Genomic DNA, 129,797 nt, shown 5'->3' on the forward strand with positions numbered 1-129,797 from the left:
TAAAGGAAAGGAAAGGAAAGGAAAGGAAAGAAAAGGAAAGGAAAGGAAAGGAAAGGAAAGGAAAGGAAAGGAAAGGAAAGGAAAGGAAAGGAAAGGAAAGGAAAGGAAAGGAAAGGAAAGGAAAGGAAAGGAAAGGAAAGGAAAGGAAAGGAAAGGAAAGGAAAGGAAAGGAAAGGAAAGGAAAGGAAAGGAAAGGAAAGGAAAGGAAAGGAAAGGAAAGGAAAGGAAAGGAAACAAAAAAGGCACTTTTTACTTCACTGTGAGCTTTAGAACCATTTCTTATTCATTCAGGTAATAGAGTAATTAATATCTGATGGTATGTATCTATGTGAAACTAACAGTTAAGTACTTACACACCTAGATGTTCACTTTACTAGGAGCACTCAAAGGTCCGAGTCAGATTTGGAGCAGCTCTGCAGTGGGAGCCTCACAAACAGATAAGAAGGCTAAGCTACCCCAAAGAGTTTACATACAGCTTAGGACATGATGCAGTCATTAAGTTTGACAAAGAAAAATAGCTGAAAAGGAAGTGACTAAGCAGATGAAGGTAAGAGTAATATTTTTTTTTTTTCATGAGTTAACTTAAAATTAAATTCAACTGTTATTAAAGTGAGTACACAAGGCATCCTTCTGCAGTCACCGAAACAGTTTCTAAATTAATACTTAAATGCTGGATTATGATCTCTGGATCTGTAGTTTGTAGTGATACAGAGAATAGGGTAGAAGCTAAACTACAAGTAAGGTGCACAGTTAGCGAGGAGGAAAGGGAAAGAGCAGGATTTCAGGAGAGGATTGAAGGTTGAGCAAAAGACAAAGAAGAATTCAGGGACATGATTTCATTAAGTTCAGATACTGACAAGAAAAATGTGACATATTTGTCTTTTTTCAGTTAAAGATGATGAACTACTGAGATAAACTATCTCCTAGTTCAAACACTCTGGAATATAAAAGTACAAAAGGGTTTTTACCAACATAATTTAATTTGGCTTAAGGGCACCTTCTAATAAAGAAACAAGCTAAAGGTGGGATTCAAAGAGTTAATGCGTGCCTTTTAGAAAACATTAGAGTCATGTCAGACATATCATATAATCTTTAAAATTAAATCTATCCAGCCTGGGCTTGCTCAGGTAAAGGTCTAAGTAACTTCTTTATGTATAACCAGGGATTTTTTTCTAATGGTATTATGAAAAATTGTAGCATGGAAGTGAGTATGGGAAGTATAAGGCAGTGAGGTAAACTCATACATTAAGTAGACAAATATAATTTTAGCTTCTGACACAAATTCTGCTGTGAACTGTAAAGTGAAACAGCAGAAAAAGAGCAAGTACTAGAGTACTGGGTCTTCTCTCAGCTGTTTGTCAAAACAGGAATGAAATGCTGGATTATCCCTAGTGGGAATGACTTGGAGAAGACTGCAGATAAAGAAACCACTATCTAGATGGCAGGGGGTGGGGAGAAGTAATTTTGAATTGTCAGGGTTTCTTCATCAAAATGCAGTCAAAAAGAAACTTCCGTTGTTGATTAAATCATACACATTGCATACAAAAGAAGGGGAAAAAAAAGAGACCTACATGAAATTATGTAAACAAGACACTGAGCCCTGAGAGCTGTTCCCATGTGTAAAAGAAGGAGGGCGACTGATGTCAGAAAAAGACTGCCTGGTAGGGCTGCTCTTTCAACAACCTTGGCTAAACACAGGGCACTTCCTCTCCTGCCTCAGCCACAGCATGACCACCCCAGCATAGTGCCACTAGTGTAAAATGCGTAGCCTGGGATTGCCAGCCTCATGTTTCACAGAAAGCAAGTGGATATGTAGCATGAACAGAGCAGAAACATGAATGGCCTTCCCTGTCCCATGTATGGGGCTGAGTTGTGGCATAAAGGAGTAGCAGCTTCAGGGCTGGGAAAGGGTGGGAAGCCTCTAGCCATGCTGCAAGTAGACAGTGTGGCAGCCTCAAAAAAAAAAAACAGATCCTGCCTCTGCTTGGTTGGGGTGGTCCCACAGTGCATGGCTGGACCACCTTGTCACTAGGGTGGTGGAACTACAGCTGAGCTGTCGCTAGAGCTGCACCACCACAACGCTGCACAGAGAAGGGAAAGCAAGTTACTTCCCTGTTCTTGTTAGTATCTGTCTGCTCTTCGTTGTGCCTGTTGCATCCTTCCACTAAATTATCATTAAAAGCCTGGTGCAAAGCCAAACCAAACCGGAAACCGAGCAAAGGTTACAGGCAGTTCTGTACTGCCAGTGATGTGTTTGAATTTTCACTGAATAAATCTGTCAAGAGACAATGCAGCAATAAGAGAAAGAATGTTCCTTGTGGCTTCCTTGTGGCTTAGGTTCTTTTAATTTAACTCATCATCCTTCCACAGATCAGTAAACAAAGCAGGAGAGAGAGATTTCCTATTTTGATGCTCAGTTTGATGAATCAGATTAGGCTCTCTCTCTCATTTAAGGTGATATTTAGAAGATGGGGGCCTGCAAGCTGATGACCAGGATTTCCAGTGCCATCAGCACCCTGATGTGGAGGGGATGGCTGGGGTAGAGGACAGCTGCCTTTACAACCTGCCTTGATCACAGGTGATTTGGAAAACCGCTGGGAGATGATACTGATGCAGGAGAGGAGATCAGATGTTAACACTTGAAGTGTTTTGTGTTATTATAGCTGATGTCCCATTTTCTAAGCTGCCACAGAGCCTAGGTCACAGACTCTTTATAGGTAGGTAGATAGATAAATAGATAGTTAGACAGATTTATTCCTAGACTTGCCTGGTGATGAAAGTAACCTCATATTATACAGGCAGATGGTGGGCACTCAGTTTCTCTGAAAACTGCTATTTATAGTAATTCCTCACCATGCCCCAGAGTACCTCACTTCCAATGCGTGTTACGCCACTTTCCTCTGTGTGTGTAAATGATGGACTATTTGCTTTCCACTGTGTAGTGAAGTTCATTTGGGGAGAGGAAATGCCAAGTGACGAGGAGCTTATCTTAGCAGACAAAATTAGTGAGACCACAGTTTACGATCTGAGAGTACCCATCTGCATGATGCTAATCACAGACTCACAGAACCACAGAATCACTAAGGTTGGAAAAGACCAGTAAGATCATCAAGTCCAACCATCAACCAAAGAAAAAGCACCACCATGCCCATTAAACCATGTCCCACAATGCCACATCCACATGTTCCTTGAACACCTCCAGGGAGGGTGACACCACCATTTCCCTGGGCAGTTTATTCCAGTGTGTCACCACTCTCTCAGTAAAGAAATTTTTTTCTAATATCCAGCCTGAACCTCCCCTGGTGCAACTTGAGGCTATTTCCTCTTGTCCTGTCACTCATCACTTGGGAGAAGAGGCCAGCACCCACCTCTCTGCAACCACCTTTCAGGTAATTGTAGAAAGCGATGAGGTCTCCCCTCAGACTCCTCTTCTCCACACTGAACAACCCCAGCTCCCTCCCAGCACATGAGAGCAGCAGTGACACAGACAGAGCTGTCAGTCTGCTTCTGCATGCTAGGTAGGACTGAGGCTAATCTTGACAAAAAGAAACTGCTCATTACAAAAAAATACACTTCCATATTTTTAATCTAGTTGCTGCTGGAAGATAAGTTGATTTATGGTCTACCAGCATCATTGCTATGTGCGGTCATCAGAGATACTTGAAGGTGACAGGCTGATGCTATATACTGACAACATCCTTTATGCAGGTATCTGGAGCTGTGGCTCTGTCTGCAGAGCAGTCATTGAGTCATTTAAGAAGAAAAAAACAGAAGAAAAAAAAAGAAGGGAATACTCTTGACAAAAAATAGTACAAACACTGAGAATACATTTGGTTCCTCCTTCTAGAAAAAAGGAAGAGAGAAAGAAAGGTAAAGGTTTTGAAATATCACATTTACCTTCAGCTAGCGAGAAATTAATCCCATGTTGATTACAATGAAATTGTGTTTCATACTGTCACACTATAAGGATTGAATTGTTACTCTATATAAGATATGTATTAGATTGATATCGCCTTACTGGTGGATATTGGTGTTTTGCTGAGGATTTGGCCTTCATACTTTGAGAACATCTGAATGTATTCTAGAAGATTTTTTTTCCCTACAGTTATTACATAACACTTTTTCTCAATCTTCTATTCATTTTTCCAGGTCTTGAAAAAGGTTTTATCTAGTGGAAAAACCAAGACTCATCCTTTATCAGAGATGTAAACTAATGGCTTTAATGGTCTGTTAGCCATTTGACTCTCTTTTGGTTAGCTCAATGCATAAAAGTAGCTTTTAGTTTGTGGAGTCAATCACTTGCAATAAGCACAGGTACGGTTTTGTAGTCAGAAAGTGCAAAATTCTAAATTACTAGTTTTCATGAGTAGAATTTATATTGCTTGAAAACTATTTGCTCTAAGAATTATGCAATTTAAATATCTCCAATATAATTGTTTTGTGTCCTGCTCCAGTCTTTTGAGATAATGGGTTATAACTATTATTGACTACAGATTACATATTGGAATTTTTTTCTGATCTAATTCCAAGACAGAGAGGGAAAAAATGTTTTGGTTCTATTTTTAGAAAGTTCTTCAGAATGGATTTAAATCTCCCCACAGCCATGGAGAGCTGGCAAGGACAGAGACAAAAGAGTCAAATGGTAAGTGATAAACACAATTTGCTGCAAACCTCGTTAGTTATTGTATGATAGCAATGTGCACATTACAAGAATGGATTTAAGCAGAAAATCAGCCACAAGTTTTCAAAATTCTCCTTTCTTGTGCAATTCCAAAATTAAATAACCAATATTTCTCAAAATGTCTGTAACTGTGATGTTAACTGCATGGAGTAGTATGTACAAATACGCAAAACATCTTCCAACAAAAAGTCAAGGCCAAAAAAAACCCTCAGATAAAGTGTGCAATATTCTTTTATTTAATTATTTAGCTAACACTTCAGCAGATGTGATTCACAGCTTTCTATCACTATACATTGCAACTGAGATGTTATGTCTCAAAGGAAAGAAAAAAATTCTGATGTGGTGTATAAGCTCCTTTCTTTAGACCTTCATGCTAAGTAGGATAAAAGAATCAGACCCCTGAAGTGTACATCAGTATATTCAGGTGTTCTCCAGACAGATAGGGAGCCGGTATTTATTTCTGCCTTGAGTTATTATTAATGCCAAACATCTTTCAGCCCTTTACGCTACCCTAAAATCTTCTAATAGCATAAATACAAGCAAATACTCCACTGAGAATGTTTATACCCAACTATGATGCTGGTAGTACATTTGGATCCTAACCTTAGCAACATTTCTATTTGCAAGCTGTCAATAGGATCCGTAATTTATGACACAGTCTCTTCCCACAGCGTTTAGACAGTAAGACAAAAACTGTGATAAACCTATCTTGGTTCTGTGGCTTTTGTTAACACAGACACATGTGAATTCCATGGATAACCTTGCTATTTAGTGAAATGGCCACCTGTCATGCACAGTATGTATGTAGGAGCTGTACCTAGGACTAGGTGGTTGCATGTGGTGGAGTATGGCCACAGAGAGACAGCTTCTTGCTTGTGGTACTGACTGAAAGAAGCTAAACTAAAAGGGATAGAAAAGAGAGGGACAAGACTGTGACTTGTTTCATTTGCTGAGACCAAGGGAGAACAGCAGGCTGGGACTAAGATGTGGCAACCCTCATCCAGAGCCCCTGCTCCCCTCCAAAGCAGTTACTGCAGCAGCCAAAGCCCTGCAGTTTCACAGTCCAGTTTCACCCAGGGAAATATTTCAGTCAGTATCTGACAAGCAACCATGCTGAATCTCACAAACCATTACCATGGCATCCTCGTGACTCTGACCTGCTCTCCTTTCCCTTGTGCACAGCCTTAACATCACTGCATGAATCAGCTGTGTGAGACAGAGCTCATCTGCACACAGCTGTGGCCCAAGGACCTGAATCTCCCACCCCAGCACTGCAGGGAAGCATCACTCAGCTGCCAGAGGAAGCTGAGTCTCCTGCTGTGGCTTGCAAAGCCCTCTGCACTATGGCCCTCTGGAAGAAGCCTGCTGCTGAAATCACCCCCATGTTCTTTTGAGCCAGCAGGCTGAGCCACAGCTGGGCTACCAGCGAGTCGCACCCTTCTGCCTCACTGTTTCCCCTGACACAAGGCCCTGGAAACACCTTTATTTCCCCCCACCAGGCAGAGCAATAAAAAGTGAAAAAGTTTCTCTCAGTGGTAGCTAATGCACCAAAGGGGTGTAGCAGTGTCTCTCCCTGGACTACCACAGCCTCCCTGTGCCAGGGGAATAAGAACTGCATCCTTTCCCTCACACTTACAAGATAGGCAGTGGGTGCTTATGTGTTTTGTCTCTCCAAACTATGCTATTGTTAGGTCCCACATCCATAATGTAACCATAGCCCTCAATACTGAATGCTGCTTCTCAATTACCAAGTCATAACTAGGCTCATGAATGCATTAGAGACACTAGCTGATCTGAAATAGATGAAGAAAACAGAGAACTCACAGAAAATTATACGTTCCATTATTAACCTGACTTTAATAACTTGAAGCGCAGCTACAACTGAGCGTGCTTATAACCTGGTAGGTAGCATCAGTAATACAGAGCAATCACACACAGACATTTTTATAGTCCAATCTTTATAGACTGTAAATATCAGGTAAAGCAGAGTTTGCCACATCCATGCAGAACTTTCCATCACAACCCCTAGGTCATTCTTTAGTTTAGGGAAATACTGTTTTTCATAGCTTTTTTTACAACCACTGGGCATGGGTGCTTGTCAGATTATGACGACCTTTTCTACAGGAGGTAGGGGAATATTGTTTGTGTCACCATACTGTGGTTTTCTTTTTTTTGTCCATTCAGTGATTTCAAGGAATTAGTATAGATTGATTATGTGGCATGGACAGCATAAAGCTCATAGTGAACTCATACAGCCTAATTTTTCAACAAAGGAAAAACAGAGCAGGTGTTACCTGCTTTTGAAGTTAAGCTCTAGCCATAATGAGTTTAACAGCCTGTTTTTTCACAGAGGACCAGAAAGTGAAGCAAGGATTCAGCACAGACAAAAACTGCACCTAATTTTCCAGTGAGCATTTTGTAGAGAGTAAAGTAGAGTAGAGTAACACAATGATTCCTTGGATTTAAACAGCTCTAAATTTCCACAGATCTCCATGGATGTTATTATTACATGTATTATACTTGTTATTTTCAGGTCCCGGCTATCATGAATCTAGTGTTGAGAAGGTTATCTTATAAAAAGTCCTGTCTCTCACTTGCTGTGAATTCAGTCAAGTCTGAACTTTATTTTCGTCCTTTTGCTTCCTGTTCATCTGAAAGCATTGCACAGTCCCAGAGTAGGACTTTGTCATTGAGTAAAAATATTTAATTCAACAGCAGAAAAAAGATGAATAGAATGGAGATGCATTCAATAACCATAATTTTACAGTAATTATAATTTTCACAGATCAGTAAGAAATTAAATCTTTGGCAGGGACTTCAAAATATTTTGAAGGTCCCTCTGTACCAGTACACTAATATACTGAAGTGCACTTTTATTACGCAGAAAATTATATGAAATGCTCAGCCGAATGTTATGAAAATGGTGTGTAAATTGTGCAGAGGAAGATGTGGGACGGACATGGTAAGATGCACTGAGCCCTGATTTCACGGAAAGTAATTGGACAGTAGAGCTCTCAGCTATCCCTAGCACAATTTGCAGGTCTAACAAAACAGAAGAAAGAAAATAGTATACGTGTCACCAATGCACACAAAATATATTCTGTTTCTATAAGCAAGATCATTTGCCATGATTTGAATCACAGTAAGTATTAGTCCTGCTGTCAAGAGTATTTGTCACCTCTTCAGCACAGTACAAGACTCAAACAGAGGAGCAGCTGTGTGGGTAAGTGGATGAAGTTTGCTTCAGGTGCTTTTTCAAAAAAAGCAGAGATAAAGAACTGGAACTGAAAGACTCAAAATATAGGAGGGATAGAGAAAGGTTCTACAGAAAGGAAATGTGACTTGAAATCAGATCATGCAAAATTATTGTAACAATCTCAAAATTACTTTTACCAAGTAAGCAGCATGTTTTCTTAAAGGTGGACTTAGTATAGAACATTGAAATGGATAAGATCACATCTTGTCTGCTAAGTCGATGTTATGTTACCGGTAAGATGGCAGGCAATTGAAAAGAACTAAGCTAGGAAGCATTGAAAGCACACCTTCATGGAACACGGTGAAGAAAGACCTTTACTTAGAAGCAACAAAGAATAAGAATAAATATTTCATTTTCAGTCACAGCAGTCTGATGCTGATCACAGGGCATGAGCAACATCTACTCTTGTTATTGTTATTCATGTTGGCTATTACATGTTCATCACTGCATATACAGGTGCATTCTGAGAACACCTTTATTGTTGAAAATCAATATAGCACACAGATCTAACAGAAGGCTCCTCAGAGTAATTTCAGCTGGTGGATTCCTTGTTGTGTCTCTCTCCCAATCATGATGTAAAGCAATCCCACAGAATGAAATACTAAGCCTGCTAATAGTGAGAAAACCTTTAACACCCACAGAAAATTTTCACTCCTAACAGAATAAGGAATCCTTATTAAGGACTGTGTTCATAATGTAAACCTCCCTCTACATTTCAGGGAACCAGACTGCATCAAAAACAGTTTACAACTCTAATTTATTCCAACACCCTTTGAAAAACTCAGATGGATCACCGAGCCCTAAAGCATCTTTAAAATCAGTTTCTTCACTTGCTTTATAAACAATTTTCCTTTTATTAAGGAATATCTAGTGTTTTCTTATTATGAAATGTTAACAAACACTGAGCTAAAACCTCTATGCAAATCAGTGCCTCATGACAGATCAATCCCAGCTTGTAGGAAAAAGTTGGTCTTAAAATCATTGAAACACTAGAGCACTGGGGCCCATGCTTCACTTCAGTAAGACTGCTGACAAACTTAGAAGTTTCTGAGCTAAAAACATATGCGGTTTAAAAATTAATCATGTTAGAAGAAGATTTCAAATTAATAGTTTGAATTACTGTACTTTTTCCTCATATCTGAAGTCCATAGGTTAGAAATTTTACCCGAGAAAGATGAAAAAACTTACACTGTGCTTAGCTGTACTTTCTCTAATTTAAAATATAAGACTCGCTGCACCCCACATGCAGGCATGACTTGGGATCCAGTCTTAACTCATTTGTCCTCTCCCTTAGTAACAACACATTACCAGTCTGTTTGGTAGAAAAGACCCTCCATTGTAGTTACTGCAATACACTTTTCTCTCTATTTGGTTATCAGTGCTTAATGTTTACATGCATATCAGCCATGCTGGTGCTCACTAAAGGTCTAATTGATCTAATACCTTATCTCCAGCTGATAGCAGATGCTTATGGAAGCAGTACAAGAGTCAAGTCAAGTATAAAGTGAACTTTCCCTTGGTTTATCCTCCCAGGTTCTGGCAATTGGCTTAAAGACTGCTTGAGCTGGAAACTGCATCTGGATCATTGTGTTTTATGGGGATTCATAGTCTATACTGGGGGGGTTTTAAAGTCTTTTTCAGTAAGTTCCACAATTTAATTACATGGAAGTTGTTTTGTGATGTCACAGCTTTTTTTATACTGAGATGTGGTTGAAGTTTTTCTACGGTACAAAATGGACCTCTGTTATACAGAAGGCCTCCAATGGAATAACATTTATTTTTAGAAAACAGTCAGTTGAATAATTTTGTTGTTATTAATCTTGTGAGTCTTAAAACAATTATCAAGGCACAAATTCTGGACAAGGAAATAAAATCAGAACATAGAAATAAAGCTGTCTCATTAGGATAAGCAAGAGCAGCTCGCACATGTGCTTACGTCTATCCTGTGTTTCCACAAGACCTATCAGACTGAGGACCTGTTCTACCCTGGACTCTATAGAGGTTAATACAAGTACACAATTATAAATCCACAGAGCAGATTACACAGCACATATTCTTATGCAATAATAAGTGTATCTGTGCCATAACACAATCTTGGTGAGTATTTGGGGGAAATTATTGCATAACTGTCTTACCCTTATTCTTCAAATAGTTTTTTCTGCACAGGAGATAGTTCTTCACCACTTTTATTTTTTTAATTTATTTTTAGTCTTTCAGAATGTGATAAAACTATTATTAGCTAAAAGTGGTACTGTAATAGGAGTTAAATTTTCTTCATAGCAACAGGCAGAATATTGCTTTTCTTTTACCTTTTTAATACTTTCCCAAAGGCTTTAGAGGTAATCATTCAGCTTTTGAAAAGATCCTGGTTTTCCTGCATACAATCTGAAATCTGACCTGCAGAAAACAAGCTATATGCAGTGCTTAAATATAACTGACTTTCACACATTTTGTACAAAGCTATGTTTTCAGTGAACCATGCTTCTGAGAAAAAGGAAAAGATGTTAGGGACACACTTTCAGGCTTTTAAGAAAATAATCAACTGAATACAAAATGTTTTTCATTCTTCTAATAAAAATCTTCCAATAAATACCCTTAAGTTTAGTAACGTATTGACACAGATAACGCATTTTTGCAATGCATATGCAAGAAGACATATGCAATGTTTTCTTCCGAAGCCTCCCATTCTGCAAAAACTGAAGCACATGGGTAACTTCTATGCACATCAAGATTTACAACAAAGACAGCGGGATTCTGCACTTGCAGGAGTGTGTCTGGGTTTAGGACCACTCCTGTCCCTCAACGTCCTTTATCAGATCACAATGTGCTTGAGGCTCCTTATCTGTAGTTGGGAGGGCCCCTGGGCATTCCTGGCTGCGCCCCTGGGAAGCGTGGGTTTCCAGGTGGATAGCCTGGCACTCCAAACAACCTGGGCCCCGGTGGCCTTGTCACAGCTATGGATGGGGGAGGAAGGTCTCCTTCTCTGCTCTGTGGGGGATAGTGGCTGTTCGGGGCAGGGCCTGGATGCTGGAGTGCCTGAGAGGAGCTGGCTTCTTGTGGCTGGCCTGTCTTCTTTGCTTCATTGCCCCCCTGTCCTTTCTTGTTGTCTGAAATGTGTTTGGAGAACAGAATTAAAAAATGAACATGCAAACCAGAAATACCCTGAGAGGGAAATCCTGCAGCCGCCTGTGCACTCCAGAGTGTGGTAAAAAGTCTGGGGCTCCCCTGCCAACAGCCTGAAAACTGGGGTAATGCACCTTCACGATCTTTGCACCGTATTTTCCCTCCAGTCTTTCTGCGAGACCCCATATGAGGAAAGTGGAGGCTTTTCCCAAGTAGCCAGATGCATTTAGATATCGTTTATAAATGACGATGAAGGTAGCAATTTCAAAGTTAAGCGGGCAGGTTTTGAGGCTGCAGACACACCTTGCACATGGTTCTTCCAAAGATAGTCATTTCTAATCTGGGTTTCTCTGCTAGGCTTGAGCCTATACGAGGTGTTTGGCATGCATGCATGATGGGGAAAGTCTAGCAGTGTCCACAGGAAAGGAAACAGCCTGTGAAATCCTTCAGAACAGACTGAAACTTGCCTGACCAAGCTAGGCTTTCTGATAACAATTGCTACTGTACTGTGTTCTCACTATACCTTCTCCTGGTGAATCTGGCACAGATGGCAAAAGTTGTCCTGAGCAGTCCTGGATCAACGAAATAGGATATGAGGGTGCAAGATTTGGACCTGACTGGTTTGTGACAGGTCAGAGGGATCACTAACATTCAGACTAGGCTTTAAGTGGGTTTTTTGCAGGGCTGGGATCTTGCGATTCATTATAGCTCTATTACAGCTTTTTTTACTTCATTGTTGCCTGGTGTGGAATAACATTACAGTATTTATTAAACAAACCAAAGAAAGAAAAATGGACTGGAGATTAGGCTAATACTCATGATTCAGTATTGTGAATATCTTTCAGGTGATTATGGCAAAAGAAGCAGTCAAGGCAGTGAGGAAGACTATGGTCTGGCATAAATGAATTCCTCATCCTGAGGACTTCAAAACAGTCCTTACCTTGGTTTGGAGTGGATTCGTCTTGCTTGCCTCCTTTTTCCTTTGGCTGTGGTGGTTCTGTCTCAAATGGATTTTCCTCTTGTTCGTTTGATTTTTGTGCCTTTTGTTTATTTCTTCTTTTATTTTCTTCTGCTTGCTAATGATGGGGAAAGAGAGAGGGCATCTTTAAGAGACCTGAATGGCTTCTCTAATATGTAGTAAAACCAAAAATCAATAATTCTCTATTCCTTACACTTTGTAGCTTCTTTTTAAGTTCCAAGTTAGCTTCCTTGTAGGATTTAGATGTAGCATTGAGGTAATAAATACTCAGGCTAAATTTAAAGAAACATAATTCCTTGTTAGGTAGTGATTTCAATATAAAGATTCTTACAACATTCTTATAGCAACAACTACAGCTGTGCTAATGTAAAGCCTGGATCTTTTCTTCATTTATCATTCCTAATCAGCAGTAGTATTTTGGCAACAAGCTATATGCTTCTTTACCGTATAAAGAAGACACTTATTTCACAGGAAAAAAATACTGAAAGAAATTATTCTGTCTATTACTACTCTACATTCAATCTTCTAGTAGTTAAGGAAGATGATCCATAAAGCTATGCCTCAGTATGAAGTGTATTCTACAGAATAACGTATAAAAGTTAATTAACTTGTATGACATACCTTAAAAATGAGTAAATCATATTTATAAAAGCTTTTGAACTAATACAATAGGCAAATTCAAGTACTGCCGAGAAAACAGCCAAAAGCATATGCTTTCATTTTTTGTTTTAAATTAGACCTCCTTCTTCTACTAAACAAAAACATAACTGCATAACGCAGTTTTCATTTTTCAGTGTATTGTATTACTTTTGTGATAACGCTATGAAAATAGTATTTTTTACCATCTTGATTTAATTAGAGAAATTCTGATATGAAGTCTTTTATTGATGTAAACAGTAAATAATTAATCTGCATATGCTGTTTTCTCTGCTTTGCCTGATTTTGCCTTGTATTTTCCTTCTTTTTTTTTCTTTTTTTTTTTTTTTTGTTTGTTTATTTTTAGTGTCTTTGCCTTGGACCATTCCAAGAAAGGAATAGCGCTCAGAAAAAGTCAGTAGGAGTTGACCAGGCATTTCAGAGGACAGTCTGGATTCTTTGTTTATCTAGTCAAGGGATAAAATAGAATATGATGTTAAGTGAACCTTGGCAAAATTTCATCTCAGAATTTAATTTTGCTCGTGTAAAATACTGCAATTTCTGTTATATTCTGTAATCTTCTCTACGTATATTGGCAGTTCTATAATGCAGGGTTAAATCCCAGCTCATCTCCACGTAGAATTAACTTTTAGTTCAGCAGTGTGCTAAATAATCCGATATATGTATACAGCAGTTTAAAATGCCTTTATAAAGCAGGACTCAACACTGTCTCTGAGAAAGACTGTTCTGGGGTCATCATTCTTTACCGGGTACTGACTTAAGAAAAATCTCTACTAGCCCTGTTTCATAAGGTCTCCAACACCCTGTCTCACACTCCTGTCCCAACAGCATAGAGTACATTGTTTATCAAGGAAAGTCCAAGGCACTGAAGGTCGGACTCATTGAAAGTTACTGAGGAAAAAACTCTGCTTCACGGTGGTCATGTTTCTATTGAACTTGCTAAGGATTTATGATGTGCTGTTCCACCTACTGTATAAGCTGATCAAAGTCACAGCACTTCAGATCCCCTATAGCCTTTTGCATTTTAATAGCTTTGCCATTATTGTGGCAACAACATTTTTGAAAAGCAATAACAAAAACAAAAAGAAAGCCATTGAACAAAAAAGAGATATTACCTTTTGTGCAAAGGCACTTTAATTATGATCAAATAAAAAGCTCATGAATTCTTCAAGTCCCTTACCACAGGGCAATCAGCATTGTATTTAATTAGATATTCAGTCAATGAAGATTCAGAGTGAAAGAAATCTAACAGACCTTAGATTAAGCAAGCTTTGAGTTAATATTCTCTACGTACACCATCAGCAATATAAAAGGTAGGATGAGTCCAGGGTTAGAAGCATAACCAAATACCTTCCCGAACCAGGAAGGGAAGTCGTGTTCCAAAGTTTCTGATATGACTTCAAACATTCTAGTCTTCCCACTATCAGACAGAAAAGTTGACAGTATATCACATACAAATATTATGGCAATGTCAATGCAGTAGTATGTAGGTTAATCACATCACATCAAACCTGGGAAAAGGTTAACTATACGTTAACATTATTTAAAACTTCACACTCTGAAAGGAATATTATTTAAATTAGTATTTATATATTTTAAGGGGGAAAATAGACACCAATATTTTTATTGTATGTTAATAGATTTTTCCTGCAGTTACCATCAAGATTACTCCTCAAAGAATCAGTGTACCGAGTTGTCAACTCCATACCACCAACTAAAGACTGAGGTGCAATTTGTGCTCTATGAGGTCCTGGTGAAAAATTCAAATCCCATCTTTGTATGGTTGATAACAAAAAAAATGGTCTGCTTGCAACTGGTTTCTGTTCAGCAATGTTCAGTCCAATTCTCCTCTCTCTTTGCTGTGTACCAATGCTATAGAAGTCAGTGGCTGTGTTATAGGAAGTTTTTGTTATTGTTACAGTAATCTAATCACCTTAATGCATAATTGTTTCATGGCCAGCTTATCTAGAAACAATTTTCTTCCTACACCATTAACATTAAGCTTTTCTTGCAGAAGAATTTTAATAGCTGTTCCAAAAGTCCCTTCCTGTTTATTTTGCTTTTGGCTCTGCCTTACAATATAGAGTTGAACGTTTTTTACCTGAACAAGACCAGCAAAATGAGTCTTTATGTGTATTAAGACACATCGGCAGTTTTAGTTGGTTAAAGGAATTGTCACCAAATTGCCACCCAATATACCAGTCATTGAGGTCTCCTGTCACCTCTTTTCAGTTCTTGTAAAGCATTTCTGACAACTAGGTCTTTTTCTTAACTCATTGTTCTCAACATTCACCCTCTTCCCCGTAATGTAAAAGGTTGCAGGTAGAATTCTTCAGACCAGTCCTTTCTCTCCACTTCCCACACCCACCCATGGTAGGTGAGAAATTCCACTCTGTGCTCTCCTTATCTTTTCCCCAGCATGCACAAAGCATTTTCTGTTGCAACTTTGCTGATTCTGTCCTGGCTTCCCTACTCCTGGCAGGTCTTCGTTGAGTTGCATATGTTGACTTTAATGATGGATTAACAAAACAAAACAAAACAAAACAAAACAAAACAAAACACAAAAAAACCCCAAAGAATTAGAAGTTTCATAATAGATAAGACATTGAGTTACCAACAGAATGAAAAAAAAGAAATATTTTCTTTTTTGAATGTAGAGCCATGCGCTACCAGTATTTACCCACTGGCTGCTCAACAGTAGCATTACCTATACCCAGATTGAATGAACCCTCATTAGTTTCAAGTCTTCCCCCATTAAAAGTTACATTGAAGAGTTCACATTTTTTTATGAAGAACAAAGTATCTCTGCATTTGACAGAGAAAAAGTTGCAGGCACTATTATCTTACTCATTTTGAACAGTAACCTTACCATTTCAGTAATATCCAATTCAGTAACTGCAGCTACTCAGATCTGACTCCACATGTCTCCCTCTGTACTTTCTTTGCTATGACTGAAATAAAAAATCTTTCTTTGCATTACTTGCTTTGTTATCATCTTTTCTGTAAATTCAAGCAATTTTCTGTCTCATCAGAATTTTTGGCATGTCATGCAATTCTCCCTCTTAGGTGACTCTGACTGTTGCAGGTGCCTAGGAACAATCTCCCAGATATTTTGCCTTTGGCCAAACTTAATGTGGCAAGACTTCCGCTGCTGCCCTGGGGATTATGCAGATATCATTTTACTCAGAACAGTAATGTATTATTCAAACATTTCATTGGAATCAGGATGTCTTTTTTACTATTCTCCTACTCTTGCTTTGCTAATACTTTGTTCAAAACCAAAGGCTAAATTCTTTTAAAAATTTTAATTTCATATATTGACTGTTGTTGTGTACTCATTATAGTTGTATGTCATGCTACCTGGCAAGTAAAGATGATGAAAATGGTCCTGGATTTTCCAGGTAGCATGCACAGAAGGAGAAAATGTGTCAACATCTAAGCTGGCTTGAATGCAACGCACATGTTTGCATAGGCAAGGCAGGGCTGTATTTTTAGAAAGGACTAATGAACCTGGAGGTCTTGAAGACTTCAGAAACAGAATCAGCTTCAGAGTGGTGATACAGATACAGGAAATACTGTGTCAGTTGGAGAGAGTCACAGCAGTCAAAGACTGACTGCACCACCATTCGTTTAGCAAACCACCATACGTTCTGATGTGTTCCTCCTACAGAGCATATGCAGACATTTCTTGAGAAAGCCATCACCCTCAAGCCAGCAGACCAGAGATGCATAACAGGTAACTGCTCTACTACTTAAGAATAATTTCTGGCTTAATTACAGCAGTAATGACAATTTTTTACATTACAACTAACTAAAAGAATGTATTTTCTGTTCTACACTTCAGATAAAATTTTCTAAATAATTACTCAGTTTTCTAGGATTCCAGCTCCTGGAATTATCTAGGATTCCAGCTCCAGGAATTATCCACAATGAGAAATGAGACACAATTAAACACTCAGCCTACCAGGTGCTAACAATGATTATAGAAACTCTTTTTCATTACTGTATCATTCACTGTGATGTGATGTGATGTGATGAGGCGGTTCATTACATCAATAACAAAAGATGGATGTAAAATGCAAAAAACCTGAAAGGACCACAATCAAAAGATGGTGGGATGGAGACAATGGTGTACACAGCAGGCAGTGTGGAGAGAAAGAGGATGAAAAGCAACATGGCCATGTAGAAGTTATTGGATCTAGAAGCCTTGAAGACCCTCTCTTGTGGGACGTTGCAGCACATCACTGCCCAGCACTGCAGGTACATCGAAGTGTGGAGGCGCAACACATTGATCGCTGGGAGACATGGAGCATAGAAAGATCCCATCCTGGAAAAGAAGCAAAGAAAAAAAATAACCACTTTTTTGTAGAACTTCTGTCTTCCTAGATAGGCCACCAATTCCCTATGTCAATGTGCCTTGCAGCCATACACACTGTGCACTCAGAAATCAAGTTCATAAAACCATCTTTATATTTTTTTTCCTCATCTTGTCTCTTCAGTCTTGTTTTAAGAAGAACTGGAGGTATATGGAGAGAATTCTCCATATGAACTTTTTATTTCAAAGTTACAAAACCCTCTTTCTCTGCAAATTAAAGGACCTCATGAAATGTTATCCACTTTTACTTTGTCCCTTTAGTTCAGGTCACATCTCACTTGTGTTGTATAAAAAAAGATAGCCCTAAAGCTAGGTATTACCAAAATAATCTAGTTTATTCTTTATTATTTTTCTTAATATACTAGCACCATTTTAGGAAGGATATTTTTGCTTAGTTGACATATATTTTACTTCTATTACCACGGTTATTTAGTGCTTCATTCCAACAAACTTTTCATTGATTCTGCTAAATATTGTTTTTTCCTTATTATGTGTGGTTGCATGGTTATGACACTGAAACAGTTGGGACCATTTTATTTTTATCACATCTTGTTTCTTGTACCATGCTGACTAGAGAGCAATTACTTTCATTTGCCTGGCCAAATGATACAGAACATAGGAGATCAGGAATCTACTTCTTCCTTAATTATTGTCCAGGTGACAGGGGTTAAGCTGCTTTGCCTCTGAGTACCTCAGTTTTTCTATTTAAAAAATAAGAAATAGATCTACGTGGTTGGAAAGACCTTCCAAGTACAGAAATATTATGTCAGACTCTATTATATTAATATCTTTCCTTCCTCTTTTCATATATCTTCAATGAAAAGATAAAGGGTTTGCTAATCTATGGTTGAAGGGAGAAGGCATCTCATGGCCCTGGTCCTTACTCTCATGGAAATCAGTTGCAAAATATCCTCAATTTCAAAAAGTTCAGAATCTGGGTAACTTATGGCCATTATCATAATATTTCAGTACAACATTTATCATACGGTAGACAAATTCTTGCCAAAGCTTATTCGTACGGAGAAGACTTGAAAATTATTTGCATCCCACTAGCTTCGTGAAAACACAGAAAAAGAGAAAAGAGTTTTCCTAACAGCATGGTCTCTCGTACACAAAAATAAATGCACACATACAAGCCTCTTGTATCCTTTCTAGCCTGTGATAGTGGCAGCTCACCAGCTGCAGCTGAAACTCTTTTTTTATTCTGTTTCAGATGAGGACAAGCATGTGCAATAGAATTTGTAAAGCTCAGATAAAACAGAAATCAATTTATCCTATGTATGTGTTAATGACAAACATGGTTTTGGCAGTGTATGTGTATTATAATTCAGTCAACCTTTTTTTATTCATCTGATGTATTTAGTTCCGTTTAAATCATCAGACATTATTTTGAAAAAGACTACAGCTCTAGTGCCTTACTTGGCCCTGCAAATATCAATTAGGATGTAAAAGTGGTCCCAACCCTGCAATAAGCTGTAAGCCAAAGGATGCTCTATCTAAATAGCATCACAAAAGCACAAGTCACAGTTTCTGTGCCAGAATATGTATATTGGGGCATGGCAGCTTAGAAGTTCAGAGTCTGTACATGCAATGAAGGATAAAAATTATAGGTATGTATAGAAGTTTCATTAGACAATAGTAAGGAATCGACTCCCTCACCCAGTCCTCAATGTCTCTCAGGTAGAGAATGATTTCCAACCTGTCTTCCAAAGTGTTAATTACAGCAGTAGAAAGTATTAGTGACATCAATTGTGTATAAAATTGCAAACAGAGTTTATGCTGCAGCCTCATCATTTTGATGAAAAACAGCCTGAGAAATGTTTCCCACCAGAAATTAGAATGCCAGTCCTAAGGCAGATAACAAGATGCCAGTTGCAAAGCTAAGCTGCTTTTCTAAGGTGCAGCACACAATATAGGTGCCTGACATGCCAGTGGCAGGGCTGGACTCCTTCCAGCCACACTTAGGTCATGCTATCACTATGAGGCCATAGGTGGTGCCATGCTCATCCCCACCAATATACCGTCCTTATAAGCAAGCCCACATTGCTGCTGTTGGGGCCCTCAGTGTATCCCCCCAACAGGGTTTAGTTGCAGAGGCTGCAAAATATTTGCAACCTCTTTCTTTGCCATATTTCTGAGGCATTTCTTTGACATGTACACAACACACCACCTTTGGGCTTTACAGAAGTAAGGGCTCTCACCAAGCAAAAACTCTGATTAGCAAAGTCGTATTAAAGGTGAATAATTAGGCCTTAGAAAGAATTAACTTTGAGAAGACAGTAGCGCTTGAGGAGGACAGTTTCTGAGGGAGACAGAGCATCTTGCATGAGGACCCTACATGCTGGTATTCTTTACCACTCATGTAAAGTCCAAAAATGAGATGAAACATAGACCTCTTCTCCTCTATAGCTAAGGACTAATAATGCAGCAGTAGCATTTTATGCACATTCACGTGCCTGCACAGATAAGTGTACATGTATTTGTTTTAAGGCCTTTTTTCACAGGACACATGGGAAAAGAGTGGTAAGGTATTTTGAAAGGCTGAAATTCAAAGCAAAACAGTACAGGCCAGGTGCTTGTTCTAGCAAGCAGTCATTCAAACATAAGATAAGATTTATTTATGCAGTTTTTTACTGGTTGGTCTTACCAGCTCATTGCAAAATCCTGATGCATCCAGTCCCATAATCTTAGCCTAGAACTAGTTTTGAAGTGGTCCCACTGGCTGCAGTGTACCAGAGTTTGATATATATTGCATTACACTTCCATCAAACTAAAGCAATGGGACAGGATCAGCATTTCAGAAGAATCTTTCACAGATACAGCTAAATCCTGCCATCCTGCAGATGCAACATGCTTTGCCACACCTACCAGATCATGCCTTGGTTAAAGATCAGTCCCAGCACATTTCCACTTATATCGAACTCAGAATATGATGGCTGAAAGAAATAATACAGATGCTTTCATTAGGTTTGCACAAATGGTTTTAAGATGACTTACAGTAGATTAAAACTGTAACTTTCAACAGCAGCAGCATACTGGCATTGTGTTGTAAGGCCTCTTGTTCCATCTTATCAGTGGATCATGAAACAAATTAATATGACTCAAAGCCAACAGGCAGACTTTAATACAGCTTGTGGTATTTTACTGAAAATCTTTTTGATATTTGTTCCGAGGAAGGTGCTAATGGAGAATTAAAAATTGTTCTGGGTATTGGGTAAATTTTAAAACAACAGTTCATGAATTTTCCATTGGAGTGGCTAGTGGTGGTGACCTACAGTACCAGCCATAAGGCTGCTGTGATTTAATTCCTGTTTGAACTATAATACTATCTTTCATATTTTAACAGTTACACAGTTGAAGAATTCTTTTTAAGCATTGATAGATGTTGCCAATCATTGTCTTACCCACTTAATAGGAATATTTTATTTCTAATTTGAGTGTGTTTGTTCTAATTTTTACTTCAAGATTTAGCCATGGGGTCTCATTATCACTTTGTCTGCTGAAGAAAGCACTATATCATGAATTTTTGTTTCCAGTATAGACACATAAATGCCATAAACAAATAATTTTTTAGTCTTACATTTCTGAACTATTCATCTGACCCTTTCATTCTCTTTTTCCAAATCTTTAATCATTTTCACATCTCTTCTTTTACCCTATTTATTAGTCTCTAATTCATGAACACTTCCATCTGCAAACATTGAATACACTGCATTTGAGTGACGATTGAAATATACACATACATATTAATTTGTGTGCATATGCAGCAGAACAAAACTTTCTGGTAAGAAATTGTGGCTGTAAAGTGTTGGTTTACACCTAAATGTCTGATTCAAGCATATTGTTCATATGGGTTTGCATAATCACAAGATTTTGTTTAATCAGCTTTCTCATAAAAGTGAATTTTGTTACACCATAGCTGGTGGCTTGCATGATTCATCACAGTGGGTGGACAGAAAAATAATGAATAACGTGTATCTTCCAGGTATTAATTACATGACTGACTGATAGGGAGAGGAAGGGGCATGAGATACAAAAATAACTATTCTCTTATGACTGAACCAAGACGAAGTTATTCTATGAAAATCACCAATTAAAGGCACAATTTTTAATTGTATTGTGTCATATTGCTGAAATATTTGGAGCCCCTACACTCTTTCTGTGTATTTTTGTGTATATGTACAGCTATATACATATATGTTTACAGCAAACTACTATAGTTATGTTGCATGTAATTATGAATCTGCTTCCATACAAGGAAAGATTAAATAGATTAGTAGCATTCAACTTGGAAAGCACTTGACTAAGGAGAGCTGTACAGAGGGATAGAATAAGTGACATGGAGAGATGAATAGGATCGTACAGAATCAAACAATGTGTGACTGTTCTTCATAACGTAGGGGCTGGCATTAACAGATAAAATAATTTGAAATTTAATTTTTAAACAAACAAAAGGAAGTGGTTTTCCACACAACATGCAAGTTAATTTCTGGAATTCTTTGCTGAAGGACATTTTGGCTGTCAAAAATATTTAGGATATAAAAAAGTCTAAAAATTAATGGATTATAGGTACATCACAGCCACTAACCAAAAAGACACAGGTATAGTTACTTCCTAGTGAAGATTTTAAGCTAGATATTTCCAGAAATTCAATGATTTCCAGTTTGCATTTCCACTTCTGGCTGTTATTTCAGACAGCTTGCTGGACCTGAGAACCATAATGGACCAGACCGTTATAGCCATTCTTATAAACTGCCAAATAAAAATGTCAATAATAAATAGGTTTCAGCCTCCCCTACCAGCAGATTGTTGTTGACACTTTGAGAATAATAATATATCATGGAAATAAATGTCCCCTCATTGCTGGATAAACATGTCATAGCTTCCATTAACAGTGTTGAAACCTTTGTGTGTGGGCTGTGATGTTTACTCTCACTGCTTATCACCTCTGTCTATGATGTTCTTTACTTTGTATATGGATGAATAACTAGAAAGAAGGATGGTATCTGTGCAGCTCTTTAGTCCAAAACCTTAATTAAAGCTCTTTCCTTTATAGGCTCTGTTCTACTGATTGAGTTACTGTATTATATTCCATTAACATCCCTAATGATAATAAAAAACAAAGAGCAAAAATTATGTCTGAAGTGTTAATGGATGAGTCTTCACTTGGCAGCTGGCACTCCCAGTTCAAGCCAAGCTGTCCTACAGTTCACTGTGTGGCTTCCAATGCCGGGACACTGCAGGCACCTCACAAAAAAAATACATCTAGTAGCCCCATCCACATGTTCTGGATACCCAGGGTCATCTCAGTTAGCACTAGGCACCTGTGGTTGGGCAGGTTATGCAACAAAAAGTCCCTGCATAAAAGGCAGCCGATTAAGAATAAATAGTAAGACAGAAGAGACTTCATGAAGCCCAAATGGAAGCCAAATCATCCTAGGTAAAGACCCTGTCCTACAGTATTCAGAACGGCTTTCAGGCTTACATTCATTCAGGCTCTTTCATTGATGGTGGGTATCTTGAGAGGGAAAAGATCCAGGCTATCACTTCAACATCTTTGCAAAATATGATGTCTGAGCTATTTCCTGTCAGATGTAGCACTGGCTACAATGATTCATGTGTTCCCCACATCCAGCCTTAGCTATTGTGATGGCTGTGGAACATCTGAAAATGTGAGGAAGCTCCAGATGCAATTTAAGTATATGAAAATACATGGTTCCACAAGCAGTGCTGGCTCTCTGCCCATGCTGTATTCAAATTCCTGCATTTGATTTTGATGTTGCAAGAGTTATAACTTGTTTGTCCACAACATGGCTGCCTGGTTGTCTTTGTCTCCAGCCCTCCACCAGTCCTGTTTGAGACACACCATAGAATTAACAGGGAGAAACCTGAACCTTACTATAAAGGCCGAAATTTCACAGGACCCAGCAAATAGCAATGAGATTGTTCTACCAGAAAACCGTTTTTTCTATAGAAAACACCAAAACTTTCTCTTCCTCTGGAAAACTATCAGCTCTCAAGAGGCTGCTTTTACTAAAACAAGAAATTTGTACACATATGAAGGTAAAATTTTGAGGGAAGGAGGACAAAAAGATGCCAGGACAGCTATGATGGCTGCTCATGCAGATGTACCCAAGACAGCTTGAAATGACTTAGCTCTTTTCCATACCTCTCAGTAAGTACAAAAGAGGCTTCAGGAGCTTCACAAGCTTTGCCAGTACCCTGACTACTACTTCAAAGGTGAAAACGCAGCATCAGACCTTACACTGTAGGTATCTTAGCTGGCTAAGTTAACCTAGCTCAGCTCTGTGTAAAAGTCTCAACTCCCAAGTGAAAAGCTCTACACCTGCTTATGTTATGGCACTTACTAACTTTATTTCAGCTAAGCTAATTCTGGCAAAAAATGTATATAATAAGATTTCTAAAACAAGTTCATTCATTTTTTTCTTCACAAACACTGTGTACTAGAAGACCCTATCCACAATCCTGTAGAAATCAATGAGACTGCATTCTGTGGAACAGGGAACGAGTCTTCAAATTGGAAATGTGTGAAAAATGTGTACCCAGTTTTCTTACACAATTAAATAAAAAAAAAAATCTGAAAACATTTCCTGAAGTTACCAAAGTCTAAATAATAAGACAAACATTAAGGCATAAGCAAATTATGAGAAAAACTAACACAATATTGTTCAGGGACTTTGAAGCTGATATGTCTAGCCAACTGTTAACTCTGTAGGATTGAAAGGAAAATGTAATTTACTGCAAAACTGTGAAGTGATACTCTGACAAAGACATTTAAAATAGCAAATCAGATACTTACAAATCCATACTCCAAGTCCCAGCACCAGCAGTAGTTGAAAAACCTAACGAAGACAGCTCTTAAGAAGTCACCAATTAGAATTGTGATGTATGTTGTCATCGTGTCAGAGACTGTCAACCTCACAAATTCCTGTTAAAGCAATATTTTCTTTTAAGAATGTATTTAAGGAATTAATAATTACAATAATAATGAAAAACTGCACTAGATTCCTAACCTTGCTTACCCTGCTCCAACATGGAAAAGACGCTATTCCTCCTCTACATTCACTGATTCTGAAAAATGCCAGGAGAAAAACTGCCCCGTGTTTGCTAGAGGTATCCTTTGCTCTAATTTGTGCTCATATTATCAGATGAGACTTCCAGGGTATGATTAGACTAGGAAACGCTTCCAGCCAAGATTGCTGCTATAACAGAGATCTGAGCTGATATTTTAAACTGCTTTTGATCCCTTTGACTTTGGGCAGATTAAAAAAAAAAAGTTAATGGTTTTCATTCTCAAGGAGCACCAACTCCCAGTGAGTATGGAGAGGAAAGAAAATCCTAATGGAAATCCTCATTCCTCTACTTTTATTTTAGTAAGTCCCACTAAACCCAACTGTAGCAGGCCTTACCCCAATAGCCCAAAAGGCTATTACTCTCCCTGATCTGAAATTAAGGAGAAAATTGGTGCAGTGATGAGCTCTTGGTATTCTTAGCTTATTATTCAGCATCACTGAAAAGAATAGAGGGGCTGTTTTTCCTGCCTGTCTGCTCCCTGCTGGTGATTTATTCAGTCAGGAGTTGAAGTTGTCAGAATGATGGAGCAACAGCAAAATTTTGGTTCAGTGGTGAATTCTTTCTCATGCACAAAACAACAGCAACGGGCTATGATCAAGTAGAGGAAAGGGGATGTTAGAAAATTCTTTGGAAATGAAATTTTATATTAATAGGTCAATAAGAATAAATGTTCAACTGAATCAAATAAAACAACTGAGCAGATTTACCATTAAACCACTATTGTTCTTTTGCATTATGTTACTTGCCTAAAGATAGACATGCCTTCTCAAAAGCACACTGCTGTAAGAGTGATCTTACACGTATTTCCTTGTTGAGCTACTCCTTTTTTTATTTCTTCTATAGGTTTGTTGTAGTCAGAAACTGATATTGCCTGATCAAAATTCTAATCAGAATTACCACATTTATTAGGGGCTGTGATGAATCCAACTTTTCAAAATTGCTAAATAGCCTTCGCAAGACAAAGATGGGATAAGGAAAAGAAAGGTAAATGAAGAGAATAGTGAAAAGTAGGGGAAAAAATGAAATGCTTTCAATGCTGTCAGCTACCAGGAGAAAGAATTGCTTACTAGACAGGGACCTAAGAACCTCAAATAATTTTTTCTCGACTTTTTAGCTCACAAAAAAGTCCCACATCTGCTTTTCCTCACATTTTCCCATCTTAATGCCACTTATTAGCAGAAATAAGGAGGGTTTAGATATCCTATCTTGTAACAGACTATGATCTATTTTTAAATATGACCACAAAGCAGCTACATTACCTGTCCTACCATTGTTTCCCAGCATGGCCCTCTGGGGACATCTGCAGGGTCCACCTGTATTGGAGGAGCAGTCGAATTTTCTGCAATAGTACCATTGTACAGACTGGCTTCCCATATTGACATGTTATATTTGACTATCTTTTCTTCTTCCAACTAAGAAATAAATTGGAAAAAAAAAACAAACAACATGAGCTTGTTACCAACTCTCAATCTTTTCTACTCCAAGACTCCCATTACCAGCTCAGGCATGGACATGATTTACAGTACAGAAAGAAAAGAATGTCTTTTGCTGACATGTCTGTGACTGTCTGGAAATCCTCATCCTTGCCCAGCTACATGTTAAAAACAGTGAAGGGAAGTAATATCTTGCCTTGAGATTGATTTCATCCATTAGGGCAATAATGAAAGTGTAGAGATTGCCAAGAAAAAGAGCAAAGATTCGTCCCAGCTGCCATCTTAGAGCTATTCGAGGGTGGTAGTTTTCCAGAGAACTGATTACATCAAATAAAGTTGGGCAGAACATTCCTAAAAGTGACATAACCATGTTCACCTGAGAGGAGGGAAAAGAAAAAAAAAAAAATTTACAGTGAAATGTTAGAGGCAAGTTCTTTTATTATTATTGATTTGGGAGAAGGTTGTATTTCCATTACTACTTATTATTTGGTTTTTGATTTAATAAAAACCAAAATCCACTCTGGGAGTCACAAGATGTTTTCACAAAGGAAGAAAGGGATGAAAAGTCAGTCATAATCTGCAGAATTATACTGCAGGTAGATATATGAGGTTTTTTTCATTTTACATTTCACTTAAACCTCTGAAACAATCAAATGTTAATTACTCTGACTAGAACCTACACTTTAACCAGAATTCTTCTATCAGAGAACATAGCAAAACCTATTTTCAGTACTGTTTTATCCTACATCTCTACGACATCTTCCCAATAGACACATTTAAAAAGCATTCCTACGAAAATGCTTCACTAAAATAAATTTATCTGAGATCTCACCTGAAGTTAACTTTAGATGTCACAGAATCATAGAATCATAGAATCATAGAATATCTCAGGTTGGAAGGGGCCCATAAGGCTCATCGAGTCCAACTCCCTGCTCCTCGCTAAACCTCCCTGCTCCTAATACTAAACCATATGACAACAGCATTGTCCAGACACTCCTTGAACTCTGAGGGGCTTGGTGCCGTGACCACTTCCCTGGGGAGCCTGTTCCAGTGACCAACCACCCTCTCAGTGAAGAACCTTTTCCTAATGTCCAGTTCGAACTTCCCCTGATGCAGCTTCATTCCATTTCCTCGTGTCCTATCTCTGGTCACCAGCGAGAGGAGATCAGCACCTCCCCGTCCCCACCCCCCTTGAAGAAGTGTACACTGCCATAAAGTCACCCCTCAGCCTCCTCTTCTCCAAGCTGAACAAACCAAGTGACCTCAGCTGCTCCTCTAAGTCTTGTCCTTGAGGCCTTTCACCATCTTGATCCCCCTCCTCTGGACACGGTTTAATAGTCTGATGTCCTTCTTATGTTGAAGCACCCAAAACTGCACACAGTACTCGAGGTGGAGCCACACCAATGCAGTGTAGAGTGGGACAATCCTCTCCCTTGACCGGCTAGCTATGCTGTGCTTGATGCACCCCAGGACATGGTTGGCCCTTTTGGCTGCCAGGGCACACTGTTGACTCATATTCAACTTGCCATCAACCCAGACCCCCAGATCTCTTTCTGTGGGACTGCTCTCCAGCCTCTTGTCCCCCAGTTTGTACATATAACCAGGATTACCCCATCCCAGATGGAGAATCCAGCACATGCTCTTCTTAAATTTCATACAGCTGGTGATTGTCCAGTTCTCTAGTCTCTCTCAGATCTCATGTCCTCACTGCATAAGCAAATTCAAATCAACTCTGCTTCTTTCTGCCTGATTTTCTTAGAAACCTCTAATAAGATTAACTCATCATCTTAGCAGTATGGAAATGGAACAAATTTACTGAAAGCAAACAGAGAAAGACAGATAACTAGCTTTTACAGAAAGTTTGAAATACAACATAGCTTATAAATTCTACAGATGAGTGAGACATTCTAGTAATGTAACATTCCTAAGTGATTGCTGAAAATAATTTCAAGTCTACTTAAACCTTTTGGTTCTAATTCATTGTGTCAGCCAAAAATGAAAATAACTGAAAAAGTTTAAGAGCTCAGTTATTCAAATTCTATTCAAATTAAATTGCATTACAATACTGTGTCTTTAACGGACTAAAAACAACAAACAGAAAACATTGTCACAATCTAAGTCACAAAGGTTGTTGGAAATCACAAAGATGTTTATTGGAGATTAATCATATTAAAACAATTAAGTAAAAAAATAATGTATTTAGTCAAAAACCATAATTGTTCACTCAGAACTCTAATCTTCCAATTGCTCTGAAACCAGCATTTCTCAGCCATGCTGGAATCCATTTTGCTAGAACTATTACAAATTTTAGTAAATTTCTAACTTCCTGCTACCAAGCGTGTTAGGACTGCTCTTGCTTCTCAGAAATAATATGGCAGTAGAAAGGCACTATGCCAAAAAATAAATTCACTCACTTACCAATATGTACATTCCCACTTGTAAAAAGTTTCATCCATGAGACTGGTGCTCTTAATGAAAAGAAATAAATGGCTTTCTTTTTGTTTTTTATCTATTATTGGTTTTTAATGAGTTCTAGAACTAATTACTGGATTTTTGCATTTGTAGGCAAAGCTGCAGGAGTCAACTACAGCCAACTTGACAAATCACAAATTCTTAAAATTCAAACTTACTGTAACAGGCTGTACATCCTATTTATCAATAGAAATCCATAGAATCACAGAATCACAGAATCACTAAGGTTGGAAAAGATCTGTAAGATCATCAAGTCCAACCATCAACCAAAAAAACCGCCACCATGCCCATTAAACCATGTCCCACAATGCCACGTCCACACATTCCTTGAACACCTCCAGGGAGGGTGACTCTACCACTTCCCTGGTGTGGAATAATTGCTGGAGGTAATTTAAGAGTTAAATTTATATTAAAGGTACAGCATTGAAGAAATCTTCAGGATGGAGTGTGGCAAATATGCAAGGAATCCAACCCACAGAAGTTCCCCGGGCAAGCTTAGATGTTGGCAGCACCAGGGGAGCTTGGTGCGCTGACTCTAAGAGAAACTACACGGAGGGTGGAGCGGAGTGCAGACACTGCGGCCAGGCTCTGTGATAAGACAGGAACTGGAAGGTACTATGGAACTGACAAGCTGCATATTTACTACCCTGAGCTGCATATTTACCACCCTGAGCCAACAGTCTGTCATTTTTTGACAAAATACTATCCTTTGGGTGAACTTTGCTCATTATAATCTCATTATAATACCAGAAAACACACCTCCATCCCAAAGCTACCCACCTCCAAGGTGTGACCACCCCTCACTGAGCTTGCGCTCTGGATTTTTCTTAGTCTATACCTTTAAAAGTAAACGAGAAACTTTTACACCAATTACAATAGAGGTATGTATGACTAGAGTCACTCAAGCTCCACCTGTAAGGACAAATAATATAAAAATGGCTTAAGAGAGGAAGAATGCCAGGGAAGATACCATCGCAGATCACCTCCGACACCTGGGATCAGTCGACGGGCTGAGCCTGTCTTCCCCCCCCCACAGGGACACCTTTGGGTAAGATTCGAACACTTGGTTATACCGAGTGCTTCCCCAGGAAACTTAGATATCTCTATAGAGTTGCTTTATAGCTTAACGCATTGGTAGCCAGGCTATATTACTCATATTCTTGGTATTTGTACATGCTTTGCAAGCAGTAATTTTATCACCGGCAATCCAAAAGAACTTGTGTATCTGTTGCTTCAATAAACTACACTATTCACTAATCTAGCCGTGAGAGTTCTCATTGAATGCCACCAAATCCCTTAAGTGTGGCTGTGCTAGTACGTGGAAGGCGACTAGACTGAAAGTGTATGGTGTTACGAGTGTATCCGTAATCGTAAGAGTTCAATACATTGAATGCGACCGGACTTGTAACACAGAAAAATTGGGCATCACTCAGAATCTAAGCCTAGCCGCCCCCAGCCCCTCTGATATCTGAGGACAAGCTGGAACACAAGGGGGTTTATTTTCCGCCAAATTGCCTTGCCCTTTAATGCAACACCTGGGCAGTTTATTCCAGTGTGTCACCACACTCTCAGTAAAGAAGTCTTTCCTAATATCCAGTCTGAACCTCCGCTGGCACAACTTGAGGCCATTTCCTCTTCTCCTGTCACTCATCACTTGGGAGAAGAGACCAACACCCACCTCTCTGCAACCCCCTTTCAGGTAACTGTAGAGAGCAATAAGGTCTCCCCTCACACTCCTCTTCTCCAGACTGAACAACCCCAGTTCCCTCAGCCACTCCTCATAAGACTTGTGTTCCAGACCCCTCACCAGCTTTGTTGCCCTTCTCTGGACACACTCCAGCACCTCAATGTCTTTCTTGTAGTGAGGGGCCCAAAACTGAACACAGAATTCGAGGTGCGGCCTCACCAGCGCCGAGTACAGGGGCACAATCCCTTCCCTACTCCTGTTGGCCACACTATTTCTGATACAGGCCAGGATGCCGTTGGCCTTCTTGGCCACCTGGGCACACTGCTGGCTCATATTCAGCCGGCTGTCAATCAACACCCCCAGGTCCTTTTCTGCGGGGGACCTTTCCAGCCACTCTTCCCCCAGCCTGTAGCGTTGCATGGGGTTGTTGTGACCCAAGTGCAGGACCCGGCACTTGGCCTTGTTGAACTTCATACAGTTGGCCTCAGCCCATCGATCCAGCCTGTCCAGATCCCTCTGCAGGGCCTTCCTACCCTCAAGCAGATCAACACTCCCACCCAACTTGGTGTCGTCTGCAAACTTGCTGAGGGAGCACTCAATCCCCTCATCCAGATCATCGATAAAGATATTAAACAACACCAGTCGCAAAACTGAGCCCTGGGGGACTCCGCTTGTGACCGGCTGCCAACTGGATTTCACTCCATTCATCACGACTCTCTGGGCTCGGCCGTCCAGCCAGTTTTTTACCCAGCAAAGAGTGCATCTGTCTAAGCCGTTCAGTCCTGTTGTGATACTGCTGAATCTCAAATCGGAATCCTCAGTGACTCTGCCATCTCATATCCTTCTGCAGCAACAAGTTCCAGGGGCAAACGTGTATATAAGAGGAGATGTCCTGGGTCACACCAAAAGCTGGCCTAGCCCAACAGATGCCCAGGGATAAGCAAGAACAGAGCAAACATGTATGAATAGTAAGTCCTAGACTCCAACTATATTCAGTTTGGGCACTTGTTCAGTCAGGTGTGTTTTTTATGTATTTAGTAACCCCCAGCGGCTTTCTCTTTCATGCCTTACATCAGTCTTCCTTCAGACACATGTAAATTTTGGCATTCATAGAGTTGGCACCCACCGTCTACCATTCCTTCCCTTTTGCTTTTTCTGAACCTGGCTTCCACTCAATTCATTTGATGTCTCTTCATTCTCATACTGGAAGACATAATGAATACATGTTCTGGAAGAAAATCTATGTCCTTTGGACAGTTTTAAATATGGTACCTGCTAACTTTATTGAAAGTTTCCTTGTTGCTGCATGGGATAGGGAGGACAGAAGTCACTGGTTTTCTTTCTCTTGAACATTCAATATTTTCTATATTTTTATTATGCTCTGCCTTTTTTACCACTTATCTGAAGCAAGCAAATTCTTTCTCATTTGCCTTCTATCTGCATTTTTCCATGCCTTGACTATTCATGCTGCCCATCTCAAGAACATTTCTAATTCTGCAGAAAAGACATTATTAAGATAAGAGGCGAAATGAGGCACAGAAACTTGCAAAGCTGAAAAGTGAGAAATTATTACAACCAGAAAGCCAATGCTATACTGAGACAGAATGTAGCACATTCAGTTTTCAAAATCCAAAAACTGATGGGTTCTATATTTCAAAGCATAAACATTGCTCATACAGTTTCATAGATATATTATCATTGTATTTTTTATTTTCTTGTGAAGGATTTTGCTGAACAAAGAAATCATCCATTGAATCAATCATTCATTGAATTTTAGCCACTTTAATCTAGTTTGATTTCAGAAAGAAGCTGATTTATATTCTGGATGTCTGTCAACTTGAAGCTCAGGTGCTGGAGCAGATTTTCTTTCCCTGTTTTTGTCAGTGACAGTTTCACTGCTCTGTGTGACTTAAAAATTGTGCAATGATATGCCAGAAGAGGGGCAGCATGACAGCATGCGTACATGGTAGAGTTAAGGTTGATAGCCAATGTGGTCTTATATTCATTATCTCAAAAGCCTTCTCTGCCTTACTGAGAAAGAATTTTCCCTAAGAAAGGAACAGCAACCAAGAGGCACCCACTAATTATTAAAACTCTGGTTCAAGACACAGTTTTTTATCTCTCTCTGACATTGACTACTCCAGATACCAAGTCCCCGTGTTACACTCTGAAAGCTAGAAAATTACTACTTACACAAGTTTTTCCAGCTGCTATGAATCTGGTAAGAAATCCTGTGGCTGCAATCACTTCTAAACACCAGCCCCCAGGCATATTAAACTGTGCCAGCACAACATTAAATATTGAACACTGACTGGCTGTTGCTTTAAATTATAAGTTCATTAAGAGTAAGTAGTCTAGCTAAAATAAATCATATCTTCCACTAACAATGATTGCTGTAGTCGTAGATTTGTCTAACATCTGCTGCAGAAAGCACTAATAAAGACCTATTTTTTTAGTAAATACAGTTTCATTTTTTAAGAAGAAATTAGAATTAGAAATTATATTTCACACTAATAAAAGCTGCCTGATGATTTCTAGAATTAAACAGAGCATTGACAACATGGCTTAGAAACTTCAATATAAATGTACTCCATATCCACTACTAGGAACATTAAAGTAACTGGCAGGATATTTTTGGCAAAAGATGTATGGGGTTGTTTCAGCTTGCAAGACCTGAAATGTTAAAGCTATACTTTTTTGTTGCTGGAAAAAAATAATGTGTAAAACTTATCTCCTCTTTGCCCAAATGTTGTCAATGATTCTGATTCAGAGAAATCAGTCTGTCTCCTCATAAGTTTTCTCTCCTTTTAAGTAGCTTTGTTTTTAAACAGTACAGGAATATATCTAGAAAAAAGGGTACCTCAGGCCCAGAGAGATGCTCATACTACCTTCTAGCTTTGCAAACTATCTTCTATCAAATGAGAAAAGTCAATTTTGTTCAGCAGTTTTCATCCAATTTCCGAAGACTTTACCAAGGGAATCAGTGGCATTATTCTCCATTTTACCAAAATATGTTATGTTCAAGATATGTTCATTACCCATTAATAGGAAAAATTCTTTAGCCAAATAATGGCAATGTTGCCTTATCCGCTCTCCTTCAGAGACACACCTACTTCAGATCTTAGTTTTAGGATACTGAGTCTTCTTAGCAGCATTTTTTTGTACAGCAAACAAAAGTAAAACAATGAATGTAAAGATGCATATGTTTAACTACTTTTCAGATTGCAGCATAAGCTAATATAACAGCTTTCGGTAGCACAGTTCTTGTTAGTACAACTCTGTTACCACACCTTTCAACTGAGAGAAAGCTGAATTCCTCCTGAACTGTCTTCATCTGCTAGTCTGTTGTCACACTTAGAGCTCACGTTGCTTTAAGCCAAGCAGTTTTGTACATGACCTTTCTTTCCCATCAGATCAAAGTGTAATAATTTTTATGAAGTAACTTATCCCAATTCCAACAGCCCCATTCGTCTAAATTCCAGAGGTGGATTGCTGGAGTTTTTTATGTCACTTTCTCAGGCAGGTTTTTGTGTTGAAAATTTAGGATTGACTTTCCGCATTCCATCGACACCCATCCCAGCAGCTTTGTGAGGCTAGCATCTTTTTGCTTTACCTTAAATCAGGTATCTACTTTACACTCCAGCTCAGAAGATGAGCTTTAAGTAACAAACAGCTAGTTTTACAACATACGCAGCAGTGTCTTGGCTAAGAAAGTAAAACCTGCCCAGGTCTTCATATAGCAACACTGACTTCAGGTGCATACTGCACACTGTTATAGCAAACACAATCACTATCACTATACACCTCTACCAGGCAGGGCTGCATTTGCTCTAGCAGAAAGCAGATTAAGTATAAAAAATTGTATTGAACTCTTGGACTGGGCAGCTGGAACTGGAAGGCATGAGTTTCATCCTGTTGCTACACTGCAGAATTGTGTCCCTGAGGCCACAAATAACTTTGGATATGCCCACACACCGGTCACTTTGCTTGGGCCAGTCTCAGGAGGAAAGCAACAGGAGAGCCGGCTCCTTGAAGAGACCTTGTGAGTCCATAGAGTGGCTGGAAAACAATTTTAAGAGCACAGAGGAGGAAAGGTAAAGGTATCAAACGAAAACTAAATACAAAGGGACATTTGAAAGAACCAACCAAGAAATAATCATTTTAATGAAGCAGGAAGCAGACAATCAAGAACCATCCTTTTGCTAGACATTTACCACCCACACTCAGTGTATTTAAATTCTCAGGGAAAAAAGGCAACATGCAGAGTAGAGAAACAAACTTTCAAACCACATCTATTTTAGAAATGTGCTAGCACGAACTTCATTTCTTTCCCACCACCCGTAGTTTTCCAGACCTTCCAGGGCAAATTTCTGGGATCTTCTGACAACAAAAAAGATGAGGTAGCCACTCCCAGCAAGTGTACATAGGGCTAAGAAGTTAGCAAGAACCCTCAGGAATCGAGTCAAGTGAATATTTTCCTCTTTTCGGCTCTCCTGCTCCTCCACGATAGCTTCCTGCACTTGTTAGAAAGAAAAGATATTATGAGTACTTTAATGGTGAAGAACCCCCATTGCTTCCCTAGTTGTTACAAGTCAGTTATATAAATTACAAAGATGCAAATGCACACCTGGGCATCATGTTTTGAGATGATCTTATATTATCTCATAAAATCTGTTTTGGACCCTGGCGGACCCTGGTGTTTTGGCTCCCCAGAGTTCACTTTGCTTGAGTGTGTCCCCACTGAGTCTCATTACACCTGCACTCGTGTGCCAAAAAGAAACGAGCATGTTCTGTCAGCTTGCGACATGCTATGAAGCTGAGTGACCCAACAGGATAAATGTGTGATTAGCTGCCAGAAAAAGAACTGTCACTCTTTAAAAATGTGCATTTGTGAGAAAAGAGCAAAGAGTTTTATTCTGAAAGTCAGCAATTCAGAAGGAATGAAAAGACAGTTGAGATGTAGGAATCCCAAAAAAGGCAAACAGTGTATACAGGTTCAGACTGCAGAATAAAACATTTGCCCCACATTTACCCTTGGGCTGGACTGATAAATATTAAGACTCTGGTGTAACTATAATCTCCAGCTCCTACTTTTGCCAGCAGAAAAAGCTTTTGCTCTGAAGTGTCCTTGTGAAAAGGGAGTTTGGTTACAGCTTTTGACTTTGGTGTAGAGATCAGTTGCCCAGAGGGCAAGATGAACTCCTGCATTGTAGTAATTACTCTCCATGGCTCTGCTTTTCCTACGACTTGTGTTTGTTACGTAAATGAAAAGAGATTGCAGCAGCTCTTGAGCAAAACTCCCATGACCTCACTCAAGCCAAGACTTCGCCCTTTCTCTCTGAGGTTCCTTGCTCATTTGTAAAGATCCCAGTAAAGCTTCACGAGTTTATTTCTCAAAATTAAGTCTCTGTCTCAACTGATTTGTATTCTTCTCCAAACAGCTTTCAGCAACTGACCTTAGTAAGCAGGCAGGGAAAGTTCACACAGCTTCAGTGCTTTCAGTCAGTATTTCTTCAATATTTGTTTTCTTGGGACTTTCTCTTCCTACTGACTTTGAGTACAATTATCTTTTATGCCTGCAGTTGGGAGGGTGGGCAGGGTGAGGTGGTATATTGGCTATATCACCACTGCAGAAAGGGAGGGTGTTGTGTGTGATTGGATAGTGCAGCTAGTGCTTGGTCCTCCAGCTCCCACGCTATAAGTTGCCCATGTGACTGCAAGTCTAGCACCTTGTTCATTACCTGGCAATACCTTGCCAGTGTGTTCCCTGTACATTATTACATTGAAAATTGAGTTTTCCTTTACGTGTTGCACTGGTGTGTCCCAGTAACCCCAGTGTAGAGACACTTTCTTTAGCACTCCATAGACAGAATACATCCCCTTCGCTGTTTTCACAGCAGCGCATCTCGCATCCTGCCCCAGATTCCTCACACAATGAGTCTTAAAAGCAACATACCCTATAAATCGAAAAGAGGCCTAAGAACACCTTGCATTGCCTTGCAAACTGGGCTATAATTCATAATTAATTTGAAAATAAAAATCTTAGATTATGCAAGGAAAGTAACCTTTTTTTCTTACTGAAAAACAAGTATATAGTTAAAATTCTGAGGCCAATTCTTCTGACATGATGAATAGCCCTTTATAGACAATCCTATTGCTTTATCTTATGGCATGTCTTCAGCGTAGCAAGAGAAGATGATAATGTGAGGTTGGCAAAATGTCACCAGCATTTAAAAAAAAACGTTTTTCAGACAAGCACCATACAAGACATCAGAGATGAGAAAAAGGGAAACATTATTTTCACAGGAGAATAATTTTTCTAAAACTCATACTGCAGTCACAGAGGACACAAAAGATGCCAGTAATGCTTTTTCTTCCACAATCCAAAGAAAAAAATTAAGATGGCAAGGCACAAAGACCCAGACTCAGAAGGGTATAGAGCTGCCAATTCTAGTTTAAGCTTCTAGGCCCCAGGCACAGCTAATACTTGACCTTAGTTCCATCTGATTCACCCCAGCGTGAAAGACAAATCAGATTACCTTTCCTTAGTGAGCTCTATTTTACCTTAAAGCTTGTTGTGATGGAGGCAAACTTATTATCTGCTGTCTCAGGATTGCCAATCAGGTAGTCCCAGCTTGTGAACATTTTCCAGCTGAAATTAAAACTAGTATCATCCCCACCACCTTCTTCATTTGCATTCCTTGCCATTCTACAAAAGCCAGAAAGACACACAAAGATCTTCTTAGAACTAGTTCTGCTATGTGAGCATGATTTTTAAATTGTTCCTAAATTCTAACACTGTTCTGAAAAAAACTATATCGTTATTGCAGTCAGTCATGTTATACTAAGTCTGGAAAGTTCAGTCTGAAACAAGACAGAAGGATGGAGATTTTCATATTTAGACAATTTATGAGCTCACAACCCATATTTTGATGAGAAACAATGAATTTATTTCATTTACACCTCAGAGAAACTCTACTGGATAAGAAACTCAATAGGAAACAATATCAAGATCTCTCAAATAGAAACCTGAACTGCAATCCTATTGCATCCGGAACTGCAATAGATTTTATTAGAGACTTCACAAAGAGAAAAAAAGAATTCTAAAATAACAAGCCAGAACAAAACCTTGTTATACCATACAAAACTATCACTAATACAGCTCCCTATCTTCTCTTTCATCTCCCATGCACTTATAAACAAGATTTATAACAGTATCCAGAAACATCAAATTATCTCTTCAGTGACCTGGCTTAATCTTAACTACTAACTTCTCTGTTTCAAAGTGTTGTCATTCATGTTATAACAGTGGTCTTGCTTCTGCATACTTTATCATTTAATTCAAACCATTAAGCACAAGGATGAAGTATATTGGTAGGGTACAAACCATTTAGCCTTCAGTATTGTATTGATTTCTTGGTCAGGAAAAGGCCATGCCTATTTTAAAGCTCACTATTACAGCAGAGTTGTGTTATTAATATCAAAACTTTCTACATAACAGATTTTTAACAGTCCAGTAAAATACATACTCTCAAATCTCAAATGAATAGTAAGTAAATAATACTGAAAATGCTTCTGAGCTGTCCTAAACAAATACCAGGGTTAGGTTTTTTTTTTTACTGCTCATATACAGAAGGGACAGAGATCATGGAAGGTTCTTGGTAGGATCTGCCCTGCTGCTGGTTTCTAGAGGAAGGTAATTCCTTCTCAAGAGCTCCTAATGAAATAGTGAAGAGTCTTGTGGTTGGGATATCATTCCCTTGAGACCAGAAATGTTTCCATTTTGTTATGCACTGGAAGAGCTGAGGAGAGAAGCCCTAAATCTAAATATTTTCCTTAAATAGAATAATAGTGCTTATAATCCTCACTACCTCTTTCACGTAGACATTCCCTTTTCCACATCTCAGTCAACAGCAGAAAAATGGTAGCACCTCCTGTTAGACTGCTTTTAGTTTCTGTGCCCACTGTGTTGCTTTCCAAAGAAACAGCAAAGAACAGAAGACTGCAGGAACTGCTCGTAGGATTACCCAATTATTGATCAGCATTAGTGTCACGTGGCCAGATGGAAGTTAGCACATACAACGTATTTTTTCCTCAAGGATATTGTTTTGTTTGGGCCACAGGGATTTTCTGCTAGAAGGGATTTTTTTTTTTGATCTGGGTGACAGTCATTGAAAAACAATTGTCTGAGACTAAGTCTTTTCTAATCTTCACAGCTACGTTACCAAAAAATATTTTAAAATAAATTTTTGAACTAAACCAATTACTTTTTTAATGTAGTAGTTTGTTCCTCCTCCAAAAATACATATATGTAACTGAAGGCACTTTTTTTTCTTCTGAAATGCTTCTTGCCCTACGTAGGAAACCATGTAATATTTGAAAAACAGAACATGAATTAATCTAGTGCTCATGCAGGTGAAAAATACTGACTTCAGCACAAAATGGTGGAAATATAGATTAACTGCAGTTTTCTCTATATTCAAAAGTGTCTTTGAATCTTGACCTGCAATGCTCTGGTTTTTTTCATGTAGGCATCTTTTAAAGCCACCATTATAGCTAACTGTATTATTGTGTTAGATGGTCACCTTGCTTGAATCAAGAGTATTAAAGATTATATACATTGGTGGCCCATCTCGTTTGAAACTAGCAGAATTATCACAGTTTATTCCGATAGCGAATTTGGCTATAAATTAATAATTTTATTTCATTTAAATCCTGATCTTAAGACAAAATTCAAGTCCAGAATTTGAGATCCAAAAGGCTAATATATTACAAGTTGTACTGCCTAGGCCCTGTTTCACTTACCCCTATGCTTCCTACTGTTTCAACATTACGTTCTTAACATCATATTAAGAAGCATAGTATTCACAATTCTGGACATTATTTTGTGTTCCATAGAACATTAAATCCTTACCATGGCTAGTAGCATTAACTCTTCTACACCACTGTGCAAATATGACCTAACCATATAGTCTTGCTGGGACTCATTTACTGCTGCCTGTGAGTTACACACAGAATCATTTGCCTTATGTTTCTTTCTTTCTTGTCTTCTTCCTTCATAAAAGAATTTAATTCACATAAGGTATCATTACAGGTAGAACAATTGAATTTCCTGCATGTTAGCTGACATTCTGCTAGATGCAGACTGTTATGAAAAGATGGGCTGACAGCTCTGTTCTTTACTTTATGCATTCATTTCTCATTTTGAAGTTGCAGAAGGGAAGTGTTATGTTACTTCAGTAAAGATTTTTTCCCACTTCCACAACACTGCAATATAGCTACTGGTGCAGAACAATACATAAATAAATAAAGGCTGAAGGAATCCTACATGACTTTGACCTTGCACTTGATCTTGCATTGTTCTGCCCTTACAGTTATCTCAGTGGTCAACAGTGGAATTATCTGCCTTTTTGAATGTACTTTATTCCAGAGCCAAAGAGAACTTACGTTCGAATGACAATCATAAAGCTGTAGCCGATAGTCCCAACTCCAACAAGGAAATACGAAAGAGGCATCCTGAACTTGAGCCATCCAATTGTCCTCTGGTTATTGTAATAGCCATAAAAGAGTACAGAATACTGTGCAAAGCCCTGAAAAGTCAGCAAAAATTATAATGTCACGTCTTTTAAATATGTATGTAATCAGAAATTGTATCGATAGCAATGTACTGAAACATTCATTTCAATGCATTCAAAAGAGTTATAAGCATCACTATAATAGATCTCACAGGATGGAAAATCTTTTCTTTCATTTAGAAAGACTTAGAATATTTCATGCCAACTTCTAAATCTTTTATCTTTAAAACTCTTCATGGGCACTCCATCTATGATTTAATGGGTCAAAACTTTTTCATCCACGTACTTCTTGTTGTAAAGACGAAAACATTCAGCTTTACAAAACTTGTTTTACAAATCACTTCAGATAAAATGCCAGATTTTTAACTTAATTTTCACATTTCTAAAATTTAGTTGCATAGCTTATTTGATATAAAATTCTCATACACCTTCGCTGTCTAGCAGTGTTGTCTGCTGTTCATTGGGTAATCATTCAACATACATTAACCAACAGTTAGTTGCATTTTATGGATGACTATTCAGTATGCAGGATATTTTAACACTTAGACTGCAAGGCTGTAAAAACTGTAAGTGTACCTTCTTCCTCAGCAATTCACAGTGGATCTCCTTTTCTAAAATTCTTAATGAGAATTACCCTCTCTTCTATGGGTCAGATTGCTGATTTTTCAAAATAATTTACTTATTGACTGTAAGCAATTGCTGGAATCTAAAATGATCCAAATAGCTAAAGCTTCCTGATAATCCTCAGGTTAGATCAAGAACTCACCTCCTAGAAGAAGACTGTATCCAGAGCCTTTACAAGGACAGCTCAGCACAGGCACAGCAGTGGCAAAGCTCCAGCTGGATGTAATGATTTCAAGTCAAATACAAAGTATTTGACCATGCAATTGGTGGATAGACTATGCATTATTTTGACACTAATATAGTAAGCTGAGGTTTTGTGAATTAAAAAAGCCATTTACTTCCTTTCTGCTTTTCAGTTGCTCATTTTACTTAAATAACACCTTTCTTTTACGTATTATTGGAAAACATGTACGTAATTTATTGCAGCTCTTTCTTACTATAGATGAAATGAGTCACAGTGTTATCTGGAAAACCTAATTTGCAATTCTAAGCTGAAAATGAATTATTAATATATGATAAACAGAAATATTATTCAAAATGTCTTGATTTGGTAATCGACATATCTAATTTTTCTTCATATCAGACTAGCTTTGAGAGATGTGCTTACACATAACAGATAATAGCATGTTCTTCTGTGATAAGGGAAATACTGTTATAGAATGCATTTATTTCTAATTACTAGTAAAACATCTACACCAGTCAGGACACATTCAAATTCAATAACATGTCCTTTGCACCTTTTTGCTTATTAAATATATATATATAATTCCATATTAGCCCAGATTTCAATACAGCCTAAGGTGGCTCTGGACAGCCTTTTGGATCCCGCAGATTTAAGTCGCTGTGTTCTGCAAAGTCAGAGATAATTCCTCCACTGCATGTCATTCAGTATGTTGTTTCCTGGGCTTTGTCTACTGCATTTCACCAGGAGACCTGAAATATCTTTAGCTGTGTAAAGGTAGGCATGCATGGAAGATCACTTTCACTCCTTTTTGAGCCTAACATAAAAGAGGGTGAGATAAAAATATTGGTCAAATGCTTTACTATAATGAGCCTTACAAGTCTGATTTTTTTATGTTTGGATTATTACTTGAACTGTTAAAATATACAATGTTAAAACTGAATTCCAAGTAAAATATATCAAAATCCCAAACTGTTTCTCTTTGCCATGTCAGTAAAATGAGTAAAATTTCAAGCGCAAAAAAGGAAAACATATGTTGAGCTCTGTTTTCTTTATTGTCTTAAATATTGGTGGGGTTTTGGGGTTTTTTTTAGGATGAAATAATGTTTGCTGATGTGGCTTCATTTATTTGTAACTTACCTGGTAGCATACAAGAACTGCTAGCAGATGAAAGGTACTATTTCCTGTGCTGTTTAATTAAAGAGATCATTGACTTCAGGGAGTATTTGTCAATCTGACAAGCCTCAAGAAAATTCTTTTTTCCCCTCCATATTTCAGGGGATCTATCTCTCTCACTGCCCTGTTATTTGTTTATTACTTTTGCATTTGCTCCTTGTGTTAATTGCTACTCTGTTGTTTACTATACTTTCTTCTTCAGAGCTGTCAGATCCTGTTTCTGCCAGTTATTATAAACTTACCCTCTGTTTCCACCATCTGTCTTCATACATCTTTTCTCAAATACATTTATTTTAGAAACTTCATTCCCATTTGCTGTATAAAGCTCTTCTAGTCTCTATTCTCTTTACAAAATCTCCAAGTTACTATGATTCCTTTTTCTCCAATATCTGCCTGATGTTTTAATTTCTCATTTTATAATATCATCATTATCTAACTTCCCAGCTACATGTCTAGATATATTCTTCCTGTCCTTCAAATATACAGCTCCTGATGAACCAGACGCAATGTCATTTTATGCAGCAATCATTGCAAAATATTACCTATGTGGCTTTTTAGAAAGATCATTCTATCTTTTTGCATCCAAGGAGGGTCCATCACTTTATATGGCAAAATAAAGCAGAAGTAATCTGTTCACTTTACATACCTTTATAGTCAAAAGACAGACAAACATTGTAATGTCTACCTATTATTATATTATTTTTTTAAAATTCAGTTGTCTACAGTTAATAAGCCTGAAAGATTTGTTAGTAAATGAGAAAATGGGTATATCCAGTCAAGTTTTTTCCAATGTTCTGTCGTCTTACAACCTGATTCTTCCTCCACTGATAGCTGAAGTTTGAAAATAGAGCCAACGAAGCTAATTAAAGGACCAAAATCTGGCATCAGCTGAGTCTCCACATGAAGGTATTGAGCCACAAACCAAGGGATTCTGTGTGAGATCTGCATGTCACAAGGTTAGGGATCTCTCCACACCTTAACCATACTAAGAAGTGGCAGTATTAATGAGAAGCATAGACACCGTAGACTTTCTATGTTTTTTCAGGAGAGATCATAGCTGGCCTTCTGTTGGAAAGGGGACAGGTATGAAAATCTGCCTGTGGCCCTCCTGGGATTGCCTGTGCAGGGCTCCACAGCCTGGCATGGGTGGAATGGGTGGGCCAAACCTACATGGAGACACCACTTTTAGATGAGTCTTTCTGCAGACAGCTGGAGAGGATGAGCTGTAAACTGGAGGAACCTGTGCCTGAGTTTATTTTTCCAAGAAATGGGTCTGCTTCCAACATCGTATTCATACTTGCTGTTGCTAAAACAACACAAGTTATAAAAGATATATATATGCATAACTCTTTAAAAGTCTTGGTACTTCCTACAGAAAGGAAAGAGTGCAGCAGATTGAGGGAGAAATCACACTTAGTTCAATGGATGGTGCTCCCATTAATCGGAAGGAAAACCTTAACTAGATGGGTGCAGTCTTTCACAGGTGAAGAGTACCTTTTGATGACATTGACTGCACGCCATAGAGAAACTTAACAGCCTTCTAAGCAACATATTGTAAAACCAAATTTATCATCAGCTGACTTTATGCAAAGTTGTATCACCTTTATATAAAGTGCCTGACTACAGAGACATGCCACGTGCAAAACTAGATAAAACTGTTGTTTTCAGGAGGAAAAAGCAGTATGACATATTTAGGAGTACACCATTAGCTTGTCACTACAGGAGCTATAAATCTGCAGGCTGGGCTGGGCATCACATCAATGGTAAAGAATTAAGACATGTTTCTCAGTTCAGCTAAAATATCTGCATATTCTGTAAGACTGAGAAAAACTGAAAATAGCATTCTTTGTTTTAGAAAAAGCCTACAGAGCACATTATTGGACTTCCTTTTCTTTTTCTAATTCACACTGCATCCTCAAATTCTGAAACTTGATCATATAAAAACAGAGGAAAATTCACCCATAAGAAATGGAAAGTCAGTACCCAGGGATGTGAATCCAGCTTTGAGACTTTTTCCCATGTGTCTTTGGATTGCTATGTGTACTGAAATGTGTGTGGACATTGAGCTTCATTATGTTTTGTCTGAAGGAAACATCTATACTCAGAATTTGCAGGGAAAAAAAAAAGTAAATTAATTCTATTGCCATTTTCTCCTGGAATATTTCATATTAAATCTCTGCATATTAAATAATGAAGTAAAAGCCCATAATAATTAAATAGTCATGTGAATATACAGTATTGCAAGTTTATGTACTTACACTAAAATCCCAGAGAGTAGCAAAGTTCATAGCACTTGCTTCTTCAGCTCTTGGGACAGTCTTTCTAGGTAAAGAGCCATAGGGCTTCCCCATCAAAGCCTGGAACCAAAAAATGAGACCAATTTACAGTTTAAAACAAAATAACAACAAAGGGAAGGGACAGTGATCTGTCATTTCTTAGGAAGACTTGTTTTATGCTCCTAAACTCCTTAGTGAGGATGACCTACTTCTCCAATTCTTTTCATTGCTCCTCACATTAATGATTGAAAGTATGCTTAAAGTATGCATTAATGGTGTTTTCTAAATTTAAAGTGATGTTTCATTAATATCAGTGGATTGTCAAACTGTGCCTTTTACATTCAAAGGCAACACAGAAGTCCAAATTCCTCTGATGAGTGGTGTTTGTCTTACAGACAAGACCAGAAGATTAACTTTTCTTGCATTAGGGATTTTACTGTTTTTTTTTAAAGGAAATGTATGGGAAGATGCTAGGGATTCAGCTTTTGGATTCTCAGAGTCCCACTGCCTCTGGCAAGATGCTTGTTCAGCCGCAGTATGTGTCCTCACGGGGTTCTTTCCAGGCTTTATCCTGAAAACTGTTGGGCATTTTCTCTGTTTCAGCTTCAATGGAAGATGGATCATGCTATTGAAATGCTGTACTAGAAAGCTGTTGGAAATTCTTACCTGACTCTTTCCCATCTGCTTACTAGAAGATAATACAAGTAAGAGGATGTGGAATAGTGAAATCAGGGAGATGGCACAACACTTTTAATTCCATATAAGCCGTCTTCTTAGGAAGACAACATGGTGGCTTAAAGGGTCTAGAAAAATATTACATTACACAGAAGTGATTTCTGCATTAATTACGTCTGCTCTCAGCAGCATCATTAACAGTGATGCTGCACACAGCGCAAAACATGAGAGGTTTATCTCGTGAGTTTACAGCCCTGTTGGGCCTTATCAGCATGTGAGTATTAAAGCAACTGAAAAGGATCCATGGTGCCTCAGAGGCCTGTAATGTATCTTTCTATTGCAACGCACATTTTAGTCAAGATGCTCCACATAGCTGCTTCTTAGTCTCAGTTCGTCTCCTTAGTTCTCCATAGGAAAAAAAAAGAGAACTTTAGCACCATCCCAGATCATGGGAGAACACTTCCAGGACACAAACCTATATACATTTTTCTATCATGTCTATTTCAAGACATCTTTCTGTAGACACAACTGTCCACAAAGAAAGTAGATCTTTACAGCCTTAGTACACCTTAATATTTTAAATGGAGCATAAAGAGATTAGAAATCTGTTTAAAGGTCCAGTCCTATGAAATTCCACTGCAAAGATAGAAATTCACATAATAATTCTCAAGGATAATTTAAAAGATTCCCACCTCAGGCACCATTACAAGTCCAAAGGTCAGTCCAAAGAGAATCATGTTTATTCCATACATCCAGCGCAAGAATATGAAATAAGATGCTACTGATGACCCAAAGTGACCTACAAAAACATGAGATGTGAAAAAAGGGCAAATAAGTTAGTCCTTTTACGTTATTTTACCTTAAGATGAAGATGCTTGAAGTTTATTTAAAATAAATAAATTCAGGGGAGGCATTTCATTTTCTTTATTACCATAATTCTAATAACTTTTTTTCAGACTGCATACTAGCATTCACTGACCTGGCAGAGAAAACAGAAACAAAAAATATAAAAGTATTATTTATACAGAATATTTAGGGTGATGTAAAAGCTGTGATATTTACTAATAGTAAAACCTCTAGCGGCAGGATTCAAAGCAGATCACGCTTTTTTTTTTTTTTTTTTTTCCGTCTAAGGTGGATTGTAAGCATTCTTGACATGTTAAGCCAACACCAACCCAGTTCTAATAGGAAGCAGCACAGAATTAGCCAGTGGGGATAGTCTTTCCAAGCGCACGAAATACTTGTAAGTGCTATTATTGGAGTGTTCACCAGAATTGCTCACCAGGGAAGAGCAAAAAGATCTGTAAATGTTTGTATCCTTTCTTTCTCTTACTTTGCTATTTATGTGTTCCACCTGCACCCAAGTGTGGAGGCAGCCTCATCCCCAGGTGCACAGATCAAGCCTTGGACTCGATCTGCTCTAGACCCCTGACCCAGACCTGTGCAAAGAAGAGGCTGCAGGGGAAGCAGTGAGCACTAAGGGCCTGATTTGACCAACACTCTGCAGTTCAGGCCAAACAGAAATAACAGTTCAAATCCAACACCAGCTTGCTGCAGCACGGCTCTGCTGAATATAGGACAACTGGTAGTTGTGCTCATCAGTCTGTCAGAGTTAGCAAAATACCAGATTTCAGTTCTGTTACCAGTCATTCACAGGGAAAAAAGTGACCTTCCAACAGGTTTTTCACATACAGTCTGTTTAAGGAGCCTGATGCATTCTGACAGTAAATAATGAGAAGCAAGTATCTCTGTTCAGAGGAGTTTACATTGGTATTTCCACACTGTTTTGCAAGCCTTGTAACAGACTCTTCCATTCTGTAAAATGAGGTTGACATGGCTGCTGATATTTGGGGCATATATATGCACATTCTACTATAACAACAAAATCAGTAGAAAATTTAATACCCTTAAACTGGTATAACCCCGGAGTACAAACAGAGACCAGCTGGTAATAGGCATTTATCAGGGCTGTGCAAAGGGAGGAACAAGCCATTCTGTCAAGGATTTCCCCATTTCAAAATCTATTTTATTCACAGTTCAGAATGAAACCACAATTTTGAAATTTTTCATGAAGAAGCAGTCAATCTTAGCCATGACCTACATACTGGGAAATCTGGGTAAAGGCATAAAGCAAGGGACTTTCATTTAGTCAAACTGGCTGTGATATGCCGATTACTCAATTACAACCCAGTTACAGTCTTCGGGGATGCTATGGACTCAAAAAAATGAAGCTCAGAAAATTAGGAAGATTTCTAATTTCAAGACACTTTTCATACTGTAGACCTCTCCATGCCGCATCTTTGCTCAAATCCTAATGTCCCCATTCTTTTGGCAATGGCTTCCTTTTATGCATTGAGTTACAGTTCTTGTATCAGTTATCCTAATGAAATCACTGCCATGCATCCATCTGGAACATCTGCACTGCATTGGAATTACATGCATCTGTATAGTTACGGCAAATCATAAAACACAGACCACGCATGGACTTTACTCTTTTTCACCAATGAGGCAAGAACAGCAACCTCTGATAAGTGAAAAGCTTAGCTGGGGATGAGTATAATTTAGCTATGGATGCCCTTAACTACATTTCCAGAGTGGGCAGGTCCAAACAGGAGGCAACTGGGCACATGGAAAATGGTACAAACAGCCTGCACCAGCTGTGAACAAAACCAGTCCAAATTTCACCACTGTTTTGAATCCACTCTGGGGTGCAACACGTTCCAGGTATGAATGAGAGAGTAATACTTTAAAGTAGACTTTAGTCATCTTTTCCCAAATCCACATTGGCATGCAGATTGGCATGCATAGTATAAACTTCAGCAGTGGAATGAAGAGGCTTGCCGTCTCAACACAGCAATGTGTGTTTCCCATAAAGTCTTGTTGCACAGATATTACTGAATGTCCATTCTGTAAGGAAAAGAAGCATCTCTTTTCTAAATATAAATACTACATATATTTATCAAGTTCTATCTCTCTTAAACATCAAAACCAGGGCAGCAGATTCACCTGTTTCTGACACAAGGACGCAGCACAGCAGAGCTTGATGCCTGTTATTCTGAGGCTGGAGTCCCTGTGTTGGAAAGGACTCTCAACTTGAAGCAGGGAGCCTACCTGAGATAGCCCAGCACTTCGTGCTGATACCTGGTCTTTCTAGATAGCTGGCGGCCTGGAAGAGTCAGACCCAGCTGAAGAGGGCTGTGATAAGAAGGGCCCTATTTGTTAGAGAGGGGAGCATTATGAAACTAAGCAGAGGTTAAAGATGAGTTTTCTTGCTAGGGACTAAATGTAGTTAGTACTTTCTTTTTTTCAACTTCTTTTTATTACTTTCTTTATTTCTTTATTCTTTTGTTTATTATTATTAAATGACATTGTTGATTATAATTATCACAGTAAGGAAAATTCTTTCAAGAATTTTAGTATCTAAACATTAACAATCCCCCTGTTGTCGATCCATAGGCCAACCAGAAACAATCCCTGTATAAAGTTTATATGTGTGGTTAATGCAAGTTTGTAGTTTAGGACACAGTATGAAAAGTTTAAAACAGGGGTGTGTCTTCTCATGCTTATATTAATAATGATTAATAGTGAATAATATTTATTTAATTTTCCTATAGCCTTCTGTAGCACACCTAAGGCACAGTAGTGTGACTGTTGAATTATCTGACCTGATGCGGTCAGGGTGGTTCTTGCATATCTACAAGTGGCCTTGAAATAAAATCAGACTTGTTTCTTCAAAGCAGACAGGAGCACTTAGATTTGCCTATAACATTAGCTGATCTGCTTCTTAGCTCAGTCTGACCTATCCTATAGGAGCCCTTTTTTTATCAAAACTATCTTCTTGAAGCCTGTTTAAATTTTCCCATCAAGCTGAAACTATGGTAACAAAAAAAGCTTGATAAATCTTGGGTATACCTTGGGAGTTCCCAGATATACCAACACAACTCCAGATACAGAGAGTTTGCTCAGTATGAAGCATTTTATTCCCAGGTCTTTCTAGTGTATAAGTAATGGCCCAAGGAACTTTTCAGTTCAGTAGCACTGCCAGGCACGTGTGTGCCTCTTGCCCCTGTCCAACACATTCTTCATATGACCTCTTTTTTCCTGAAGCTATACTATTTTTATTGGTGTGAATTTAGCAGTTCCACTGTTCTCATAAAGTGTGTTTATTTCAATGTTGTTTTTCCATTAAGTTTCTTGCATCAGTTGGCAGTGGTAGGGCGGCACAGTTACCTATCCTCTTCAGTTTGCATGAGAGAAAACACTATGTCGTCCAACAGTGTTTTACCAGTACAGTATTTCTTTTTAAGTCAAAGAAATCTTCCCCAATAGTACCTAATTGATCTTTTGCCACTATACAGGACCTTAATTCACTTTTCATTTGCAAGCTGTCTACAACCTTAGCTACTTTTCAGAATGGACCAACACTCAACAAAGCTACAGTAAAAGCATCAGGTTTTCTAAAAAAGAGCCCCTATTACATGTTAACTCTTGAACCGCATCACAAAGAAGACAGATCGTTGCCATTCTATTAATATACGGCTTGATACACTTTGCTTTGTTGATCCTCTAGATTTCGAAGTAGGTATCATGATAGTCCTGCACTAATGCCAATTTAAAGGACAAAGAACGTTAGTGCTCTGAAACTGTTTTCTTTTGGACAAATCATGCTTGGTTGTTCAGATGAAGTTTTTTAGAAGGACTGAAGAATAAAAATTAGTACTTCTCAGCAGTTAGAGAATTATATTTACTTCCCCCATTGTCTACTGTAAACAGTTATTGCCTTGTTTTCTTGGGATTTTTTTATAAAGAGCTCACTTTGAGATCAGAAAATGCAAATCGTCTTCATGTAAGAACACAGAGATTACTTACCTTGAGAAGTTAAATGGTTGGAAGCTAACAACTGTAAAGGTTTGCTGAGCATAAACTATTCCCTCACATAAAGGTATTTAGCCAAATGAAGAGGTTTCCTATACAGTGTAGTCTGCACATAAGCATCAGGCTATTGTTTCATTCATGCTCCTGCTGCTTACACTTTCTTTTAGCTTGGATCACGAAAGATTCAAACAGAACTTGAAATTTCATAAATTCTTTCTTCTCTTTTAGGTGCTATTGACATGACCTCTTTTACTTTGTTAATACTTACACTTCTGTGCTTAGTGCCTGCCTTTGGAAAGAAAATAGCTTATAGCATGGTGTTAGCACTGATCATGGAGGATTATATGAAAGTTTTACCTCTAGTTTCTTTGGGCTAAGAGGCTGCTTATCTAACTATAATCCAACTGCTAGAAGGAGCAGAAGCTACCCGTGAACATTTTATTTTCAAAAGAGTTTAAGTGATGAATGAACTATACCAGATACCTGTGTGTATGCATGTGTCATGATGGAAAAACTATCACAAAAGAAACATTAGTCTAAAAATGCTAAACTGTGTAGTGTCATGGAAAGCAGTTGTACAGACCAAACTCTGTGATGGAGAGCTGAGCCAGCACATTTTGCATCATCAGATCTCCAAGTGTGGTCCAAAGAGCCTACTTTGCCTGTTACAAGCTGATGTCATTTGCTGCTTGTTTCACTGTACTGTCTCCTCCAAAAATGAGCGGTCATGTAGACAGTGCTCCCTCTGATTTCCTTTATGCAACCATATTTTGCCTTATGAGGTTGCAGCCCAAGGGAACTAACATGACTAAGGACTCACCACAAACAATGCTGTTCAAAACTAGAATCTTTTTAAATACTCATCCTGGTATCCAAGCCCAGTGTTCAACCTTTTTCTTCAACCACTCCTCAGTATTTTGGGTGGACTGAAGGATCCAGTGGTTACATGCAAGCTGTTGCCTGTGCCAGCAAGATTCTCTAAGGTGTTCAATGTGCTGCATTTAGCAAATCTTATGTAAAGTCTTAAGCAACCAAAGATATTTTTCTGCCAAATTCTTTTTAAGCAGAATCAGGCACATCCTGTTCATTGTCTGATGTCATGTGTTTAAGTCAGCAGTGTTACTGTCGTTTTACAAGGGGCTGAACTGAGCCCCAAAAGACAAAGCCATTGGTGCTAGGAGTCAAAGGGGAATCAGGTCCTTGCTCAGCTTGAGGCCATCTGGAAACATGCCTTCTCTTGCACAGTTGCTTCTGCTGCTTCTTTAAGACAACTGCATGTCTGAAGACAGCAATTGTTAAGAACATTTCATTCTGTGGAGTTCATGCTACAAGCTTGAAGCTGACCCCGTTAAAAAGGTAGCTGCTCCTCTAAGATGTTCTGTATTTGATCTCTGATCAAATCTAGAGATTTTGTTCAGAGCTTGATCATTACAAATGATCTCATATGATCTCATGACTCTGCTAACCTGAAATTCGGAGAATGCAGGGTAATCCTTGACTTAGCACCAGCAGTTTGTTAAATGCCAAGAAAAAGGGGACTCTTTCCCTTATACTAAACTTGATAAAGTATGACCAACGTAGCACACATCCTACCTACATATAAATGCAGATGACAGGTTCTCGAATAAGTTGAAGCAGCAGTTTTTTGGTCTCTGTGACTCAATGTTTCTTAATCGCTACTCTTTCCTTATACATAGACGAGCTTTTTTCCATTTCGGTTTCCCTCACTTCTCCTTTTTTAATATCTAAATGCCATTTTTTTCCCAGGACTTGGCAGCTTTATTAAGCATCATTAAGATGATACTGACCTTAGTACTACATATTTGCTAATATGAGGCACACAATGAGAGCTACTGCTTAGATTAACCAGAATCAAACAAATAATGACGTAAAATTCTTTTCCTCAGCAATATTTCAGAGCTGTTCCCTTGAAATCAAGTCTTATTCTAGGCTAGAGAGTATTGGACCAAACTCTGGTTTAACTGTACTTCTTAAATTACTGATATTCAAACAGGGGATTGTTTCTGCAAGTAAAAGCAAATGCAGCTTGCCTTAGGAATATGCTGAATAGAACAAAAATTAATAGAAAAAGAGTAAACTTCACAATATTACCCCTTGAGATTATGAAAAGGTACTATCCCACTGCAATTTTGGGATCTTCCAAATGAGAGTAAAAATGTTGCTTGTTTCAAATGAAAAAATAAATAGATATAAAAGCAGGACTGGAAAAATTACCCTGTTCTATTTTTGCATTCTGATTCTACAAGGAAGGAAATCTGTCTGTTGGAAGTTATTACTAGCAGAACAGCTTGTGCCAGGACTACTCCTTTACAGAAACTTGCAGAAAATCCTCAAGATGTCTATTATGTATCCAGACCTGTAAGAGACCATGTGCACCTTGCTACTGAGTTTGATTTTGACTAGAGATATGCAGCAACTTCTTTCTAAACTCCAATTGAGTAGATAATCTGTTCGTCAGTCTGTAGACCATATGTTTAAGGACATTATACAAATTCCCCTCAAGGGTTATTTTGCAGTCCAAAACTCCACAAAATTCACAATTTATCATTTTCCTGTTCTTCTACTTTTCTGGTTATTGCCATTTGATGCAACCCACAGCTTCTTCCAAAAGTAACTTCTCTAAAATCAGTTTCCATTGCACTTTCATCTGCATTTTATCAGTGGCAGACCCTCACTCAGGTACCCATGCAGTCAAGCCAAATTTCCTTCAAAGAGAGGGCTGCAGTTTAAATTTATCACTGTAACTGAAACACAAAATTGAATTGTGCCAAAAACCTACTCTCAAACATACCTGTAGTACTAACTACATTGTTTTGTTTATATTTATGCCTAATATCTGGGGACATCCGAGACCAGTATTGTATTATATGGTTGAAAATGAGAGAAATAACGCCAAAATACGTCTTACGTAAGGCTCAAGATAATGAAAAAATATCACAGAAATAATTATAGTGTGAATACAGACAAAATAAAGTGAAGGTAGGCAATAGCTAAATATCAGTTCCACTTTTCTAGGATTAACTTCAGCACTGGCTCCTAAAGTGTTACCTGTTGAGGATTTTTATCTATGAGGTGACTAACACTCTCTCAAGGAAACCTTCAACTATCAAGCTCAAAAAATATTAATGAAAAATAAATACTCACTGATTTTATACTACACATTGAATACAGACATGTAATTCTAAAGTATCAAAAAGTGATTTAGCATTTTGGCATGCATCAGGAACATGATACTAGATACTATTCTTCTTTACCTTCCATAAGTACTTACTTTCAATCTCCTTAATTTTCATTTCCCAGGGTATGCAGGCTGTCTTAAAATTCTCAAAATCTCTTTGAAATTTCATCCATTTCTGAAAAGGGTCACAGATAAAAAAACCCACCATCATCTCAGTGCCCAGATGCTCGGTTTTCCCTTGAGCTAATGCAACCCCTTAATCATCCACAGTATCCTTTGGCAGAACGCACTGCAATAGAAGCACTAGCTTATGAAGAACCATCTCCTTTTGTTTGTTCTGAATATGTTTCCTACTGGCTTTGTGTGAAGTCCCTATTTCTTCCACAAGAAAAATTATTAAATAACTTCCTTTCATGCCATTCTTTTTTTTTTTTTTTTTACTTGTTTCTGAGAACTTAATTTGTTATTTCCTTTGCTATTCAAAATTCAGATCTGGAGCTCAAGCTGCGTCATTTAATTACAATTACTCTACCCAGTAGATTATCTGTTGGATAAGTATAACTTCTGTAATTGAGCTCCCTGTGCCCAGCTGAGTTTGAAAGCCTAATTATTTTTTGTGAACATTAATGCTTATAAGATGTGACTACACAACTGCTAGCAGAAAATCCAAACTAAGGGCAAACCTTGCCATAGCAAGTAGTCCTGACCAATATTCTTAGCATCATTCTTCATCACCATTTTAGTTTGGGGCAAGTGTGCTTTTGAAGTGAATCTCCCAAACCATCTCAATTTACCACACTTACATTTGCACTGTAAAGCAGTGTCAGAGCATGAAACTAAGTCTAAAGATATACTTGAGGAGCGTACTTGGGGAGCATGCTAATCCACATCCACTGCTACTGGGTATTTAGTCCTTGGGACCACACAGGACACAGCCCAAAGAAAGACCTGCCAGAACGCATACTGTGTGGACATGGGGTCCTCAGCAACCGCTGTTCGGCCTTTGGGTCACAATGCTACTGAGCCATACTGCTTCCCAGGATATCGGTGGCCCTAGAGCCTTAGCTCAGTGGAGAAGCCTCCAGTGTTTTTGCTGTGGGGCAAAAAGACACTTTTTGACCCTTGACAGAGGGCTATCTCAAGGGAAAGACTGAGCTTTTCATTCAGTCCACAGAAAAACCCAATTTACACTAAGAGAAATTAACTTTCAAAAGACATTAAATTGTTGCAAACTCTTGCAAAACAGTTGATTTTTGTCCTGATTACAAGTCTCAATCAAACTGGGAGCTTGCATTAGAAATCTTTTAATGTGAGAGCAATGGAAAGAAAAGTGTTAAAATGCAAAGAAAGACAAGGAACTCTATTTTGCAACATGGGTACCTACGGCAATAATCTGAAAAAAGCTCCCTGTTTGTATTACATGAAGTTAGTGAAAGAGTATATTTACCTTGGTCATCATCACTTTGTATGCATAGAATTTTTTTCCTTTTCCTTTTCCAAGAGCACCTTCGAACTTTTCCACAAAAAGCTGGGCTTCCCTGGAAAATGAGGGCAAAAGAGAGACATAGACGATGGTACTATAAACATGATATTGTCTCTACCATAGCAAGGTAATTTTTCTTGTGTTCTACCTCAGAGAGTTTTGTATAATCTTGTTCCTTTAGTAATGTTTAGAAAGGAAAGTTCTGAGATTTTGTATTTCACAGAAGACTAATCATATGTAGTGCAAACAGAACACGAAACTTCAGTCATCTGCTCTAATCCAAATGCATTTGGAGCTCTGAGATCTGCCTACATCCAGTTAATATTATCAAATATTTTTAGTCACAGTGACTTTCTTTTGCAGTTCAGCTGCTGCCAGTTTGTGCCACTTACAAACTGTTATTCCTCCTGGTTCCACTTAATATAAATTGTTGTCCAGCTACCTAAGGGAAATTTATTTACATTTTTTATTTTGGAGATATGTATACACTAGAGCCTTGGTTCCCCCATGTCTATCTTTCTCAAGACCAGATTTAATAGAACTTTTCATAATTTCTGCATATATCATCTCTAACTGTATTATTCTCAGAAACATTTCTTAGAAGTGTAGCTTCTGTGGTCCCCAAAAGACTAAAATTTTGCTTTTAAAGATATGGAAGTTAAATAATACCCTGGTGATACAAATATGAAAGGAAGATTTTTAAATTGTTTTAAAAAGGCATAATGCCCATGGATTAAAACAATAAACAGACGAGATCAAGACCTAATACTACTACTAATATTTCCTCCGCTTCATCTAATTTTCGTTTGTAAGTATGACTTTCTCGTGTGTGTCTCTATTGAGAAATGTGCCCTAAAGGCTAAACATCCTGATCTAAAATACTGGAAAACAGATTAAGAATTCTTAGCCATCAGTGCATGCACAAGACTTATAACTATTTTATCATCACACTAGATGACTGCAAAGCAGTGTATATTACATTAGGTATTGCACTAAGCACTTGGGAAAAGGTAGACTATTGAGAAAATGTTAATTGTGATGCATGTCTCTCCAGAAGCACTACAGATAAGTTCACTGAGTGAAATTAATTATCATGCTTGTATCTTCTGCTCACATATTTTATGTAAGCAAGCAAAAAGACTGTGTTAAACTGCAAAATCTGACAATGGCATTGGCAGAATAGTGGTGTAGCTGTGATAAAGGAGAATTAAAATTATGTGTGAAGAAGGCTATTAGCCACATCATAATTTCTCTTAACTCATGGTTAAAAATCTCAGTATTTTTTAAAATACTGTGTATTTTTCGTAAGTCCAAATGCTTAGGGTGATCTTCATACTATCTTTTGAAGGTCTATCAAAACCTTTCCCCACTAGACACTCACTGCACCAGTCTTTTTAATTCACAGTACCAACGCTTCAAACAGCCTTTTGTTTCTATGCTTACCAAGATGGTGGAAAATTGAGCTACTGAATTTAGCTTTCACTCTTTGAAAGCTTTCCTTCTTGGAGAGCCCTCTGATCACTCTCACCTTCCGAATGCTTACACCTAAACCCAGCTGGTGAGGCATCAGGACCAGTGCCAGTTCACCTGACCTCCTCAGGAGTTCAGTGTGCCTTTTCCCGCCATCTGAGATCCTGTTTTTCTCCTTCAAAGACGCAAGTTGGCAGAAGCAAAAAGCTACACACAATGATATGAATCTCAATCCAATCACTTCTGTAGCACAAGGTATGCATAGATTCATATAAAAAAAGATAAAATACCCAGCCACCACCCCAGCCACACATCCCACCTATTCACCACTTCAAAGTGTTCCTCGGGGATCTAGTCACTGTCTTTTTAAGGCTCTAGATCCCTTATTCTCGGTTCTGTGCTTCTGGATCACATTTGTATTCTGGATTTTGGAGTCTGATCTTTCTGTATTTTAGCTAACTTTGAAACTGACTGAGCCTTCTTTATTTTCCAAGCCACTTTGAGTCCTCCAGAGATTTTCTGGCTCAGCGCTCACATCTCATTCTTTCATTTTGGTTCTCAAAAGTTCTATCTTAAATTTCATACTCTCAAATAAGTCAGAGAAAACAGATTCTTTCAGCTTCAGGAAACCAGTGTCCAAGAGTCCCTTTTAAATCCATGTCCTCAGGATTTAAAATCTTGTTGCACTGACAGGAGATGTAAGGCAATCCTAACAGCAGACGGCAGCTTCCTCGTAAACTCAGCAGTCAGTGCTGGAGCAGTACCATAAAAGCAGCCAGAATCAATAAACCGGACATATACCAGTCTCCCAAGTCAGCATAACGTATTCTGAACTTAAGAGGAAAACCTTCTACTGCCACTTCTATCATTACGTTATTCAAGCATTGGAGCTTGTTCATGAAAAATTACTGAAATCAAAACCTACAGAGCTGTAGAAAACCTGTGCTTTCAGTCACTAATTACATGCAGTTATGCTGCAGAATAGGAAGATTGCAAGTTGTGGGGTTTTTTTTTACAGTGAAACAGTCAGAAATTTAAGAGGATAATATGAAAACAACCATTAGCACATAAAAAATCCTCCATAGCAGATATGAACATATTTTGCATCTGTAGCTGAACACACAAGTTCTTCACAACCATGTTCTCCTATAAAATTAAGCTAAGCCAGAACAAAAAGGAACTTTCCACAATGAAAGTCAAAAAGATTTATTTTAAACTCTTAATGCAAGCCTTCTGTTCACTTGTTTGAAATGCCTTTTTACAAGGTTTTCTACAAAAAAATAGTACTTCTTACCGTTGTCTGCCTCCTGAACTCTCCATCAAACAATCTTTCAAGTTAGAGTGTTAACAGTATTTAAGCTTTTTCTCCAGGACAAGCCAAAATATTGCCTTTTGAAGGTAGTGGGCCAGATCTCCAGATTTAATGCTGCTGACTCTCCTGAATGCTTCCCTGGCTTTTACTTTGCCAGTGGCTTAGGTTTACTTTCTCCCTGCAGCTCTTCTTCCCCAACACTACACTGCTCCAGTGTGTGCTGGTTACAGAACTGTTATAAACTGCCCCTAAATGTTACTGCTTTATAATCTGTTTTTCTCAGGTTTTCACCCCATTGGCCTGCATTGCACTAAGTTCATCATTGCAGCACAAACAGACAATGATCTGATACCAGTGAAACTTCTTACTGGGTGGTTACGCATGCTGTCAACTGAGTTACGCATTTAAGACAGGAGCACAAAACCAGTTGGATCCATGCATGCACAGTATTTGTGAAGGTACTTTCATGTCTCATGAAAGCAACTCCTTTCATTTTTTTATATATTGCTCCCCTGTACTTACAAATTTGTTGTATAAATCTTGAAAAAAATCAACTAAGTCCAAATGGTGGGCTTACAGTATTATTTTAGTTTTCCATTTACCCTGTATTTCCATTCTAGTCTAGTTACTATACACTCTGATTTTTGGAATTAATAGGACTTTTTGCATTAATGCATGTTTCAGACTGGCCATGACAAGAAGATATTTCAGACTTGCATTAAAAACTGTCGTTATTAATATTTCCCATTCTTGTGAAGTAATAGCCCAAATCGTGACATAGTTAAAAATCGTTGCACAGTTAATAAAAAAGTAGCACATGCTATATGGCTCAAAGTGTTGCGGTGAATGGAGTTAAATCCAGTTGGCGGCCGGTCACAAGTCATGTTCCCCAGGGATCAGTTTTGGGGCCAGTTCTGTTTAATATCTTCATCAATGATTTGGATGAGGGGATCAAGTACACCCTTAGTAAGTTTGCAGATAACACCAGGTTGGGCGGGAGTGTTGATCTGCTCTAGGGTAGACAGGGTCTAAAGCGGGGTCTGGACAGGCTGGGTCAATGGGCTGAGGCCAATTGTATGAAATTCAACAAGGCCAAGTGGCAGGTCCTGCACTTGGATCACAACAACCCCATGGAACCCTACAGGCTTGGGGAAGAGTGGCTGGAAAACTGCCTGGCAGAAAAGGACCTGGGGTGTTGGTCGACAGCCGGCTGAATATGAGCCAGCAGTGTGCCCAAGTGGCCAATAAGGCCAACGGTATCCTGGCCTGTATCAGAAATAGCGTGGCCAGCAGGACTAGGGAAGAAGGACATTGAGGTGCTGGAGTGTGTCCAGAGAAGGGCAACGAAGCTGGTGAGGGGTCTGGAGCACAAGTCTTATGAGGAGCAGCTGAGGGAACTGGGGTTGTTCAATCTAGAGAAGAGGAGTCTGAGGGGAGACCTTATTGCTCTCTACAATTACCTGAAAGGGGGTTGCAGAGAGGTGGATGTTGGTCTCTTCTCCCAAGTGACAAGTGATAGGACAAGAGGAAATGGCCTCAAGTTGCACCAGCGGAGGTTCAGACTGGATATTAGGAAAAATTTCTTTACTGAGAGAGTGGTGACACACTGGAATAAACTGCCCAGGGAAGTGGTGGAATCACCCTTCCTGGAGATGTTCAAGGAACGTGTGGACATGGCTTTGTGGGACATGGTTTAATGGGCATGGTGGCGGTTTTTTTGGGTGATGGTTGGACTTGATCTTACATATCTTTTCCAACCTTAGTGATTCTGTGATTCTGTGAAGTGATCGTCCCCCTGTACTCAGCACTGGTGAAGCCGCATCTCGTATCCTGTGTTCAGTTCTGGGCTCCTCACTACAATAAAGACAGTGAGGTGCTGAAGCATGTCCAGAGAAGAGCAATGAAGCTCATGAAGGGTCTAGAGAACAAGCCTTATGAAGAGCGGCTGAGGGCATGGGGGTTGTTTAGTCTAGAGAAAAGGAGGTTGAGGGGAGACCTTATTGCTCTCCACAGCTACCTGAACAGAGATCGTAGCGAGGTGGGTGCTGGTCTCTTCTCCCAAGTGACAAGTGATAGGACAAGAGGAAAAGGCTGCAAGTTGCACCAGGGGAGGTTCACTGAAAAGCTTTGTCAAACATTGGAAGAGGCCACTCAGGGAGGTGGTTGAGTCACCACCCATGGAGGTATTTAAAAGGCGTGTAGATGTGGTGCCTAGGTACATGGTTTAGTGGTGGACTTGGCAGTGTTAACAGTTGGACTCTATGATCTTAAGGGTCCTTTCCAACCTAAATGATTCTATGATTCTATGATTATTATGTAGTTGAAAGAAATGAAATTTTAAAAAAAAAAAAAAAAAAGAAAGAGTGAAAGTCATCTTTCACTTTTGGAATAAATGAAATCAAGTTACCTTTGATGTTCTATGAGCATGTGTTACATTTTGGTGTGTAGTGAATTTTACCAATAACATTCTAAATAGCATTTTCATAGCACTCATTTAGAGACACTAAGTCTTACAAGGGAACTGCACCACATGCAAATATACAGAGGATTTATTAAGTGCCCACAGCAGCCTATCTGTTAGGTGCATCCATGAATATTTGCATGACTTAAAGATTTTATTTAAATGGTAGCTAAATGCAAATCTCAATAACAGCTTGATTCTATGAAAACTTCCCACCAGAGTCTTAATGAAATATCTGAAAAGCAAGTTCAGTGAAGAAGCAGAGCTTGAAAGAAGGCCTATGGGTAATGAGGCAGAAACATGTGTGCAGTTATGTGTAAGGAAGTAATACAGAAACCATAGCTACCAGCTGATGCTGGAGCCATCAAACAGAATGTGTTTTCCTTCTCCCCCTCAGCTTTTCTTCTCTTACCAGTTCTGCAGCACATCAGTCCCACCGGGTTACTCCTGACCTCTGTGATTTGTAGGTTAAGGATACCTTTCCCTAATTTCTACTTAAGCTTCCTGGCTTTAAAAGTTCAGCAATGACTTGGAACCATTCAGTCAGGGAACAGGCTTGCAATGTCCTTTCCATGTCTGTGACACATGTTCTTTTTTGTTAAATATAATCCGATATGTTACTTAATTCAGGTTTCTGCCTTGTTACTATCTCACTGAAAAACCTCTATTTGTATATCCCTGCAGACTTTTGCAACACTTTGTCCTTTCCTTCATTTCTTTTGTGCTAATAAATTTTTGTGCTAACAATAAAATGTGAGGACAGAAAGAATGATCAAGCAATAAAAAGTAGTCCTAAACAGATAGAATTCTTTCAGAAACCACAACAAGAACCAAAGCCACATACATATATGTGCATGCCTACTTGGAAGTAATGCAACTTCACTAATGAGGACGTGTCAAAAACAACACAGAGTGACAAAACTGAGCTTTGTAATCACTGGTATCATGTGTTATAGGTAAATTATCTATATCACAAAATAGGCCAAAGTGTGCCCTGTTAGCTAACTGTGAATTTAAAGAAGCTTCAGAGAAACCTTATTAATTGAATTACAGACACAAGGAACTAATAAATGTTGCATGGGGCTGGGCATTATTGTCTCAGAGAAGATGGAGTTAATTATTAATACCAGGTGTGGAGTTACAGCTTCCAAAGTGCTAGGTGTACGGTAGTTTGAGCACTTCAGTGTTGCAGAGAGAGGATGAATTACAGCTCTCAGAGGTTGTTGCTAATGAATAAAATTCAAGTGGATTGCTCACATTTTTCAGTAACAGTTCAGGAAGGTTTCAGTCTCCAAGAATTAAAAACTCATTAAAAAGAGATGTGTATTAATATTGATCACCCACGACTTCTCCCAGTCTTAAAAAGATTGGCTAAAAACTGACCGCAAAACAACTGTTGTCAGGCACAGCTCACTTGAAAAGCAGTTCAACAGTAATAATGGGCAAATTATAGTGTTATTTAATACCCAGCTGGCCTTCAGAACATCCAGGCTGGCCTCCAGGACTGCCAGTATGTCTACAGTAAAAGCAAAGAAATACTGATTCAAATACTGATTTAGTACTGATCTGTACTGGAGTACAAAGAGCACATCCAAAGATGAGAAATTTCCACCATCCCACACATGCACCTTATGTATCTTTGGGGTTTGTATAGTTATAAAACATTCTGTTTCCAATTCATCTGACTTGATGGGTAATCCTAAGTCCTGTAATAAAATAAATGATGCTAAAAAAATACTGAAAAATTGCCACATTATATTCTGTCCCTGGCAGATGAAGAGGAGACTCCTCTGCTCTGCTCTGTTTTTCTTAAAAAAACCAAGAAGTTCTCATGGCTCTCTTTATGGTCTGTGTTTAATTGGAAGTCCTTTAAAAAGCCTAAGCTTGTCATTTGACTGCCTTTTTTTTTATATTGTCATTTTACTTGCTTTGATAGTTTGCTATTTGGCTTGTGGCACAGCTTTAAAGTGAGACCACTATTTCTACATTTCCTGATTGTTGTGCCCAATCCTCTCATTATACAGTACCATAACAGACATTGCTGGTGGATATAAACTACATAGCTGTTAATAGTCTTTGCTATTTTATAGCACAAAACTTTGGCTATCTAAAGAGTTATATGCACTAACCAAGGGAGGGATATTAGTATACCAGAGTCAAACACAGAAGCACAGGTTTTAAACCTTTCCCTTTCCTTCATATCTGTGCAAAACCCAGACAGGAGAATGCACAGACAGGGATGCAGTCCCCAAAAGCAGACCCTCAGAGGTAAATTGGGATAGCTTTCCCTGGAGGTTTTCCAATTTGCAACAGGTGAAGCTGTAGCCCATGTGTTCTATTTTTTTGTGCCTTTTTCTATTCTAAAAATCTTTTCAATAGTTTACCCCCCTCTCTAAATCTCAGTCTTGTAAATAATGATTGATGATCATTATCATCTGGTGGCTCTTCAGGTAATGTTGTGCTGGCCTGAGCAGGCAGTGTCAAGAGGAAATGCGCACAAATTATCATCTCCCATAGAAAAGGCACAACAACAGTACTCACAAATCATGAAAACCAGTGGAAGGAAAATGAAAAGAATAAGAAAACTCTTCTGAAGGAGAATATTTGTCTTGGAAATGAGAAAAGGTCTGGACTCTAGCCACACTGATGCTCTCAACAACACGGACCACCATGTCCCCAGCCTGCAGCCTAACATGTCTATTGCTTAGGGCCTGGGAGAGTGGTGATGCTGTTTCCTGCATAACATCTTTTCATTCCTCCCCGTTGCTTCTTCCTCACTTTTTTCACATCTGCAGAACTGTAAAGATCTGACCATAATGTCTCAAGGTGAGGTTAGAGTCTGACAGTGCTGGTACAGCTTAACTTCAAACTGCAGAGGCTCACTGCGGCACAGCAGTATCCTCAGTCACGTTTCTTCAGAGAATAATCAGATGCTGTTTGAAATGCACCTTTCTAGACACAGGGATGTAAATTAGAAATTAGAGCTGATCTAATTTACCAGTGCAGCTCTATTGAGAATGCTATTTCAGCAATGAGTATCTCAGCCAGGTTTTGACAAGAAGGTAATTTCTACAGAGCAACTGGTTTTGCATCTGTGTTCTAAAGTTATTGTTCATTCATGTATTTTCAAAACAAAGGAATAAAGGAAAAGATTAACTATTTTACAAAGTAGTCACTAGAGCTAAGTAGAAATCATCTTTCCCACCCTATACTTTTTAAGCTCTGAAAAAACGCTCCCTTAGGAGAAACTGGTTTTGAATCATGAAAGCGAGGGGGTTGTTCAGTCTTGAAAATGCTTAAACAAAATGTTTCAACAATTTAAAATTTCTTATCACTTTTTTAAAACACAAAATTTAGTGGAAATTAGATGATTCCCAAAAAATAGTTTGTTCTGAAAAATTAAGGCTTCTTTTAAAAAAATTATATTTAGAATGAAATGTCCTAATCAACTCTAATATTCACTTTTCAAAATAATATGAAAAAACTATGGTTTTTTGGTCTTATTTTGTCACAAATAAGTAACAAATCCTTGAGCATTCCTGGGGAGCATTTTTTTCCATTCTTGGAAAAAAATAGGTGCTAATACAGAACATAGAAGTGGGTTTTGGCTCACAGTGAAGAACATTTCTCATCATGCTGAGAAGAAATCTCCAATGAAGTATTTCTCTATTGTGGAAGCTGGAAGACAAAGAATAGGGATATTTCTTCTTCTACCTCTAAGAAAATAGGCTTTTTTTTTTTTTTTCCACACAACCCATAATACTCTAAAACCTGCACAGGGGAAGAAGCAGATGACATATGGAAATACTCCCTAATAATAACTGTTGACCAAAAGTTTCAACAGCAAGACATTCTACCTCTTATATAAGATATTCTCTTATACGCTCTTATATAAGAGTATTCAAAAGTCATTTGCATTGATTTACAAGTTTAAGGTACTTAAACCCAGCGTGTGTCCATTTTCTACATGTACAAGAATAATGCCAATCTATCAGACTAATAATTATGGTATAAATCTTAAATAACTTGCTAAAATACAAAACACCCATTGATAAGCTATTACTTCTTATTTTAAGCAGAATAATAACACCAGGTCCTCCACTGCAACTCTGTTGTACCTAGGATCCAAAAGCCAATTACAAAAAACAGGACTCTAGAAAACTTAGTCTATGACTGTATTTTGGCACTTTAATGATTTAATTTGATTTTTTCAAAGGTACTAATTGCTTCCAAATTCCATCATTTTCATCTAAGATGCTAAATACAGATTTAAATGCCTAATTCTCAGCTCATACATTTAAAAATGTGGGCAAAATACTAGGTTTTATCTTTTTCTTTTTTTTTATTTCAGCTGTTTTCTGGATTTATGTGTTTTGTCTGCTGTGATATGTATGACTCTGTACAGAACTGTGACAATCTGAATGGTATTGCCTGGAGTAAAAGGTGACTTTTTTTGGAATCTTATTTGACAGAGAAACATAGTAATAAATGTAATTATTCAGTTAATAAAAGTAGATTCAAAATAAATAAGCTAATCTGAAGAACTGTCATTTGCTCTTGGAATACACATTTTTCTAGGGCAAATAAGCTGATAATATGCTTCCAAGCCTACTTCAGAGAGGGCTGTAGCAAAGCGTAGGAAAAAAAACCATCGTTGCAAACTGCCATAGTGCAAATTGATGCATATTTTTTATTAAAATAAACCTTTTAATGCCAGCAAATAAAATTGAATTCATGTCTAGTCTTCCAGTCTAGATTTCATAAATATAAGCATTTAAAAGTTGATAAGGTAATGGACTTTTAGGTAGAATTACTGCCCATGCTGAACGTACAAGGACCACTTCACCCTGAATATTAATAAATTGTTAAGATAAAAAGGCAGATAGCAAGAGTAGGATTTTGAAAACTCACTGTTGGTTTAATTGACAAAGCCCACCTCAGAGAATAAAAAAAGTGCAGTAATTTAGCATTCACTGAGGATGACTAGAAGCACTCATCCAATTACAAACATTTTGTAGTAACATAGATTTTTAAGGCCAGAAAGGATTGATGTTCCCACTCGCTCTGACCGGGAAAGAATAACACAGTCTGCAGACTTACCCTGAGGGGCTCCTTGTTCAAACTCACCACTAGTGGATGAGCTAAAACATATCATGTAAAAAATTACACATCTGATTTAGAGGCTTCTATCTGTAGTTAATCGCCATTTACCATCACTGCAAATATGTTTGCCAGCTGTCCTCAAACACATCTTTTTAAGATGTCATATAAGCAGACTGAGAGAACCAGCTGATGTATATCATAGAATCATAGAATGGTTTGAGTTGGAAGGGATCGTTAAAGGTCATCTTGTCCAACCACCCTGCAATGAGCAGGGTCATCTTCGACTAGACCAGGTTGCTCAGAGCCCTGTCCAACCTGACCTTGAATGTTTCCAAGGGCATCTACAACCTCTCTGGGCAACAAGTTACAGTGTTTCACCACCCTCATCATAAAAAATTTCTTCCTTATACCTAGTCTGAATCTACCTGCTTTTAGTTTAAAACCATTGTCCCTTGTCCTATTGCTACAGACCCTGTTAAAAAGTCTGTCCTCATCTTTCTTATAAGCCCCCTTTATGTATTGAAAGACCACAATAAGGTCTCCCTGGAGCCTTCTCTTCTCCAGGCTAAACAACCCCAACTCTCTCAGCCTTTCTTCTGGTGAGAGGTGTTCCATCCCTCTGATCCTTTTTGTGTCCTTTCTCTGGACCCCCTCCAACAGGTCCACGTCTTTCTTGTACTGAGGACTCCAGAGCTGGAAGCAGTATTCCAGCTGGGGCCTCACCAGGGTGGAATAGAGGGGCAGAATCACCTCCCTCAACCTGCTGCCATGCTTCTTTTGATGCATCCCAGGTTGCAGTTGGCTTTCTGGGCTGCAAGTGCACATTACCAGCTCATGTCCAGCTTTTCATACACCAGTACCCCCAAGTCCTTCTGCTCAGGTCTACCCTCAATCCCTTCATCCCCTAGCCTGTATTGATACTGCAGGTTGCCCCGACCCAGGTGCAGAACCTTGCACTTGGCCTTGTTGAACCTCATAAGGTTCACATAGGCCCACTTCTTGAGCTTGTCCAGGTCCCTCTGGATGGCATCCTGACCCTCAGGCATGTCAACCGCACCACTCAGCTTGGTGCCATCTGCAAATTTGTTGAGGGGGTACTCGATCCCACTGTCTGTGTCATTGATGAAGATATTAAACAGTACTGGTCCCAATACAGACCCCTGAGGGACACCACTCATCACTGATCTCCATATGTTATGGACATTGAGCCATTGACTACTAACTCTCTGGATGCAACTATCCAGCCAATTCCTTACCCACTGAATAATCCATCCATCAAATCCATATCTCTCCAATTTAGAGAAGGATGTTGTGGGGGACTGTGTCAAAAGACTTACAGAAGTCCATATAGATGACATCCATAGCTCTTCCCTGGTCCACTGATGTAGTCACTCCATCACAGAAGGCCACTAGTTGGTCAGGTAAGACTTGCACTCAGAAAAGCCATGCTGGCTGTCTTGAATCACCTCCCTGTCCTCCATGTCCCTTAACATAGCTTCTAGGAGGATCTGTTCCATGATCTCCCCAGGCACAGAGGTGAGGCTGACAGGTCAGTAGTTCCCAGGGTCTTCCTTTCTACTCTTTTTAAAAATGGGTGCAATATTTCCCTTTTTCCAGTCACCAGGGACTTCACCTGACTGCCATGACTTTTCAAATATCATGGAGAGTGGCTTGGCAAGTACATCAGCCAATTCCTTCAGGAGTCTGGGATGCATCTTGTCAGGTTCCATAGACTTATGTATGTCCAGGTTCCTCAGCTGAACCTGATCTTCTCTTACAATGGGAGGGACTGTGCTCCCCAAGTCCCTGCCTTGAGGTCCATCCACTCGAGGTGTGAGAAGAGAGGTTGCCAGTGACCAGTTTGCCAGTTGTTTTCATTGGGTGGCACTCATTCTTTGACCTTCCTTTTCTGACTGACCTATCTATAGAAGACCTTCTTATTATTCTTTGCATCCCTTGCCAAGTTGAGCTCCAGCTGGGCCTTGGCCTTCATGACCCCATCCCTACACAACCAGGTAATGTCCCTATACTCTTCCCAGGATACCTGTCCCTGCTTCCAGTGCCTGTGCATTTCCTTCTTGCTTTTTAGTTTGACCAGCAAGTCCTGAGTCATCCATGCCAGTCTCTTGCTGTTCTTTCCTGATTTCTTACACATGGGGATCGAGAGATCTTGTGCTCTATGGAAAGTGTCCTTAAAGATTTGCCAGCTCTGTTATGCTCCCTTGTCCCTGAGGGCAGTTTCCCCGGGGGTCCCACTGACTAATTCCTTGAACAGCTGGAATTTTGTTTTTCTAAAATTCAGGGTCCTGACTTTATTCTTTGCCTGTCCCATACACCTCAGGACTACAAACTCCACCAGTGCATGGCCACTGAAGCCCAGGCTGCCTCCAGTCTTGACGTCACTGATCAGCTCACTTGCGTTGGTGACTAACAGGTCCGGTAACACACCCCCTCTGGTAGGGCTGTTTATTACCTGGCTTATGAAATTATCCTCAATACACGCCGGGAATCTCTTGGATTGCCTACAGATCACCATACTACTTTTCCAGCAGATGTTGGGATCATCCCAGCAGGATGAGAGCCTGTGAGCGCGATGCCTCCTACAGCTGGATTAAGAAGGCTTTGTCAATAGGCTGCCCTTGATCAAGCAGCCTGTAGTAAATGCCAACTGCAAGGTTCCCTTTGTTGCCTCTGTCTCTAATTCCTACCCATAAGCTTTCAACCTGCTCGTAGCTATTCTTCAGAGACAGCTCTTAACAATCCATCCATTTCTTGATGTAGAGGGCAACCTCTCCACCCCTCCTTCCTCGCCTGTGCCTGATGTTGTCTAGTTTAAAGATCTGTCAATCAGCCCTGCTAGCTTCTGAGCAAAGACCCTCTTTCCCCTCTGAGAGAGAAGAATCCCATCCAACACCAGCAGGCATGGTGCCGTGTAGACCACCCCATTACCAAAAAATCCAAAATTGTGTCAGTGACACCAGCCATGGAGCCATGTATTTATAGACTGGATCCGTCTGTTTCTTCCAGTATCGCTGCCCGCAACTGGAAGGATAGAGGAAAAAATTACCTTTGCTCCGGCTTCCCTTACGAACCATCCCAAGGCCCAGAGGCATCTTTTGATTGCCCTTGGGCTACATGTTGCAGCTTCATCACCACCCACATGGAAGAGCAATAATAGGTAATAGTCCGAGGGCTGTACCAGGCTAAGGAATTGCTAGGAATGCTGGGATAGAAGAATGGCTATGACAATTGAAGCTCTGTTCTTAGTAAGAATACAACAAATTTTAACTTTATATACATGGGGATCCTTCAATTTTAGACTATGCAAAATCAAGTAGTTGCTATCTGATTATCTAATCTGCTCATCTATATTCTCTGAAATTTCTCTCACCTTCACAATGCTTTCACTTTACATCTTCAAGGTACTCTGTTGTCTTTTAGCCCCTGCCATGTAATCTTCTTTCACAACATAGCTTCCATTTCCTCTTTGTAAATTTATCCTTCCCAAAATGACCTTAACTTCTAGTAGGAAAAATTTGTAGACCTTCCACACCATATTTCATATGCTCTCTCCTACCATTATGTCTGTGTTTTCTATTCAGATCAAAAACTGTCTGCAGGAGAAACCATCTTTTCTCTGTTAGATGTGTCTAATGAAACATAACCATACGTTTTGTTGGTGTTTGGGCAGTACTGTAGTGACCGAGTTATTCAAAACATAGGAGTGTAACAGTTTTGGCAAAAGAATAAAGCCCTCTGTGTTTACCCAGTTGGTGGTGGAAATGTAACTGTAAATGAAATATTAATTTTTAGTCTTAAGGGAAATGTAGTGATAGGTTTGCTAGGGCAAAATACAGGTTTATATGTGGCATACCTAAAAACCTATGAAAATGTGAGCTCAGTTTCCAAACAGTTTGTTTTTTCATAAGTCAAAAAAAATGGTTTTCTTTCCAAAAAGTTAAAATAGAAAGATAAATCCTCTCTTCCCACTCCTGTAATCTTGAGGTATTCCTGAAATTGCGTCATTTTTCTTGAATGACATATTAAACTTATCAATGGAAGTATTTACCAACATTAACCTAACTGAAGAGGTTGCAGGTGGTGTAATGGAAACTTAGAAAAAGATTTGAGTTTTTCATATTTGATTTCAGGTCTACAGAGACAAGCAAGCAATGATCTGCAATGCCATTTACCTCCACTTCCTGTGAAAACACATCCTGCGAAAGAGAGATTAGAGATGGTTTGAAGTTAATTGTGTCAGTAGGTCTAGAAATAAAGTGAAAGTTCAGAAAAACAGTGCAAAGCACAAACCAGGATGGCAGATATTCACTATGGAAATCAAACCATACTTCAGGACAGACAGCTTCTTTTTCATCTTCCATGGCTTGTTTCTTAGTGTGGTGATTAGTTTCTTTTTTTCTTCTACCTCTTCTTTCAGCTTGGCCAATTCCTCCTCTGTAATTGGCTCCTCCTCAGAGTCAGAATCAGAGCTTCAAACAAAAGCAGAAACAAAGACCATCATCAAAACTCAGAAAGGACAAAAGTTTTCACTGAAGCACATACTTGGTGTTAATTCTTGTTGACTTTTAGATCTGGATAAATGCTTTCACTCTTGCAGAGAAGGGAGGACACAGTTCACTTAGACTTGTTACTAATTTTGGTATGAAAGGCAAAGCCGGCACACAAAGTGCAGAGCCGCAGCTGAACCAACACTACACCCAGAGCATTCCATGGAGAGTGGGCAGCGCTCCTGGGGAAGTGTCTGACGGCCGCTGATTGTTCCTGCAGGAGTAATCAGCCTCCTAAGAGTCCAACCCAAACTCACAACAGGTAAGTGAGGACACTATAACTGCAGCCATAAAAATGAACTCGTTCACCCCACTTCCGTGTGTCACAGGAGAGAGAAGAGGCAACACAGCCACAGCAAAGACAAGTTTAAACACCAGATGACAGCCCAGCCACTGATCAAGGCAGTAATATTTCAGAGATGGGAAAGATTCAAAGCCACATTGCAGCAAGGCTGTGAGGTGTCCTAGCACTCAGACTAAGCAGATGCGATAGTAATGGCATCTCCCGGTGTGTTGTATTTGTAATTTGAACTTCTTATTCATGCACTGGTTTGTAGTACCTTTGGAAAGTAGTGCTGATTAAGGCAATGTCCACTTCCCTAAAACCTGCATAGATAACCTTTTCTGTGAGCAATCTTACATCTCATATAACGGTATATAGCAACGGTATATAGCAACAATTATGTGTGTCCTCTTCCTATGCCAACAAACAGGAAAATGATTAAAAGGAAATTATTAGACTCTGACTTCCTGCCCTAAAAATCTCACAGTGATGACTACCACTAAGTGAGCTCTTAGTAAAAGCAATTTGATGCATTTCTGTTTGTTTCTTGTTGTGTTTTCTTTTGCCTTTTTTTTCTGTTTTGAATGTTTGAAAATGTACTGCAGGCTTTTTAAAAATAATTTTCTAGTTTGTTTTAGGAACAGTTCATTCAGACTTTATCAGGCTGTTTTGCTTATAATTCACCTTTCTGAGAGTTTGATATTCAAAATCTGATGTCAGAGCTGAATCATTCATTAACTAAGTCATCTAATTGTATAGTTTTTGTCATCTGGATAACTAAAGAGTTATAAACTTTTTCTTCTACCAAAACAGACAACAGAGCTGTAGTTAAAGATTTGTGTGACATAAAGGACAAAAGGATTTATCAGCAAGAATATTTATGAAAAGTTTCAAAACAGATACAATGAAAGCAAAATTCTTTTTGCAATACCGCAAAATACAAATTTCTCATTGGTCATCTACCTTTAGTTTTCATGAAATACACATCATTATAGCAAAAGCTACAGGGTATCAGTTTAAAAATTTCAGACGCAGGAGAGTAAGTTAGCAAAGGAAAGAAAGAGGCTCTCATAGTTATCAGATGTCCTGCTATTAAAGACTCAAATGCTACATATTGAAAAGACTGTCACGTTAGAAAGTTGAACCCATCAGCCACAAAATTTCAGACTTCATGTGATAAAAAACAGTGCCACAGAAAATATAAATCTACAGAAAGAAAGACTGCTACTGAACACCAGACATATTTATTGTTATTCTGGTATGGCGACAAGCAAGTGAAGAACTATATGAATACTTAAGTCAAATGGATGAAGGTCAAGAAAAAGATTTGTGGATACAATTTTGAGGCATTATAATGCAGAAAGAGTATTGTCTTTAAGAAGAACAGAAGGACTAAAGGAGTCTGGTTTTGAGAGAACTTTAAATCCTTAATTGTTACGATCAGCTGCTTTGCATTTTACAAAGCAGACAGCAACATGCCCAATATTAAGGATTTCCTTTGACAGAAGATTGCTGGGTTATGCAAAATCAAACTATGCAGTTTTATGAGACTGCAGTGAGAGTGGTGGGAAATATGAGTGGTAGGTGCTAATGCAGTGACCTTACTGAGGAAAGGAAACTGAGCAGAAGACAAGTAGTAAAGTAGCGATAATATTGTGGATCTTGTGCCCATTGCCCACTACCGCTTTATGTGTCTTTGCAAATACATCTCATCTTTCATTTTTTACTTTCCTTTGGAACCAGGAAAATAACAAAAATTCCAAATCTCTAAGCATCTTTAAGAAATCAGTATTTTCAAGAGTGTTTACAGTACGCAGCCAAAGTTTATGCAGTTACAGCGGATTTTTCCTTTAGCTCGAGTGGTTGAACACTCTGAGATTCAAGCCAGAAAATCAGAGTTCTGTATCCTGCAATTGCAAGTTTTAGCCTTTCATGAAAGGTTGTGATTCATACATTTGAAGGCCTGAAGGGTTCATTGTGACCTTCAGGCTAACAAAAAGCATAAAGCATCACTAAATAAATTCACATCAAGCCGCCATCTTCCTTGGCTCCAATTCAATGCATGCAATGCATCTTTTCCTAAGTCAGTAGAGCTCTTAAAATCAATGGTGCTTCCTTAAAACACACACATAATGAACTTGCTCATACTATTAAACTGTGGTTTAGTTTTATGCCCATATTATACATCTGTGTTTTGGTTTTAGTTTCATCCTCTCTTTATGGTTGTGATCTACTTTTCTCATTATTTTCCTAAAAGCCATTTTATTGAGGTAAAAATTAAGATTAAAATGTTTTCTTGGAGCTTGGATGTTTCCAGGGAAAAGACTGGTAGGGCTTTAAGAGTCTAGAGTGACAAGTGAATAAATGTGACTACATTTATTCCTAGTTTTTTGTGAAAACTCTATTGTTTATTGATAATCCGCATAACATCCCCTGGCACTTAGTGCTCTTCAGCAATCTTCCTGCTAGCAAAAATATGCAGTGCCTGTACTGCCTTAATCGTCCATGTACCTCTGGACTTTTGCATCAACTTTATACTCTTGAGTAATCCTACAAAAAATCAGTCGATTTGCTCACATATAGACCTACATAGTAAAAACAGAAATTGCGCAGCCTAGGCAGAATATAAGAATCCTTCTCTGAGGATTTGTAGCTCAAGTGACTGCATATGGTTTCTATCTAAGACCAATCAATCACAAATAGACAAGCCAGTAAAGAACAAAGTATCTTTTCAACCTAGGAATATCACAGATCTTCACAGTGAGACTATAAGGAACAATTTTCATGGATATTTCTGGGATTATGTTTATGTTTATGAACAGTGTAGAGCAGGCCCTCCTCACACCCTCATTAACAGGTAAGAATCAATCACGTCAACAACCAATAGCATCTAAGAGCAGAAGGCTTAAAACTCACCCAGAAATAACTCCTTTCACCATGAAATTACCCTGTGAAACTCACTACCACAAAGTAGCAGAGATCAAAATAATGAGGTTAAAAAAAAAAAAAGAATCAACACAGAGTTCATCTATGATTCCTTTATGTCCTTTATGTAGAATAATTAGGGCATAAAGAGGTTTTCCCAATTTAGGTGAAAAGTAGGGGGGAGGAAGAGGGTAACAGAACCAGATTCTACTGATTTGTACTGTGACCTAGCCAAAAAGGACAGTGTTTGTAGAGTTTAGCAAAATCTGTAATGACAGCAGCAAGTACACTATTATCTCCCTGCCAAATATCACATTCAATTTTACTTTTCTTTTTGTTTCACCGTTTTTTCATTTTTTTTCTTTCTCAACTTCTTATTTTACACTTATCATGCTTTTTCATGCTGAAATGTCTTGGGAATTAAAAAACTACATCAGCAAGGTGTACTTTTAAACAGTACATAGCATTTGTTGTGATAGGTCCTCATGAACTTGCTAGACAGGCTATATTTCTATGCTGCCACCCTTCTTTCTCTCCTGAAAGTTTGCAAATCCTTTATCTGAATCACAGCTGAACTAATCACCAAAATATTTTCCTTTGTTCTTACATTATTTTTGTTTTTCTTTTAAAAAATCTTTTAAAATATTCTCATATTTATTACTCTGTAATCTTGTAAGCTCGTCTCCTAAAAGTCTAAAAATATGATGTTCTTGAGGTATCTTCCAGAGCGTCCTCAGTTTTTCCTCAAATGTTATGCTTATTACTTCAAGAACAAAGTCTTGATCCAGGTAGCAATTTCTAATTACTTAGCCAAAACATATGTATTTTAATGTTAAGAACTTTGGAAGACAATGAAAAACATTGTGCCCTCATTTGAGTTTATATTTTCAGTGGTCTTTTTTGTAATTAACACTCAACAAATATTTACAATGGAAGATAATAATAAGCAAAGGAACATGGATTGGCACATTCAGGACTGTTGCTGTATGAGTACAGGAAACTGCACAGAGGGGTATAATTGGCACTAGAGTGAAGAGCCAGCACCAAGAAAGATTTTAAGCATTCTTGTATGGAAGAGAAATGAAGTAGAAGTATATTGAAATGGGATCATGGACAAATTAATGCAACAGCATGTCTCACTGTATTTTTTTCTTTCCTTTGACTCCCGTTGTGCTCTCCAGTGATGCCTTTGGGAACACAAACAGCTGTAGCAAGTGCTGAATGGGGGAAGGGGAATCTCTCTCTCCATTTGCTCCATTATACACCATTCCCAGGAACTGTTTCCTTTCAATAGCATGAGAAGGGACAGGGAACAAGGGAATGCCAGGATGCCAGAAAAATACAAAATAATTCTCTGAAGTGCTCCGCATCAGTGGGGTCTTCCAAAGACCCCAGGTTTCATTAAATGTTTTGGAAAAGTGAACAGCAGTATTTCAGAGGGAGTGGGAGACAGACTGGAAAATCCCATCTCAGTCCTTGGTTCTGGGTTCTTGAAATTTTGGCACTGATCTTTTATAAAAGGCTGGCTCAAACCTGGCTGGGAAACAAGAACTCGATCTTGTGAAAAGTGTCGAGATTTTAGTTCTGCACTGGAAATAAAACTAGACCTTGGGTTTTTGATGGGTTATCAGCTCAGGCATTGGGGGATTCTAGTTTTGGGGAAAGGAAAAAGCAGGAGAGATCTCACCTGTTATCACCTCTTTCTGTCATTTGCTCCCCTCCTCTGTCACTTTCACTCCCTTTCTTCAGAGAACAGCTCATAAACTTAGTATATTTAACTACAGTAAGTGTGACCCTGGCTTGTGTTTCCATTCTGCCTGGCCAGATTTGACTTAATCCTCAGGGTATCGGCAGTCCCAGAAGGGCCTGGCTGGTTGTCTCCCTAGGTCCCATCCTGGACCTGTGACAAACCTCTGACTTCATTTCACCAAAGTGGCTATGGCTTTGTGGAAAGTTTCCATTTCATCCAGCCAGCATTTCCGCACTGCAGGAAAAAAATATATCTGTCCAGCTTTAATGGGGTTGTAATGAGTAAAGGAGTCATACTGACTCTTGGTATTTCACAGCTACAAATGAAAGCAGGTATCTTTTATGTAAGATAACAGTTTTATATTAAAAAAAATATATTTACTGAATTACCCAGAGCCTGATTTCTTTTTGTCTTTTTTCTTCTTGTTGGCCTTCTCTTTTTTCCCTTTCTTATCAGGCTTTTTGTCCTGTTTCTTGCCTTTCCCACTTTTACTCCCTTTCTCATCTTCCTCAACTTCATCATCTTCCTTGGATTTCTGATTTGTGTGGTTCTTCCTGGTTTTTGCAGGGTCCCCATCAGAATCACTGCCCTCATTTCCAGCTGATCGCCCCCGTCCTCTACGGTTTCTGTGCCTGCGATGCCCAGCTCTTCTTGTCCCATCTTCGTCATCCTCATCCTCCTCACCACCATGCCTGGCTCTCCCTCTGGCATGTCCCCTTCTGGTTCTCGGTGTTGTTCTCTTCCCCCCTTTATCTGTGATGGAGAAAAAAAACACATGAAAGAAGGCAGTGTGTTAGAGAGACACCTTTCCTCCTCCTTCATTCATACAGATAATCAGAAAACATCTGAGTGTGGCCTCAAAGTAACCCACAATGCTTACCTGTTCCTTTGACATTTTCTCCATTCTCAGCTGCACTGTCTTCTTCATTGTCAACATCACTGCCATCTGGGAAGTGAAAACAAAGGCCAGTGCATGTGAAGTGTGGATCAGTCATTAGGAATGCAGGAGTTTTAAGAAATTCTTGGCAATTACTGCGTTGTGCTCCCTTACACCATTTCACAAACCACCTTTTTGGAACATGGCAAATATTTTTCAAGAAATAAGATGAAGACAGAAAAAATAGTTACACTTTCCTTCAGCACTCAGATAACTAAGCCCCAAAGTGATGCCATGAAGAACTCCATCTCATGGAAGAAATATGTAGGACAGGAGGACGCTCAAAAAGAAACACTATAGTAATTTCCTACAATTTGAGGAAAAGAACAAGGAAGATGAAAATGTTTCTCAGGCAATTCTCAGAGATTTTCTTAACGTGAAAGATAAGCACTGGCTGAGATTAAAGAAGATTAAAAGGATCATTTTCCAGTTTGACTGACTGGAGGGCATGAAGCTTCACCGCTACAGCATGCTGGAAAAGCGCAGTCCCAGAAGAAAGAGGAGACATACTCAGTTCCAGCTACCAAATCTCAAGGCATAGTGACAAAACTTGACCCAGATCGCTCGTGTGCTGTGCCACAGTCCTCTTCTACTACTCAGGAGATGACAAAAACATTGGAGATTCTAGAGACAGAGCCTGTTTACAGAAATAAATAGTATTTCTGCTCGAAACATCTTCGGTTTGGGGTGGATCTCTTGCTTAAATTTTCCAGTCTCAGTAAGTTCAATAAGAGATGCTATCTCTGCTACGCATCAATAACCAGGAAAGTATCCAATTAATTTTCCTGGTACACTTTGAAACCAGGATCATGCATATATAGAGAAGAAAGAAAAATACCCTTCTCTTTCATACACATTATATCTGTCATTATACTTAATTAATATGCTCTCTGCAAATATTGGTATGAACGTATTATTTAATGGGTCACTCCTGAAACTGCTAGTGGTACTCACCAGCAATGTTTCTTCAGAAGCAATCCAACTAATAACTGAGAAGCCAGGAGCTAATAGGCTCTCTTGAAGTATCTTTGAGCTTGTACGTGTGGGACAGCACTTGAGACACACAGTGAAATATATAAAAATAGATGGTAGCAGGACATTAATGAGGAGGCTAAGAAATATTATCATGACTAGAAATAGGCAGCTGTCATTCCACTCCTATACACAGCGTATGTTCCAGATGTATGTTGTCTAATTTCCCCTCTGTACAGACAGGACGGGTGACATGTCATGATCATGTCATATTTGCATTTTTCAGCCAAGAAGAAACTACAGTTATCTTCCTTCTTTGTTCATCTGTAGTATTTTTGATTTTTTTTTAATATTCTGTCTTTTTCCCTAGTTGCCTAGTTCCTTTTATAAATTTTATTAAGCCACTAGTAATTCATTGAAAATTTATACACAAATTGATTTATCTAGGGACCGCTGTAGGCACAACTTCTTAGCTTTACCCAGTATCAAAGAAAAGGAATAAAACATGTAAGGCTGCAAACAAGAAGGAATCTAGTGTTTTGTTTCACTGTGTGCAATAATGGGCAAAGGGTTATTATCAAGAATTTGACAGGCATTTTAAAACTGGGATATGTGTTGGGAGTCTAAGTTTCCTCCACAAAACATTTCATTGTAATTACATATTCTATCATTTCCACAGCATCTTCACAATAATTTTTTAAGACTATGCAAAAAAGTTATCATTTATTATCATCCATGGAATGTGAAAGTAAGTACTCCTTTGTTCTGTTTGGACATATGCCTTCTCCTGCTGACAGTAACAGGATCTCCATTTGACAAAGATCATTACGTTACTATTGAAAGCTTGCAAAGATGAAGACAGACACTTCTAAAGAGATACTTTGCATGCAACAATAGAGCATGGTCTTTTATTGCAACTAATGCTTTTGCTGATCTCCTCGAGCCAAACAGAAATCCCAGGGAAGCACTTTAATGGTAGAAGATTGGCCTCACTGCAGATTCTGATGAGCTCATACAGCAAGCAAACAGCTGGAGGTTTATCATATATACTGAAACAAGCATTAGCAGTGAAAGTGTATCATGCTCGAGTTGACATCATATTGACATAATAGTGAAAGTGACAATGGACTGTGCAACAAAGAGGCTTAAGCAGGGCAGAAGGTAGCTGTTGGGGTTTAACTAATTCTAATAGCATAAGAGTGACAAATGCGCTAGTCTGAATCCAACATTTCAGGTAAAATAAAGTGTTAAACTAATTAATACATTTCAGGCTGCTTGAACAAAGTACTACTAAAGCAGAGCGTATCTGTATAGTGACTCCTGCGTGCTTATGCCTTTTTTTCTTCTAAATGCTCAGGCACATGAGTGATAAAATTTTTTAAAAAAATCAAGAAAAAGCATAAAATCAGACAGAAGTATATATTGCCACAAAAAAACCCTAGAAAAAATCACCCGTGATTACATGGACAGGCTGGATCAATGGGCTGAGGCCAACCGGATGAAGTTCAATAAGGCCAAGTGCCGGGTTCTACACTTCGGCCACAACAACGCCAGGCAATGCTACAGGCTTGGGGATGAGTGGCTGGAAAGTTCCCCCGCGGAAAAGGACCTGGGGGTGTTGATCGACAGCCGGCTGAATATGAGCCAGCAGTGTGCCCAGGTGGCCAAGAAGGCCAACGGCATCCTGGCCTGTATCAGAAATGGTGTGGCCAGCAGGAGTAGGGAAGTGATCATGCCTCTGTACTCGGCTCTGGTGAGGCCGCACCTCGAATCCTGTGTTCAGTTTTGGGCCCCTCACTACAAGAAGGACATTGAGGTGCTGGAGCGTGTCCAGAGAAGGGCGACGAAGCTGGTGAGGGGCCTGGAGCACAAGTCTTATGAGGAGCGGCTGAGGGAACTGGGGTTGTTTAGCCTGGAGAAGAGGAGGCTGAGGGGAGACCTTATCGCTCTCTACAACTACCTGAAAGGGGGTTGCAGAGAGGTGGGTGCTGGTCTCTTCTCCCAAGTGACTAGTGACAGGACTAGAGGAAATGGCCTCAAGTTGCGCCAGGGGAGGTTCAGGCTAGATATTAGGAAAAAGTTCTTTACTGAGAGAGTAGTGAAACATTGGAATAGGCTGCCCAGGGAGGTGGTAGAGTCACCCTCCCTGGAGGTATTCAAGGAGCGTGTGGATGTGGCATTGTGGGATGTAGCTTGATGGACATGGTGCTGTGTGGTGTTGGGTGGGTTGTGGCTTGTTGTTGTTGTTGTATGGCGTGGGTTTTGTGGTTTTTCTTTTTGTGGTTTTTTTTGGGGTTTTTTTGTTTTTTTGTTTGTTTTTTTTTTCCAGGTTGGACTCGATGATCTTACAGGTCTTTTCCAACCGTACTGATTCTGTGATTCTGTGATTCTGTGACTTGTGCAGCTAGAAGAGTAGTGGGTACTACAGACATATCTAATAAGCACAAACACAGCTTCAAAAGTTATTTCTGCAAAAATTTAAAATTGCAGCTCCAAACTGAACGTCAGAACATTCTTGCCTCCACAGTCCCGTGCTCATATAGAGATGAAGAATGTTAGAGGTTTGTCCTTCTCATTCTGGTGTATCCACAGAATAAGAGACCTCTCCCAGGTCCTGGGGTATGATGCAGAAAGCTTTGTACTAGAATTTATTTTTAACAGAAGGTGGAAGCCAAGGACGACTCTCCCATCCTCCAGTTTCCTCTCACTCCATGTCATGAGCTGTGTCACTAGCATAAAAGGTGAACCTCAGGGTAGAACTAAAAGTTATTCACTTGCGACAGCTCTGACAGCAGTTGATGCTGTTTAGGAGGAACAAAATCACTGAGGAGGGGGATGAAGGAGCTTTACTGCCCCTGAGGTCTGTCCTGAGCAGCATGTATGTACGCATTCATGTAAGCTGCATAGCTACCCCACACTGCACCCACATTACAGCTATCCCTGGAGACCTGTAATTCAGACAAGCTGTATTAATAATTGCCTTTTTGTGTTTGGGGGTTTTGCACATGTCATTGAAAGACCAATGTTAGTTGGTTGGGTATTTGAGCAATAAGAGACATAAATAATCATTACTGTATTTAACATTATTATTATTATTATTATTATAAAGCTATTTCAGGTCATTAACTCTGTAATAATTTTCAAAGTGGAAAGCAAGCGGCTAGGCAGCTCATAACTCAGCACTTGAGCTGCTGGTGGCAAACCCTGTCTTATTGAATTATTGGAGAAGCACTTCAATGATATACAAATTACATTTCATGGTGACACTAAATATAAATGCAGTTTAGCACGAAATTTAGATGTTCTTCTATAAACCACAACACAGGAAAACAGTGGAGTGCATTCCTCAGGCACTGTATTATCAACCTACAGGAAAACTGAAAAGCATTTTTGATGCTTTGGTTTGTTAAAATAGAAATGTATAGCCTTTGATGCAGGAACAAAATCATCACTATGTGGGATCCTTTTCGGTCTATATACTTGTCTTCTGCTTTTTTAAACAGATCTTCATGTGATCTGACTTACCAAAGTTCACTGAATCCTCCACTAAAATCAACTAAGTCTCACTAAAGCACTGTCTAGAATTACTTATTGTTCTAGAAAAAGGTTGATAGGACCTCATTTCTTCACAGTATTAATATTCATAGGGCTAATATCAGATTATTAGGCTTTGAGTCAGCTAACCTGAGTTTATGTGACCCAGAGCAAACCATTGCTCAGCTGTTACATCTTCCAGGATACACCATCCTGCCATAATGATACATATATCATTAGGTATATTTGGAGCTATAGTCCATAACTCCTTACGCTCCAGGAAACCAAATCACTTTATGCTTTTTTTTTCCCACAGTAGTTTAAGGGAAACTTTCTCATCTTTCTAGAGTAAGGGCAGGGAAAGTGTAATGTGAGTAAGCTATCATTTGACTTGAAGTCTTATTTATGTTTTAGGCTGTAGCCACAAATGAGCCAATAAGACTTAAGGAGGGCATCCTGAACATGGTCTCAGACTAATCTGCAAGTCAGAGACTGCAGTGAAGGTGGAACATCAGGCAGCTCAGGAGAGAGCTCAAAATGTTGACATGTTGGCTGGTGAGGAAATTAAGGACAGAAAAAAATGTGTAAAACCATAGCAATCTTTGCTATATGAGGTGTCCTTTTAGCAGATTGTGGGGGCTGTGGTATCCTCACCTTATTCTCCCAAGTGGTTTGTACACCACTTATCACATGGTACTAGTCAAGTTTCATGTTTTGGGTTTATTTTAATCTTGTTTTACACTGACAAAATTTCCTTGATTTTTCACAGTGAGAGGGATAATGATTCTTGGAACTACCCTGTAAAATATGGCCCACTGTTGCAATATTACTGCTCACATTACTACTATGCAAAACTGACTGCTATTAATCAATTCTGCTTGCAGGTGCCCTAAAAAAATTCAGTGGTATGCAAAGTAATCTGTAATTCAAACAATGCTATCAGAGGTTTTGTATCTGTTATAAAATATATTTCTACTTTATTTATTAATTGTCAAGCCAATGAAATGGTTCATACGCAGATAGAGCCTTGCAAGCAATTATTGTGTTTTCCTCTGGACTGGACTGTGCTGGATTTTTTTCAGTGCTGAAAGAAATCAGCCTAGATAGCTAATAAACTGGGTGCCCAACATGTAGAAATGTCAGCAATGAAAGATCATATTAGTCAACAAATGCATGTGAAGTCAAAAAGAATAGGAAGAGTTATATAATATTCGATTCTAGGTATTTACATACGTTTCCATACTATTCTTTCTGATCATGTAAATATGTGAGTGTTTCACAACACTCCTGTGAAGATAAATATCACTAGAAGTAACAGCTGTGAAACACACTGGAAATAATATACCAAGATCTCACAGGAAGTCTGTGGCAAGAGTGAATTGGTGCAGACTTCAACATCCAAGATTTGAGACCTTAATACTGTAGAACCCATCCTCTTATTGTATTTCCAAACCTTGAGAAAAACAGCTTGGCCCACTTTGGGCACAGGAGAAGGGGACTTGAAACACAGAAATTACAAATAAAAATTGCATTTAGAGAACAACTGGAACACTTAGTATTTGAGACCATGCTTGATTTTTCTTCTATGTTTTTCCCAGTTAGTGTTGCAATTTTTTCTTCCAGTGGGCTAAAATAAAACTCACAACCCAAAAAAATATCCTGTCCAGCAATAGCTATGAATTTATGAAGTAAAATAATAATTCTTATTCAGTTACACTCACACTAGCAAATATAGTGCTTATTTTTCTGCACCTGAATTGGCAAGGTTGTAAATACTAAAGTAGGCAGAATATTTATACTACAATGTCATAAAACCACTAGTGTCTTGGAAGACTTATTAGTCTTAATGTACATGTTGTGGCCTGCAGACTTCTACACCCAAAGATTTTCCAGAAGTTGCTTGAGGGGCAATAAGCTTTCCCTCTCTGCAGATTGCCAATAAAGAGAATTTGTGCAACTAGTTGTAGCCCAGTCAACGTTTGAAAATTACAGACGGGAACCACAGGGAAGAAATGGAATCCATTCTATTCACATCCATAAATTTCTGATGTGTTTTCCACTGGTAAGGAAAATTACAAATGTTCTACTAAAATGACAGAGACTGAGCTTGCATAGATCCAGTTGGCACTGTGGCTGGGATTGGGCACAACATCTGATCTCACTTTGCTCTTTCCAGTTGTCTTCTGGGCTGTACTTACACACCATGAGGTTTGAGTGTTGTCTCTCAGTTTGCGGGTCAGGACTTCTCTTATGCAAAGTTCCCCTTTAGGGATAAATAAATTTATGCACGATTTCAGCGCAAGAATTTTAGGCCAAATCTGATTTTGCTATTATAAAACCTACAGAAGGCAGAGGAGAAAGATAATTCGGTGAGAAACCCCTCAGTATTTCACCCTCTTCAGGAAATCATGGATAAAAGTTTCCAGGCTACTGTGTCTTACACTATCACTGTGGATACACCCACATTTCCCTACCTATGCCAGACAAAGACCTAACCATGTAGTGCTTTGTCCTACCCAAGGCTAGAGATCTGACAAGCTTGCAGCACCCATTGGTTACTGTAATAAAACAATAAGGAGAAGCCACATTTGTATTGTGTCTTCATCACATAGTTGGCTTGATAGCCAGCAATTTTTCATTTTCATTGCAGTCTTTACTGCAAGAATGAGGATCAGAATATTAGGTGTCCAACGCATTGTGGGAAGTGTGAGACTGCAGTAAATCATACCAATCTGACCTTTTCAGGTTCTGAAATGTGATTTACTTAGCTTATTGTCATTCATTCATAGCACTGTTAACATGGGAAGAACACATGTTAATATGGAGAAAACAGTTTATGTTCAAGTTACAGGTACAACATTCTAAGCGGATCTGAAATCAATTGTATTTTTGACTACCTCGTGAGAAGACAGCTCTTTTAAGGTTGATGCCTACAGCTGACCAGCTGACCACAGATTCTTTTTATTACTTTTAGAGAATAACAGGCACTTTCCATCTGATCTCCTTTAAACATCCACTCTGAAGATTTGTGTCCTAATTCTTCTTTTCCTGTATGAGAAGCCTAGAACAATGAATTCACATTCATGAACCATACATCTCCTACTATCATAGATTTTGCAGAAGACATGGTATGAAAGAAGAAGAATGGCCAAACCAGGGCTTCATTAGACCTAAAGATATCAAAAAACAAAAATGTATGACTACATTTTTGCAACTGTTGGGGTTGTCCATTTGTTGTCAGAATATTCCTCAGGACAGTCAACAATGATGAAACAAAACCTCCTGTAAAGAAATTGCAACTAGATTAGTGTCTGAGCTCTGTGCTGACTAACTCCAGCCCTTGGAACATTTTAAGTCAAAAGTGGACTCAACCACATTCTGAAAGTGTATCATAGTTACTTATAGTGGAGCTCCAGCTTTGTAAGTCTTCTTAAATCAAGACTGAGTCTTGAATTTACTCACACGATCTCATCTCGAAATATATTCATAACTGTCATTAAGGTAGTTAGATTTTATTATAAATTATGTACAGGATAAATTTTCATGCAAAATGTGTCAAAGACTGATCATGATTCTGCAACCTAAAGATCTCAACCTTCTCCAGTTAAAAGATGTGTGGTTTTTGTTCACCATGGGAATGCTAACCTCTGTACTTTGAATAAATAATAAAGTCGCTTAATCAGAAGATAAGTAAATTTAGTCAGATACCTGCAAGTAGAAGGCAGATGTTTATGGTAAACTTAGAACCTTGATATTCTAAGAATTTATTCATTAGAAATACTTATAAAGATGTGTATGTTCTATGTCATGTTCATTTTGTTTCTTCTTCAGATGAAAATTCTGCTGAAGCTGATAAGTATTTTGCCTATGCTACATTAAATTCTGTGTTTCTTTCGTGTTAAAATGAGCTCCATTAGCATGTATTGCTTGAAAATTAAATTTGCCCGTAAAGGGACTTACAGAAAAAACTGGAGGAAAAAAAACCATGAAGGTGCTCAGACAACAAAAGGAAAGAAAATAGGATGGACTCTTAAAATGAGCTACATGTTATATTCTGCTGAAATGCTAAGCAGACCCTTCTGATGTTTTCTATAGAAGCAGAACCCATTTTATTACTATTGCACGTTACAAGTGTGGATTAAAAATATAGAAAGCACTGTTTAGTAGCACTAGCCTTGGTACTCAGCAAGACCTAATGAATTCATTCAGAAACCAGTGTAGAGTAAGGTCCCTGGCAATTTTCTTCCATGCTGAAGATCAGAAATATCATGCCGGTTCCATATGAAAAAGATCTATATTTTGGAAAGAGTAGTATTGCCCATGAGAACTGAAAGCACTTCCCATATCAAAGATTTGCCTTGCACTTTGCCAGAATAAGCCATTAGGCATTGTCATCCTACAAAAACATTTCTTACATCCAAAATAGTGCCGTATCAGTATACAAATATTGTTAATCTTACTATGACAGATGTTTGACATTTTATACCAAATACTGAAAGCAATAAGAAAAAGAGTCATTGCCCTTGTGTAGCTTACAGAAGCCACAAAATACCCTGGTTTTCTTAATCTTCCCTATAAACTACATATAGATGTAAGACAAGTAACAGGGCTGTGGTTGCACTCTCTTGATTTACTAACTAGTGGAAAGCCACACTGCCATGCTACAACTAGCCAACTTACACAGCAAAGCTGCTTTCAAAAGCCAAGTAAACTACATTTCTGAACAGAAGATAATGAACTGTGACAAAGGAGATTTTGTATTAGAAAGATCAAGAGGAAAACAACACTTGCACACTGTTGAGCTACATGCAGAAAACGAATATGTGCTTAAGACGCATAATTATAGTTGTAATTACCATTTCCTTCAATGGCGGTTGGCTTTTCACATTTAGTCATCATGACTGTATTTCACAGGGCTGCTCCAGCTGCTACCTGTATAAGAGACTGTCTGAAGGTTGAGTGGTTCAGGATGAAGTGTACCACATCAACTTTGTCCTGTCTGTCACTGAACAGATGGCACTGGTGAAGTTTCACTGACTGAAATATAAGAAGATACTAATTTCCTAAGTGATTAATCTTTCATGAATGTTTAGCTTACTATTTAGGGTTGGCATGCTAGGGTCAAAAGAATGGAAGAAATTGTTCACCTTCTTTATTATTATTACTGAAAAAGGAAAAACTCCCCTGCAATGTACTTATTTATGACAAATACTAATGTTTAAATGCTCAAGTGCCTTACTGAGCAAGGATGTTGCACATTGTCCACACTCTGATGCTGTATAGAGATATACATTTCAGCATGTGCAGCACATTACATGGATTTTTTTTTTCTCATGAAAGACAGTTTTTACTTTAGACATATTTAAATTGCATAGCTTTAACAGCCTAACACTGATTTAAAATGTCTTAGCAAAAGGACCCAGATGCTGATGTATGTGCTCTTTTATATTTGCATCTCCTTGCAGTTCTGTTAAGACTTCTTGCTTCTGCCTTTCTGCAGATATTACATCCTAAGTTTGCCAGTTTTACCCTGATTCACCTTGTTTCTGCAACACCAGACAAGCTTAATGGTGAAACAAAGCAAAAATTTAACAAGACAGGTCAGGCTTGGAAGTAAAATATTTGAAACAACTTGCTACAAATCGAAGAATGTGTTACAAATAAAACCACATAAAATGCAATTCTCCATCTGAATTTAACTAGATAATTACTTCATGGCTTCCCCAGTATTCCTCATCTAGAATTCTGTCAGTGTGACCCAGCTTGAAAAAAGAAGTAAGCATCCGCAGAATACGCCACATTCTTAGATGCTGCTGAGTGGTTTCTGGATGCTCTTACCCACATGACTATGAAAGCCATTTGTTTTTCTTTGGAGCTGTCACTCAGACATCTGAAGGAAGTTTATCTGGAAATTTATCCAGTGATGGTGGCTACCTTACCTTTTCATTTTCAAGTTTTAGCATTGTGGTTTTTTTGGAAATGCTGAAAATGTTCGTGGGTGTTGTTTGGACTGACTTGAAATTCAGTTTACAGAGAAAACACATCCAGATGATTAGTCCTGTTTCTGTTAGAAGAGTAACAACCTGTGTTTCAAATATTCCCAAAGAGATTAAGTCTACATATACAACTATAAGAGGCCCTATGCCTTTGTCAATAAAACACATGTTTTCTGAACTGTTATTATTTCCTTTATTGCATTTTCATATTAGTCATTATATAACATCCTAGCTCCTGTGCTTTTATATGCTTGGGAAAGATTCCTAATGTAAAAAAGAAATGCAAGAAAACATTCAAATCATCTCTGAAAATCCATAGTTAGACCATGTCTAATAAATCATGGTTTTAAGAACTCAGAAAAAGACTAATCATGTTCTAAAAGTTCAGCTGGCAAACTTCTGTACTTTGTTAATAAGAAAAAGAAGAACATCTTGGGAGGAATGATGAGCATGGCATTCAAGTTACTGATTCAGCAAGTGCTTGCAAAAAGAAGCAGTGAAAGCATTGTAACAAGACCTTTCAACAGTTGCTGTCAAATCAGGACCATTGTCTTGATGGAACTGTATAAGTCTTCATCAGAAATTTAAGTTAATAATACCTTACTTTAATTTATTAACCACATTGGAAAATATTTGACTGGATATATGAAAAGGAAAGGGACATACATTGAGGGCTGATTTATTAATCTTACCAACAAAAATGACATCACATGAATATAAAAGATACAAAGGCAGTATTAAAAAAGATAGATAACTAAAAGAATTAAGGTCATATACATAGTCTGAATGTGGTCTCTGGGAGAATATTTGCTATGATAGAGGTGAATTGCACACTCCATTTCATTTGTTTCTCAAGGTCTCCTGACTCAGATAGTGATCAGATTTAGTTAAATGCTTTTTCCACAGTGCAATTTTTTAGTGTAGACAAGCCAGATCCAGTCTGGTTTGTGGTTTACTTTTGTGGCTGCAGGAGTTAACTGTCTCCATGAGTTCCACCACGTGCCGCCCTCGACGGTGTTCACTAAAACTGTCCATGGGCCTCCCCTGTAAACTGGGTCACTAATCAAAGTAAATAATCATTTTCTTAAATCGGCTTAGTGCAGTGATCCCATCCACAGCACGGACCCACAAACAATTGTCTTAGCACAGAAGGGGGAATCAAATTGTGACATGACGTGGGAAAGGGCAGCCAGGGTCAGGAGGCAGAAAGAGGGTGCAAGCCTTTGAAGACAGACTTGCCACTGGAGATAACATAGCATGGAGCTACATCCTATGTTTCTGTTTACCTGTGGAGACCAAATACTAAGTAAAGATTGAGGACAGACTGTACCAATTTAACTTCATAACATCCTACTGCTTCCCTAGCGCAAATATAAATAACTGCATAGACAACATGGACAGTTTTCATTTACACAAGGTTCTCTTTACAGCACACCAGTCTTGCAAAAAAAAAAGGCTTTTAATTTAATTTCGCTCTATTTAATATTAATAAAATCAGAACAACACAGAGTGGTTTTAACATATAATAAATGATGAAAATGGGTCCAGTGTAGAAAGGTTCAGACACCGCGCTCTTTCATAAATGAGTTTGTTGAACACTGCAAATATTTCTGTTGTTAGCAAATATGGCACATTTTTCTTTCTTTGTTCAAATCTGTATCTCCTTGTCAGAGACACTTACCATATATTCAAAGTGCTGAAGCATGCATGGTACACAAAAGGTGAGGATGGAAATACACGATTATCTTTTTACCACAGCTAGAACTCATGGAAAAATCCATAATGAAGGAGAAGTGGAAAGTATTGGTCCACACACCCTTCCTCACATGGCTAAACTGATAACCCATTTGATAGCCATATGCCACCCAGATAAATCCATCCAAGGGAAATAAAGATGACACCAAAGAATGATGACACAACTATGTTTGGTACAAACATTAGTGCCTCAGTAAATCTGCAAGCACATATTTTGCTTGTAATCAGCATTTATGTTACAGTGCCACAAGCTATTCACAAAGAAATAACCACTGTAATTTCTTTCCTGCCACTTCTGCACATCAGCTGTGAACTCCTTCTACCACAATTCAATGTCCTGAATGTTGATTTTTCCATGTTTCAAGGTGCGTTTCCTATCGGTTTCTAAACATACTGCAAAACTTAGGGCAATAAATGATTTTCCGTCAGACTTTTTTGCTAAAGGTGACTCTTTTCAGGATGGGATTTTAAAATGCCATTTTGTTTTGAGGCAGACAACATGTATATTCTGCCCTTTTGAAGGACGTGGTAAAATCAGGCAGTTCTGGAAGTAGATAGGGAAACAAGCTGAAGTCATGTCACTGTAGCTGTGCCAGTGAAAAAGCCTTTTTCTATGTAATGTAATACTTACGTCAACCTTTCCCTAACCAGCTGCATCCAAATGAGTCAGATGAACCTGAACAGCATTAACTGGCAAGTCTGTGCCTACCGTCCTCATTATCCCACATCTTTTCACAGCTGAGTGGATGATTATGCTGATCATGTCTGGGGGCAGTGGGAGGCTGCACCAGGAGGAGGCAGAGGCGGGACGGGCGTCAAAACCTCCCAAGAGGCACCATGCCACAGCAGTGCAAGCAGAGCTGTGTGGTGACAGTGGCACCGGGGGGACCCTGGCAAGGGTGGCCAGATGACAAATCAGATTGACTAATTTCATGCAAGAAACTTTCAAAAGCTGGCTCACATCCTTTTCGAATATTAACTCCCAAATCAACATGTTCACCTCTTGAACACTGATTAGGGAATGCTGTGTAACAGAAACACAAGTAACCTTGTTCTGATGCTTCACTGGTATTCACAGAGAAAACAGCTACAGCTTAAATCTACTTGCAGACAAAACCTCTACTTTGGGTAGAGGTTTCTGAGCAGCTCATGAGAAGGAAATCTAACAGCTAAGTCAAAAAACTACAGGAAATTCCAACAGACTTCTACAATTATTGTTTCTGAAGCCATTTGTAGCTTTTCTGACATTTCTGAAATACTGTATTTCCAGTTTCTCTGAAAAACTGGAATTCAAGCCAAAAGTACAGCAGGATGTATTTTTCATTATACTTAGGCGCTTTACACTCTCCTGGTAGACATGATCACTAGGTTCAGAGGAAAAACATCAGAAGTCTCATGAAGAAGCCATTTTTTAAATTTTTCTAGTTAATTAATATGGATCACAAGAAATTAAGGTGATAGATATGATTTAGAGGGATTTATCAAAATTGCTCTTAGTCACTGAATCTATCCAGCTCCATCATTAATCTGAATGTTTTATTAAAATCTCAAACCACCTTTAAATTCCAAAACATTCATTAAAATTCTGCCAAATTAATTTTTTATTAGAAAGGGAAATATTTTGCAGAGCTTCTACATATCCATATGCTCTGTTCTTTAGACCACTTCTGAAAATTTTTAACTACAGGCATTTCGAAGTTCACCTGAAGATATGTGTCTATACATTTCCTCTAACAATAATGCTATTTGGAATTAGATAAGTCTACTTAGAATCATATTCTTGTCTTTATCCTAGCCAAATTGAACGGCTGACTGAATGGTCGTTAATACAGCTGCTTTCTTTAATAATACAGCTGCTTTCTTTAACAATATCCAATATCACACACTGCTGGCTATGTCTGATTGCTTGCAGCACCTGCTATGCTGACAAATAGGCACACTGTTCAGATAATTGCATTTGCTGCTTAGCTGTGGCTGTACTCAATGGAGGGACTCCAGATTTACTTCTCGATGCAACCCTTTATTGATCAATTGTTCTAAAATGAGATTTTTAAAAAAAACACTAATTGTTACATGTCTTGAAGTACTTATTTGTATAGGAAGTGCAGCTGGAGCAATCAAAAAGGAGTGAACAGAAGTCTTAGCCTGCACGTACTGATTGAGGCAGGATGTACTTGGGAGCACTAAAATCCTGAGACTTTATGACTCCACAGCCATCAATGCCCCATGTAAATCACAGATCAGGTCCTCCTAAATACCATGTCCACTTTATTGTACTCTACTACACTAGATAATACTCGCACAAGCCATTACCACTCAGAGAACATAACATTCAAAAGTGACTACTTTCTGCTCCAAAGTTTCATTGCATTTTTCAGGCAGCCTGTTTGCAAAGGACTTAGCAGGCACAGGTGGCACAGCTCAAAACTCTCCTTACCACCATACATGCCCGTGGAAGTGGAAAGCTTGTAATCATCTTCAGGGACTTTGGACTTCGACTGTTGCATGTTCTTGGAGCAGACCTGTCTATATCTTATGAAGGCACTAGGATCATAACAACCTCTGCATATTCCCTGGCTAGCTTCTGTACCCCACTCTGGTTCCTCTGTTGTCATGGCAAGTGGCAAATGCTATAAAACCAACAATGACCTCTCTTTTTTTTTTTTTCCCCCCAGAGAAATCATAGAGCAAAGAGCACCAGAACCATGTTCCATCACAGTCAGGAGTTAGAAAGTTAAAATCTTGAATGTGAAGCTTCACCAAAATAACAATACCCTGAGGTAAAAAAGCAAATTCTGCAGAATAACTGAGGGCATGGCACCTTCAGCCAGAGGAACCAGTTTATTCATACCTTTCTGTTTTGCATTGCCTGTAAAATCAAGTGAATACAATACAAACGAAAGGCAGGAGTCCAGGGAAGAACAGTGCAACAAGTAGCCAATTCAGTGACAAATTCTTCAGCCACTGAATGAAAGATTATTACTAACACTGCCTATAGTCCTCCAATGCGCTCAATCAGTGCCTGGTCCTAGGACCTAGTAAGTATCCTGAGAGGACAAAGTCAAACAAGCTAAACACACCAGCAGTCTTTATTGTAGCACTGGGAAAAACCTAGTACTAGAAGAATAGAAAGAGAATTGTTTTCATGAAGGTGAAAAAAACCAAAATCATACTACTTACAGTCTTTTCAACTACTCATATGGCAAACTTCCCATAAAAGCCATTTGCCTCAGGGTTGTTATGAGAATAAGAACATATGAGTGAAAAGTTATTTTTTGACTTCCATACACATTCACCCTTAGATTTGTGAGCTGATGTGCCAGAATGGATGTCAATCAGTGCCAGCTGAACAGTGATAAGTTTTATTATTTGGCAACCCTGGACAAACTCATACAATAGGTTAAAGTTTTAACAAGTTAACTGCAGGCTAAGGGTTTCCTAGAATATTAATGATCTCTTGAGACACAAATCCAGCAATTCAACTGATGAGGGAAATAAATATGCTTGTATCAAGTGAACACAGAACAAACCAAGGATAAAATAAGATAAAATGTTTTGAAAACAAAACATGAAGGCCTGCAAAAATACACGTATATGTACAAGCAACAACAACTGGAAAAATACCACTATGCTTCAACCTTGGACATGGAAACTGAGGCTTGAAATATATGCTTGAAACCATAAAATCACATTGTCATTAAAAGCAAAGCTATAAAGTTAAGCACCCTTGAAAGAATGATTTGCAACATCAAAGGTCCTTTGAAAAAATATCAGTAAATGTAGCTGCGACTAAAGCTTGTCTTAAAATTACTAATTTGGGCAAAATGCAGATCATCAGCTATTGAAAAAATTACAGAAAACTACACCATTATGACCTGCAAGTGAGCTTTTCTTCGCTGAAAGTTGCTGAAAGACAAAGGCAATTTTGCAAGAGCTTTTTCAGAATACCCTTGTCCTTGTTCCTGAACACAGCAGCATTATGTCATCGTTTATTAAGGGAGGACCCTTGGGAAAAACACAGCCTCACATTCCTGAGCAGAGACAACCCCAGCACTATCGTGATAAGATGCCACAATCAAAGGTTTAATATCAGTGACTGTCCTGGTACTCCAAACCCTGGGTCAGCCTTCCAGCTATCCCCAAGAGGAGGTGAGGCAGCTGAGGCGTGGAAAGACCTTTCTTTTCTTTTCCTCCTAATGTTTCTTAATGCCTTGGACATTTCAGTATCCACTTTCTGTCCCTAACATGTCATGTCACACAGTCCTGGCCACGGCCACTGGGCCAAATTCTGGGAAAGAATATGACAATTTTATTAGCATATATTTGTTTTTATTATGTGATGCAACACTCACCCATTAATTTCAGCTCTCCACATACACGGACATATATCTATCAAATTATATTAATCATTTTAATCAACACTCCTAACTTCTGCAGAAGTAGAGAAAGAGTATTAGTTTATTATTTCTGTCATTCTTTGACTATAACAATAATGAAAAGTGCCAGGAAAGAGCCTTCATACACCTTCAAAAGATATCACTCAGTTTGTAAAAACATGCAAACCTAGAAACATAGACAGTGTTGATGAATGATATGTCATATCTCTAACTTCTAGGCAGTTAGATGTAGATAGATAGATAGAAATTTTGTTGAACTATTTGGGTTACAATTTGCTGTGAGAAACTCCAGGCCATGAATATTGCTCCCGAGAAGCTGCAGTTCCAGCTGCTATCAGCAGATGGCAATGCATGTAAGTCAGTCGCACCTTAAAGCAAGGGCTCCATTCATAACAAAACCTGCAGTCAAAGAAAAATCACCGTCCCATTACTTAAGAAAGCAGAGGACCACCCAACAGAGGTTTTGCTTAGAAGCAGCAAAAGAGAGTGCACGAGATTAAACCACATTAATCTTGCACCATGTCAGTTATGTCCCTACTTTCCATGTTAGATTTAAATTGATCAACCATTTGGATGGCAGAGATAAAATAGGATTCTCGGTCAATTTGGCAGTGACATAAACCATGTTCTCTTCTGTTTCAATGTGTTTGTATGGCTTAAGCGAAACAAGTTCAGAATGACACTGGACTACAGCTGACTACAGGAGATAAAGGCTCTGAAGACAGACTACTTTTGGTATTACACATAAACCTCATTTCTTCGGCTGTTGTTTCTAACAGTAAATGGATGCTGATGTGCACAAAATGTACCACTAAAGAATGTGAACTAGAAAGAAAAACAAGAAGATATATATGCTTTATACCGTCTCTTCTTCCATCCGGGAGAAAAAGAGGGTTTAGAAATGTAATTCTATATTCATATGTTCAGAGGGCACACTAATCAAAAACCTAAATGTGGCTGTAAGATGTAAACATCTACAAATAATTTTGTGAACCTATCCTTACAGGAACAAGATATACCAACAATCTGATACAGAGAAGACAGACATAAACCCAAAGACAGGAAGGTGGACAGAAGTAAGTATTTTCAAATATACTGACCTTGCCATTCACCTATCTCCTCTTCTTAAATAAAGTCTAGTTTTCCTCTAATAATCAGTCATATAAATTTATTTACCTGTATCATCACTCCTAATCTATGACTATTACACCCATCCTTACCATCACATTTGAAGATTTCTATTCAGGTATATAAAGCTACATAAGGAACCAGCAAGAGGAGCTAGAAGCTTTGGCCCATTTCCCAGAGCTACAACATCATTAGCATAAGCAAAACCTGGTGGGATGAGTCCTGTGCTGGGATGCCATGACGGACAGTTATAGGCTCTTCAGGAGGGATAAGCAGGGCAAGAGAGGCGGGGGAATGGCACTGTATGTAAGGGAGGAGCTCAATTGTATGGCACTTGCAGCTGGCAACAACACGGTTGAGAGCTTCTGGGTAAGAATGAAGGTGAAAGCAAATAAAGAGAGTGATGTTGTGGGAGTCCACTATCGACCACCCAGCTGGGATATCTCTAGATCAACTGCCCTTGTCCTTACGGGTGATTTTAACTCCCCACACATCAACTGGGAATATCATACAGCAGATACAAACAGATCCAGGAAATTTCTGAAGCATGTTGAAGATAACTTCTTGGTGCAGGTCCTAAGGGAGGCAACTAGGAAAGGTGCCCTCCTAGATTTTTTGTTTGTAAACAGAGAGGGACTCATGGGCAAAGTGGTGATTGATGACTGTCTTGGTCACAGTGACGCTTTAGCAGTTGAGTTTCAAATCGTTGGTGATAGGAGAAAAGACTCCAGCAAAACTTTGAGCCTGGGTATGGGGAGAGCAGACTTTGGGCTGCTGAAGGAGCTAGTTAGTAAGGTCCCCTGAGAATCTGCTTTTGAAAGTATTGTGGTCCATGAATGCTGGTCACTTTTTAAGAGCCATCTCTTAAAAGTGCAGGAGCAAGCAATTCCAAAGTGTCAGAAGTCAAGCAAGCAGGGCAGAAGGCCAGCTTGGCTGAGCAAGGATCTTCTGCTAGAATTTAGGTGGAAAAGGAATGTGTACAGACATTGGAAGCGAGGGCAAGTGACACAGGAGGACTACAGAGGTGCTGTTTGCCGGTGTAGGGAGAAAATACATGCGGCCATAGCTTGATTAGAGTTCAAGCTGGCCAGCACTGTGAAGGACAACAAAAAAAGCTTTTTAAATACGTTAATAGCAAAAGGAGAATCAGAGATAACATTGGTCCATTGACTGATGAGGTTGGTCACCTCACAAGTAAGGATGTAGACAAAGCAGAGGCATTTAATGCCTTCTTCACCACCAGTGATTGGCCCTGGGACCTCTGGAGCCCTGTGTTGGAAGACCATGACTGGGGGGATGATAAATTTCCAGCCAACCCTGAACTTGTTCAAGACTTGCTCCAGCTGGATGCACATAAGTCTATGGGGCTCAAGGGGATTCATCCCAGGGTACTGGAAGAGCTATGCCATCACAGGACCTCTTTCCGTTATTTTTCAATGGTCTTGGGAGTCCGGAGAGGTCCCAGTCAACTGGAAGCGCGCAAACATTGTCTCAATTTTCAAGAAGGGAAAGAAGGAATACCCTAGTAATTCCAGGCCTGTCAGTCTCACTTCAGTGCCTGATAAAATTATGGAGAAGGTTATTCTGGGAATTATTGAATAACACTTGAGAGACAACACAGTCATTGGTCACAGCCAGCATGGGTTCAGGAGGGTAAAGTCCTCCTTAACCAACTAAATTTCCTTTTATGACAAGGTCACCCATCTAGTTGACCAAGGGAAGCCAGCAAATGTGGGATTTTTTGTATTTTAGCAAAGCTTTTGATTCTGTCTCTCACAGTACCCTTCTGGACAAGATGTCCAGCACAGAGCCAGCCAAGTCCATAATATGTTGGGTGAGCAATTGGCTGGCAGGCCGGGCTTAAAGAGTTGTAGCAAATGGGGTTACATCAGGCTGGCAGCCACTCCCCAGTTGGGTTCCCCAGGGCTCAATTTTAGGGCCAGTTCTCTTCAATGTTTTTATAGATGAACTGGATGCAGGAATCGAATGTACATTAAGTAAGGTTGTCGACGATACTAAACTAGGAGGAGATGTGGACTGCCTCGAGGGTAGAGAGGACTTACAGAGATATCTGGGTAGACTAGAGAGCTGGGCAATCACCAGCTGTATGAAATTTAAGAAGAGCAAGTGCCGGATTGTCCATCTGGGATGGGGCAATCCTGGTTATACATACCAATTAGGTGGCAAGAGGCTGGAGAGCAGCCCCACAGAAAGAGATCTGGGGGTTTGGGTTGATCGCAAGTTGAATATGTGTAAACAGTGTGCCCTGGGAGCCAAAAGGGCCAACCACGTTCTAGGGTGCATCAAGCACAGCACAGCTAGCTGGTCAAGGGAGGTGATTGTCCCACTCTACATGGCACTGGTGCGGCCCCGCCTTGAGTATTCTGTGCAGTTTTGGGTGCCTCAGTGTAAGAATGACATCAAACTATTAGAATGTGTCCAGAGGAGGGCAACCAAGATGGTGAAAAGTCTCGGGGGCAAGACTTAGGAGGACTGGTCAATGTGCAAATCAGAACAGGTGTTAACTTAGCAGAGGAAAGTGTTTTTAAAAAAGAAGCAGCAGAGGATAGTTGTGCTTTGAATGCACAAACCCTTCTTGTCTTCTGACAGGATCCAAATTTTTGTAGTGCTTCTTTTAAGAGTGTTCTTTTACCAACAGCAATGAGCTCAAAATTACCAATATGTTTTTTTCTTCCTTGGGGCAGCAGTGGTTGGGCTGTACCAAAATAGCTCAATGGTCAGAAGCAATGCACTGAGGATGCAGCCTGCAGTACCTGGCCACATACCTCCCTGGAGGTGAAGAGGTAGCACTGGAGAAGTCCGAGGCTTCACCAAATCCTTCTAATGAGCTCTGATACCTTCAACAAAGAATTTGACACTAAAATGCTCATAAAATCCAAGTATTTCTTTAATTTTGTGTTCCATGTAGCAGCTAAATAAAAAAATTGGGGAGGGGATCAGATTTTCTGTCAAGTATCATGTTTCTTCCATAAGCTCCTTTATAAAATGTTTCATGTCTTGTCCTTTTTATTTTTTTAAAAAAATGAGGTCTTGCTGAGACTTAAATTTCTTTTAAATTTTCATCTTGATCTAATTATGAAGGATATTTTTCATTGTCCTTATGTAAACACAACAGAAGAATTCAAGATGGAGAAGCTAAGCAGTGGTGTGGAGACAAAGCTTTTTTCTGGAGCTTTCTGGAAAGGTTCTGCAAGTAAAGCAGTCTTTAATTGTCCTCTCTTCTAACACAGAGCAGAACATAAGTTATTTGAACTAGCATGTGTTTGAAACAGTGTCAAAATCTTTCAGAGATTCAAGGTATTGGATCTAGGGAACTTAATTTCATTTTCACTGGTATAAATCCTACGTACCCTAAAGAACATACCTAGTAAACTGGGCAAACAAGATCAGACTTTCAAAATAAGAAGGGAAGACATGAAGTTCATTACTGCATTGGAGCCTCACGAAAATTTTTATGATGTTCAAATTCAGGGTTTTGATTTAAGTCTGCCTTGGGGATATGCATGTATATTTATGGGTCATGTTCTGCTATCTGCAGTATCACCCATATACAAGGCAGTCTTCAATTTCAGTACTGTAAATGAAAGCAAATTTAACCCAGGCGACACTCTCACAGATCCTTTAATATAGACACTAACACCAATCAGTAACCACAAAATGCAGCTGATTCAAGTCAGTCTGCCAAACACAACCTTTTTCACAGCCATGTTGGCAACAGCCATGGTCAGTTGTAGGCACTTCCAATTCACTTAGCAATTACTATTTAAGGATATTCTCCTCATAAATTACAAAGGACCTTTTTATTGTGGGATTTCAGCACATTTCTGTTTCTAACAGATCATGGCCAAGGTCTTTAAAAGTTGTTTTGAAAATTTAGAAAGACACAAGTTTCACTTGCCCCTTCTGCAGAACAGAACTGCAGACTGAAGAGAGGTAACAAAGAGGCTCTGCCTCACTGGCATTAAAAGTACGGAAGCAACCTCTTTCACATGCCCATCTGTGGAAAGGGTTTGCTCCCCAGCAGACAGAGGCTGCCCTGTCACTGGAGTGCACACAAAGCAATGGCTTTAAATTAAAACATCCATGTCTATGGATGGAAAAGATCCATGTTTTATGGTGTCCTAGAGTCTTTCCTTCGTCATATTTTAATTGCCACAGTAAATGGGCGACACGTTCCCCCATACACACAAACCTAAAGCCCCGTAACACTATGAAAAAGTGCAATTACCAGAAAATATGCATTTTTCCCACAGAATTAATGTGTCACACCTATGCCAGCCTACGGTGGAACTCACTTGTACAGCTGATGTAGAAAAAGGGGTCACTTTCTTATGTATAGCTCTGAGGAGCAGTTGCATTTCAAATTGTATATACTACATATTATGAGTTGACATAATATCTATAAACTTTTAAGTTACTTTCGTTCACTATTCAAACTCAACAATAATGGTGAAAGAAAAAAGTGCCGAACTGGTGCCCTTTTTTTAACTAAACAAGTCCCTTGCATCAGCAAAAAAACCTTAAATGTTGTAAGAAGAGATAAATTTATAAGATCTCCAAATCTTCAAGCCAGGCCAGGAAAACTGTGGTATTACTTTTACTGTATTAGTATTTCTTTATCTTAAACAGGCAAAATCAGGAATGCAAATAAAAATGAACAGCAATTCTATATTTTGGAACTCAGAAGATATATATGTTCGATTCAATTTTGGCATAGACACAAATTATTTTGTATTTTATTCCTCTTCTTTCTTCCACCCCTGCTGTTTAACCAGTAGCCAACAATAACATTGTTACACTGGCAACTTATTTTGAAGTTTCACAATATTCAGTATTTCTTCTTAAAATCACTGATCTTCAGTCATCTGAACATAGCCTCTCTTTCAAAAGAAAAGCCCTTATAATAAGCTTACAAATATGTTCTTAAAACTGCAAGTGCTAGAAGGTATATGTAAACATTCTATATGTTGCTATTTAGACTTATGATTTCAGAACAGTTGTGGCTGGCATGCATTAATGAGATTATGATGCTTATTTTTAATTGAGAGTGCGTGAGACTTTGAGCTTCCAAGAATTCTAGATGTGTCTAAGTTGCTACTTCTGCTTTTTTTTCAACTTGCTACCATTCGCTGCTTCTTATTCTTTCTTTCATCCAGACAGAAATCCTGCTAGATTATCTAGTTGTCTGCACAGACCCCTGAATGTATTTGGGAGTGACTCTGGCCTGCTGCATGGAGAAGGGACGGCTACTCTTTGGGAGACTTGGATCTAATATTGAAATGCTGGGTGACATTAGGCAGAACATCTCACTCGTCTGTGTTCTTGCTTCCTCATCTGCTACAAGATTATATCACCACCTTGAGACCTCGTGATAGAAAACTGCACCTGTACAAACCAGATTGTAGTATACAAGCTATAGCCAGCATTCTTCCTCTAGAGAATTTGCAGCAGGGTGAGTAAGAGAATACTGCAATCCTTTTGTTTCTTCATTTATTTCTACTTCTGCATCTTCTATTTATATTTCACAGCGGTTTTTCAGGAATTAACTGAAGCATACAGTAATGTAATTTTTTTTTGAGACTCTTTGAGCATGAAATGAAACCAGAAAGTGTAGCCACCTTCTCATGGGCTACAAAGAGCCATTGTTGACCAAAGCCAGCAGACTGCAATAGAGGTTGCCCAGATGACTAGTGGAGACCCTGGTTCAGGTGAACATTGAAGCACATGCTTACCGTGAATCATGTGAGCAGTCTCATCCAGGAAAACAATTAGCCATTAGATTTTTAAGTGACTAATCTTGTTCCTACTTACCAAATGGCATAAGCATGAGGTGTTTGATTCTCAGCAAAGCCAATGGCAAACCCCTTGCGAAGAACAGACGATGCCAAGGTCAGTGACTACCGATCAGCCCAACCACATGCTCCAACGAGTGCCCAAATCAGACTGTGGAGGTTTGTGGGAGTCTTCCCACAGATGACAGGGCACTGTTGCAATTCACCATTTCATTATTCTGGTTTTGGACATGTAACTCCATTGAAATCCAGTTTCAAAGCTATAAAAGTGATGTAACTCAGCAGTGAGAAAATCTGTTATTTTTTGCTTATCTTAACATTTTACTTGGTTAGAATTAATGATGAACCTAATATAAATTTCTCTCTTACCTTCTTTTCAGCTTACCCTCTTATAAGAGAGTGGTGTCGTCTTTGCTTCTTTTGTTTTCACTCCTTTTTCTTGCCCTCATAATTTAATGTAAAAATATACTACACAGATTACATATGTTCAACCAAAAAGATTGATTTTTGATAAGATGAAATATGAATAGATTTCATTATTGAAAGATCTGAAGAAGTTGCACAGTAGAGCCTGCTCAATCATAAAATGCACCAAGGGAATCTTGCAAATTTGTAGTGTTGTGTTTTATGTATAAGACCTGCTGCATTTTCTCAGGCAGAACAACGGACATGGACAGACAAATAACCAAAAAGGAATATCAGTATATCAGATGATTTTCACTGCTAGAATTTTAAACTGAGTCAGACTAACATAAAAGCTACTTTTGTACTAATATGCTACTTTTTCATAAGATTTCATTTTTAAAGTCAAAAGTTCACTAAAAAATTATATAAGGCAGAAAATAAAAAAATCATACAAAATCCCATTTTTATGGATTACACAGTTTATACAGTGTGAGTATACATGTCATTCAAATTTCAGCATCTATATTAATGAACTAACATGACCAGTTTATCTCCCTACGTTCCTTCTGATGGAGAGAGAACAGAGATGGCCCTCCATAAGCAGAAACCTAATTAGGAAGCAATGTCTTCGTAATTGGCAGAAAGCCTCAAAACAAAATTGTAACCAGGAGTTATCCTTTGTGCTCAGCCTCCAGTTTCTTATAGTTCAGACAGCAAACAATCCAGCATGTGAGTTTTGTTTTGTCACAACAAAAAATATGAATTTTATATCATGGGTCTCTCATTATCTGTGCTGATTTATTGGGAGTCAATATAAAGAGCACAACCACGCAAAAACGTGCTTCAAGCTAATTATCAGCTTGTGACATTATGCCAGTTACATTAATTGACTGCACTCATCAGTGCTAGCTATAAAAAGCTCATGTGTGCTATTGTTTATACAGCATCCCATGATTTAAAAATGGAAATCATCCTTCCTGGTTTTAACCACACTGATCTGTCATGTGAGAGTTGTGCCACTCTTGTAGACAATGCCAAGTCTAGCTAGGTTACTCATGAGCTAAGAAAACATTGTGCTGGACTTTCAATGCCTCCGAAAGTCCTCAGCTAAATCAATTTTTGGTGAGCAAAGGTTATGGGAGTCTTCTAAGGACAGTTTCCATAGCAGAAGCATATGTGAGGGCAAATAGAGTCTTCTAGACACCTTTGTCCCCCAGAGAGAGAATAGAGCACAAAGGAAGATACTCACTAAATTGCAGAAGAATAGCCAGTGAGATTCACAAAGGATGTTTATGTAGTTGGGCACTTCACACCCACTGAAGCTAGTGGGAATTAGTCAGTTAGAGGCAGTTCCCGATGACACCTTCATTTGAGCACCCAAACACTGAGCCACGCTAAATCAGTGGGCTCTCATGAAAACACTGGCACTAACAATTAATATCAGCCTCCATGGTGAGTCATAGGTACTAAAATGTGTGTGGGAATGCTTGCTGCAAAGGCAGAGACTGCGTGTGGAAACCATCCCACCTACATTTTGTATTGTAATTTCCTTATAACTCATGGAATTCTTAAAAGATATAAAACTATACACTTACGACTTATACAAAAATTCTGAGTTAAAATGTTTCCACATGACAAAGACCAATCCCTGTTCATGATAGACCCCCCAGCAATGTCATTATTCCTCATCTATGTAAGAACATTTTAGAAACATTTTAGAAGAGTGAGCAAAAGAACAATATTTTAAAAAATCATCAGGAAAATCAAGATCCTCTCATTTTTGTAAACTTTTTCAAAGTAACACTCCATTCTTTTAATAGCTTGTTATTTCAAAATAGCTTGTGTACTTTTGCATACATATAAATAAGAACAGCTTTTCTGGACCAGACCAAAGGTCCATCCTGACTGTAATAGTGGCCATAAGCACAAGCTATGGAAGACAGGCATCTCTGACTCTTCCCTCTGGTGCCCTCCTCACAGCCTCTAACTCTCTTCAGTTCACAGACCTCCTGAGCCTGACATGGTTCCTGTTCATTAACCAGTCCTCAGGGGACTTCTTTTCCATGAGTTTGTCCCTCAGCCCATGCATTATTTTGACACCCTTCCACACCCTGACCCCTATCAATCCGATGAACCAGTGCCTCTGCTCGTGCTGAATCCAGCCCCACTTTAGTTCCCCCCAACACTCATATTGCAAGATATGGCAAACGAATGACCCTGCCTGATGCATTGCACTCATGATTTGATAGAACCCTGAGGACAAGCCACACCAGCCTGATATCTCAGACGTGGCTGGCCTCTGCCAAGTCCCACCATGTGCTGTGCTGTGCACGAGCCGGCTGAAGGTTTGCCACCGAGTTGCTGCAGAGTTCAGTGGCCACACGGGCACAGCAGGGTGGTTTTCTGCCTTCTTCGCAATCATTAGCTTTCCAAAAGTCTTTTATTTTCTAAGCAGCTTATTTAATTTGCATGTAGAAGTGGTAAGAGTTAGATAATAGCCATCAGCATAGATGTAAAAGAGTTTCAAATGCATTATTTTTGGAAGATTCAATTTGAGCTAATTTTGTGTGCTGGACAGTGAATCAACAAAATGATTTTGTATCAGTAGAAGAAATACTCTGAATCCAGAACTTTGATGGGACTGACACCACTGACGTAGTGGTATGAGGGGAAAGAAGCTACTGCTAGTTTTTCCTGAGGCAGTAACATAGAGATCCCGTGGGGACACACTAGGATAAGTCACCACAAGTTACAGTTAGAGATGCCTACCGAAAAGTGAAGCAGGGGCGATTTAGACCCTTGGGATCTCTGTACGGAGACAAGCATGACTCCCAGAGCAAAAACCACCCATTGCCACTGGGAATTAAGAGGCTGGCTCTTGTTTGTTTGTTTGTTTATTTATTCATTCTTGTTACCTTTTTTCTTTCACTGATTGCTAAAAAGAGAAGCGAAACCCCCAGCATCTCCTGAGCCTAATAAACAATGTTCTTTTCTTCTACAAGGGGTGAGGGGGAGTTTAGCTTTTTACATACCAAAAAAAATTACTAAAGCAATCTGATTCACACTGCGAAGTTCATGTGTGCTCGCAATGTGATTTTTCAAAGCTCACTTCTAACGCCCTGAGTCGGAGCGTGCACGCTGAAAAGCTTCTGCTGGTGGGGCCTGACTGCAGTCCCCCATGGTTTCTCCCCTCCAACTCCCCTCCCTCTCTCTGTACTTTTGGTGGTTTCCCTGGCTGAGACTCAGTGGCATGGGTGCAGAGGTTCAGGGTTAGTTAAGCATTTTGTGAAGTCTCATTGACTCCAAGAAGTTGGACAGGTGTGCTCAGCTGAGACTCATGGGATGGGGATGGGGCTGAGCATCTCCTACCCCTGCAGGGCTGTATCCCAACACTCCTGAGTATGGTATAATGGTGCTCATGCTATGCATCCTGCAGCATGGGCATGGAAAATAATGACCTTACACAAGCGCTGTTACTGAAACATGGCCTCACTCTGTAGCTCCTCTTAGTCTTGGTTCTCTCCCTTTTTCAACTACCCTGTACCACATGGCTAAATCTTTACCTACCCTTTCCCCCTGCTTCAGTTCGTCTCTCCTTTCCTTACCTTGCAATAAGCAATTCCTCCGTCACAGAGCTCTGATCTGCACATGTCTCTCCTCCAAGTCCAGCAAGTTTTTGTCAGTCTTTTATGTTCACCTGGCCATTTTTTTTTGTGTAACAGTCACAGGTCCACTCAGGGAAAGAGGCAGAAGACACTGGAATTGCTCAGTGCACTCAGGAAATATCTGCAATCACTTGCATTAGGCAGCCCTTATGGGACAGCTGAATTCTTCAGTCTGGGGCCATATTCCAGAAAATTTACTCACCTCTGTCTGCAGATCATTAAACCTTTCAAGACACAGTCCTGCAAGCAGAAGTCAAAACAGTGCAGTTTTAAACAAGGTCCCTATACCCTTTAAGCACATTCACCCATCTATGATAAGTGTAGCTTGGAGCAGCAAAGCTCATGATTCATGATCACAGAATCACAGAATCACTAATGTTGGAAAAGACCTGTAAGATCATCAAGTCCAACCATCAACTTACACCACCATGCCCATTAAACCATGTCCCACAATGCCTCATCCACATGTTCCTTGAACACCTCCAGGGAGGGTGACTCCACCACTTCCCTGGGCAGCTTATTCCAGTGTCTCACCACACTCTCAGTAAAGAAATTTTTCCTAATATCCAGCCTGAACCTCCCCTGGCGCAACTTGAGGCTATTTCCTCTTGTCCTGTCGCTAGTCACTTGGGAGAAGAGACCAACACCCACCGCTCTGCCACCCCCTTTCAGGTAATTGTAGAGAGTGATAAGGTCTCCCCTCAGACTCCTCTTCTCCAGACTGAACTACCCCAGTTCCCTCAGCCGCTCTTCATAAGACTTGTGCTCCAGACCCCTCACCAGCTTCGTCGCCCTTCTCTGGACACGCTCCAGCACCTCAATGTCCTTCTTGTAGGGAGGGACCCAAAACTGAACACAGGATTTGAGGTGCGGCCTCACCAGCGCCGAGTACAGGGGCACAATCACTTCCCTGGTCCTGCTGGCCACACTATTTCTGATACAGGCCAGGATGCCGTTGGCCTTCTTGGCCACCTGGGCACACTGCTGGCTTATATTCAGCCGGCTGTCGATCAACACCCCCAGGTCCTTTTCTTTGGGAGAGCTTTCCAGCCACTCTTACCCAAGCCCATAGCGTTGCATGGGGTTGTTGTGACCCAAGTGCAGGACCCAGCATTTGGCCTTGTTGAACTTCATACAACTGGACTCAGCCCATCCATCCAGCCTGTCCAGATCCCTCTGCAGAGCCTTCCTACCCTCAAGCAGATCAACGCTCCCGCCCAACTTGATGTCATCTGCAAACTTGCTGAGGGAGCACTCTATCCCCTCATCCAGATCATCAATAAAGATATTAAACAAGACCGGCCCCAAAACTGAGCCCTGGGGGACTCCACTTGTGACTGGCCGCCAACTGGATTTCACTCCATTCACCACAACTCTCTGGGCTCGGCCATCCAGCCAGTTTTTAACCCAGCAAAGAGTGTACCTGTCTAAACCACGAGTCGCCAGCTTCTCCAGGAGAATACTGTGGGGAACAGTGTCAAAGGCTTTGCTGAAGTCCAGGTAGACAACGTCAACAGCCTTTCCCTCATCCACTAGGCGGGTCACCTGGTCATAGAAGGAGATCAGGTTGGTCAAGCAGGACCTGCCTTTCATGAACCCGTGCTGGCTGGGCCTGATCCCTTGGTTGTCCTGCATGTGCCCTATGAGCACCCTCAAGATGAACCTCTCCATAATCTTCCCCAGCACCGAGGTCAGGCTGACAGGCCTGTAGTTCCCCGGATCCTCCTTCTGGCCCTTCTTGTAGATGGGCATCACATTGGCAAGCCTCCAGTCATCCGGGACCTCCCCTGTTAACCAGGACTGTTGATAAATGATGGAGAGTGGCTTGGCAAGCTCCTCCACCAGCTCCCTCAGCACCCTTGGGTGGATGCCATCAGGCCCCATAGACTTCTGGGTGCCCAGGTGGCATAGCAGGTGGTTAACTGCTTCCTCCTGGATCATGGGGAGTTTATTTTGCTCTCCATCTTTGTCTTCCAGCTCAGGGAGTTGAATACCCTGAGGATTCCTGGTCTGGCTATTAAAGACTAAGGCAAAGAAGGCATTAAGTACCTCAGCCTTTTCCTCATCCCTGGTGACGCTGTTCCCTCCCGCATCCAGTAAAGGAAGGAGATTTTCTTTGGCTCTCTTTTTGTTGTTTATGTTTATTTATGGAAGCATTTTTTGTTATCCCTTACGACCGTGGCCAGATTGAGCTCTAGCTGGGCTTTTAGCCTTTCTTATTCCCTCTCTGCATGACCTAACGAGGTCCTTGTACTCTTCTTCACATGCCTGCCCCTTCTTCCAAAGGTGATAAGCTCTCCTTTTTTTCCTGAGTCTCAGCAAAAACTTCTTGTTAGCCAGGCCGGTCATCTTCCCAGCCGGCTCTTCTTACACCACATGGGAACTGCCTGCTCCTGCACCTTTAAGATTTCCTTCCTGAAGAAGGTCCAGCCTTCCTGGACCCCTCTGCCCTTCAGGACCATCTCCCAAGGGACCCTCTCACCCAGTGTCCTGAACAGGCTGAAGTCTGCCCTCCGGAAGTCCATGGCAGTGGTATTGCTGACCCCCCTCCTTACTTGGCCAAGAATTGAGAATTCTATCATTTCATGGTCGCTAAGCCCAAGACGGCCTCTGACCACCACTTCTCCCACCAGACCCTCTCTGTTTGTAAACAGCAGGAAAAACAGGGCACCTCCCCGGGTAGGCTCCCTTACCAGCTGTGTCAGGAATTTATCTTCCACACCCTCCAGGAACCTCCAGGACTCTTTTCCTCTCTGCTGTGTTATGTTTCCAGCAAACATCCAGTAAGTTGAAGTCCCCCACAAGAACAAGGGCTTGCGACTGTGAGACTTCCGCCAGTCACTTGTAGAATGCTTTGCGGGCTTCTTTCTCCTGGTTGGGTGGTCTGTAACAGACACCCAGCAGGATATCCACCTTGTTAGTCTTCCCTCTCATCCTTACCCATAACCATTCAACCTTCTCATCACAATCATTGAGCTCTATACAATCAAAGCACTCCCTAACATACAGAGCCACCCCACTGCCTCTCCTTCCTTGCCTATCCCTCCTGAAGAGCTTATAGCCATCCATTGCAGCACTCCAGTCATGCGAGTTGTCTCACCATGTTTCTCTGATGGCAACTACGTCATAGCTGTCCTGCTGCACAATGGCTTCCAGCTCCTCCTGTTTGCTGCCCATGCTGCGTGCACTGGAGTAGATGCACTTGAGCTGGGCTATTGATTTCGCCCCCAACATTGGCACACCGGCCCTAGACTCATCTCTAGGCAGCCTGGTTTCATCCCTTTTCCCCTCCAAATCTAGTTCAAAGCCCTCTCGATGAGGCTTGCCAACTCATGAGCAAGAATCCTCTTCCCCCATCTGCAGCCATCAGGCCCGGTGCTGTGTAGACTGCCCCACAGTCAAAAACACCAAAATTCCTCCGACGGCACCAGCCTCTGAGCCACGTGTTAACCAGGTTCTCTTTCCTGTTCCTTTCAGCGTTCCTCTCTGCCACTGAAGGGATTGAGGAAAACACTACCTGTGCTCCCGACCCCTCAACCAGTCTCCCCAGCGCTCTGAAGTCCCTCTTCATCACTTTTAGGCTACTTTGTGCAACTTCATTGCTGCCAACCTGCAAAACCAACAGCGGGTAGTAATCAGTGGGCTGTACAAGACCAGGGAGTTTCCTCGTGACCTCTCTCACCCGGGCCCCAGGGAGGCAGTAGACTTCCCTGTGGGTTGGGTCAGGCCGGCATATTGGGCCCTCTGTTCCCCTCAGGAGGGAATCACCTATGACAATGACCCTCCTTTTTGTCTCAGTAGAGGTGGTTGTGATGCGTGGAGCAGACTGTCTCGCCCTAGGCAGGCCCCTGGAAGGACTATCATGCATATCCTTGTTAGCCTGGCCCTCAAGTTCCAGAGCCCCGTATCTGTTGTGTAGGGGCAGCTGGGAAGGTGAGGGAGGCCGGGAGGGGATTCACCTGCTGCCCCAAGCAGGGACCTGTTTCCATTCCCCTTCGTCTCTTGGGTCCCCTCCTTCTGCCCGGCAGCAAGAGGGTAAGGGGGCCTCTGCTTCTCCTGGAGCCTCTGTCCTCTGCCTTTCCCTCAGGGACGGTAGGGCATGGCTCCACCAGTCTATCTCCCTCTCCCTGATAATCTTTAGCCTCTCCACTTCCTCTTACAGCTCTGCCACCAGGCTGAGCAGATCATTCACCTCGTCACACTGCACACAGGTGTTGTCTCTCCCGGCCTCTGGCACGAGCGACAGGCTCAGGCACTCCTGGCAGCCGGAGGCCTGGACAGCCACGTGCCTGGGCGGGAGCTCCATCTGGGTCGCCACATTCCTTCTGGCAATGGCTTTCGGCCGAGCCGAGACCATATCTGGGCCTCTTCTGGGAGGGCAACGTCCACTGGTGCAGAGAGCCTCTAGAGCCAGGAGGCTGGCAGCATGCACCAGTTTGGTTCACCTTCTTAAAGGAAACTATAGCTGTTGATAGGGGTAATTAGAAAGTACCAATTCACTGCAAGACAAATACAGGTGAAGCCACACCAGTGACTACTTTTTCCTTGGGGGGTCAGCCAGGTTTCGCCGATGGGGCAGAAACTGTGTTACCGCACAAGCTTCCATCCTCTTCAAGGGCAGTCTTAGGAAACCACAGAGCTTGCCTCAGCTGTCCTGAACAGCCACCCTTCATCAGGAAGAAGCAGGCTTAGCAAGTTTAACAACACAACAAACCCTGTTGTGTTATTAATGGTCACTGACACCCGCCTTTCCTCTAATCCCCTTCCCTCAGGCTGCCAGGACTTGCTGTGGAGCAGTGAAAAGAGCGTGGTGACAGCTGTCCCAACTCCATACTCCTCAGGTCCAAATAGGGCTGCATGTTGCAGATGCCAAACAGCTGCGAGGGTTGTCCTGAGCTGCACAAGTCAGCTGCTAGCATCCTGTGACTTTCACATCTATGTTCTCGTATCACCTGCTTGTAGTGCTGGCAGTGGGGAGAGAGAAGGGAAGTAATCTGAGATGGAGTAATCAGCGCAGAGAAAGCTCAGAAGACAGGGAGAAAAAGGCTGGCCCTAATCTGTGCACTTTAAAACCATCTTTTGGTGGGTGCAGCTCCATTTGTATTATGACCTTTTTGCACAGTAGGTTGAACTCAGTTCCTTTTCCTGCTATGTAGACCATAGGTGGGTAGCCCTGAGGACATGGGGTTTGAAACTTTGCAAGCCTTCCAAAATCACTTGCTGATGCCTAACTATTTTAAGAAAGCACTTGTTGCAACTGCACAAGTAGGTACATGCATGTGTACAAAAACAAGTTCCCCGCCTGTTTGTATGCATGGATGTTGTAGCTCTGTGTGCCTGGAGGCCACAAAACTCTTCTTTTTGAGACTCCAGCCAGAACATCACTCCAGTGTATGCTGCATCACAAACATATAATCCTTGAGCCGTCCCAGAGACTAACCCTACTCTGAAATACACAGAAGCTTGTTCCTGTTTGATCAAGGCTGTGGCCTGTTGTAACTCCTTAAACCAAGTGTTCAACAATTTTGCATTTGTTTTTAAAACCAAGTCATCATGGAAGGAGTAGCCTGGTGCTCAAATCCGCATCAGAATTTCAAAACAAATATTGAGCAATGTAAGAAATTACTCATTCGTGTTATTACAGGATTTTTCACTGGTGCAGTTGGATGAAGTGAATGAAAATAGAAAGAGAGGCACCGCCTGCTTTTGAACGACTTTTTCAACCCAGCGACAATAGGAGCGTCTGCTGAGTCACCCCCGAAGCTGTCATCAAAGCCACACCTCGCAGTATCTCCCCAGCCTGTAAGAAACAGTCCTCTCCAACCAGCCACTTCCCCTCTTTGCTCTGGATTACCCAAGAAATTAATCACATGTTTACAACACTGCAGCTGCAAAGCCTGAGAGTCATTTCTTCTTGGGGAAAAAAAAGAGCAGAAAGCTGAAAACAGCAAATGCATTTAGCAGAGCAAGGACTCCCAGCCTCTTTGACAGTTTATTTATTTCTCATTCCCAGATTATATTCTGAGTAAGGCAGCCTGGACTGGCAAGCACAGCAATCAGGTAGTCAAGGAAATGTCAGATTTCCTCCTGACCTATTTTCAAACAAGGGAAATATCTTTCCCTGGAGCTGATATTAGATTATGCTCCCAATTAGTCTGCATATTAAGTAAACATGGTGGGGGGGCACTCGAAGTGTCTGCTTTCCATGCTGCTACTCTGGCTTTAAAAGTATTGCCTAACAGCCAAAGCATTCCTATTTACGAATGACTGCAAAAGCAATATGCCAGTGCTCCTCGCCAAAGCAGCTACACACCTCTCTAAAAAGCGGGCCTGATTCTCCTTTCCATTACACCAGCTTTACATCCATGTAGTTCTGCTGATTTCAACCAAGGGAATGCGAGGATTCTTCATTTCAACAAGAAAACCAGCTCTGCAGTTTGGATGAACAGCATGAAAATCGCGAGCCATTTGCAGACTTTTGTTACCTATTAAGTCTTTCCTAGCAAAATACATCTTCTCATGTTCTAAATTACAAAAGCTGAGTTCAACGTTAACCTGAGGAAAAGCATGGTAACTGCTGTCTACACCACCTCACACTGTCCGCAGGCACTCTGGGAGCATCAAAAAGCAGCAGCGCTGCCAGACAGGGTAAGGCAAAGACACCATCCAGGTCTCCCCGTTTTGTATCACGAGGTGAGCAGGAAGGAAAGCTGAATGCTGAATGCAGTGCTCCCTCCAAAACAGGTTATTGATTAGTAGCTGGGGTAAGGGAAAAGGCTAAGATGTTGTACTACACGACATGAACATGAAGAGGGCTCTGCTAAAGTCAATAATCTTGGGGTAATTCAGACGAGCTGAAAAACGAATCCAGCTGAATTCAGCAAAACTATGCCATTTTGCAGGAGCTGAAGCTGCTGTGCATACAGTTATATGTCACTCATTCCACTAAGCCTGGTCGCACAGGACAGGACACCACAGGCAACCAGGTCTCAGGCACTACCTCTCGATCTCAGCACAGCTGTGCCTGAAAAGTCTACGCTGTGAAAAGCCTGTTTTCAGCTCCATCCTTTTTAAGTATTCATGCTGAATACGGCTAATACATCTGTAGTCATCTGATACATCTTTTGGTTCTTATGTCCTGTTTAGTGTGACCTTTTTATACTAGAAATTTTGATTTGGAGGCCTGGTGCCATTTAATACGTGATTTTTATAAAGTCTGAAGAACCCACATGCTTTCAGTTTTATTCAGCAGATCTTCAGCCATCTAATTTAGGTACTCTCTCTGCTAAGATAAAGGAGGGATAGTAGTTTGTAATGTGCGCAACGTTAGGGCACAGAAAATTTCAGTTAAAAACCTTCCTGAAGCATGCCTTCTTACAATGTTCTTAAAATACTTCCTGCTTTCACTGAGATAAAGCCCTTAATTCTTAGGCAGAAGACTGAGTGCTCAGAGTTTACACTGCAGTGTTACATATAAGAAATCCCCACCTACACACTAGATATACAAAAAATCAAAAAAGGCTGGGGGGCGGGTGGGGGGGAAACTGAGACATTTACCATCTTGTTGAGATGTTGTTATGGTGGGAAGAATATAAATTGAAAAGTGTAGCAAAATGGCATGTGGTGCTCAGGCACAGGCACGAGTGGCACACAGATGTGTCCTAGAGACCTGTATAGATCTGAATCCACTTTATCCTTCAGACAGTTCCCAGTTGTCCCTTATCAGCTGTGTGGGGAGAGCTGACAGTGAGAACAGTGATTGGCATACCTAAGCCTGGAAAAAAGGATATTAGGAGTTTCACCTGATACTATCCTCCTCCTTCCCATTCAATAAAAGCAAGAAAATATGGGAATTATCAAGCTATACAACTTCACCGCTTCAAATTAGTAAGGTTCTTCCACTGGTAAATAGGGTTAGGGTTCTGCTTTCCTCTCACTCACTCTCATCAGCCTCCTGAGGAAAGTATTCCTCCTCAAGTCAAAAAAACTTTGTCTTTTTTGTGTCATATCCTTAAATAAAGTATTCTACCTATACACAAAACCACTGACTCAGGTATCACAGACCAAAGCTGTATCTTTGTTTTCTTGTTTTTACCAAGTCTGAATTAACACAGGAGAAATTATCCCCAAACTGCAAGCCTGTTTGAAAACTGCTTATAGCTGCAGCTCACAGAAACCTCCAGTGTGTGAAAATATTCATACAAGCAACTTATCAAATTTCCCCAAAGTGGATTTCACTGAAATCACAGTAATCATTAAAGCTTTATCTATTTTGTAATGCCATCCACACGGTGCACTTTGGAAGGACACTAGCAGAGTAGGGAAGTGGTGCACATCTGACCATACAGTGCACCTGAGGAATACTGCATGACAATTCCAACTCACTGTGCCACAAATGCACAACACAAGCAGAAAGCCTTTCACACCCTTACGGTATGCTTATTTAGTGTCAAAGCACCTCACGTCTTCGCTGTCATAGTCCCATTGCCAAAGCAGTTGCATCAAATGGGACCCAAAACTATGAATTTCACCTAACTGCATTTAAAAAATGAAACTTGTACAGAACGAAAAAGGAACAGATCATAACCGTTGTTTAGTGAAGAGCAGTGCTGGATGAAGAGCTATACACTTAGCTATTCTTTTAAGCCAGCAGAGAAGAATAGCTAGAAACAAAAGGTATTCTTCTGAATTAGAAAGCACAGCAAATTTCCCATCTTCCACTGTCAAGAGCCTTTTAGTGAATATCGCTTCCAGAAAGAACACCTTTAGAAAGATTTTGTTTCAAGAACAGGATCAACTCAGTCAGTGAACTGGTTTTCAACTACTCTGCAGGCTTTAGAATTGCTACATGGTTGTGAGGGTAAGAATCTGTTCACAGTTTTCTGAATGAGGAGAGAGACTGTGATTCAGACTACTTGTACCCCTTGTATTGCTGGATGTTTACAAACTTTCACCTTACAAAAGGTTCTCTCACTTACATGTTTGGAAATACCAGAGGTCACATTTCTGATTGATTTTCTTTTCATCAAACAGACACATCAGCTGAAAGGTGAAGCAAAATTCATTTAAAGTAGAAACAGAAGTATTTGATAAATACTGTCCAAGCAGGTCATAGAAAGAAAACCACAAGAGCAAGTGAACAATTACAAGATAAATTTGAAACTTCTGAATATTAATATTAGCTGATATTAGCTACCAAAAAAAACCCCCAAAACCCTCTTAAAAGGCTGTTCATTCAGGTTTGTGCACAAAAACACTGGTGATTCCCACCACTCCTTTCCCACCCCCAGACATCAGGTTGGGGGTTTTAGTATAGCCAGTTCCCACACTTCATGAGCTGTCTGCTTGTAGGAACACAACTTTCTGGACACTGTTAATACCAGTAAGAGCTGAGGCAGAGCTACAAACTGCTTCAGCAGCTCATCCCCGTATCTTCCTCCCTGTAATTTCTATACAGTAGTCAAGGTAAAAATTAATATGACACTGAGCTCCATTAATTCCTTCAAAACCTGTACTGAACAGCTGCAGAGATGCTAACTGATGTCCAAAGCCATGCTGCCATGGTGGGTAGAGCATAGTCAGATGGGAAGCAGAGTAAGAAGCTTTTCGTTTGAACCTACTCAGCAAATCCTTAGTTCCTGCTGTGTTTGAAGGTTTCACCATCTGCTGATGCAGTATGACTCTCAGATGGCAGTTTGAGGCAACTTCCCCTGGTAGGCCCCCCCAGGACTTTCTCTGGACCTCAGAACGATTTCTGGTTATAATGGCTTGAATCACTTAGCAATCCCAGTTATTAAAAACGCGGATAGAGATTTGTGTGTCTCTCTCAGCATGCAGCAAAAAGAGCAAAAAATTTTCTCAAGGAGTTGTACACTGTGTCTGTGATGTGCAATGATCTCACAATCAATACTGAATAAATCCAGTCTAAATGTAAGGCTGCATGACAACGTATGCCTGCCAAAATAGACTTACTAATCACGGAACAGAAGAATTCTTGGCTGGGTTTCAAAGCTACTTCAGAAGCTTATTAGAATGAGGCATTAAGTCATGGAAGGGGGGAAAAGTCAGAGACAACAACAGCACTACTCAGCTATATTAATCATTCTTTCAGTACGTTACATGGCAGACCGAAATGGCAAAGAAGATGAGGTAAACTGAATGTGCTACAGGACTTCTGGCAGAGCAGGTCTCATTTTGTAGCTTGCTGAGCATATATTACAGAATGGGTGCAAGATTTTGGGGCTTTCTTTTTCCTTGGAAATGGAAAAGCAAGTTATGGAGACACATTACAGAACATTAAGGTTTACCTGGCATCAATAGTCTTGATTAATAAATGGAGAATAGCTATATTTTCTTCATATTTCTTTAAGATCTTCCATCCAAGGATCACAAAACAAATAATAAAAATAGTTTATTGATACATATAATTACAATGATTGAAATGCATCAGTATAATATCCTTTGTCTCCATCATGCTAGTCTGGCACACTAGTTGCCTATGCTTGTGGCACCGAGGAGTAATACCATTTTTCTTGGCCTAAATCAGCTTTAGGAGGACACAAATTACAAGCTAACCTGCAAGAGGGGGAAGAATAGGAGCTTCCCATGCGGGCAGGACTCTGTGCTTTCTCCATCCTATGCTTATGGACATGGAAGTACTCGGGACCCTGTGAAGGACACCTCCCTTCCAAAGACAGCATGGAGGCAGTGGGACACTTGGGACAGGGTTTGGACAAGGTCCCATTCACTCCTGCTCACACCAGAATGGTCTGCTGAAATCTTATGAAGTGTGTGTTGTCTACTGCCTTCACTGGGCAGACAAGCAAAAAGCTGGCATGACCATGTATGTCAAAACATTGCAAATTACTATTTCAACAGAAGCATTTTGAACCTCCAGACATACTCGGATACCCATTGGGTACTCTTACCATAGTTCATCAGGCAAGAAGAAATTTTCCCAATCACTGTGTGAAATGGGTTGGTAATGCACCTAAACCCTGTTACTAAAGTATTAAAGCAAAAATCAGCCACAAGTAAATTAACCTTAAAAGGAGGGCCCTAAAGAAGGACCTTAAAAAGTACAACAATTTCTTTTGAAGCACCGTTACTTCAGCTCTTCAACTGTTACAGCTCACGGAGCTGATTTGCCTGTGAACTACGTTTTTTCTTTCTTCTCTAACCCCACCCACTGTATGGCCTCACAAACAGTTTGTATCTTTACAGCTGAGACTGTATGTAACTAGATCGAACTAAACCCATTCATAAAGGCTCATTAGGGTTGGGGACTCATTTCACTTGTGACAACAAAGGGCAGAGTTAAGGTTATTCAAGTATACCAGGATAAGAATCAACGCAAGGGGTAAGAGCCTCTAAAAACAGCCCCACTGCTAAAAGAAATAGTCATCAAGTCACAGTCTGAATTTCCTTATGAAAACTACCTTTCATTAAATGGTATTTTTTTCTTCATTTCCAAGGACTATTTATGAAAACTTCTTGCTATGCAAATGTAGTCATGATCAACTGGCTAAAGAACTACATTATTTTTTCTATTGTTTGCTTGGGATCTGTAACAGGTGGTATAAAAAACTAGTACAAAACTTGAAACATAATCTGATTACATACCACAAAACAACTGCAGTTATAATCAGTTCACATCAACAACCTGGAAAATTGTTCTGCATGTCTTCTGAAAATGTGTACATGTTTATCGAAGTGGCAAAACTGAATATCCTCAAGGATTTCAAGGAAATTACTCTCCAAACACCCAGATTGTTTTTTAAGTTGAAAAAAACTGCAAAGTTATTGAGATGTTTAAGTTTCTTCTAAATATTACACTTAGGACAGGGAAGAAAAACATAATCTCTAGATGATCTATTATTTATTTACTCTGCAGGAAAGAGAACTGTTAAAGAAAAAGGGTGAAGATTACAGTAGGAAAGCAATAAAGCAATGAGTAGCACCTTAAAAAGGAAAAAAGCCACACAAACTGGCACTACAAATTGAGGGTTTCCTCAATTACTGTTTATCTGCTGTTCAGAAACTGAACCTAATGTCATTCTGCAGAGAAAATGGGTGCTTCTTCTAGCTAGTAACCCAGAAAATGTAAAAATGTAAATGAATTGTTTTTCTATTGTCTGGCATCCGTTGAAATCACCTACAGCAGTTAAAAATGTCCTTGTGCCTTACACCTATATTTTCCCCAAGATACCACAAAATAAAAAAGTTCATTCAAGAAAAACCTCCCTAATGGTGATTGGCTTCTGAGAGACAAACTTCTAAGAGAAGGTTAACATGGAACAAAGACAGATGTAACAACTATTCCTTCTTTCTGCTCCGTAAGGTAATGTCTTTGTGTGGTACTGGATTGCGACAGTTATGATTATGGGACTTCTTTCCTCCCTAGTGTTTTAAGAAATATTTTAAAGTCATAACAAAAAAGTGCAGCAAAGCAAAAAAAACCCAAGAGACCTAGGCAGACTGAAACAGGCTAATACTGGTAACAAAACACCATGCTTTGCCCAGGGTAATATGCTGTAGAGTGGAAGTGCAGTGATGACAGTCACCAGCCACATTGCCCTTCCTGTTCCAGACGAATCATTTTTATTTTCCTCATCTTTACTCATACTTTCAATACCGGCTCCTTCTGATGATGGCCTATTTGTTAGGGCCATTGGGTAATGCATCTGCTTATTAACATTGACAAGAAAAGCAATGGTAATAGAAAGGGCCCCAAGGTCAAACTCAGAATGGCTGGTTCGGGTGCATACTGAAACTATCACTTCTGCTATGTCCAGACTCTCACAGCATGATGGTCTTTTGGTAAGTGGCTGCTTGATAAAAACATGTCTGGCTCCACGTGGACTTCAGCTCTTACGTCACTCTTTCCACCATTCTTCTAAGATTTCAAGGGCACAAGTTATTAGCCTGCATATAATTTATGCAAGCATTGTGTTGGCAACCAAATTCATCATGAGCTACTTGAGTGTTTTACCTCAGATTTCATTCTCAGCTTGGCTGAATAGATCAGATGCAATTAAGTATGAACAAGGCTGTCATGAAGACTGAAGAAAACACACATCATATGGGGATAGTTCATATATGGAAGGCTCTTGTTTGGTATGCCTGACTCACAGATCCCTCAGGGAAAGCAAAAAACCCAAATAAACTAAATATTCTGGAGGATTAGACAGATGCCTAGCTGGCAAATGGGTGTTCTGGTTGACGATTGGTTGTTACCACCCTCTGCCAAACATAACCAGAGTTGGAAAAGGGATTACAGGAGCACTCCCTTGTCCATTTCAAAATTGGTTTATCCAGCCAGGTAGACTGAGTTGACCTACCTGACTTTTCCTAATGTGGATAACTCACAGCTCATGGGATCCCTTCCACTGGCACAAGCCAGGCAAACTTTGCTTAGCAGATGGTAGCAAAAAGCTGGTAACAATAATCTCATCTGGCAGAGAAATATTCAGAAGTGGTCAGTCCCTGTTTTAGATGACCCAGAGCTTCTGAGGACGATGGACCCCAGGAGGTGCTGGCCAAAGCACCCTACCTACCACAAATGTCAAGATAAAGCACTGACAGAAAAAAGATCCTCTCCGATAATATAAAGCCATTTCTTTCAGATCTTTGTTCATTAGCCAAGTCTTTGAACAAGCATCTTGAAATTAAGATGACATTATACCACAGGCACCTCCAGACAGTCACTATCAAGTAAAGCTGGTCAGAACACTACCATAAAATAAAACAAAGTAAAAATACAACCAGGTAGGGTTAGCAGTTATTGTTTTCCATTATCCATTATTCTCTGGGAGATAAAATAGTTGCAGTCCTCAAGGCTGTGAATCCTGAACACTGAATTCACTACAGAAAAGAAAAAGTCCTCCCCAGAGTAGGATATATTTATAAGGTAACTCAGTCATTTAATAGCCAGAAGTCTTTGATGAAAAAAGGTTCACTAAGCTACAAAGAAGTGATAATTCATAAGCATTTCAGTAGCACCACAGGTGAACACGCTACTTTACAAATGCTTCTTTAAGCAAGCACAGCATAAGCCATAAAATCCCTGCCCTGCGGAGACCACAGTCTAAGTTCATTTATTCTTGAAAACAATTGTGGTACACTACTGTTCTTTACATAGCTTAAAATATGTGTATCCTACTAACCATAATCAATAAATGGCTGATTTGGCAATCCTTTCTTGTCCAGAAAGCAACAGAGTTAACCACTAGGATATAAGCTTAGTGACATAATGGGGTGCACAAAAACGCTACTAAATATTCTCACACAAGTGTAAGAATCTTATTAGGGTTCAATTAGTTAGAACTAGTCTTTTTTTTTTCTCCTCCCATTCTTTCTCTCTCTCACCCCTCTAACAACTTCATAATTATTTTTTCCAAAAGAATCATTCCTTTCAGCAGATATTTGTAATAATATCTTAATACTTCTAGCAGAATCTATCATAAAAAATTTCAAAACATGAGGCTAGTCATAGATGCAATCAATTAATCCAGGCATCCCTTTCTGCAGTACTTTTGAAATAAGTGGAACTAAGTCTAGGGTGGCAAGATGCAGTGAAGTCATTGCAATGATTCTTCAGTAGGTCCTCCTCCCCCTTCCTCTCCCACTCTCACCGAGGCACCAAAGGGTTTTCAGTTTTCTTTTTTAGTCAGTGCTTCTCACCCACTGACATGATTTCCACTTCCATCTCTCTGCTGATCTCCCATGACTGTTAGTCCTACTCAGACTCCATTTTCTATGTCTTTAGCTATTGTCTTGAGCTATGGGAGGATGGCAGACTACTACACTGTTGACTTGATTCTAGTCATGTCTGAACAAGAAATCTGTTTCAAGCCTCTCCTACACCCATGTTGTACTTCATCACTGAAAAATTGTTTCCCTGGTCTTTTATCTTGGTGTTGCTTTTGTTTGAAACTTCCCAGCTTTGCTGTGTGATGTTCAAGTATTTGCAGACCTCAGCTTCTGTTCCCTTTTCAGATTTGCTTTTGCCCCATTTCTTAATCTCCTCTCCTGTAGAAAGAGATAACTACTATGATAGGTCTTCTTTCCCCTCTGGCTGCATAAAACACTTTATCTCACAGAAAATCTTTACTTCTTTATCCACACTCATCACCTGTTGAACAACTTCTTGAATTGATGCACATGCTTACCCTCTATGCCTTTGCATTTCTCTTCACAACTCGCATCTAGGATTGTGGCCTTATTAAAATAAAAAAAAAAGAAAAAACCAAAATTGCTAAGTTTTAGACCCCAGAGGAATTACTTTTCATGCACCTTGTCTATTTTCTTTGTCAAAGTGCCATATGCAGTCATGATATCATAAGCAGATAGAAGCGTACAGGCTGTGAGACTGGCCTTATCTTCTAGAGCTGCTATGACAATGGGTATGGTAACATGCAGTTACAGAAACCGAAAGCACTTTTTTTTCTTCAGGTAACTCTGCTACATGTGTTCATTGATCAGTGAGAAGTGAAAGGATAACTCTGTCCATTTTGTGTGCAATATTCTGAGATCTCCTTACACAGTTATGCAAAAAGCCAAGTGATGCTGAACTACAGCACTTTGTTTCCTTTGGGGGCTTGAGTTAATGTTTTTTTTTTCTATACTTCCACTGCTTTAGCAATCCAAGTTTAAGCACCATTTGGTACAAAGGGGAAGGAACAAAGACATAGGGTAAATTGGCTGCCAAGTTCACAAAGACAAAGGAACTTCAAGTAATGCACTTACTTCACTATTCCACAGACACATGGCTATGGGCCAAATGGCGCTGCTGCTGCTGCTACTTACACCAAGGAGTACCCACTTCCCATGGAAGTAATGACAATGCATGTGGAATAAAATGCCAAGACCAATAGGACAGAAACAAACTCTGTTCCTGCTGCTGTGCAGCCCACAGGGAATGGGACCAAAGCAGCTGAATATTGAAGTGGTCCATACTCCATCTAGGCTGAACCTTGCTCTAGATCAACTAAGACTTACTTGAAAGAGAAATGAGCAAAGATGCAAAATGGAAGGAGGAAAAAGTAGACTGGAAACATCTTAAGAGTACATTCAACAGCCTCAGCCTTTCGAACAAATTAAGATCCTTGTCCCTAGTTGTTTAACTGGAACAACTTTTCTCCATAGGCAAGGTCTTCACAGAATCACCTGTAAAGAGGAGGAAGATAAAGATGATTCATCTGGAACTGCAAGGGGTCCAGTGACTTTCTTATTTCTTTTTATAACTTCCTGCCCCTTTTTTATTCCAGGGCCTCTCTGGGTTCTCCCACTATACCATCCACCTCTTCTCATGTCTGGGTACCCTATCTGAAGGTGATTTGCTGCTGAGAATAAGCAAGAATTTTGGGGCAATTTTGGTGGTGCATTATTTGTGTTAATGTTCTCACTATTGCTGTTACTGGTGAGGAAGGACTGCAAAATGGAAATGTGTCATGGAACAGAAGAAATGAACATGTAGGCTCTGCATGCTAGATTTTATTTGCTATTTATCTTTCCAGTGTGACCTCTTCTTTGCCCCTTTTCTCGCTCCTTCCTGAAATTACGGGATTGTTTGGGTTTGGTTTTTTTTTTCCTTTTCAAGATTCTGCAGATGTGTCTCTCTACATTCACTGTCTTTCATATCACACCAGTCTGCTTAGCAATTGTCCATGTCTCTGTGACTGCCAGTTTCTCACATAGTAATTTCTGTGCCTTCTTTGATAGCTCTCCCCCAGCCCATGCATGAACTTCTCCACAGGCCATTATTATTTCCATTTTTAAGTCTGTCTTCAAAGTCCACAACAAACACACTACTGGGGTCTTTGGGGTTTTTTCTTTGTTTTCTTTTTTCCTGTGGAGAATATTGTTTGTTTCAATAGCAATTAGCTTTTTCTGTTCTACTTCTCTCTCCTCTGTCGCTTTGTCTTCCTTTCAGATGATGACCCCTTGCACTAGAGACTCTTCTGGTGTGTCTGGAAAATACCTGGCACATCATTGTCACTGCTGTAAGAAAAAAATCTTCTTAATCTATTCCCCATGCAATATCATGCCATGTTATTTCCTGGAATTTGTGGAATCATGTGGTCACCTGAGTCTTACCAGTCAAACCTCTAAAGCATTTCAGGGAACACACAGAAATGACAAATTACATTTATAACAAGTTCAGTCAGAGTCAAATAAAAGTCTTAGTATTGTAAACATCTGCACTTGAAATCAAGACTCTACCCTTTAAAACTTCACTTTTTAAGTTTAGAGTATCGAAACAGAAAGAGTTAGGGGTTAGGGGTTAGGAGGGTGTTGTGGGCCCTCAGTTTCCTTGAGACAAAAAAAGCTTTCCTGTATTAAACTACGTGGATCATCCCTGGTATGAACAGCTGATAATAACAGATAGTAACATCCCAACTCCTTCCCTGTTCCCTCACTCCATGCTACTGTCCTACAGGAATGCTCTTTAGAAGAAATTCATTGAAGAGTCATGTGTTCTTCTGTCAACGTTTTTATGTGTCTGAGTAAATCCTGTCAGGTGTCTGAGCTTCTTGACCCTAGGAAATGTGAACGTTTCTAACTCTCCCAGTCTTTGAATTTCTCTGTTTGATTAATTATCATGTGTGCTTAGCTGGCATATTGTGCAATTTTCTTTCCCCTTTGGGGGTTTGCAACCAGCCATTAATTCCCTCTGGCTTCTCATACCTTAAGTAGTTTAACCAGGAGAGACAAGACGTTTTGAGAAAGGGAATCCTCAAACAATAAAAAACCTGCACTCTTTTCACTTAAACTCCTACTGGCAGTGACCTCACAGGAACACAGGGTAGGGCTCAGGGAAAGGTCACTGGACTGCAGTTTGAGAAAGCTTTGATTGAAATCCAGGTGCCCTCTCCTGCCGCACTGTCACGCTCTAAAAGCAGATCAAGCTTCTTAAGAAACCCAGCAAATGCTTCTCACCAGCTGAGCAACTTCCTAGAAACCTACTCCTAACAAGAACAGGAGTCCTTTTACTGCTCATGTCCCCTGCTCCTGCCAGTTCCCCAGCTATTGTCTGCTGGACTGAAATGGCCCCACAGGCTCAGCAGGAGGTCAAGCTGGACTCCTAGCAGCCAGCAGCTCCGGAGCAGGCTATGGGGCCCACCCAGTGCCTCCTATCACATCATTTATAACACATTTTTTTCTGGGCAGCTCACACAGTTTAACTTTAGTTGGAAAATACTGAGGGGATTGTGTAGGGGAGTCCCATGGGGAAGTCCCTGTCTACCTGGGGGTCACTTGTTCTTCATACATATGCTGCTGAAGATTCACTCAAGAGTTCAGCAAAAGATTACTCACAGATGACTCCAACTTGTCCATACTCATATTTGATGGGACTTGGGAACTGTTTGCAGGAACAAATCTTCATCTTTTCATGTGCAAATGTGTGCTAATTGGAGGAAGAGTGTGCTGGGTAAGTATACAGACTCTAACTGATGAGCACATTGAGTCCAGTGCAGGTACATCTTGTCCTTGACACAAACCTAAAAAGCCATGGTGACTGATTAAGTTTTTTTATTCTGTCTTTTTTTTTTGTCCTTTTTTTTTTTAAATAATGCTTGGGAATAGAAAAGGCAAAAACTCACTGAACAATTTGTTCTTTACCCGAGTACCATACAGGCCTTCAGCAGCAGCATGTACTAGTTTTACTTTAGCACATTACATGGCAGAATATGTACTTCCTTTGCTGTTAAACACGTGCAATTTAATGGAAGAAGTCTTAAAAAAGATGAGATTTTAAATGCCAATTGAAACACACAAACAGGCAGTAAAATTATTTCCCCTGACATGGGAAATGCTACAAAACAACTACCTCCAAATTAATCTAAAACAGAGAAGTATCAAAAGCAGTAGATAGGCTTGAAAATATCTGTGGGGTGGCTTTCAAATATAAAATGTCACCTAATTAATATCAGGCAAAGTATCTAGTTTAGGTTTTTTTTACAGTGATATAACACTGCTATCAGTATCTGAGGTACAAGCTAGTTTAGATGCGGCAGAGACTTCACTATAGTTCCTTTTTTTGTGAACACTGTTTGGCTTTCAATATGCTTTTGGGAGAAAGCAACTGAAACTTCACTTGCTATTACCAATGTTCTTTACTTGTCAGCTCTGTGATGTCTGCAAAGCAACAATTGAAAAGTTTAGCCGATTAGGCCTTGTCAATTGCAATGTAAAAATTGGAAGGAATTTACCTGCTCATATCTGGGAATGACAACTCATAAAACAGCAGCTGCAATAAAGGAGGTGGAATGGTAAACACTCTTGGTGTAATTGCTTTCTGGTCTCTTTGGATCTCAGCAGGAGCTGAAGTGTGCTTTTTGTTAATTACATGCATTAGTGTAGTCTTTAAAACAGTTTAGAACTCAGAAAACTGTGAGAACAGCATTTGCACAAAATCAATTTATGTGCCAGAAGTCCAGCGAAGGCTTAGGACCTTCCCAGATAACAGCCCACGTTGTCATCATCAGCCTGCATCCATTAGGCTGTGAAAGTCTCACTCACAGAATCACAGAATCACAGAATCACAGAATCACTAAGGTTGGAAAAGACCTGTAAGATCATCAAGTCCAACCATCAACCCAACACCACCATGCCCACTAAACCATGTCCCACAACGCCACGTCCACACGTTCCTTGAACACCTCCAGTGAGGGTGACTCCACCACCTCCCTGGGCAGCCTGTTCCAGTGTTTCACCACTCTCTCAGTAAAGAAATTTTTCCTAATATCTAGCCTGAACCTCCCCTGGCGCAACTTGAGGCCATTTCCTCTTGTCCTGTCACTAATCACCTGGGAGAAGAGACCAGCACCCACCTCTCTGTAACCCCCTTTCAGGGAATTCCATCTTCCTTTATGAGAAATGCTACCCTTTTTTCCCAGCTGAGGTTCCAGACTCAGACACTTTCTCTCCCGTGTTCATCAGATCCTCCCTGGAGTATTGCATCTCCCTATATTGTGATATTAAACAGAAGCAACGCAAAAGTCCTGTTAGTAGACTATGTCTACCTGCTTTTTCAGATGGGTGGATGACTTTCAATACATTATTCATTTGTGTTTAAATTAATTAATTTTTCCACAAGTTTTTGGTTCGCCCATATTGTCGGCACAATATCTTGATCATGACATTATGGCCCTCCATGCAATTGTGTTAATGTTTGCGTCTCAGTGAACAACTCAGCAAGGTCTCAATGTCTTTTGGGGTGACAGAGAGCAGAAAGAGTACAAATGTTCATGTACATGCTGGATGGAGAAAGATTCACACTTCAGCCAAGTACAAGTGAGTAGAGGAAGAAGAATATAAAGTGTCCCACTAACCTTTCCAGTCCCTTATCCTGAACTGCAGCTTAGATCACACTCATAGTCATCACCCCATACCCACAGGAACCTCTCCAACGATTAGAGGAAGCTCAAGGGCTCCTTTGCACTTCCCCAGATGCCTACTACTGGCTACTAACCCCTGCCAGATCCCAGCCTGCCCTTTCTGTTGGCTGCAGATGAGAGACACACAGCTGGCCATTTTCCTATGTTTGCAGCTTCTCTTCTGTGTCTCTTTAGGCTAGCTTTCCTGCACTGCCTGCCACCTAGTTTACCAGACAGGATTCAATGCTATTTAAACCAGGGCTAGGACTGGTTAAATAACATCATTTCTCCTACACTATAAAGCTTGAGTCCCACTGTAATGAAGCTGTAACAGTGGTAGATCTCTTGATAAATGCTGGCCTAGACAAGTCTAAATGAAACAACAGAAAGTGTTTGCGACTGTTCTAATGATGAATTTGCACTCACTAGCAGAAGGGTACGGTCTTTCATTTTAATCCTTAATACCACCATTCTTTAGTCTCATTCACTGTTTATGTAGTTGAGCTTTTATCTTGATGCCTATCACCAAAGCATCTGATGTCTCACAAGGATTAAATTAACAATAATAAAACTCTCATCTTTCCCATCAGGTAGGAGATGTTACTTGATTAGAAATAATTTAAGCCATTGTTACTCCTGCATTGCCCCCAGGCACCAAACAACTCTTGTTGACTGAAACATTAGTAAACAGGAATATGATGAAACAAATCATCAAAATAAAATAATTGAGTTGTGAAGCCTGAAGCATTTATAGAAATGCTTTAGTCATACCTTGGAAATCAATCAAGAATTTGGGGAAGGGGGGGGCAGAAGGCTGGAGAGGCCAAGAGGTAGGCAGAAATAGCTGTAAATAACTTCCCTCAAGACAGCTGACTAACATATAGTGCATGAGCTGAAACTTGTTTATTTGAACCCTGTGAACCCCGTACAGGTTTCTACTAGTCAAATGTTTCAGAGCTGGAAGCAGATGCAAGTGGCAAAGGTTACTCCCTAGTTACCGCTGTCAAAAAACAACATGCTTTCCTGCACCTTTTCACCTGGAGCTGTCCTAGGGATGGCTGAGCAAAGAGGCCTGTCCCTTAACCCCTGGGAAACACATGGGTGGCAGGTGGGAATGGTCCTGGAGAATAGCTTGCATATCCCCCTCCGGTCACATTTACGCACCAGACATTTGGTAGATCCCAGGAGTAAGACAAGGAAAGGAGTGTGGGACACGCTGTTTTGGGGTTTCTCATTTGTTTACTTATTTCCTGCAAATTCACAACTACTGAAGGGGAAAGAAACGAGGGGAACTGGAAGGATGCTTACCTCCCTTAGCATCTCTCCTCCCTCCCTCATTTTCCTTCTCTGCCCATGTTGCTTTATCAACTTGTCACTGATGTCTTTGTTGCTGGAAATTAGTGCTTTGGTGAAAACTGCAGCAAAACTAGCACTGTGCCCAGCAGTGCTAGTGCTTTAAACAGTTTCTAAAACTGTAGGATCTAATTATTTTATCAGGTTTATTGCCAGTCAACTTCTGGGTAGTGGGAATTCAAAAACCTCATCAATGAGATTCATTCCTCTGCAGATACTCTCTCTTTTAACATGTCTTCATTATGAATTTTAAGGAGGGAAACACTAGAAGTAGGCACAAGCAGTAGCACAGCAGTAATGAACATGCCAAATTACTGAAAACTCCTGTAATGCTCTAGGCCCATCTCATGGTCTGCTTCTGCTCCAGCACAGGTCACCTAGAATCAGTCTGCTGCTATCTGCCCCACTTCATGACTGAACTCAGAAGCTAATTCAAGTTAAGAGCTGAATGAATTTGGTTCCAGCTACCTGACACAGATCTCTTCTTCCTGAGACCAGACCATCTCAAGACATCCCTATTCCACTGTTAGAGCAGAAATGTTTATTCATGCAGGGAAAACTATGACCCAAATTTTAACAGGAGGATGACAAAGGCTGTACCTAATTGCCAGCTGAAGTGAGAATAGTTCTTGAGTTCAGTGCACAGCAAGGTCAGTGCAAAACCACATTTTCACACAAATGGTCGTATCACTCCGGTAGTGCCTTCTTTCCTTTATTCTCATAGTTATGTATCTCACTGGAAGGAAATAAATTCTCCCTGAAGCCCATTCCTTACTGGAAGGGAGGGAGAAAAACAGTAATTTTGTCATTTTTACAGCTGGTCCAAATTTTCTGCTGAAAATTTCCCAGATTAAGTATGTAAATTTAATGAAAATGGCATTTTCTCCAAATAAAAAAATTAATGCCTGATTTTTCCAGAAGAAATGCCAAAGTTACATTATTCTGTTTGAGCTGCTATTTTGTCATGAAATCTCATTTGAGTATATCCAAATAGCAACTAGCAGGAAAAGCAATAAAGCCAACTATGAAAAAAGAACCTGTTTTGGACAGTGAACTGGTTCTTCAACATCCAATTGCAAATTACATTCATTACAGGACTGGAACTTTGTTATTGTTATTTCAAGGGATGATATAAGTATTAGAGAATTAACAGGTTAATATCTATAATGCAGGTTAATTCAATGGGCTGCTCCAGGAGGAATATGATAAGGCATAAACAAGTTTTGTCTAATTATTAACTAGGTTAACATGACAGTGTGTGTATGTGTGCATTGGATGGAGATACTACTCTTATGAAGTATTATGAATGTGTCATATCTGCAACACTGATTACTCATCTCTGCTTGCAGACAGACTGAAAGTACTTGCTGTTAAATGTAGGTACCGATTTAGTCAGTTGTACTCTAATGGATTAAGTGGAGCATATTGTCACACGGGGCACTGGTGATTCAAATATTGCAGCTTGGTGAATGAATTCTGTTTGGGCTTTTTTTAATCATCTTCTTTTCCCTTGTGTTACAGTAACTTCACCATCTTAAGAAACTAGAGCATGAGCTGGAAAACCATGTCCACAATTTAGTAGTATGAGCCCAGCATTACACCACAGAAGTCTTGAGTTTCTCCCCACTGCTTTTTGTGCACAGTTCACAGAATAAATGGCTTTGACAGCTGTCTGAGACCGCAATACGTCCTCCATTTGTACTTTCTGGTGTTTATCCCACAAAGATCAAGTGACGTCATGTGGCTGCGCTCGCCCTTGCACATTGTGTAGCTCTGTCATCCTCTCCTGCAGTTACTAAGCTAAACCTAAGCCCTACGTGCAGCACCACCCTGCTCCTCCCATTCATACGCTGGTGATAGGCCAGACCGAATTTCTTGCCTACCACCACTATCAGTCAGGCGCTACAACTGGATGCAGACCATTACACTCACAATTTTAAAAATGCTTTCCACTCAACTTCTGCTAACAGTGTGAGGAACCATGCAGCAGGTTAGTAGGACGTTTTTATATTTCCTCTGGCAGGGAAAACATTCACACTACTATAATATCATTTCAAAACAACTGGAACATTTTGTTTAGAGGAATTCTGCACAAAATGAAGGCAGCAACCCTAAGGATCCTCACAGCTGTGGGTGCCGGAGTCTGTTGCCTTTCCTCTTCCTGACAGCCTTACAGGAGTGAAAAAAAGCCAGATTTTTAAAAATACTGGTAGCTATGGATGAATTAGCAGTCTAAAAGTTTTGAGAGCCTCAAATTTATACCCGCAAACCAAGAGTCTGAGGGCTTAGCCAAAGACACCATTCCCGGGGCTTCCACTTCTTCTGCAGAGAGTTTCTAAGTCCTGAGAGTTGCCAGAATCAGGTTTCAGGAAAAGCATTTTCCTTCCTCCTGCTGATGCCTTGCACTTGGCTGAGGCAAGCCACAGCAAGAAGCTGAGGTGTCCCGACTATAGAGACGCATCCCAGGGTCCCCAGCCCCCAGACCACCTGCACACAGGGTCAGCCTACAGTCTAGATCATCACTTTTACTACATCTATTTGAATAGGAAAACTGCTAGTCTAACTAGCTGAAGATGGCAAATAGCTCCTGCCAAGCAGTGAGCTCTGTTGATGGTTCATAAGGTTGTTTTAATGGGGTACAACTTTGGTTTTACTTTCAATAGAAAAGCTTTGGATTTGGGCAGACTTCCAAAATACTTAGGACCTTAAGGACTACTTACACTGGTTGAAAATCACTTCTGAAAACTCAAGTTTTTGTTGTGGATGTATTCCAAAAGAAATGCTCTAAATTTAAAAGTGGAAAGAGATGACTAAAGAGGTTTTCTTGCAAATTTTATAATCCTTTTCAATGTAGGCAAAATGCTGCCTGTTGCTGACCTAATGTTTCGCTTTTCCACACCCTGTTGTGATAGAGCCCAGTAAAGGTCAGGAAAAATTTTTTAAAAATCAAAAAAAACTCTGCCCAATTTTCAAACCTCAAAGGGATACAGCTGTAGTTTTATTAGGATTAAATTGGCTTTTGCTTCATTCTAACCACAACTTGTTCAGAGCAGTGCTTAAGACTGCACGTCTGCAAAACCATGCCATAGAGCACAGTCTGTAGCCAGTATCATGAGCGTACTTTATTTATGCAAGTTATCCCATTGACTTCAGTGGGACAACTCATTTCCTAGGTTGATCTATATTACAGTTATCCAGGACTGTAACACACAGAAGGACAGCCTTCCACAGAAGAAGAATAGAAGGGAGGAAAAAAATCCACTTCCTTGCAAAAAAGGAAATAACACTAAGACAGATCTGAGCTAGTGATTTAATGAGATGTTTTGTCCCTTGTGCAGTAAAGTTGCCTTGTGCAATTATTTCCTAATATCATCTTTCTCCACATTAATTTAATGACAAGATTATAATTTTAAATGGCTGGAAGGTATACCTAACATCCAGACCAGTTCAGCCTGCAGTCAGTATGCATAGGAAACTGGAAAGTTTTGACACATTTATCTGCTCCAACATAAACAGAAGAGATAATCCATGGACATCGGGACTTACAGAAGAGTCGGTAAACAAGTTTATTTCAAAACCTGAAAAGCTGGCAGCTTGATGGAAGGGTAGGACAGGAGTCACCTCCACTTTAGTGACCCAGATGGCTTTGCATACTTCCTTGCTTGCTTTTGTCCATTTAAACACCCTGTCATTGCAAGATTATTTTGCAGCAGAGGAACCTTGGACCTGCTGAGAAAGTAAACACTGCTCGAACATGCACATTTCCTGAATATTAACAGATCAGAATTTCTGGACATGAGTGCGAGGCATCTCACAGGAGACAATAAATGATTATAACACACTTATCCATGTGTTCTTTTGTCTCAAAAGATGCAACACTACCTGTCTGTCTGACCTCTCATGTTAATAGACTGAGAAGCAAGCTGTTGATGCTGGGATTTAGCCACCCAGGCAGACATGACCTAAGCAATGTTGCACAGGGCCCATTACAACAGGACTGCATCTCCAGCTGACCCTGAAGAGACTTTCTAACAGGTCATTAGGGAGCTGTGGTTAGACTCCCGATCCCAGGAGGTATCATGCAGATTAGTGCGGGGTGACAATGGCTTCTCTTCTTTGAAGTGCGGGTGCCAGATGTACAAATGCCAACTAACTCTGCACACTCCTGCAGACTCTCATCCTATCCTGTGACTTAATTCTTTCTTCCCCATCCCCAGATAGGCTTTGGTGATCCAGAATAACACTGTTCCTTGACATCCGCACAGGTTGTAATACAAGGACTGAACTGGTTGACAGCAGTTCATGCTCAAAACTACAGCTCTTATTCTGCATTTCCAGATCATGTAAAAGTCTACACCAGGGTCTAGTTTGGCCTCTAAGAATCATTTTTGTACATACAGGTATGTGAGTTGTACACCCAGAATCATGTCCAATTTTATGATGGATATTTAGTTCCTGCTGTATACATTTGTTATGCAGATCTTTGCTATTTCTAAAAGAGTTTAGTCTTTGTTGTTCCTGAAGAAGAAAAAAATAATAATACTGTGAACACTAAAAGTTTAAAGCTAGAATGAACGTTCGAAGAAGCCAAAGTATGTTACAGTTGAACAACTGCTTAGAGGTGCTGTGATTTTTGAGTGCAAGGAGTCAAAGCTACAGGGCTAGTACAACCACTTTGTTATAAAGTGCAGCACCGCCCTTCAGGAAGGAGAACAACGAGTTCTTCAAAAGTTGGATTGTTTTTTCTCTTAGTATCAATGAGGTCCTGCACGCCAAAAGGTGCCCGTGTTTAATGGGTTAAGGACTTTACGCAAGTGGTTCTTGGCAGATATGAACTAACTGCTGAAAACAATCCCATATGTCAAACTGCACCAATTTGGCAGGCACCGAGTTTCCTCTCCTTATACCATGTGCTGACTGTTGGAATTCGAATCATAAGAATTAAAGATAGAAAAGAGCTATTAGCTCATCTATCCTTCTACTGCCAAGCCAGTCTTACTCCCTGAGATATATTCAGCACTGCTTTCAAGTCCTTTTATAAAAGTTGCACACAGTTTTCCACCAATTCCTTGGCAATGCACAAGCCTAATGGCTCTCAAATTAGGAAACCTTTCTTAGTGTGTAGCTTTTCCCTGATTTCATGGCATTACCTACCTGGCACGCCCTTGGCAACTTCTCTGTATGTTTAAGTCTCTTTCCGCTTGTTTCCACTTCTGCCACATCATTCCTGTCAAATGCCACAGCAAAGGAGCAGATTCACAAAGATGGCAGTTTTTAGCATCCTCAAAAATTTTCAAAGCAGCTCTACACAGAACAGCGTGGCTACTGGGGTGGATGGTGAGCAGCTATTAAAAGGAAAGGCAGAATTATACAGAAGTACAGGGACAGACTTCTGCTAGTGGAGGCATGACTGAACCATTACTGAGGAACAACAGGCTTTCCTGAATATTGCTACATCTCATGCAGACTGTTTATGAAATGCTAACAAGAATCTACAAAGAAAATACCACAAGTCAAAATTTGAGGTTTTGTCTTGCTGTTTAAACCTTCCTGTAATGGAAACTGAAAGATTTCTCTAACTGGGCAATTATTCTGCATTCTTAAAATGTCACGTTCAGCCATGGGTAATGGATGTGTAGTTATTGTATGTGTTGGTTACAAGTACACAGGTAGCTTCCTGGTGCAGCCTTTCTGTATAGTGTATTTTCTATTAGGATTTCTATCTATTCTTCAGGCTGAAGTTGCAGGTCCTGCAATAAATATCCCA

At 39.8% G+C, this 129,797-nt stretch overlaps 1 protein-coding gene across 1 annotated transcript; it reads right to left on the reverse strand.

Moving 5' to 3' along the window:
- Positions 1–10,775: 10,775 nt before the first annotated feature.
- Positions 10,776–84,033, reverse strand: TMC1 (transmembrane channel like 1). The gene is made up of 20 exons (XM_059834149.1): positions 83,994–84,033; positions 74,575–74,640; positions 74,084–74,447; positions 68,518–68,658; positions 53,787–53,877; positions 52,433–52,514; positions 44,958–45,064; positions 43,573–43,671; positions 39,206–39,348; positions 36,323–36,467; positions 34,078–34,272; positions 25,796–25,975; positions 25,426–25,578; positions 23,892–24,020; positions 19,940–20,007; positions 16,784–17,023; positions 13,991–14,116; positions 12,233–12,311; positions 12,001–12,136; positions 10,776–11,044 (listed from the first exon to the last, which is right to left on the reverse strand). Exons 1-20 carry the CDS (start codon positions 84,031–84,033, stop codon positions 10,776–10,778), a joined length of 2,853 nt encoding a protein of 950 aa, XP_059690132.1.
- Between the last annotated feature and the right edge of the window lie 45,764 nt (positions 84,034–129,797).

Source organism: Gavia stellata, chromosome Z (genome assembly GCF_030936135.1).
Source record: "Gavia stellata isolate bGavSte3 chromosome Z, bGavSte3.hap2, whole genome shotgun sequence".
NCBI classification, from domain to species: Eukaryota; Metazoa; Chordata; class Aves; order Gaviiformes; family Gaviidae; genus Gavia; species Gavia stellata.

What these genes read in the sequence shown, in the direction of transcription:
- TMC1 (XM_059834149.1), bottom strand. Translation starts at nt 84,033, where the DNA reads ATGACTAAATGTGAAAAGCCAACCGCCATTGAAGGAAATG. An exon ending in AACCGCCATTGAAGGAAATG is followed by an intron (nt 74,641 to 83,993) that starts GTAATTACAACT and finishes TTCACTTCCCAG; the next exon opens with ATGGCAGTGATGTTGACAAT. An exon ending in TTTGATTGTGGTCCTTTCAG is followed by an intron (nt 14,117 to 16,783) that starts GTTTTTTGCATT and finishes TCTGTCTGATAG; the next exon opens with TGGGAAGACTAGAATGTTTG.